This window comes from Rhamphochromis sp. 'chilingali', assembly GCF_963969265.1.
Source record: "Rhamphochromis sp. 'chilingali' genome assembly, chromosome: 1".
Taxonomy (NCBI): domain Eukaryota; kingdom Metazoa; phylum Chordata; class Actinopteri; order Cichliformes; family Cichlidae; genus Rhamphochromis; species Rhamphochromis sp. 'chilingali'.
Genome location: NC_137929.1, coordinates 69,667,959 through 69,812,137, shown reverse-complemented (window position 1 = coordinate 69,812,137; position 144,179 = coordinate 69,667,959). Strand labels below are relative to the sequence as shown.

Sequence of the window (144,179 nt, the reverse complement as noted above, 5' to 3'; positions counted from 1 at the left end):
GTTATGCTGACTTTTTCCGTACTGCGTGCTAGCTAGCATGACGGAGTTTCTATACAGCTGGGTGGTGCTATGTTACTGATGTTGAACTTTATTTTGTTCATAAGTTATTAGAGTTGCCAACCGTCCCGTCTGGTATTCAGAGAAAATATTACGCGTTTCTTATTGAGGTGAAAAGGAACAGTTTGTCCCGTAATTCAGCTACAATGAAAAAGACACAAAGCTGGAGTTATTCTTTGTCTTTACGCTGCACAGCTGCCTCTTCTTTTCTTATCCTCCCCCCTCCCTCTCCTGTTGCTACTTTAATCATGAAACTGATCAATGATCAGCTGATCGGCTCTCTTGTTTGTTTATCACTCACTTTGCGCCGAAAGAGGAAACCAGCGGATGTCGCGCTAAACAACAGCAGCAGTTTAAGCCTGATCAGCTGTTGTTAGAATTTATTTAATATTAATTTCTAGTATCAGCTGATGTTTGCTGGAGCCACAGCTGCAAAAAAGCTGCTGGTCATGATGTCGGTTTGTATATCTGGTGAGAGGGAAACATGAAGATGAAACCAGGAGATGTCCTTACTGGATCATCAGAGCTGTGATGGAGAAACAGGTTTACCTTTTAGGTGACATGAATGAGTTGAAGTTATGAACTGTTTCTGAGAGACAAATAACACCAGGATCCTTTTTTATGTAGCTGACAGCTGGTAACTGTGCAGGTGTGGATCTAGCAAAGTGTTGCCAGGGGGCCAGGTAGGGCATTAACAGGGAAAGGGGAGCACAAAGAAATACTTTTCTTTCTTATTCTCATTTAAAATGTCTCGCTTTTAATAAATAATTATCTGAATCTTACAACAAACGATTGATAGACTGATGCATATATACCATCAAAACAGTGTACATCACTGTCACAACAGCGTTTGTTTTCATTCAAAGGCTTTGATTTTTCCTATAATGGTGGGCCGGTCTCTAGTCAAAATGCCCGGGACGATTTATTTGTCCCAGTCCAGCCATGTATGCAGCTCATCTGCAGTCTGGTGTTACCTACATCTTCCTATTCAGAAGGCAGAATTTCCGAGTTCTGAGTACAATCGAAAGCACCACGACTGCAGTTTTTGTGTTGGATGTAAAAGGCGCACATGACTCTGTGACGTAGGCTAGAATCATGGCAGCAGTCAATGACGGTCCAGGCGTGGGATTTCTCTCGTGGAAATATGCACATTATCTTTTCCTTTCTATTGGTAGGTGGCACAGTGCACTTGTGGCAAGAAAGCAAGCTAGAAGACTGGCAAAGTTATGGAAGCAACACATTACCAAGAGAATTCTGAGTAAAACCAAAGTTACTTTCCCTAGTAACTAGTTACTTTGAAAGTAACAAGTAACTTGAAGTAACTGAGTTACTTTTGAGAGAAGTAACTAGTAATGTAACTAAGTTACTATTTTAAAGTAACTTACCCAACACTGATTATAGTATTACCTGTTTCTCATATATATACTGCATCTGCTACAACTATAAGTTCACATCTGGCTGCATCACATTTGGTTTAAACATGTTAAGCTCTGATGTAACTTCCTCTATGGAGCTTAATTAACCCTTTAAAGCCGGTCGGAGCAGACACGCTCCATTTTGCATAACTATTTTTAAATCCCGGTAGCACTGCAACCACGTAAGCTAGCGCAATAATTTTTTTTGCATATGAAACCGGAGGAGTTGTACTTACATCTTATGCCATCAGCTTGTCCTCGGTCACAGTTTCCTTCCACATATAGCTTTGCAAAAACTGCATAAAAAGCACTTGCAGCAACAAAAACATAATATTCCAGAAACACGCTTTGCCGATCTGATCAGCTGTTTGTAACACTTCCTACGTCCATCAGCGTGAACTATCACATGACTGCACGATCTGCCCGAAACCGGAAGTGACGTCATTTTGCGGAAATGTAGTTTTTTACCATCGTGACCTTATGAGCCTATACTTGTGTTTTTAAAAGTTATGTTTGACTTTATGACTTTCTGTGTCGTTTCTGGGATGCTTAGGACTCATATTGCACTGCTGGAAATATTTTATTTTGATGCATATGCTGTTATTTTGCAAATTTCCACTATAATATATTTTTTCATTTTTCCTGCAGTATATGAAAATTGGTGTATCTCAAAAATAAAACTATGAAGACACTTAAAATAAATTTCCTGAAACTAGTTTGTGCAACTTTTTTGTGTTTACAGTTTTGAGGGATAAGCCTCTTAAATTTCTCTAACTAGAAATATATGTTAAAAAATCAAAAACGATTTTCAATTTTTTTGTAGTTTATTGCACTTTTTTGCAATTTATGTAATTACTATGCACTTAATGCAGACATATTATTAAAATTTGGGCTATAATGGTTGTATTGATGTATAGCAACTTGAAATGCTCCAAAAAATGGCTCCACAGCATGTAAAAATATAATATAAGCTCTGGCGGACTTGGTTCTATGGTAGGTCTTAAAGGGTTAAAGTCCTGCACTGCTGCAGTCTTTCAGACCGAAGACTTAGGCCAGACTTGTATACCCAGCACTTCCAGTATATATATTCTACACCATGCATCGAACATACTGCAAGACATTCATGGAACAAAGTCTTTGTTTCTCAATAAAGGAGTCACGAATGAAGTGCAGTCTTCTCTACCCAACCTGTTATGCATTTCCATCCAAACCCTTATTCTATCATAAATAATTGGGAACACTCTTAATCTCAGTTTGTAATTTGTTTTGTCACAGACAGCTAAGCTCCAAAGGGAAGAAGGTGAAGTAGACCAAGAGTCTAGGTGGGAATGAGAATTTAGATAAGCATGTAGCCACTCCCATAAAACACAGCCATGACATGCCCAATTATAAAAACTTTAATTTGGTAACCCTAAGCCATTGCACATTGCACTTTTTTCCGATGGATAATCTAGGTTGTTTTATCAGGCTTATATTATATTATATTATATTTCTATTGAGTGTATGTGATGTGTTGGTTGTATGTTTGTTGTTCGTTTTGACATACTGCGAATCAATTTCCCGTCAGGGACAATAAAGTTACCATTGACCATTGACCATTAGCCTCCCCTATCAGTAGGCAGTTGTAAAATTCTAATTCTTAATCTAGGTTTCTTGCCATCCCAGATACATTTTAAAAAGACTTCTTCTATATCACAAGAAACCTTCTGGGTTATCCTTTGTAGGGGATATAATAAACGCGGGACAATATTCCTTTTTATTAGGCTCAAACGCCCCATAAGAGAAAGAGGCCATTTTTGCCATCTATCTAAATCTTAATAAATTTTAATTTTTTAAAACTGGTGATAAGTTCAGTTTCCATAATTCTTTAAGAACTGGTGTAATGTTTAGCCCAAGGTATGTGAAGCCACTGGGGGAACATTGAAAGGGATTAGAAATATCTGGCAAAGAGTTAATCTGATCACCCAGCGGCAAGACTTCTGATTTCCCAAAATTAATTCTGTAACCAGAGAATGAGCTGAACTCATATATAATGGGCATAATGGCTGGTATTGGTAGTTCTGGTTTTGAAAAGAACAACAGAATAACATCAGCAATGCTATCTTATGATTTGTTTCACCCACTGTTGTACTGTGCACAATTGTCCAAGAAGAAAAAAGCAACAGTTCAAATGTGGTCCACACAGCACCTCTGTACACAGACATGAAATGAGCCTGCAGGTTTGAAACTTACATCTGGTTCTTCTCTGGTGTTCATGCAGACAGCTGTGCAGTAAATAACCATCTGTACTAACACACTCTCTCTTTGTACTGAGTATTTCAATATGAACATACAGTTTTTACCCCTGACTCAAAGACACACTGTTAATATGAGTTATATACAGACTCATTTACATATTGCTACGGAAAGGAGAAAGAAGAAACACTGGACTGTCCAACAATCAGAACGAGGAAGTTTCATTCTAATATCCAAATATGACTTCCTTGTTTGTTTGGTGGTGCAGGTGCAGGGGAGGGCTGTGACAGCAGAGGTACACCTGAAAAGGTCTCCACTCTGTGACAGAAACATGAATATGAGTCTGTTGATTTTTGAGAATATAAACATAACGCTGCCTGTACTGATCAATATTGCTGGATCGCTCTGACGCTGACATGATCTTATAAACCTATCAAAGACTTTTTGCATGTACTGACGCAGCAGTCAATCCTGTTCAAGCTCGCCCTCCAAATTCACCCATCATCAGGTTGTCGTCCATCGATGAGTTTGTAGAGCTCAATAAATGTCTGTCAGTGCTGATTATTCAAACTGTGTTTAAAACGTGACTCATTCATTGTCAAAAATATTTCCTCTGGATATGCAATTGTTTTTAATACAGTGGCTTGCAAAAGTATTCGGCCCTCTTGAACTTTTCCACATTATTATTATTATTATTATTATTATTATTATTATTATTATTATTATTATTATTATTATTATTATCACAGTATTTCAATATTAAGATACAGACTTCCCCCCCATGACACAAAGACACAGTGTAGATATGGGGTTATGAAAGGACTTGTTTATATACATAGTGAGTGAGAAAGGTGACTGGAAAGGAAAAACTCAATGCATCATGGGAATCCCCCAGCAGCCTACGTCTATTGCAGCATAACTAAGGGAGGATTCAGGGTCACCTGGTCCAGCCCTAACTATATGCTTTAGCAAAAAGGAAAGTTTGAAGCCTAATCTTAAAAGTAGAGATAGTGTCTGTCTCCCGAATCCAAACTGGAAGCTGGTTCCACAGAAGAGGGGCCTGAAAACTGAAGGCTCTGCCTCCCATTCTACTTTTAAATACTCTAGGAACAACAAGTAGGCCTGCAGAGCGAGAGCGGAGCGCTCTAATAGGGTGATATGGTACTACAAGGTCATTAAGATAAGATGGGTCCTGATTATTTAAGACCTTGTATGTGAGGAGCAGGATTTTGAATTCAATTCTGGACTTAACAGGAAGCCAATGAAGGGAAGCCAAAACAGGAGAAATATGCTCTCTCTGTCTAGTCCCTGTCAGGACTCTTGCTGCAGCATTTTGGATTAGCTGAAGGCTTTTCAGGGAGTTTTTTGGACATCCTGATAATAAAGAATTACAGTAGTCCAGCCTGGAAGTAATAAATGCATGAACTAGTTTTTCAGCGTCACTCTGAGACAGGATATTTCTAATTTTAGAGATGTTGCGCAAATGGAAGAAAGCAGTCTTACATATTTGTTTAATATGTGCGTTGAAGGACATGTCCTGGTCAAAAATGACTCCAAGGTTCCTCACAGCGTTACTGGAGGCCAAGGTAATGCCATCCAGAGTAAGAATCTGTTTAGATACCATATTTCTAAGATTTTCAGGGCCGAGTACAATAACCTCAGTTTTATCTGAATTAAGAAGCAGAAAGTTAGCGGCCATCCAGGTCTTTATGTCTTTAAGACATTCCTGCAGTTTAACTCATTGGTGTGTGTTATCTGGCTTCATGGACAGATAGAGCTGGGTGTCATCTGCATAGCAGTGAAAATGTATGCTATGTCTTCTAATGATACTGCCTAAGGGAAGCATGTATAATGTAAACCGAATTGGTCCTAGCACTGAACCCTGTGGAACTCCATAATTAACCTCAGTGTGTGAAGAGGACTCTCCATTTACATGCACAAACTGGAGTCTATTAGATAGATATGATACAAACCACTGCAGTGCAGTACCTGTAATACCTACAGCATGTTCTAATCGCTCTAATAGGATATTATGGTCGACAGTATCGAACGCAGCACTGAGGTCTAGCAGGACAAGCACAGAGATGAGTCCACTGTCAGAGGCCATAAGAAGATCATTTGTAACCTTCACTAAAGCTGTTTCTGTGCTGTGCTGAGCTCTGAAACCTGACTGAAACTCTTCAAATAAACCATTCCTCTGCAGATGATCTGTTAGCTGTTTGACAACTACTCTTTCAAGGATATGATATGAAAGGAAGGTTGGAGATTGGCCTATAATTAGCTAAGACTGCTGGGTCTAGAGATGCTTTTTGAGTAAAGGTTTAACTACAGCCAGCTTGAAGCCCTGTGGTACATAGCCGATCATTAGAGATAGGTTGATCATATTTAAGATCGAAGAATTAATTAAAGGCAGGACTTCTTTGAGCAGTTTTGTAGGAATGTGGTCTAAAAGACACGTTGATGGTTTGGAGGAAGTAATTATTGACGTTCACTCAGAAAGATCAATTGGAGAAAAAGAGTCTAACTTAACATCAATGGTACTAAGAGTAGCTGTAGATAATATTACATCTGTGGGATGATTATTGGTAATTTCTTCTCTAATGATAAAAATTTTATTTGTGAAGAAGTTCATGAAGTCATTACTAGTTAACGTTAAAGGGATGGTTGGCTCAAAAGAGCTCTGACTGTTTGTCAGCCTGGCTACAGAGCTGAAGAGAAACCTGGGGTTGTTCTTATTTTCTTCAATCAGTGATGAATAGTAAGATGTTCTGGCTTTGCGGAGGGCTTTCTTATAAAGCAACAAACTATTTCTCCAGGCTAAATGATGATCCTCTAAATTTGTGACACGCCATTTCCTCTCCAGCTTACGAGTCATCTGCTTTAGGCTACGTTTTTGAGAATTATACCACGGAGTCAGGTACTTCTGATTAGAGACCTTAGTTTTCACAGGAGCTACAGTATCCAGTGTTAAACATAGAGAGGAGGCAAAGTTATTAACAAGATAATCGACCTCTGTTGGGGTAGTGTTCAGATAGCTGCTCTGCTCTGTGTTGGTACAGGGCATTGGAGATGATAACAGTGGGTGGATTATATTCTTAAACTTAGTTACAGCGCTTTCATTAAGACATCTACTGTGATAAAGTCTGCTCTCCACCGCTGTGTAATCAATTATTGTAAATGTAAATGTTATCAGGAAATGATCAGACAGGAGAGGGTTTTCAGGAAACGCTGTTAAATGTTCAGTTTCTATGCCATATGTTAAAACAAGATCTAGAGTGTGATTAAAGTGGTGGGTGGGTTCTTTTACATTTTGAGAGAAACCAATTGAGTCTAATAACAGACTAAATGCCATGTTGAGGCTGTCATTTTTAGCATCTACATGGATGTTAAAATCACCCACAATAATTATTTTATCTGAGCTCAGAACTAAATTAGATATAAAGTCTGAGAAATCAGACAGAAACTCTGTGTAAGGCCCAGGTGGACGATAGATGATAACAAGTAAGACTGGTTTCTGAGTTTCACAGCTGGGGTGGACAATGTTAAGCATCAGGCTTTCAAATGAATTAAAAGTCTGTCTTGGTCTTTCATTAATTAATAGGCTGGTGTGAAAAATTGCTGCCACACCGCCCCCTCGGCCTGTGCTTCGAGATTTCTGGTAGTTAGAATGACTCGGAGGTGTTGATTCATTTAAACTAACATAATCATCCTGCTGCAACCAGGTTTCTGTAAGGCAGAGTAAATCAATTTGTTGATCAATTATTAAGTCATGTACTAACAGAGACTTGGAGGAGAGAGACCTAATATTTAATAATCCACATTTCACTGTTTTACTCTTTGGTTCAGATGTGGATACTGTATTGTTCTTTCTTTGTGATTTTTTATGTTTAAGTTGTTTGTTGCTGGTTTTTAGTTTGTTTTTTGTCTTTTTGGAAGCTGACACAGTCTCTATGGAGATGGGTTTTTGGGGGGGTAGCAGGAGGAGAGAAGCTGCAGAGAGGCGTGTAAGACTGACACTCTGCTTCCTGGTCCCAACTCTGGATAGTCATATTTTGGGGGGTTTAATAAATTTGTCCATATTTCTAGAAATGAGAGCTGCTCCATCCAAAGTGGGATGGATGCCGTCTCTCCTAACAAGACCAGGTTTCCTCCAGAAGGTTTGCCAATTATCTATGAAGCCCACATCGTTTCTGGGACACCACTCAGACAGCCAGCAATTTAAGGAGAACATGCGGCTAAACATGTCACTCCTGGTCTGATTGGGGAGGGGACCAGAGAAAACTACAGAGTCCGACATTGTTTTGGCAAAGTTGCACACCGATTCAATATTGATTTTAGTGACCTCCGATTGGCGTAACCGGGTGTCATTACTGCCGACGTGAATTATGATTTTACTGAATTTACATTTACCCTTAGCCAGCAGTTTTAAATTTCCTTCAATGTCGCCTGCTCTGGCCCCTGGAAGACAATTGACTATGGTTGCCGGTGTCTCTAGCTTCACATGTCTGAGAACAGAATCGCCACTTACCAGAGTTTGACCCTCGGCGGGTGTGTCGCCGAGTGGGGAAAAACGGTTAGACACATGAACGGGTTGGTGGTGTACCTGGGGCTTCTGTTTAGGACTATGCTTCCTCCTCACCGTGACCCAGCCGCCCTCTTTCCCCAGCTGCTTGGGGTCTGCCGGGGAACAGCTAGCGGGGCCTACGCTATCTTCGGCTGCACCAGCTACAGGGGCCTGCCTAGCTACGGGTGAATGAAGGGTGCGAAGCCGAGTCTCCAATTCAGTAATCCTGGCCTCCAGAGCTGCAAATATGTTTTTTTAAATTTGTTACAGGTATCATTACTGCCAAAGGAGGCCGAGGAGTAACTAAACATCTGACACAATGAGCAAGAAAGTGCAGGAGGGACAGGTTAAGTAGCCATGGTGCTAACGAGTCGGCTACGAGCTAAGCTAAGCTAGCGAAACAGTACAGAGACAGTGAGTGAATACTTTGGCTATAAATTAGGTAGTGAGTACACAGAAAGTGTGCTTCGGATGAAGCACGTGAAGATTATACCATGAAAGAAGAATGTATTTAAAAGTTGTTAATTAAATTGCTAAGCAAATAAGCTACTCAGAAACACCACTGTGTTTCAGCAGGAACAGGAAGTGATACTCTACCACAGAGCGACCGAACACCAAGTGACAGCGCCACCAAGTGAGATGTGACAGCAGCCTATGACTCGATTTTACATCTCAGGTTTTAAATACCAGTCCCTACATTTGAAAATTAAGCATGTATGAAAGTACATGTCAATATCACATTTGGTTTTCAGTAAATTCTGAAGAAATAATTAAATTATCAACCTTTCCTTCTAACTTTATATTACATCATTGAAAGAGTCTCCAGTCTTACACCTGTAGGTGTAACTAGACTGCAGAGTCCTGGCACTTAACACTGCATTACTCTGTCTGTGTCTGAGGACCCCCTATCCTTGGGGTGGACCAGTTTTTGGCACAGCATGCTTTCGGTTTAAAACCCACTCATACAAATTTAAAGAAGCTTGGAAAGGACCTCTTTGAGTTTCTTGAAGATGTTTCACCTCTCATCAGATGACGTTTCTCCGGACCCTGCAACCTTTCGGGTAAATTTATTTCTGATGGTTCACAGTAAAGCCTTGCAGAAACACAGGTTTTGATTGTCAGGTCCCAGGACCCTGAGACTGGACGTCTGTTATTTACACTAAAATGGATTAATACTCTGGTTTTTACCTTTACTGTTTCTCAAAGGGTTAAAAGTGATGATGATTTAGACTTTAGCTGCAGGATATTTTATTCAAGCCATTTAGGACGAGCAAAGCAAAAGAAAAAGCAAATAAATAAAAGTCACAGTTTAATAAATCACCTGAATTACACTAATCAACTTAATCTACTTTGAGCTGATGTTGATTTTGTTCATTTATGGAGGAGGAAGGCTGAAGAAGATAAAGCACAACAGGATCCAAGGATGTTCTTATCTCTGTGTCGATGATATTTGACTAGTTGATGATAGTCACCCAACAGGAAAGCAAGTGTGATGTAACCCCAAATCCTCCTTAATTAATCGTCTAGTATGGCAACAATGAACAGAGAAAAAGCCAAAAATACTAAATCAATTTGCAGGTTCACAGTTTGGGCTGCGGTTGATTGCTCTGCCATCATCTTACATTTAGTTTTAGTTAACTAAAAGAAAGATTATGATCACGGTAGAGTAAACACAGGAGAAGATTAGACACCGAGGTAGGGACAAACTACGATCACTCAGAACTGAAGGGTATTAAACTTCATGAAAGAACTAAGAACCTCAGAGCTGGAAACTAAACGATCCCATAAGAAGTCCTATGTACACTAAAATCAGACATAAACCTCTCAAAGAATCTAACCAAACTGAGAATATCATTAACAGACAGTCCAAAACATAAACCTGGCTAACTGACCCAGGGCCGTAACAGCAGGTCTTTGTGATTTGTTTTCCACCTTTTCAGAGCTACAGACTGAAGTTTCTGGCCATTCTTCTTTACATAACCTCTCCAGTTCAGTCAGTTCGGATGGAGAGTGTTGGTCTTCCCACAGTTTTTCAGCAGTATTATAATCTGGACTTTGACTGGGCTGTTCTAACACATGAATATACTCTGATCTGAAAGCACTCCATTGGAGTTCTAGTTCTATTAGGGTCATTTTCCTGTTGGAAGGTGAACCTCTACCACAGTCTGCAGTCTTTTTCAGCCTCTACAGGTTTGTTCTCAGTATATTTATCTCCATCCTTCCTCCCATCAGCTCTGAGCACCAGCCCTGTCCCTGCTGAAGAAATGCTGCCACCACCATGCTCCACTGTGGGGATAGTGAGGTCAGGTTCCTGTGGAGTGTTAGGTTTCCACCACTCGTAGTGTTTTGCATATAGGCCATGAAGTTCAGTTATGGTTTGACCAGACCATCTTCTGCAGAGTAAAGGAGGGTGACTGCAAATGCATGCCAAACATTTCAGACTTTTATTTGTAAAACCCTTTGAACACCATGGATAATTTTCCTTCCACTTCACAATCCTGAGATAATTTATGATGGTCTATCACACATTTAAACACAATTAAGGTTGTGGTGGTAACATAATCAATATGTACAAGTTTAAAGGCTATAAACACCTTTTCACTGAACACGTTGAGCTATATAGCATGTCCAGAACATTTAAAATACTATTTAATGTAACCATATAAGGAGATAATTTTAAAAAAAAAAGTCAGTGTGGCATGAATGAGGCATGGCCGGTCCACATGTCGGATTTCAGAACCATTTTATTTGACGCGGTGGCAGGTAACGAGCTACCAGCCACACATACTTCACACCACAACAACTCCCCACAACCCTAATTCCGCTTATTTAAGTCGGCGGGCGTAATTGCATATGTCGCGCAGGCGCATCAGCCTTCTCTGTGAGAGAGGGAGTCGGCCCGGACTGTCAGCACCGCCGACCACCAGTTCAGCTCGCAAACAGCATTTTTTCTGTATTAAATGTTTCTGTATTAAAGGTGATGTTTCAAACATCGCTCACATAAGTTATCATTTTAAGATCATTTAATTTAGTTTGTGAGCAATGCTTAGTTCAGGTTTCCCCTCCAGCCAAAATCCGTCAAAAAAGAAGAAGAAAAACTGTGAATACATTCTACACATCACCCTGCTGTTCCCACAAACCTAAAATAAAACTTTATTCAGACCACTTTACTGTCTCACCGTATGAATCAGTGACGCTGCTCACACTCAGTGTCTGAGCCAGTCAAAGTGTTCCTGTTTACACTGTAAAAAGTTTCCATTTTATGTGAACAAAGCTCATGTAACACTAATAAAGACTTGACCTTTGCAAGTATGAAATGAATGGAAGGTGAGCGTGAGAAGTCAGTGAGTCATGCAGATTTCAGTGTTTCTGCTTTCAGCACCTTGATAATTTGTTTGTTGATGCAAAATAGATTGAATCAATCGCATATCTGTGCTGTTTTGAGGAAACAAACGTTAGATATGATCAACAGCAGAGACAACCACGCACGAGAGCCGGCTCATTTTAATGACTACATCCGAGCACCAACGTGTCACAGCAGCCATTTCAACAGGAAAAACTTTCCTTATTTCTCATTTCTGCTCTATTAAAATGCAGATGCTTAATTTATGAAATTATTAACACATAGCTGTATTTCATAGGTTACACATCCTATGTGTGCTTCCTAACATGGATATGACTGGAAGGTGGGCCCACTCCACAGGTGCTGATGTAATTGTTGTTTCTGAAACTTGGCTGTCCAAATCTAGTCCAAATAGTGTTTCTTCAGTTAAAAACCGATTTAATGTTTCATATGGTGAGCTCATTAGTGGTGTGTGTGTGTTTGAGTGATTGCGAGAGAGAGACAATGGTTGTGTCACATGTGAATAGCCACATGCAGATATGCAGAGGCTGACCGAGGGGATAAAAAAGATAGCGTTTTAGTTGCTGACTGCAAAGATACAGACATGCAACATAAAAAGGATGGAAAACCTCAAACTTGAACCATACGAGGAATAAAAGACCCTGGTGGATTGTTTGCTCACACTCTAACACAAAGCATGAGGAGACCACAACTACATACACAGAGAAGGGCAATTAGGGGAAGTGGAGACAGCTGGAGGGGAGAATGAGACACAGGTGGGCAAAATGATGGCAGACAAGACAAAAGAAGGAAAATATGAATGGACTACAAACGGAGGACTTGACAGGAGAGGACCGATCACTAAGGAATGAATTAACTGTAACACAACTGAGAACAGGAAGCAAAACTAAACACCCCAAAGAATACATAACATAAAACATTAAACAAACCTTGCGTCACAAATATGAATGAAATAAAGAGAAAAACAAAATCCAGAACTCAGACTGGACCTAGAACCATGTGGCATATGTTGTTGTTGTTTTCCTGTAAAGCACTTTGAGCTGCAATGTGTTATATAAATAAAGTTCTGTTTGAGTGGTTTTTGCATACAGTATATTTTTGCTGTATTTGAATATTGAAATGGTGAGCTTTCAGGCATCTGCGGCAGAATCACTGGATTCTGTCACAGGAGCTAGCTTTGTTCCCACCACAGGTTTACTCAGAGACAGACACCTGCTGAAACACTGTGTTACATCCCCCAGGAGGATGTTGGTTTTCTTAAACCTTGGGTGGTTATGGTTATAGGTTGTATATTTTGTTTTCTTAGTGTTAGGTAAGTTCCTTTTATTTTCATATCAGGGATGTTTGGTTTGTTATGTTGGCCTTGGCTCTCCCTAAAGTTAATCCTTAGTCTGAACTAGAACTCAACCAGAATTTCTAGCAAGAAATAAACCTTTTAACTTACCATCTCGGTTCCTCCTTCAGTATTTAAATTTATGGTAGTTCCTTGTAACCCCTAGACTAGCCTGGGGACGTAACACACTGACAAACGTCAGGAACAGAGGTCATACAGAGGTCATAGGGCATGAGAGCTGCACCTGCAAGGGAATAACTCTGAGATAAACAGAGAAGAATCCATTTATTCTGAGATTAAACTAACTGAGACTTATACGGAGATTAAAAGAGGGATGCGGGAGGGTATTTTATAAAGTGATATTTTTAATGCGGTGCTTTTATTATTTTAAAAAACAGCTACAGGACCAGGGCAGTCTGTCTCCACCCCAGGGAAACGGGAACATCTCCTAGGTCTGGGTACCATCACCCTTCTGGGGGTGGTTGTGCCTGGACCTGAGGTATAGAGTTTGTTTGGGGAGTGTGATTGTGTGTACAGTGTCCATTTATGTTTGTCTCCACATTGGGCGAGTGCTGAGTATTTGTATAAGTGTTAATGAGGGTGCGGATGTATGTTTGTGTCTGTGTCCATATGTCATGTTGAGTCTTAGACTCCACGTCTGGGAGCATCTCAGCCCACCACACTCACTGCCAGTGGCTGATGCTCTTGGACCTTGGTGCATTGGTGGTTCTCACTGTCCAGGGCTGGGCGCTCAGGTATGTACTCCCTGAGGCTGCTTGACGAGGCCTGGCACCCATGGCTCATTTGGGCCCCATCCGGGGGGTATAGAGCCCTCGGGCCCCTGGTCCTGGGGATCGGTCCACTGTGGCTGGCTGCTGGCAGAGCCTGTGCCACTACAGCCCCCTGTGGCTTCTGCACCACAGTTTCTGGGTGATCCCATGTCTGGGGCTGTCCTCAGCCCCTCCCAGGAGGGTGTCATGGTTGCCCCTCCGATGGTCCTCCTTGGACTCTTGAACTCTGGGGCCTGGATCTCCTCCATGCCTGCTTCATGACCTGGGGGACGGGGCTATGGCTCCCCCACACCCTCTATCAGATAGTTGCATGGAGAAACCTTTGAAAACAAGCGCGCTGATCCACACAGGTGTGCACACGGGTGTTCACTGTTCATAGACACAAACTACACCTTTCTTGGCTGCTACCTCAAAGCACATTGTGCGCTTTCAGTCCTGCGTGCTGCACAGCGTCATTCAATTTTAGTATTTACTGCTACTAAGGTTTATTTAGGTTGTGCAATGATGTTATGTGTATCGTGTTGCTCTCTTATTTCTTCTTTTCTTTTTTTGTTCTCTCTCAACAGGTGATCCAGCAGATTTTCTTAGTCTTCTCTCACATAACAGCAGGGTGCAAGATGCTAGCAGGCAAGGCATACATGGAACGCCATAACCAAGTGGCCGGCATAGTGTACAGGAACATCTGTGCCGAGTATAACCTGGAAGTCCCGAGGTCAAAGTGGGAGATGCCCCCAAGGGTGGTGGAGAATGACCGAGCTAAGATCCTGTGGGACTTCCAGATACAGACGGACAAAATGGTGGTGGCTAACCAACCGGACATAGTGGTGGTAGACAAACAGAAGAAGACGGCCGTAGTGATCGATGTAGCGGTTCCGAATGACAGCAATATCAGGAAGAAGGAACATGAGAAGCTGGAGAAATACCAAGGGCTCAGAGAAGAGCTCGAGAGGATGTGTAGGATACTATAAACCAGGGGTCGGCAACATGCGGCTCTGGAGCCGCATGCGGCTCTTTAGTACTTATACTGCGGCTCCGCGTGGTTTGGAAAAATAAATTACAAGTATTTAGCTGAAGAGTATTTTTTGTGTTAGTTCTTTTTTAACTTGTACACAGCAAAATCTCCAGTGTTAAATTAACACTGGAGAGTGTCTATATGGGTCCACACCTCTGAGTGTTAAATACAACACTGTTGAGTGTTAAATTAACACTTTTGACAGTGTTATATGTTTAAAAGTAACCCAGTCAGTTTTGAAGATTAACAATGGCTAACACTGAGCAGTGCTGATTTTCTAACACTGGAAAATAACTCAAAATGTTAGAAATATTCCAGTGTTCGAAAATCAGCACTGCTCAGTGTTAGTCTTTGTTAATCTTCAAAACTGACTGGGTTACTTTTAAACATATAACACTGTCAAAGTGTTAATTTAACACTCAACGGTGTTGTATTTAACACTCAGAGGTGTGGACCCATATAGACACTCTCTAGTGTTAATTTAACACTGGAGATTTTGCTGTGTAGTTCTTAACTGAAGGATTATTGTGATATTGAAATATAAAAAAAGAATTATATTGTATTGTTTTTCGTCACTCAAAATAAGCGTCACACTCGAGGAAGCTAATGTACCCGCAGAAACGCCGTGCATTTATTGAGACTTTCACCCGCAGGTAGGCTGATTATGGATCTTCGGATCCACATTATGTCAGCAGCTGTTCTCCACCGTGAACTGTGTTCAAACAAACACGCTCACGCCTCACAGACGACAGCTTACAGTCCTGCGTAAAGATGAAAGTGACTTCGCACAGCCCCGATTTGCAGACGCTGTGCGCAGAGATTCAGGAGCAGAAGTTCCATTGTAAACATATCACGGCAGACCCAACAATGTTTTCATGAGCATGCTTTTAGGCATCTCTTTATTGACCACTTTTCACACATGCATACAGCTGGCTGTAGCTTTTCAGCTCACAGCCCAACAACAACGGCAAAGAGAGCACAGACTTTAAGCTGGTGAGACGTGATTACAGATGCCGCTCAGGTGTGTCCGCCTCCCATGCAGCAGCACTGCAGACCACGCCCCACCACACACATTAACCAGGTAAAATAAATATTTATGCAGAATTTTGCAAATATTTATTTTTCATTTTTTTAATAGCATAGTGCTTTTTCCAATTATTTTTTTTAAATTCAGGTCAAGGCTCCGCTACGCTCCAAAAGCCCAAAGGCGATATAAGAGTGGCGGCTCCCAACAGTTTTTCTTTGCGACATTACATTTCATTACATAAATAAAATGTCCACTTCATGGATTTCATAAGCAACACACTTTAGTTGTTCACAGAAAGCATAAAGGTAAAAAACAATATATACAGTGTATATTTTAGATGTCAAAAACTTTTTTGACTATTTGGCTCCCAGTGTTTTCTTTTGCGTAGAAACTGGGTCCAAATGTACGGTGGCCCCTAGAGACAAAGCACGTACAAACTCCAAAACACTTGCAAAATCCAAAACACATGCAAACCCCAAAACACATGCAAATTCCAACGCACAACGGAAGTGCTCCAGGACGCTAGGGGCAGTGTTGAGCTCGATTTGCAAAATAAACGGCAAGTTTGTCTGTATGGGACGGTCTAGTCTCCGTTGCGCTTCCCAGGTTGCCTAGCAACCATGATACTAACTGCTGGAAACGTGTCATACAACTTTGTTTGACAGAAATGAAGGAGAACATATTTAGTTCATTTGTTTCTACATGAGCTCTGTGTGATTAGTTGAGTATCTGAGGCTGAGACCACAGGACAGTAAAACATGATTGTTGGGCTTCATTTCTGTGCTGAACAGTCATTTAAGATTAGCTAGTAAATAACAATTAGCTGATGTTGTTCATGAGACTAAAGTCATCTTACTGTGGTAATGTAAATATAATATGGCCAATATTATAGTTATTGTCAAATTATGATGATACATTACAGCAGTGAGCTTGAACTCTCTATCAAAGATTCAAGTTGCATTTATTTATATTTCCTATCACCTTAGATCTTCACTCAAAGACAAGTATCTTTGAAAGTGTATATGTAGATGTATTACATATAAGAGACAAATATTGTTTGTTTAATATGTTGTCATTATTAGATTTGGCTGAAAGCTTACACATATGTGTAAAAAGCAAATGTACGAGCCATGATAACTGTTTCTGATAGAATGAAGAGTAGACTGATACATGAAATATTCCTTTATTGGGTGAGAAAATCAGACCATGTCATAACTGCTTTAAGTCATACAGAATATATATCAGAGCCTTAAACAGGCTGACGTCTGCTAAATGGGTCAAACTGGGCAGAAAGTATCCAAACACATAACATCCTTATAGAATATGATGTAACACTATAGATCAACTTACCTCAGAATATATAAAGCATTTAAACAATTACAGCAATATGATGCAACAAACACAGCAGTGCTACTGATCCAAAATACTCAAAGCTTCATAGAACTGAAACAAACATTTATTTTTAGCTCCATTCTGCTGCTGATACATACTTTAGGTTTCTGAATGTTAAACTTGTTGCTGCCTTTCATAGTGTGTAACTTGAAGGCCCTGAGTACTTTCTCCCACACTGGAAACACTGGGATGATCACATTATTTGAACATTACCTAATAAGACTGATTCAGCACAGACAGTTATGTTAAACTTTCCTAGCAGTCCTTCACAAACAGGGAACAGTCTGTCTATTCTCTCCATCTGTCAGCTGCTGCTGGCTCTTCCTCCTCCTCTTCCTCACACACTGCTGAGTTTGTCCTGGTGGATCATCAGGGGTGCAAAGCCTCACAGATGATGTGCAGCAGTGGGTCCCTCAGTCTGTCCTCACTCTGGACACTTGCAGTCGTCACACATGGATAAGCTGCAGGATTCAAACACAAGTGTAACTTATAAACACATGTTCATACTTTTATTCCACAATCAGAGAGAAAGAAACAGAGAGAGAGTGCAAGACAGACAGACAGGTGACAGTCTCAGGTGTACACACTGCTACACAACAGCACCAGAGAAGCAGGATTTAGTGTTTGTGTTATTACGAGTGTAAACAAGAAGAGTTCCAGATGGTGCAGTGGACACATGTGTGACTGCTGTGATTAAAGCATCTTTCTTTCAGCTTAACGAGTGAACCGTCAGCTCGTTCAAACACACGTTAAAGTGCGTTTGGCTCGACACCACCGAACAGAGGCAGCAATATAACACAGCTAACATTAACTGTAGATATATATATATATATATATATATATATATATATATATATATATATATATATATATGTATGAAGTGCTGGGTATACAAGGTCTGGCCTAAGTCTTCGGTCAGAAAGACTGCAGCAGTCCAGGAGTTTAGTTCACCATCTTTAATGAAGCTTCACAGAAGAACTGGTTACAGCAGGGCTTGCCAGGATAAATCCAACTATGATCCAGCCAGATACGCACTTCTAATTGTGGCAGATGCAGTATAGGTGACTATAAGCATGGTTGTCTGGAAACAGAAACAGGTAATACTATAATTAGCAGGGTCAAAGATAACTAAGCAACAATCAGAAGACATCATCTACTCAGACACAGCAATATTTTACAATGTCCACAAGGGGTCGCCGTAAGACCAGAAGTTGGCTAAATAGCACATATCTTCCCAGTTGCTAGTACTAAGGCAAGCATGTGGCAAGCTAACAACAGCTAAACCAAACAATAAATAACAGAAAAATCCTTTAACCGCGGGATATAGTCATTGGGGGAGATTCTGGCCACTGGTATTAACTTAGTCCTAGTTAATTAAATAATGAAATAAACCTACTAACGTGATAGCAGTGTACTGAGGCATAACTTTAGCTTAAACATACACAAACAACTATAACTATTATCCTACCAGTTAACCTGTCAAAGGTAATAACACTTACAGTCTCATTAACGCACACGGAATCACACAAACTGCGATACCACTGCCATGCTCTGCTGCTGCTTTTCGTCTCTCACTCTTCCTCTGCCTGACGCGCTCATTTGGGTGCGCTTGATTCTTGCCTCTACACATCCTGAGGCCGAGTCAGCAGGGAATTTGCACATTAACAGTGCAGTGAATCCAGCTTGTACCGTGATATTCAGGACTGCAAACCGAGCAGCATCACTGACTTTCAGCTTGTTGTGTTTGTGGATATATGACTGACTTTAATTATCCACAAAATCATCACATTCTCTGTAAGATGCCTACAACACGGGACTCATGACGGGGGACATGGACCCGTACAAAGCCGCGTCATATAACGTGCGGAGGGCGGTGAAAGAGGCGAAGCAGCGCTACGGGAGGAAACTAGAGTCACAACTCCAACAGAGTGACTCTAGGAGCCTGTGGCGGGGACTAAGGACAATAACGGACTATAAAGCACCAACAACCGGTATGACGAACGCGGCCGTGACTCTGGCAGACGAGCTGAACACTTTCTATGCTCGCTTCGAGGCTGCAGCTAAGGTCTCCAACAATGCTAGTGTTAGCGGCGCTAACGGCTGCAGACAGGAAGATACTGCCAGCACCGGAAACGTGCTCGTCATCTCCGAGCATGAAGTAAGGAGAGCCTTCAAGAGAGTGAACACCAGGAAAGCAGCAGGACCAGACGGCATCCCAGGTCGTATCCTAAGACACTGCGCATACCAGCTAGCTCCTGTGTTCACTGAGATATTCAACATCTCTTTATCTCAGTCGGTGATCCCCACATGCTTCAAAGAGTCCATCATTGTCCCTGTCCCGAAGAAACCCCACCCTGCTTCTCTCAATGACTATCGCCCTGTAGCCCTCACCTCAGTAGTGATGAAGTGCTTTGAACGCCTGGTCAGAGACTTCATCATTTCTTCACTACCAGACACACTGGACCCACTACAGTTCGCTTACCGTCCAAATCGTTCCACAGACGATGCCATCTCTCATCTCCTCCACACATCACTCACTCACTTGGACACTAGAAGGGGGAATTATGTTAAAATGCTCTTCATAGACTACAGCTCTGCATTTAACACCATAATTCCCTCCACACTCACCACCAAGCTGGAGCATCTGGGACTCAGCTCATCTATGTGTTAGTGGATCTCCAACTTCCTAACTGGCAGACCACAGGCAGTAAGGATGGGCGGACATGTCTCAGCCTCCACCACTCTCAGCACTGGAGCCCCCCAGGGGTGTGTTCTGAGCCCCCTGCTGTACTCTTTGTACACATATGACTGTGTGGCCACTACCAGCTCCACCACCATCATCAAGTTTGCTGACGACACCGTCGTGGTGGGCCTGATCTCTGATAACAACGAGACGGCCTACCTGAAGGAGATTAGGAATCTGGAGAACTGGTGCCAGAGGAACAACCTCCTTCTAAACGTCAGTAAGACAAAGGAGCTGATAGTGGACTTCAGCACTAAGCAGGAGAGGAACTACCAGACCCCTGTCATCAACGAGTGCCCAGTGGAGAGAGTGGACAGCTTCAAATACCTCGGAGTTCACATCACGCAGGACCTGTCATGGTCCTGTCACATCAACTCCATGGTGAAAAAGGCCCGACAGCGTCTCTACCACCTCAGACGCTTGAGAGACTTCCAACTGCCCTCCAAGGTGCTCAGGAACTTTTACTCGTGCACCATAGAGAGCATCCTGACGGGAAACATCTTAACCTGGTTCGGGAACAGCACCATGCAGGACAGACGAGCTCTACAGAGGGTTGTGCGGTCAGCTGAGCGCACCATCCGCTCCGAGCTCCCTGACCTGCTCTCAATCTACAGCAGGCGGTGCTGGACCAAGGCCAGGAAGATGGTGAAGGACCTCAGCCATCCCAACAACAGACTGTTCTCTCTGCTGAGGTCAGGAAAGCGATTCCGCTCCCTGAAGACCAACACAGAGAGACTGAGGAGGAGCTTCTTCCCGCAGGCGATACGGTCTCTCAATCACACCACCACACAGTACTGACCCACACATACAGTTCTTACACACACTGGACTTTCTGGACTTTGGTTTTGCACAACACTGGTCACTATATTCTTCATTTCCGGTTAATACTTGTACAGCTGCTGTTATTGTGTATATATTTATTTAGATTTAGATTTCTTCATACATTCTTATATAGTTCTATATTGTGTATTGTGTATTTTGTTGTACAGTTATTTTATTTTCAACTTTAATTTATATATTTATCTTTATCTTATTCTTCCCAGTTAAATTTACCCTTCATTCTAATTTGTGTTGTACAGTTATTTCATTTTTAACCTTAATTTATATTCTATTCCTTCCTAGTTAAATTTACCCTTTTTAATTTTTCATATTTATTTCCTATCTTATTCATAGCCTTTTCCTTTTTTTGTTTTCTTTAGGTCACGAGCAGTTGTCCAAGCATTTCACTACATATCGTACTGTGTATGACTGTGTACGTGACAAATAAAATTTGAATTTGAATTTGAATTTGAATTTGAAAGATTAAAGTCAACTATTGAACGGCGTTTATTTTGAAGTGAAGGCTTTAAAACCAAGTTAGTACAAACATCGCTAATGTCACATAACTTTCCCGACATGTGGCCAACAGTGATGTTTTAATGTTCTTCGTTATAAAAACATTTTGTGCATAAATAAGTGACATAATATTCAGTACTTACTTCTGAAAGTTTACTCTTCGTCCGTTCTGCTTCCGCCGTTTTTTTTTTTTCGGCAAAATTATCCACACCACAGCCGCACTATGAAGTCTGGGATATGTTGGGCCATGAAGGCTACACCGACCCATCCTTAAAATTCAGGGAAATTAAGGACGCATTTGAGGGCCGCATTTGGAGCAGCCTTTGAATTGGGACAGCCGTTGTCGTGTCGCTGTGACGTAATCGGCCTTAAAATGTGGCCTTTAAGGCTGCAGACCTGATTTTCCTCTCATAAGTCTATAAATACCAAAATAAGATCTCTCTTTCAGGATGCAATGGTCTCTGTTCCATCAGCCATATTTTATTGGGCCAATTTTTTAACAGATGTTGAATGGAAAAAAGTTTGGACTTTACCACAAAGGTTTTTCTTGACAAACAAAATTAAAGAGATTTCCTTTAAGTTGATTCATAAGTTTTACCCTACCAAACAATATTTGTCCAAATTTATGGCTGAAATAAATGTAAATTGTACCTTCTGTCAAGAGCAACCTGAAACAGTTTCTCATCTGTTTTGGTCATGTAAATTTACATGTAAATTCTGGAAGGATTTCCACAAGTTTATTACTGACTTTGTTCTCCCTAATCTTCAACTGTACTATAAGGATGTTATCTTTGGCTATTATAATTTTAAAGACAAGGACAATGATGCTTTCTTCTTTATAAATTTGGTTTTATTTTTGGCAAAATTTCATATACACAAAAGCAAAGTCCTCGGCAGAAAGCCTGAACTTCTTGGATTAAAAATGGAACTTGCACAATATATAAGGACAATCTCCTCATCAAAAAACACGAAGGCTCTCAAGACTGTTAACATCTATAACCGATTGAAACTGCTAACTTGATTTTGGCTCTTGCAAACTTTTGTTTATTTATGTTCCCCTTAATTTATTTTATTTTTTGTACTCACTTTTGTCTCACTGTCCTTGTCACTCTTTCTGTTCCTCATTGTACTACCACAATGTCATCTTTTATGTGATCCCTGTTTTACTTGACTGTATGTCTAAAATGTGATAAATAAAGTTTAAAAAAAAGGCTGCGGACCCTGAATTTGGAGACAGCCTGTGTTAAGCTTTCAAAAAAAAAAAAGTCTGCAGACCCCAAATCCGGTCATTGGTACTTCCTGGCTTGTGTAGTTACTAGGTAACAAAAGCTCAACACTGCCCCTAGCGTCCTGGAGCACTTCCGTTGTGTTTTGGAATTTGCATGCATTTTGGGGTTTGCAAGTGCTTTGGAGTTTGTACGTGCTTTGTCTCTAGGGGCCACCGTACAAATGGCTCTTTGGATGTTGAAGGTTGCTGACCCCTGCTATAAATGAACCAAACTTCAGTCAGGAGAACAACTGAGATAATCCATCCACAAAAGGAGGTTAGTCATTAATATACTGCAACAACATGGGAAGAGAGCAGCTGCGAGAGAGTTCGGTATTAATGAACCCATGGAACAGAAGTGAAGGAAGCAAGAAGAATGAGTTGAATAAAGTTATTATCTGTTTTGTTTCGCTTAATGCGCCTTATCATCAGGTGTGCCTTATGGTTCGAAAAATACGGTAGTTAAAAAACTAAAGAAAAAAAATGAATCAACATATTAACATTTCCTGATGCTGCTGAAGTGTATGCTGCTCGCTATGATGTAGGAGTCAGGGATCAGACCTGTGGTGTTCATACCTGTGTTTTCACCACTGGAGGGCACTGCTGATGGTTGATCTATGGGAACAGTGACCACTCAGTGCTGTTTTAATAGTTCTTTGGTCATGTGACCATTTGTTCTTCAGACCCACATCAGCAGGTTCTCACTGAAAGCAAGTTGAGGTCTGCAAAACCACAAAGTTAACAATTAAAAAAAAACAAAAGAAGTGCAACTCACAATTAAAAAACGTGCCATTTTAGAGTTAACACTCTAAAAACACCAGCACCACAAACAACATCACTAAAAATAGATGCGTTTCTTCATGCAGAGTAAATGTAGGCCTTAATAAGTTCCACCATAAAAACTTGTGTCCACCAAAAATGCTAAATAATATGAAAAATAAAAACAAAATGTGTCACAGAAATCAAACCCACATCAGAGTGAGATAATTTTCTTTTCTTTTTCATTTTACTTGGAATGATTGGACTTTCTATCAGCCTGGCTGCAGTGCTGAAGAGGAACCTAGGAAGCCAACTGAGTCTAATAACAAATTATTCTATGTTGAAGATGTCATTCTTAGCATCTGCATGGATGTTAAAATCATCCACAATAATTATTTTATCTGAGCTGAGCACTAAACATGTAGTCCTGCATTTGTCCTTTATCACTAGATTTACTGACCCTGCGCAAATTTGCGTGAATCCCCTGGACCTAAAACCTCCTAGAATTGCTGACTTTTTTATTTTCTGACACAAGTCCCAAGGTGTTATTCACCCCTGCTGAGATTTTCACAGGTCGTCAGCTTGACTCTCCTCCTGCTTTTGTTGTGCAAACCACCCATTATCTTTGAGGCCTGGCACGTTTGCATTTGTTCACTCAGAGTAGCTCAGATCCAAGGCGGAGAAAAATCTGTGTTACAACCCTCAAAAATGCCTGCCGTATATCCCACACATTGACTGACCTGCAAATAGATAGACACACATTCACAATATATGGAAATGCAAATCTGTTTAATTTAAAAACAAAAATCTGTGAAAACAGATTGAATAGTTGCTAATACAATGACATGAGTGACGTGTGATCTCTCCAGCTTTGCATGTTCCCTCCTCTGCCTGTTCATGTAAAAATAGCAAAAATTAAAAAACAAAAAATAAATTCTGTCCCTCAGTTCTGTTCTTTTGCCACACTGTATGGTGGCACTGTGTGGGTGGAGGAGGATATTGGAATACTCAGTGCAGTAGCAAATCGCTCGTGCTTCACTGCGCAAGCTGGACCCACTGAGTCTGCTAATGTTTTTAATTGCCATAGTACATATGATATTTATATAAACCTATTTAGAGTGAGTTTTATGTTAATTTACCATTCTCTATTTATTTATTCACTCCCCATCAGGGAGTGTACGGTCCATCAAGCCCGCAGACCAGAGCAGGACTGGAATTTGTCAATTCATGAACTGATGACATTCATTTCAATCCTGTTTGTAAGAGCAATCATGTGTCCTGTTGGTGCCAGTGTGGATTGCTGGTCAGAAGGATTTCTGGTGCCAGTAATCAAAGAGACAATGTCCCGAGATAGATTCATTTCAATTATGCAACACCTTCGATTTGATGTCAAGGACATGCGGGCAGAACAGGTGAAAACAGACTTGTGGCGATCTCCGACATCTGGACACGCTTCAACTAGAACTGTGCTAAGAGTTTCACTCCAGGAGAACACATGACCATAGATGAACAGCTGTTCCCTACCAAGGATCGTTGTCCATTCACACAGTATATCGCAACCAAGCCAGACAAATTTGGGATCAAGTTCTGGATGTGTCACGGTCTGGCTGGCAGACCGTGGGGATGTGGGGAAAGGAGGACCCAAAACGCAGACTCTGCGGTGCAAACAGTGCTCTTTATTTACAATGAAAAGGCTGTAAATACAATAACTCCCCATTGCTCCCTCGAACCCCGTGTGCGTGCTTCCCTCCGATATCTGTGCTCGTGCTCCCCGCTGTTGTGTTTCCGCACCCCCGTGCGTGCTGCCACTCCGGACCACTCCTCCTACTGTAGGGAAACCAGAGACGCAGCCGTCAACACTAACCCTCGGCGGGCATATACGCACAGCACAGACATAAGCTGACACACACTGACTTGGTAAGATAACTCAATGATCCCGTGCCGGTGGGAGCTCCAACTCTCTCCTAAGTAGCTCCCCCGACGAGCCCTGATCACCAACAGGTGTGGCATGAACTTCAGGTGTGGCCAGTCCTTCCGCAGGGCCACACCCCTCAGGCCTGCAGGTGGCTGAGCTCCATCCTCCAGCCACACCCGCAGACATACACACCCATACCCTGCCTATACATATGAGTGGGACACAGACTAACACAGCACAGTGCAGAAAAACACACACATCACCAAAATAATAATAATAACAACAATAACATCAACAGTCAAAACTGCTCACGGACCCCGAGTCCTCCAGAGCTGGGTCCGTGACAGGATGGCCACGGACTTGGACACCAAATATGTCTCCAATGCATCTTACTTGGGAAAGGGCCCCTTGGGCAAGAGCACCTGGCTGCCACTGTGGAGCTCCACAGTAACCGGAAACACGTAACTTCAGTTAAATCGACTTTGACAGCGAAAACTAAATTGCGTTTTTGTTACTATTGATGCTGCTGAGAAATAAAAATGGTTTTAAGTGGGGGTTTTTTTAACACGCTGGGTTTGTTCAAAAAAATTCACCATCCCCTAAATTGTTCGTGGCCAAAAGTGACACTTGCTGTTTCGCTGATTTATTTTATTTTTTTACAGTACATCGTGTTGTGCGTTCTGATTGCTGTAGACCATTGTCAATCAATCTAGTCCAGTGTCTCCTGTACAGGAGCGGTCCCTAATAGGCCCACGGACCGGTCCCGGTCCGTGAGTCTTTTGGTACCGTTCCGCGAGAGTTGATCTTCCGGTGTGAAATGTATGGTTGTAGTTGTGTGTCTTATTTTGAAAGAACTATTTACACGTTACCATAGCGACCAGAGAGCGTTAAGAAGCAGAGAAGAGGATGTCACTTTCATTGTTGCTGGCGCACAGCTCAAGTCACGTTTATTATTATATTTACAAAATACTACAGTTTCTTTTTTTATTCTTTTGTTGTATTTATCCGCGACACCTTAAAGGTCGTTCCCTGATGTTGTTTATTCTATTACTCTTGTTCTCTTCTGCTTGCTTTCTTTTTTCTTTCTCAGCAGGTGATCCAGGTGATTGATATATGCTTTTTTTTTTCTCTGCCCGTTCTGTTGGTTTTTGTCTTTTGCCCTTCTCCCCCGTCCCTCTTCTCAGCTGTTTCTCTTTCCCTCTTTCTTTCTCCCCTTCTTTCCCCCAGTCAAGTCTGTCCCGTATTCAGTAAGTGAAAATAAAATAAACAATAAAAGGTGAATCAAATGGACCATTACGGCAAGGCTGGGATGGTCAGTTTGGTAAAGTAAATCCGTTGGGCATCTTTCTTTGCCTTTAGACAACAATTCTGATGCAAAAGAGCCAAACGGGACAGGCCAAAAAAAAAAAAAAAAAAAAAAAAGGTCGTTCCCTGAAAATATTGTCTGACATTAAAGTGGTCTGTGGTGCAAAAAGGTTGGGGACTCCTGCTGTACAGTACAGAATGCGTTTAGCTTGTCGAATTTACATAAATCTTTGATCGCTAGCAGTGTAACTCTGAAGTGCTGTACTGTATGTTTGTAAGTTTTCTCCCAAACAAACACAACAATGCCGACGAAACGTTTTGCACCCTCAAATGCACCTTTAGGTTTCATTCCATAATACTGGACTTATGTTTCTACGAAGGTTTGAACTCTAAGAGTGTTTAAACAAAAGAGAAAAGTGTGAAAATGTTCATGTCTGTCTGAGAAAAGTGTATAAAGCATGTAGTGAGGGGTTTTACAGTCTTAACATCTATAATAATTGTAAAAAATAAAGTTGGCTACTTCATGGATTTCACCTACCGCGGGTTATTTTTTGAACGTAACACCAGCAATAAACGAGGGGCTGCTGTATTAGTAATAGTAGTGTCTGGGACATCTAATTGATTAACATCAACATTGATTATTATGCACTATTATTTTTGTTCAAGGAGAGCAAAAAATATAAAACTCTCTCTCAGCTTGTTTGTTGCCAAAAATGGCCACTTTTTGTGTATGTTCACAAAATGCTATAAAATGTATATTTCTTAAAACATTTATCTACTTTTGCCGACGTGACTCTTTAAAATAGCACCAGTCCTTTTCATCAAAATCAAAATTGTATCTGAGCATCGGGGAAAAGGCTGTCTTGCAATTGTTGAGGTCACTAGTGCCCCATTTCTTCCAGGATCACTCTCTTTATAGGTTTTAGTGGACTCCTAGTACTGCGAAGTGGTTTCATGGTACAAAGGGATTGTATTCCAAGATCTGGGAGACTGTAGAAATGAGCAGTGATGGCCTTCCTACCATCTTTCCAGAAAAATAAGTGATCTGGAAGCTGTTAGGCTGACTTACAGCAGCAGCACTTTCTGCACCTGCATAAACTCCAGGACACATTTACTAACGGTGTTTGTTGCTGTATGTGCAGCTTTGAATTTTTTAATAATATATATTTTGTTAATATTTTGGCTATGGTGTCTTGTTTTGAAATGTACAAGAGTAAAAGTGTTTTTAGCAGGTGCTTCAAAGCTAAGTTTTACTGGGAAACTCAAAGCTCAATTGGCTGCATCAACAGAAATTCACTGCAGCCTATGTAATATTTCATGCGTCATAATTTATTCTACTCTATCTTGCAAATACATATTTGTGTGGCAATGTCATGCACAACACACACAACTATTAGATCCTTAAGATCAAACCCGTGTCATTCTTTTGGTCCACTGCAGTGCAGTAGTCAAAAAAAAAGAACAAGTGAAGTGTCCACAAATGGCCAGGATAGAGCCCAGAGTGTTAATGTTTAAAATGTATAAAAATATTATTGATTACAATTCTTTACTGTTAATATCAACAATAAGCTTTTTATTTTGAAATTACAAGTTTAAAAAAAATGCTGTTACATTTACATTTAATGCTGTTACACTGTAATCCTTTATTATAAGTATGGACACAGAATAAAGTGAACAACATTTTGAAATAAGTTTAATTGGAATTTTGTACTACGCAAAAAACAAAACAAAACAACAACAACAACAACAACAACATATTAAACAAACAAACAAACAAACACAGCCAGTGCCTTCATTTGTCCATTACATGTCAAACATAGCACTGACCCTTAGCCCCTGCTCATCAGCACATGCTTTCAAAAAGAGCTCCATGTCCTCTGCAAACTGAAAAACAAAGAGGAACAAGTCCCTTGCTCCAGTGTCTTCTTCCTCTGACATGTCTCTTAAGACCCTCTGCTGGTCCCCTTGATTTAAGGACAGATATTTGGGCATTGTTACATGTCCACAGAAAAGTGCCTTATTTTGGACAACCCACTGCACAGCAGGACGCAGATCTTCAACAACTGCTGGCTCCTGTGTCAGGCAAATGGGGATGAAAACATAGTTATTTCTCTGTTGCAGAACAGTTTTTTAACAGTTATTCAAATTTCACTAACCATGTAATTACACTACTGTTTAAAGTGAATACTGACTTGACTGACTTCCTGGAACTTGCGCTTTTTCAGTCTGAAAATGGACACGTGTTGTCCTTCAAGCACAGCTTTGGCTTCCTCTCTCCAGTGTGCAAATAGCTTGCCAGAGCTATGAAGAGTAAGGCCACAGTGAGGGCATGTCATTTTCATGGACTTTCCATCAGCTGCAGTTTTATTGAACACAGAGGGTAGAGCATATGAATGTTCTAACAAAGACTCAGAAAATGGTTCAGATACCGAAGACAAAACCTTGGGGGGGAGACGGGGCTCCTCGAAGAGTACTGCCAGAGGAATACGGGTCTCCTCGGAGAGTTCAGCGGGGAGCAGTCCTGATAATGGTGGCTGACTTGGCATTGAAGAATGCTGACAAGACAATAAATGCCTTGCCATATCCCCACGCCGTATGATTGTAATCTTACAGACAGGGCAGTGAAAGTGTCCTGTTGTCCTACAAGGCAGCCTGCACCGGCATATCATTTTATCTGTAAGAGAAAAAAACAAACAAACAAACAAACAGATGTAATTTAAATGTATAGTTGTATAGAATGCAATCAATTTGTCTAACAATCAGATTGTACATGTTAACAAAAACATCCAAGCCAACCTCAATAATGAAAGTTAAATGGTATGGATCACAAAAGTTATGTCAAGAAAAGTGGTGAAAAGTAAATAAAAATATATTTTATAAAAACACTATTTTTGTTGCAGATGAATGCACTGAACTGTACAATATCAACAGCAACTTTTAAGTCAACAAAGATACTGCAGAAGTGCCTAAAAAAGTGCATATTTATAACTATAAAGTATATTTAATACAAACATACCTTTGAAAGGCAAAGCATTTTTTATATGCACACTTAGATGCTCCTCAATCTTTGCCCTGACAGTAGGGCTGAAAGTGGGGCACAGAGGGCAGTGAAAGAGTCCTCTGCAACACGTGTTGCATTCCTGCAATTCTGGCTTTAAGCCCGAATTCCAGATTGATGTGTGCATCTAAAACAGAGAGAGAAACAGATAAACACCATATATACATTTAAGTTAAGGATTTAGCAGAAATAACAATTTACAGTTGGCATGTAATAGATTTGGGAAGAAAATTCTTGAAAAAAAACCCCCACAAATATTTTACAAGACACTTTAATTTGTGAGACATGTTTCTATTGACATATAACAGTCAATTGAACAGGGGCTAACTAAAATCTGGGCAATAAAAAAGCTGTACAGAAAAGAATAACGAATAGAAGTATTGATAAATATATAAATCTGTTTGTGACGAAATTTACAGTGTTGACGCTAACCAAAGGTGTCACAAGTACACACGTTCCTTACTACAGTTTAGATACCTCTGTTTAAAAAGCACCGACTCGACTTTTTAGTCAAGTCGAAGCAAGAAGTACAGGGTCTAAAATATAATTTATGTACAAAATTTTGAAGTAATCTTGCGTCCAAAGCAGCGTGCGGGGGGCTGATTTACAAATGTACGGATTACAAAGTACAGATACGCGTGCTAAAATGTGAGAAGTAGAAGTATAAAGAAGTATACAGTAGGCACAAAAAAGTACAGCAGTAAAGATACCAGAAAATTCTACTTAAGTACAGTATTGAAGTATTCGTTATTTTGCATCTCTGACGCCAACAATAAATCATACTCTAATGCAAAATGTGGTTTTTGCTTCTTCTCGCCCACAGAAGCCGTTAATCCAGCTCTCTTACTTAAACCAGGCCCAGGAAAAAGCATATTTGTGTGTTTCTCTGCCATGGAGCACGATGAAAAAACATTAAAATAAGGAGGAATGTTGTTGTAACGCTAAATAAGTGGCAACATGATCATTGTAAGAAAACTAGACGATTCCTAGAATTATAAAATCACTAACGGCAAATTTATTTAAGAAAGACTTAACCAACCTTTGTGATCAACTTGCAAGACTTCCACGGTATCCATGCGTGTTTACGGCTAGTGTGGAGGTCACGTGCTTCCGGCTACTGTGGAGGTCACGTGTATCCGGTTACTGTGGAGCTCCACAGTGGCTGCAGCCAGACCCTTCTCCCCTTGGGGTGAGAGGCTGGTAGAGAACGTGGTCATGAAACCAATGGAGCTGTTTTTGACTTTCTGAATCTCTCCTGGTTGGGGGTTGGGGGAGGGTGTGTTTGCACCACAAAAGCAGGAGAACGATGGAGCTGAAGGCCTCTCAGCGGGGTGCTAGGAGGTGTTAGGTTCAGGGGAAATTTGCGCAGGCTTAGTAAATCTAGTAGTAGCGACTTGCACCAGGAAAAAAAAGGCTCAGTAATTCTAGTTTTATATGTCGTATGTAGCATCAGGGTCTTGTTTCACTCTGTTCTGTACTACTGAGATCATCTTCTCCTGAAATTCTGGAAGCTAACCACTCCTTACCCACCCACCACTTCTTTTTCACTCCTACTCTTCCAGTCCCAGAGAGCAGGTCGCTGACTGCCAGGTGACACTGGTCACATATCATTATGAAAGTCTGAGCTCTCTGTAGCTCACTCACTCTTTAAAAACAAGACATAATAGTTTGGTACATGTGTTTGTTGTTGCTGTGTTGGTGCATTCCTAGTTAGTTCTATTTTCTATTTTCTCCCAGATAAAAATAGGATTATAGCACTGTAACACTATATACTCTCTGCCTGGGATCCCCCGGTCACCCCCCCCCCCCGATGACTGAACAGTGAACCTGAAAGTAAACTGGTGTTTGTGCTTCAGTCTCTCGGAGTGTTTGCAGTGTGCTGCTTTATGTGTCCGCAGTCTGACTGAGGATTAGATTTAACGGGACTTTGACTGCAGGATGAAGATTCTGCTGCTCCTCTTACTTGGTAAGAAAGACACTCTGATCCTCTGCATGCACACACACACACACACACACACACACACACACACACACACACACACACACACACACACACACACACACACACACAGATGTCTGTAACTTGAGATCATAATGTAAAACCACTGCACTGATGAGTGCTGTGTGTATTATCGTGAATGAAGCCCCTCCCTATGCAGCTCAATCCAATCATTTTTCCAATAATCACCCTCTATGATGCTCAATATGTGCTGCTTCATTTGTGCAGATGTAAACTTGATGATCACCCTTGGGTGCAGTTATATTGGTCTTTGCAGACCAACTGCACGGAGAGTCTTTGGAAGAGGTACTTTTTGTCCAGTTCCAAATAAAAACCAGTGTATTTGTTTATGGGGAAAGTACCTGAGGAAAAACAAACAACTGCCAAGTGTACGCTCCAAGTCTGAGCTAAACAGCTTCTGTATACTTTGTGCACAAATGTGCAGAGTACACAAACTATAACAACCATAGATTTATTTATTTTTTACCAATTGTGAGTAAGTCCTCCATGAGATCCATGAGTCTTACTTTTGTCACCCCTGTCATAGGGACGTGTGACCAGTAATGCTGGGCTCACACTGTGCGATTTTTGGCCCATTTTGAGACGATTTTTGAGTCGTGCGACCGATTTGGCGATCGGCCCGATTTTGGCCTTCATCGTGCGTCGTGCATCGTGTAGTATACATGGGTTAACGAGACGCGATTAACACCTCACGACCAGCTCCCGATCATCAATCGCTTGGTCGGGAGGATTTCAAACCTGTTTGAAATCCTCGCAACCGTCGTGAGGGTGTCTCCGCAGTTTGTCACACTGCGCACGCGCAAACACAAATGTCAGCAAAAAAGACGTAGCAGCGTGTGATCTGGACACAAGCGATGGAGGCACAACTTGTAGGACTATGGCTCATCTGAGCCTTTTCGATGTGGCATCACAAAATGATCACAACCATAACAACCGTGAAAATAGTTGGATCGACACTGCTGCTCAATCACAGCTGATCATGTTTTTCATTAGCAATTTAGCAAAGTTGATGGTGGTGGCGTGTCTGTGTGAGTGAAAGACAGAGAGAGCGAGCGGCAGTTTTTCTGTTATAACCTTCATGTTATGGAGGCACAGTGTGAGCACTCAGGTCGCATCAGAGCATCGGGTCGTATAGTGTGAGACCTGCATCGTGACCTATGAACTTCTAACCCCTGTGTCAATCGTGCAGTTTGAGCAGGAGCTGAATCGCGCGACTGAAAAAATCGCAGTGTCTGCCCAGCTTAAGAGGACTGAATCTTCTCATGTGATTTTTACTGAGAGATTCTGGTTCACTGGGAGTTTCCTCTGTGTGAAAAGGAGCCAAGCCACAAAAAAGACAAAATTTATAAACTCATCAACAGATTCAGATTCAGATTCAGACCAAAGTAAACATATTGTAAGTGTGTAAATACAAACAATCTTTGCATCTGTAGCTAGACTTGAGACTTTAACCTTTCAACTCTTGTGCATGTTGGTCCTCATACTGTCTCACCTGATGTTACAAAATCACTGCATTCATCGGCTTCATATTTTCTCTCCTCAGTTTCCCAGCATGCCACAGCAGTGGAGGTGTACGAGGGGGCAGAGTCTGTTCTGCTGCCCTGTCAGTTACTAGCTGCTCCCAGTGAGTTCACAGCAGCAGTGTGGGACCGCAAGGACCTGAACATCCCAACAGTCCATGTTCGTGTGAAGAGTGGTGATGATTTGGATGACCAAAACCAGCGTTACACCAACCGAACATCAATGAGTGCTGATGCTCTGCAAACTGGAGACCTCAGCCTCACTCTGAGAAACCCGACAGTCTCTGACAGTGGAACCTACACCTGCATCCTCCGCATCATTGGACGAGATGTGAGCTGGATTTACTTACAACTGAAGGTCACAGGTCAGCGATGTAGACAGAGGTTAGAGGAGAAGTGAACTCTAAATTTATCAAAATCTGCTGGATGATGTTCAGGTTTTTTGTGCTTGTGCTAATTACAGAACCTCCTCCTCCACCTCCTCCAGTCTGGCCCAAAGTTCTCTCAGCTGTCTTGGTTCCTGTGGTTGTCCTGGCTATTTGCTGTGGTATCGGCATGTTTTGTGGATATAAAAGGCTGAAAAATAAAGAAGGTATGTAGTGTTACGTTCTTTGTCTAGACATGTATTGAACGCAACAAGAAGTTGGCCCACTCACACACCACCCAAGCAAGAACACAAACAACAATATCTTTTGAAGTGCTAAGCAGCCATTTATTTGCTTCAGCAGTGAGCAGTGCCAAAAATAACAAACAAAACTCCCTGATGGTCCCCACGCTTTCCTACACAAAATGAAAACCAAACAAAAGACAATTCACTTACCTAACTTTCTACATGAAAAACAGGAGAAAACTTAATCAACAAAAATGGCTTCTCACGCCTACTAGGCTGCTGCAGTGAACAATATGTACAAGGTGACCAAAATACTCAATCTAAAATGCTACTTTACAAATCTATTTACAAAATGAATATACCAACACCAGACACATACCCACACACGATTCCTTTCCTGTCTGCGTGTCGAGGTTGCGTCTCTGTAGTTTGTTCTTCAAGTCTCTTCTGTCTCTTGGTCCCTCTACCCTTGCTCAGGGTTGGGGTCAGCTCTGGGACAGATGGCCTCACTTTTGACTCTAGAATACTTCGGTGTAGAGGGGACCGGATAGTGCCTAAACATCATCTCTTCACCATCATGCTTACATTTGGTTTTCTACAAACCTGGAGCTCTTCATTAAGGACAAACATGTCCACTTTGTTCTCATCTATACAAAGCATGTTTATTCCCAAAAGTTCAGGTTGTGGTTCATATCCGGCTATATAAATAAACTTTATATAGTTTTGTCCACTGTGAATAATGTTTCTCACTGCATCATCCCATTGTCTGTCTACATTTTAACCCCATATTGTCTGATGTTGTTCAATTAATTGACTACAGTTGATCAGCAGGAGCTAGGTTTTATGTTAAATAAATCATAACACTGTTGTAAAATGTTGCATTTAGCTGTTCATCTGAGGATGTGTTTATCTAAATGTAATACATTTTTTAAGGACCAAATAATTTTAGTTCATCTGCAAAAGATGTAGGCAGCTGGGGGTTTCCATGATGCACTGAGTGTTTCTCCTTCACTCACTATGTTTTACTGTAAATATTTCACTTCAATCTGCCAAAGGAAGTGTGCTGCTGATGCTGTGCAGCTCATGTTGTGCTTTGTTGTTCCTTTAGTTCAAGAAGTGGAGGTGGATACAGGTGTGAGGTCTGCCAAGCTGCCCTTCAAAGCCACAGTTCACCTGTCTCAAATAAATAAGGTTGTGTGGAAGAACAGAAATAACAGGAACGTCCATGTGTACGAGAACGGCTCTGACCATCCAGAAAAACAGGATCGACATTACAGACACCGAACAGAAATTAATAAAAAACCACTGAAGACTGGAGACCTCAGTCTGACACTGAAATACCCCACACACACAGCCAGAGACACCTACACCTGCACCGCCTACAGCAAGGAGGGAAAAGTCCTGATGGAGAAAAAAGTGGAGCTGAAAGTCAAAGGTCAGTGCTGCAGTGGATCCTTATTCACAGATTCTCTGTGACAAGTTGATGGTTTGGAGGAAGTAATGACTGAAGTTCTTTGTGGGAGATCTCAATAAATATCAGCAGTTAATGAAAGATAATGTTCAAAGATAGGTTTGTGGGAAAGTAAGACGAGTGTAAGGGAATTCAGTATAAGGCTTCAGAGCTCTCGGTCTTTGTGAGCCTGGCTAGTCTAGAAAAGAAACCTGTGGTTGTTCCCCATTTCTTCAGTGCGATGAAAAACTTTCCAACACAAGCAGTGAATCTGCAGAGGAGTGTAAGCCTGGAAATCTGCTTCCTAGCCTCCTAGGTTCTCTAAATGAGACCTGCTTCATTCAAAGTTGGATTGATGTTGTCTCTCCTCATCAGACCAGTTTTCCCAAGAATCTAAAAGGCCCACCTAATTTCTAAAAGCCACTTAGAAATCCAGTGATTAAAGCATAACATTGAGCTATGTACGTACTAGTCAGATGGAGAAGGGGGAACTACAGAGTCTGACATTGTTGTGAACTCTGATTGCAGCAACTGTGAGTGAGCACAACCTCGCCAAGCCTATGCTTGTGATTAGCCAGCAAAGTTGAGTTTGACACATGCACTGCCCTGTCTCCTCCCATATGGAAAATATATATATAAATCTTATAAAGTTTGTATCTGTCTTGTGTGAAACTTGTATGAAAAGCATACAAGAGTGAAAACAGATATAAGATCTCTTGAAAAATTATATAATGAAACTTGTATGTTTTGGATACTTACTAAAACAATGTATGAAAGTCATGAGAAAGTGGCCACTTTCATGAGTAAATCATATGAGCTTTATATGAAGTAGGCCACATCTTATGCAAGTTTTTTTCTATTTCTTTTCCATATGGGCTCGAATACTCTGATATACTATGCATATATGGTATGATTTATGTTAGTGGGCATGTGAGTGATGTGTCATCAATAACGAGTAATTCGTTTACATTCACGGTTGTCACTATACAGCTCATGATGTGTTTATTGTCCTCTCAGAGTGTAAGGTGGAGGTGGAGGAAGGGGCGGAGTCTGTTTGTCTGCCCTTTCAAACCACAGAAAACCAGCCTGAAGACACTGAAGTCGTGTGGGAACGCCATGAACCCGAATACATGAAGGTCCACGTGTATGAGAACGGCAGTGACCAGCCTGACAAACAGGACGAACATTACAGAGGTCGCACTAAGATGAAGAAAGACCTGCTGACCACTGGAGACCTCAGTCTGACCCTGAAAGACCCCAAAGTGGGAGACAGTGGGAAATACGGCTGTCAGGTCAACAGCAAGGAGGCCTGGAGATATAAGAGGTTGTGGCTCACAGTCACAGGTTAGTTAGTGAGTTAGTTCATGTTTGTTAGTTAATGTCATGGTTCTCGGTCTTTGAACCAGTGTTTTTTTTTAATCTTTGAGTCTTGTCCACTTATCAATGTTGTGATGTTACTAAGTGATTAATGTTTCTAGTCCCTATTGGTACAATTTAGTTACCTTGTGCTTATGAATTTTCTGTCTTTTTTGTGTGTGTGATGCCTGTAGATGGTTTAATTTCCTTAAGTGATCTCCTTTTGTCCCTCAGTCCTCTCTTTGTTTTAGCATCTCGCCTCTTTGTCTCTGTGTTCTGACTTCAGCATCACCTCAGCCTCTCAGCCCATCATGTCTCTTCATGTATCAATCGCTTTCTCTCACTCTCTGTATCTCTCGGCCATGTAATGCCATGTGTTTGTTCTCTTCCCACATCAGGTTTATGTGTGTTGGATCTTGGTTTCCCCATTTGCCATGTTTCCTGGTTTATTTTGATAGTCCTTGTCTCATGTGCATTGTGTCCAGTTTTGCTTTCCCTGTTCCACGTGCCTGCTTTGGGTCCTCTTTGTTTAAGATTATCTGCGTCCTGCAGATTTGAAATGTTATTTCTTTGTTTGTGTGACTCTATTCTATTTCCTTTGCAGGGAATAATCAGGCCAAGAAACACACAGAAGACACCAGGATCAGCTCCACTGATCATTTAGTTTGATATGTTTGTTCGATTATTGAGCTGACCTGTACGATTTATACATTAGTCTATATAAAATGTTCATTGAACTAATGTACACAAGAATTCATGAAATAAATCCATTTTTCTCTGTGTAGAGTACACCCAGCACAGACACACGCACACACAGGCAGGTATAGCCAACTTCCACGTTTATTGATATATTTGTATTTTGACAGCTGACTCAGTCGCACCGTCTGACAGCTCGAGCCCAGCTGATCTCTCTTGGCCGCTCCTCCTCGTCTCACTATAAACACAGCGGAGGAGACCATCATTAGTCCATAAACAATATCAGCTGTTCTTACCAGCCTCGCGGCGCCGCCCCGTTGAGCCCTCCGCTCCACTCCTCCCCTGCAGCTGCGCCCGGGGCCACGCCTCCGCCACACACCCCCACCGCCCGTTCGAGGCCGGGGAGCCGTCCGGCCGAGCCAACTCCCCCCCCCCGCGAGCGAGAGAGGAAATCGGCCACTGCCATCTGCGCCCCCGGCCTATGGATCACCTTGAACTTAAAGGGCTGCAACGCCAGATACCACCGGGTGATCCGGGCGTTGGCATCCTTCATGCGGTGGAGCCACTGCAGCGGGGCGTGGTCCGAACAGAGGGTGAATGAGCGTCCCAGGAGGTAATAGCGCAGGGAGCCGACCGCCCACCGGATGGCCAGGCACTCCTTCTCCACGGTGCTGTACCGGCGCTCGCGCTCTGCCAGCTTCCGGCTGATGTATAGGACAGGGCGGTCGGCCCCCCTTACCTGCTGGGACAAAACGGCTCCCAGCCCTCTGTCCGAGGCGTCAGTCTGCAGAACAAAAGGGAGGGAAAAGTTAGGAGTGTGAAGCAGCGGCTCCCCACAGAGAGCCTTTTTCGCCTGCACAAACGCCGCCTGGCACGGCCCCGTCCACTGGACCAGATCCGGGGCACCCTTTCGAGTGAGATCGGTCAGGGGGCTGGTTAGCTGCGCAAACCCCGGCACAAAGCGACGATAGTAACCCGCCAACCCCAAGAACCGTCTCACCTCCTTTTTCGTCCTGGGGCGCGGGCAGGATGCGATAGCCGCCGTCTTCTCCACCTGTGGACGCACCTGCCCGCCCCCCAGGTGGTACCCCAGATACTGCACCTCCCTCCGTCCAACCGCGCACTTCTTCGGATTGGCCGTGAGCCCCGCCCCCCTCAGGGACTCCAGGACCGCGGCCACCCGCAGCACATGCTCCGCCCAGGTGTCGCTGTGGATGATCACGTCATCCAGGTAGGCGGCAGCATACGCTGCGTGCGGACGCAGTACCCGGTCCATGAGACGCTGGAAAGTGGCCGGGGCCCCGAACAGGCCGAACGGAAGTGTCACGAACTGGTACAAACCGTACGGAGTGGAGAAGGCCGTTTTCTCCCTGGCCTCGGCAGACAAGGGAATCTGCCAATAGCCCTTGGTTAAGTCCAGTGTCGTGAAAAAGCGGGCCGTGCCTAACCGGTCCAGGAGCTCGTCGACCCGAGGCATGGGGTAGGCATCAAAGCGTGACACTTCGTTCACCCTGCGATAGTCGACACAGAACCGTATAGACCCATCCTTCTTCGCCACCAGAACGATGGGGCTACACCAGGCGCTGTGCGACTCTTCTATTACTCCCATCCTCAGCATTTCCGCCAATTCCCTCTGCACGATTTTTCGCTTGTGCTCCGGGAGCCTGTAGGGCCGTGAACGCACCGTCACGCCAGGCTGCGTCACGAAATGGTGCTCGATGAGGGACGTCCGGCCGGGCAGGGGGGAGAACACGTCCGCAAAACGCTGTTGCAACGCGACAACATCCGCTCTCTGGGCCTGTGTGAGATGGTCATCACAAGGGAGGGAGGCGGGAACGATAGAATTTGGCACCTCCGGCCCCAACTCATCTCTCTCCTTCACCAAGCTCACCAGAGAAGCGGTTTCAACCTCTCGCCACAGTTTGAGGAGATTGAGGTGATAAATCTGCGTGGCTCCTCCCCTGTCCGACCGAGCGACCTCATAGTCCACGTCCCCGACTCGCCGTGTGACCACAAAGGGTCCTTGCCACTTGGCGAGCAACTTCGAGCTGGAGGTAGGGAGTAACACAAGCACTTTATCTCCCGGTGAAAATTGCCTGAGCCTAGCCCCTCTGTCATACAGGCGTTGCTGACGCTGCTGAGCCTGGAGCAAATTCTCCCGTGACAACCTCCCCAAAGTGTGGAGTTTTGCTCTCAGGTCCAACACGTACTGAATCTCATTTTTGGCGGGGCTCGGACCGTCCTCCCAGCTTTCTTTAATCAGGTCGAGCACCCCACGTGGCCTCCTGCCGAACAGCAGTTCAAAGGGAGAAAATCCCGTGGAGGCCTGGGGCACCTCCCGCACTGCGAATAACAGAGGGTCTAGCCAGTGATCCCAATTGCGTTCATCCTCGTTAATGAACTTCCGAATCATGGACTTTAAAGTCTTATTCAGCCGCTCCACCAGCCCATCAGTCTGAGGGTGGTAGACGCTGGTCCGAATAGATTTAATGCCCAGTAATTCGTACAGTTCCCGCAGTGTACGAGACATAAACGACGTGCCCTGGTCAGTCAGTATCTCTTTCGGGATTCCGACTCGGGAGATGACCTGAAACAGTGCCTGCGCCACACTCTTTGCAGAGATGGTGCGCAGCGGAACTGCTTCCGGGTACCGCGTTGCGTAATCCACCAGGACTAACACAAAGCGGTAGCCGCGTGCACTCCGGTGAAACGGCCCGATGAGGTCCATGCCGATGCGCTCAAACGGGACCTCAATGAGGGGGAGAGGGCGCAGCGGCGCCTTCGGTATGGCCGGCTGGTTAACAAGTTGGCAGTCCGGGCAGGACGCGCACCAGCGGCGCACATCCGCTCGGATGCCCGGCCAATAAAATCGGGCCGTTATTCGCTCCAGAGTTTTCTCATAGCCCATATGCCCTGCCATGGGGTTATAGTGGGCCGCCTGGAAAAGCGTTTCCCGGCGGCCCTGCGGCACCAACAACTGGGTGTGTGTTTCCTCTGTCTGAGTGTCACGACTCACTCGATATAATCGGTCGTTTAATACGACGAAACGCGGGTAGGTCTGCGCGGCCTCAGGGCGCACCACGTGACCATCAATAGCCATCACTTGGTCAAAGGCTGAGCGTAGGGTGCCGTCACGAGACTGCTCCAGTGGGAAATCGCCCATGGGGGACACTTCCGGGGCCGGCGGGACGTCCCGTGAGGGACCCGCCAGCTCCTCCCCCCCGGAGTCGGTGTCGGACGACCCCGCGTCACCGCTGAATGCCGCGCACACGCTACACCCCGCTTCCGGTCGTGATCGCACCCCCGCGTACTGCCCCAGTAGCTGATGAAACCCCGGCCAATTGGTACCCAGAATCAGGGGGTGCGACAGGCGCGGGCTAACCGCCGCCGTTACTCTATGCGTTTTGCCCTTATACTTTAATAACAGCGGCACAATGGGATACCTGTGAACGTCACCATGCACACACCTCACCTCCACCCATTCTGCCTCCAGCAATGCCCCGGGGCGAACCAAGCTTTGGTGTACGAGGGTCTGCGTGCAGCCCGTGTCCACCAACGCCTGGCGTATACCCCCTCGAGTCCTTACCGGAATACTGTATGTCCCTCCTGGACCGGGGGAGGGTGCTGGGGCGCCAGCAACACGAAACACCTGCCCCACTTCCATAAGCGGACAATCCCTCCTCAGGTGCCCCGGCTGCCCGCACTTCCAGCACTCCGGCCCCGGCGTCTGTGCTGCTCTCCGTGGCTCGGGGGCGGCTCCACTTGGCTCGGCTGCCCTGGACGGCACCAACGCCGCGAAAGGGTTAGTGGGGCTCAGCGCCGGCAGCCGCTCTGCCTGCCCTGGTGCCGGCACACGGCGTCTCGGGGCCGGCACTGGGGCCTGTTTGTTCGGCCTCCGTCCGGCGTCCCCAGGTTCCCCTGCTCCAGCGGCAAGGTGGTCTTCCGCTAGCGTCACCGCTACCTCCAGGCTTGCGGGCCGGTGGCACCGGACCCATCTCGCCGTCTCCGCTGGCAATCCCTCCGTGAACTGTTCCAGCACCACCTTGTCCACCAGCTTCGTCTCGCCCTCCGATGTTCCCGGTTGCAGCCAGCGAACCGCCGCGTCGCGCAGCTGCCGGGCCCAGGCGAATGGTCGGTCTGTTGTGGCCAGCCGACAGGCCCGGAACCGCCGGCGATGGTCTTCGGCGGTGAGCCCCAGCCTGTCCACCACCGCCCGGCTCACGTCCGGGAAGCTGCACCTCGACGCCGGAGGCAGACTCAGGGCCGCTGTTTGTGCCTCCCCAGACAGCAGGGGGAGCAGCCGCGGAGCCCACTCCTCCCGCGGCCATTGGCAAGCCTCCGCCGTGGCCCGGAAGGTCTCCAAAAAAACTTGTGGGTCGTCCCCGTCCCCCATCCGGGGCACCGACACCGACAGCGGCAAGGGCTTCGGCGTGGCAGCGGCCCCGACCAGCCGTTCCAGAACTTGCGTCTGTCGGTCCGTCTGCTCCCGCAGCGCGGCCAGGTGGGCACGCTGGTCGGCCGCCTGATCCCGGCTCATCGTCGCCATCTCCGCCAGCATCTGCGCCAAGAATTGCAGAGGCTGGGCGGGTGGCGTGGCCTGTGGGTCGGACATTTCCCCACCGGCACTCTTCCTGGGTTTCGGCACCACTTGTAGAGTACACCCAGCACAGACACACGCACACACAGGCAGGTATAGCCAACTTCCACGTTTATTGATATATTTGTATTTTGACAGCTGACTCAGTCACACCGTCTGACAGCTCGAGCCCAGCTGATCTCTCTTGGCCGCTCCTCCTCGTCTCACTATAAACACAGCGGAGGAGACCATCATTAGTCCATAAACAATATCAGCTGTTCTTACCAGCCTCGCGGCGCCGCCCCGTTGAGCCCTCCGCTCCACTCCTCCCCTGCAGCTGCGCCCGGGGCCACGCCTCCGCCACACTCTGCTTACCCAATTCAGATTCAGGAGGGTGTCGTGTCAGATTTTTTTTTTTTATGTATTGATTAATATCACTTTCTCACTTAGTTCGCCTTAGCCTTATGGTATATCATATATATATATGGTATATATTAATGGCGATCAGAGTTTAAGGCCAGACCGGCTACACCACGATTCAGCAAGGTTAAACAATGTTTTCCACAACTGAAATAACTCAAAATATACTAAATTAACTGCCAAAGTTTTGAGATAATTACAGATTGGAAAAAATGTAATTTCCACATTCTGTTCATCTGGACGTAGCGTTTTCAGTCACTCATCCAAGTGACTTCTTCAGTCTCAGCTGACTGCAGGTTTCCCCAACCTTATAAACAGTACATTGCATAATGACTGAAACTAGCCCACTGAAGGAACAATGGGCTGGCTTCAGTTCCCTACTGTTTATAATAAATAAATTTATAAAGCAATAAATTGAAGACAATCAAATATTTGTGTAATGGTTAACGATAACTGCATGGGGGAAAGCACTTATAAAGTTCCCCATTTACTATTCAGCAAATCTGGAAAACAGAAAGGGCTCCTCTTCTGGGGTACTTTGGTTTTATAGTAATTTATTTTATGACTGACTGCCCACTGACTCAATTTCAAACGTCCCAATGTAGTGAGGGCCAAACGAAGCTTTCTAAATCATTGAAGCTTGTGTTAAATGACGCTGACATCTGGTGGCCAGATGTCAGCAGAGAGGACTTATGTTTAATTATCGTAATTGTCAGGCTATAAGCCGCTACTTTTTGCACAAGCTTTGAACCCTGCGGCTTTTAGTCAGGTGCGGCTTTTCTATGGATTGTCCCTGATTTTTGTCATATCGTAAGATGATTTGTTTTGTTTGTTCCGCTGTTGTACGGCACTACGTTGCCTGACGGAAGGATCGGGGTTCAAGAGTGGTATGTTGGTCACGTGTCCATCCGCCAGGCAACATAGTGCCGTACAAGTAGCGCGAAAAACAAACTTCAAAGTAGCGCTACACGTTCAGCGGGAGTCATGGATGATGGGCGGTGATAAACTTGCGAAAAGCAAGTTATGCTCAACTCCACCGGTGGAATCTGACAGTGTGGAAAAGTGCGAAAACATCCATGATCACCAACGGATTTCGAAGGGCTGGACTGCTGCATGATGGAGAGGAGGACACCGCCACGGCCCTTCAGAGGGTGTTCGACTCTGACACTGACAACGAGGATTTCTTTGGTTTTGAAAGTGACAACGAAGGAAAGAAGCTGAGAGTGGATGACGAAGCCACCCTGAGCCTGTTCGTTTCCGACACTGGAGAAGAGGACTTTGGTGGTTTTAGTGGCAGGAAGAAGAGAAAGATGGTGAATGACTGACTTTTCTTCTTGTTAAAGCCGTTTCGCTGCACCTGAGCCTAAAAGGTAGTCTGAATCTATTTTTCTGGTGTGCTGTAGGTTATTGTTATGTACTACATTTGTTACCCATTTATGAAGCACAGTACATGTTTTGTACTTGTAATTACCGCTACTTGTACATATACCTAAAGAGTTATGCAAATATGTACCCATAACTTGTTTTTCAAAATATTAATAAAAGGGGTGTGTCTCCAAACAGCCATCTCTTTCCTGACAATTCCCTTTGTGCATATTCTCTTACATATGATAAGTCAACATTGAAACACCTGTGGCTTTAGTCAGGTGCGGCTAATGTAGGTACAAAACAGGATTTCCCCCTGATTTTAGCTTGTGCGGCTAATATTCAGGTGCGCTTTGTAGTCCAGGAAATACGGTAATATTTTTTATGCATAAACTTTCCTTGTTTAAACATGCACCATGGTGTGGTCTTTCTTTGCTTGCAACTTTTTGATGTTGGTAAATACTATAAATAAAAAATAGATTAATATACAAATAATAATGTACAACACATTAGTATTATGATGGGGTGGCTGTAGCTCAGGTGGCAGAGCAGATCAGCCACTAATCAGAAGGTCGGTGGTTCGATCCCAGGCTGCCTCCTGCATGCCAAATATCCTTGGGCAAGATACTAACCCCATGTTTGCCTGCTGGTGGTGGTCAGAGGGCCCGGTGGCGCCAGTGTCCGGCAGCCTCGTCTCTGTCAGTGCGCCCCAGGGCAGCTGTAGCTTGTAGCAATGTAGCTTGCCACATCACCAATGTGTGTGTGAATGACTGAATGTAGTGTGAAGTGCTTTGGGGTCCTTAGGGACTAGAAAAGCGCTATACAAATGCAGGCCATTTACCATATCACCCTATTAGAGCGCTTCGCTCTCGCTCTGCAGCCCTACTTGTTGTTCCTAGAGTATTTAAAAGTAGAATGGGAGGCAGAGCCTTCAGGTTTCAGGCCCCTCTTCTGTGGAACCAGCTTCCAGTTTGGATTCAGGAGACAGACACTTGCACCTGTCCTCTGCTGTGGTGTTGTTACTAAAAATGAGCTCATCTATCAGACAAACTACTTACCCTCCACAAATCGCTACTTTATCATGATGGAGGGGTTTGTGTGTCCCAGGGATCCCAGGGGATATGTTGTCTGGGGATTATGCCCCCTGGTAGGGTCTCCCATGGCAAAATAGTCCTGGGTGAGGGACCAGACAAAGTGTGATTCAGAAGACCCCTATGAGATGACGGCGGGCTGGAGTAGGTATCTAATATCCCCTCAGCTTGGGGTTCACCGGGGTTTTCTTCCAGTGGACAAGAGGGTTTGTTCCCAGCACCTTCAGGGTGAGGGAAGGGTCCTAACTGTTGTCTGCGCTTATGAACTGAGTGGCAGTTCAAAGTACTCAGCCTTTTTCTGTGAACAAAATGTGGAGGTTACGTGTTTCCGGTTACTGTGGAGATCACAATATGGCGCTCCCCACTGGCTGCAGCCAGACCCTTCTCAAAATTAGGCGCACTCAGTGCAGGCTACAGTGGCCTACAGCTCTGTGGAGAGAAGGCACCATAGACATTCTATGGGCTTAACAACATTGCTAACCTAACCCAAAAACAGTAGTCTAGTCTAAGTATCACATTACAATTAAAAGAAACATAAAGAACACAAGAATTATGACTGAACAGAAGTGTTACTTAGGCTATTGATAATAATAATTTCTTATAGGTTACTCTACAATAGGCTGCAAATAGCCTGAATGATTAGAAAAACGACAATGTCATTATAATTGTATATCTTTATATAGCATAAAAATAGAGAAGTAACCTCTCAGGTTCACAATTTTCTGTGAAAACATTTTTAATAGCCCTATACCTGAATTTGCATAATTTCATGAATCATGTTAAAAGTAGGTCCGTTACAGGCCTACAGTATAAACCTGTAAAGTGACTTACATGTAATTCGTATATTTTTAAAAACAACTGACTAAAACTATAGTTTTTACAATATTTGCATGTCAAATTAACATAATTGTTTTGTTATGAGTATTAAAGTATTTCACTGTTTTTGTTCCCAATATTTGTAGTTTTAACAAATAAATTTGATTATAATCACACATTGATGTTGTAAATATAACAAAAACATTCTGTTTAATAGTTTACAAAAGTTCACTGTGATTGAAACAGAAAAACGTGTTTTGGGGTTTACTATACATTTCTGTAGGGATTTTACATGGTTTTTATGTCAATTTCACTGCCATTTTTTACAGTGTAGTTCTGTTTTCTCCCAGATAAAAATAGGACTATAGCACTGCAACACTATATACTCTCTGCCCGGGATCCCCTCCCCCATGACTGAACAGTGAACCTGAAAGTAAACTGGTGTTTGTGCTTCAGTCTCTGGGAGTGTTTGCAGTGTGCTGCTTTATGTGTCCGCAGTCTGACTGAGGATTAGACTTAATGGGATTTTGACTGCAGGATGAAGATTCTGCTGCTCCTCTTACTCAGTAAGAAAGACACTCTGATCCTCTGCATGCATGCATACACACACACACACACACACACACACACACACACACACACACACACACACACACGTCTGTAACTTGAGGTCATATTGTAACAACGACACTGATGACTGCTGTGTGTATTCTCCTGAATGAAGACCCTCTCTCTGCAGCTTTCACTGAGGGGGGACCAAATCAATCAGGACTTAAATTAATTACTTTCTCATATTTGATAGTTGTTTGGAGCACCACACACACAAAAGTACCTATGCCTAAATGGTGACTTTGTGTATTTAATTATATGTAAACTTTTATGTAATTGTGTTAAGTTCAATGAAAAACGTTTTTCATTGTTTTTCTGATTCCTCTGTCACTATGAATGAATTAAATTATTTAGCTAGATTTTCTTAAGGTGTTTATTTAATATATTGATCTATAAACCATCCATCCATCTCCTTCTGCTTATCCGGGGCTGTGTCGTAAGGGGAGCAGCCTACACAGAGAAGTCCAGACCTCCCCCTCCCCGGCCACCTCCTCCAGCTTGTCCGGGGGAAAACCATGGCATTCCTAGGCCAGCCGAGAGATATAACACAGAAAAGGTTAATTCCAAGCCCAAACCACTAAATTATAGGGTTAGGGTTAGGGGTTAATGACTAACCCTTCTAATAGTCAATAGGAAATGGACCAGACTCAGGGTGGTCAGGGTAGTTGTAAATGAGAAAGAAATAAAGTAAATACATGAATCTTACTAACTAGCACTGTTCTGCAGTACAATTATGCTTAAAGAAAAAAAATTAACTGTTTATCAGATCTGTCAGAACAGTTAAATTATAACCATTATAAACATTGACTAACATCATTGTTTTCTCTCATTCAGATATGTCCTTTCTCCTCAGATATGAAACCACATGAACTAATAGTCATGTGTCAACAGACCAAAAGGCCATTAGGCTGATTGTTCAGTGCAGTAGCTGTCAGATCACTGAAGCATCTTCATTTTAAGTCTTTGGATCTTTGAGACAGTTCTTTGGCATTTAGGCTCAGCAGCACTTAGGTCACCTATCAGTTCCACACTCTTTATCACTACCCCGACATCACATCATCTGGCTTTCCTCTTCATCAGCAGTGTTTGTCAAGTTACATGAAAAAAGTAATCAGTACCATTACTGATTACTTCCCCCAAAAAGTAATCCTCTTACTCTACTGATTACTTATTTTCAAAAGTAATTAGTTACTTAGTTACTTTTTAAAAACATGATTTACAACCTGAATAGTGTTATGGAATAAATATATATTCTTAGTGCTTATTTTCTGTTTATACTGTTTTATAGAGTCCAGTGTAGAAAAATGCCACTTTAAGTTATAAGGAGTGTGAAAGGTCACAGAGTAATGTCTAAGACAGGAAACTGCACGCTTTGTGCAGGCTTGCAGAGTACAGGAAGTGAGACTAGGTAGAGTGCAGCGCAGGAGCTGTTTTGATTGAAACTCTGTGTGACCATGTGTGACGTATAACCGAATTATATTATACCCATTCGGCTTGTAATGCCTTAGACCTGTTGATGCTTGCTAGCATCTGCAGCTCTCCTTTTCTGGAAATGTAGAATAAAGATGATTTTTGAGCTTTGACCACACTGAGTTGTGTTTTTTCTCGGTCAGTAAAAGAATATAAAAGAACCGGATGTGATAATAGATAAATTAGATAAATAGATAATTGATAAATTGATAGATCTTTCAGCCCAATTCTACTTTTTCTGCATAATCCATCATACAAAATGTAATCAAATTTAAAAAAAGTCTCATTTTAATTTTTTTGTATTAGTTTTAATCTTTTAACTTCATGTTTCAAGCAAAGATTTAATTATATGCAACATTCCCTAACTGGAAGAGATTTCTTTAACATTTGAACCTATTTTCTGCACATTCCAGGACATAAAATAAAATATTTTTTGTGTTTACACTCAGTCTTTCAAATAGATGCAAGTAAAACACAGCAGAAAATAAATAAAATCAAAGACTCAGCGGTCCTGTTGCTCTATTTTCACCTGTAAAGCAGGAGTGGGGCAGGCAGGTGTTTACCCTGGTGCAGGTGTGCCGCAGCGGTCAGTGGAAGAATCAGCAAGTTTGTCTGTGAGTTTCCCATTACGTGGTAGCGTACCCGGTGCTTGCTCTGAAGTTTAGGGGGTTTTTTCGGTGTAAAAAGAAGTTTTCTTCCCACGCAGTGAACAGTGGACACTAATGTTTTCGTCACATTTTATGGAATCAAACTCAAAGTAAGGTCAGTACTTCCACGCTTTAAACACTGCACGCTCATACTCTCTCCCGCACTCGATATGTGATCCATTGTTGATCTGCACACAGCTGTTGCCACAAACGTTGCCCTTGCTTACGTCACTGTCATGAGACATTCTCGCAAAAAAAAATCACGGTTTTAGTAACGCAGTATCGCAGCGTTCCTACGGGAAAGTAACGGTAATCTAATTACCTTGTTTGCAATAGTAATCCCTTACTTTTTACTTGAAAAAAGTAATGGTATTACAGTAACACGTTTCTTGCAACGCGTTACTGCTCAGCTATGTTCATCAGCAGTGTTAGTCAGTAAGTGACTGGCTGCTCCTGTATGGGATTACAACGATGCCACCTTATCCCATAGTCCAGCTAATGATGCGATTCACATTCGTATAAATGCAGCTAATCAACGTGGTTGACAGGCTATGACAGCGTCCTTATGTGCCGGTGTTTTAGCGAGCAAAGCTGCTGATGTGGAGTGAAGCCACGTTAATGACAACGTGTACAACCATTGGAGATGTGAGCAGGACAGACGGAACAATTGACGGGAAAAGTGTGGCCTTTATACCAGTTTTTAAATTGTGTTGATCGGCCACGTAAAACCAGAATTATGATAAAAATATCTGCAATGTTTGGTTTTCTTCCTGAATACTATCGTTGTTTATATTTACTGCAGGAAGAAACGGTAAAAACTGCGTTTTATAAAGAAAACGCTCGAAAGCCTGTGAGCAAAAACGACTCCAAAAAAACTCTCTTTCTTATTGGTCGAAAAATGTAATGTATGTAACATTCCAAGTTTTCAAACCTCACAGGAAAATCTTGATAACCAAAAACTCTTTGATGTGATTGTTGTCATCACTGAACTATGCACACAGACTTGTAAGAACACACTTCAAGATACACAAGTCTGTTTTGAATTTTGCTTTCTTCTCTAATGAATAATGTTTTCTTAATTCTTTAATCACTTGCAGCTTAAGAGACAGAGAATTAAAGTGGACAGTATATCCGTGGTTTGTCTTTGACATAAACTCATTGCTGCAGCCAGCGGCAGTACAAAACTGATGCTCTTAGACAGGCTTTTAGTTTCACTCTCCTAAAGGTAGTGGGTTGGCTACCAGCCACTGCCTCATGACTCCATCTTCCCTGTGTTCTGTATGTTGGTTTTAGGTTTTGTTTGCTCAGTTTAGTTTTTTTTGTGTCTCGGTTGTTGTTTTGCCTTTTGTTTTGTAGTGTCATCCAGTTTTAATAAACAGCTTGCCTTTTTTATAAAAATGACTTTCTTTTGCAAGTGTCTGCTTTTGGTTTCACTCTCCACTCCTCACGGTCCACCAGCTCAGACCATGACATAGGTGTGAAAATCTCTGATGCTGAATTGATCACTTGTAAACAGAACCCATCTTTGCATCTGTAGTTAAACTTTCACCTCATGTGCATGTTGGTCCTCATACTGTCTCACCTGATGTTACAAAATCACTGCATTCATCTGCTTCATATTTTCTCTCCTCAGTTTCCCAGCATGCCACAGCAGTGGAGGTGTACGAGGGAGCAGAGTCTGTTCTGCTGCCCTGTCAGTTACTAGCTGCTCCCAGTGAGTTCACAGCAGCAGTGTGGGACCGCAAGGACCTGAACATCCCAACAGTCCATGTTCGTGTGAAGAGTGGTGATGATTTGGATGACCAAAACCAGCGTTACACCAACCGAACATCAATGAGTGCTGATGCTCTGCAAACTGGAGACCTCAGCCTCACTCTGAGAAACCCGACAGTCTCTGACAGTGGAACCTACACTTGCATCCTCCGCATCGCTGGACGAGATGTGAGCTGGACTTACTTACAACTGAAGGTCACAGGTCAGTGACTTAGACAGAGGTTAGAGGAGAAGTGAACTCTAAATTTATCAAAATCTGCTGGATGATGTTCAGGTTTTTGTGTTTGTGCTAATTACAGAACCTCCTCCTCCACCTCCTCCAGTCTGGCCCAAAGTTCTCTCAGCTGTCTTGGTTCCTGTGGTTGTCCTGGCTATTTGCTGTGGTATCGGCATGTTTTGTGGATATAAAAGGCTGAAAAATAAAGAAGGTATGTAGGAGTGTATGTCTGCGTGTTACTCAATAATTCTATGAAAAATCTGGATGCTTCTATCCTTCATAATCCTTAGTGTCATTGATCCATTACTTAGTTCTACAGTGTTTCATTCCTTGAGTGTAATATTTCGCAGCACTTCGGAGTTTCATTACCCTGTTTCTGGTTCTGTTGCTCTATTGATGTTAGTTCCCTTTTGTGATCTCTTTGTTATTTGTATCCCTGCTTCAAAATGAAACTTAAAAGCATCAGGTGACATTGCACATTGCTCATAACAGTTAGGTTCAGAAAGGAATCTGTCAAAGGAAGTGTGCTGATGCTGTGCAGCTCATGTTGTGCTTGGTTGTTCTTTCAGTTCGTGAGGTGGAGGTGGGTTCAGGTGTGACGTCTGCCAAGCTGCCCTGCAAAGCCACAGTTCACCTGTCTCAGGTAAATAAAGTCGTGTGGAAGGACAGAGATGGCAGGATAGTCCACGTGTATCAGGAAGACTCTGATCAGCCTGAAAAACCGCACAGACGTTACAGGAGCCGAACAGAAATGAATGAAGACCTCAGTCTGACCCTGACATACCCCACAGAAACTGACACAGACACCTACACCTGCACCGTCTACAGCAGGGAGGGAAAAGTCCTGATGGAGAAAAAAGTGGAGCTGAAAGTCAAAGGTCAGTGTTGCAAATGATCCTTATTCACAGATTGTGTGTGACAATTTGATGGTTTGGAAGAACTAATGAAGTTATTTGTGGGAAATTGATGGAAGAGAAACTGTTAAATATTAGCAGTTAATGAGGCGGCCAAGCTCGAAGATAAATTTGAACACAGCAGATACTACGGTTATTCTGTCTAAAATTTTAAATTGTTTCATGATCGGAAACATTTATGGGTGACAAATAAATAAAACCATATTAACCCTGGAGAACCCATGCTCTGCTTCTGCGTAAAGTCCAGTTCACCATTACCTTTTTATAATTATTTGAACAATTCAGGAAACCAATGGGGTCGGCTCTGACCCCATTGGTTCTCCAGGGTTAATATGGTTTTTAACGTTAGATAAGATAACCCCGGTATATACAAAATGCAGTTTTTAAATGCTGATGGATGACAGTGAGCTGAGTTTCTCTTGTTCACAAGGAGCTCACCCAAAACCCTGGCTGATTGTGACACCCGTTTTCATACCTTGGCTCATGTGATTTTGTAGAGGATCATCAGGGGGTCATTTGTCCCTCTTTGGGGTGTTACTCCCACTGGGTTTAAATCTGGGACTCCCCACCATTTGACCTTTAGAACTGAAGAAGCTTCTCGGATCAGAGGTGAAACGTCTTCAAGCAACTTACCAGATGCTTTTTTTCCCAAGCTCCTTAGACTATTCTGTCTAAGATTAAAAACATTTCATGATCTGAAACATTTATGGGTGACAAATATGCAAAAACAAGAAGAAAGAAATCAATTACTTCATGGTACTGCATGTTAGAAAGCATCTGCAAGTGATTTAACAGAAAAAAAACTGGTGGATTAAAAAGTCAAATGTTTGTCTTTATAGAGCTCATGTTGTGTTTGTTGTCCTCTCAGACTGTCATGTAGAAGTGAAGGACGGGGCGGAGTCTGTCCTGCTGCCCTTTCAAACCACAGAAAACCTGCCTGAAGACACTGAAGTGGTGTGGAAATGCCTTGAACCCAAGTACATGAAGGTCTATGTGTATGAGAACCGCTCTGACCATCCTGACAAACAGGACGAACATTACAAAGATCGAACGGAGATGAAGAAAGACCTGCTGACCGCTGGAGACCTCGGTCTGACCCTGAAAAACCCCACGGAGGGTGACAGTGGGAGATACGGCTGTGAGGTCAACAACAAGGAAACCTGGAGATACAAGAGAGTGTGGCTCACAGTCATAGGTTAGTTAGTGAGTTAGTTCATGATTTTTCATGTTGGTTTATTTATTTGTTTGTGTGACTCTCTTCTGTTTCCTCTGCAGGGAATAACCAGGCCAAGAAACAAACAGATAACATCAGGATCAGGTCCAATGATCAATCAGTTTGATGTGTTCGTTTCATTATTAATCTGATTTCAAAGAGCAAAGGTCCGTGAAGGACATCATGAACAGACAATGGATGAAGGGCGGAAGATGATTTCACCTGATACTGAGCCCTTTGTTTGTTATTAGTCTCAGTGAGGTCAACAGTCTGTCCTCATATTTGTCAGTTCTCAGTATGATTAGACAAGCAACAGTGTCACTTTACTGTTGGCTGTTTCAGTAACATGAAGAAAGTACAGTGCAAGAAATATATCAATATCATCTGCATGTGATGTGAAAGAATGTGAAGCACCATTTATACATTTGTTCAATGAACATTTTATATAGACTAAGGTACACAAGTATTCATTAACCCTTTAAAACTGTTAGGAGCGGTAGACGGATGGATGGATGGATGGATGGATAAAACCGGAGGAGTTGTACTTACATCTTATGCCATCAGCTTGTCCTAGGTCATGGTTTCCTCCCACATATAGCTTTGCAAAAATTGCATAAAAAGCGCTTGCAGCAACAAAAACATAATATTCCAGAAACACGCTTTGCCGATCCGATCAGCTGTTTGTAACACTTCCTATGTTGAAATAGACTTAGACGAACGATGGCATGTCCATGTTACCTGCTTGAAACTGGAAGTAACGTCATTTTCACAAAAATTGTAGGTTGTTTTTTTGGGGTTTTTTTACCTTCGACACCTGTTACGACCCGTCTAGGGCCAGGCCATAACATGAGTGAGGCACTCGCTTCCCCCCCCCCAAGACCCAAGCAGCCACAAGAAACAAATCCGTTAGATATGAGGTGATTTGTTTACAATGTGAAATAAAGGAACCAAAACGGGAGTGTCAACACTTCAGGGTGAGCCAAGGCCAAAACAATAAACAAAACAAATCTACACAAATCCCGCACCCCTGACCTTACCAAAACAAAGTCGAAAATAAAGACAGAGTCTGACCTCCTTAACTAACTCAAAACTGGAGAAAACGGGTGATCAAAAGAAACGGCAGCTCACCCCTACCCACTCCACTTCCACAACTTTCAAGCGCACTGCAGCCAGCGGCTGCCACAGGAGTACTGCTGGGTCATGAGGAGAAACGCGAGGACCTCTCCCCGCTGTAGCACTCCAGCCTCCTTTTAATGGGCGGGTCCTCCAGCTGGGACCAGTCACATCGGGGCGGTGTATCCACGCACCAATCGGAGCAGGGCCCTGGCACAGCTAAATTAACATAAAAAGACACAACACCTGCACAAAACAAACACATGGACATGCGAGTTCGTAACACACCTTTAAAGCCTACACTGGTGTTTTTACACTGTATAGTTTCTGGAATGCTTAGAACTCAAATTGCTTTGAATAATTTATTTTGATGCACATGATGGGCTTTTTTTTTGCAAATTTAGATTACAATATTTATTTTCGTTTTTCCTGCAGTATATAAAAATTGGTGTATCTCAAAAATAAAACTATGACGACACTCAAAATAAATTTCTTGTTCTTGGAGCTATTTTGTGCAACTTTTTTGTATTTACAGCTTTGAGGGATAAACATCTGAAATTTCTATAACTACAAATATATGTAAAAAAAAATGAAGAACAATTTTAATTTTTTTTGTTGTTTATTTCACTTTTTTGCAATTTATGTAGTTACTATGGACTTAATGCATACACATATTACAATTTGGTCTATAACAGTTGTATTGATGTATGGCAACTTAAAATGCAGCATGAAAAAATATAAAGATAAGCTGTGGCAGACTTCTATGGTAGGTCGTAAAGGGTTAAATAAACAGCATTTATACATCCGTTTTCCTCTGCTTACCCATTTCAGATTCAGGAGGGCAAAAGTTGGAGCACATCCTGGACACGCTGCCAGTCTAAAGTTCCTCTCATAGCACTCAGTTACTCAGTTCAATTTTATTTATACAGCACCACATCACAACAACAGTCACCTCAACGCACTTTATATATTAAGGTAGACCGTAAAATGTTACAAATTTTGAGAAAACCCAACAATCATATGAGCAAGCACTTTGGCGACAGTGGGAACGAAAAATTCCCTTTTATCCATTCTTTATTTGTCAAGGGATTATACAGACTTGTACACATCCAGAAGTGCTTTAGCCATGATATAGATATATTACAATATATGTTAGCAATAATATAGATATGTAAGTATATTACAGAAATGGGTCTATTATGGTCAAGGTAACTTTATTTATACTCATAGGCAAGGTAAATTTCCTTTACAGAAAAAATGACAGCATTTAGCATCCCTTTAAAAACACACATACCTAGTACAGATATACACCTCACTGTGGCACATATATAGTAATTTTAATATTTCAAATCAAAAACAGTTCTTATTTAATTCAGTGACAGCAACGGGGACAAAGCTATTTTTATAACGCTTTGTCCTGCATCTCGGAAATAGAAACCTCCGTCCTGAGGGAAGAAGCTGAAATTCACCCCTTAGAGGATGGGAACCATTTTTAAGGATTGATAAAGCCATCCTCTGTACCTGCTTAGAGTACAGGGAGGCTAAACAAGACTGTGGCTCACCTATCAGACGACTGGACCATCTCACTATCAGATTTAGAGAGTTTTTCTCTGTGACAGAGGTCTGACCAAACCATGCCACCAAACAAAAGGATAAAACAGACTCAATAAAAGAACGAGATAACAAAGTTAAAAAATTTTTGTCAATGTGGAAATGAACAAGTTTCCTAAGGCAATAAAGGTGCTGGTGACACTTTTTACAAACTGATTTGCAATTTTGATCAAAGTTCAGTTTTTCATTTATTATGGTCCAAAGATATTTATATGATTGTACTTGCTCTATTTTCTGACCTTTAATTAAAGTGACTCCGTGCCCATTTTGTTGTTTCCTAAAATCAACAACCATGTCTTTTGTTTTAGATATGTTCAGCTGGAGATAAGACTCCTCCCACCACTGAACAAAGTCATCAATGACTGGGCCGTGGTTAATTTCACCCTCTTTCAGAAAGCTGACAATAACAGAGTCATCTGCATATTTAATGATGGCCCTGTTTTCATATCTGCTCTGACACATGTTTGTATAGAGAGTGAATAATAAGGGCGATAGGACGCACCCTTGAGGAGAACCTGTGGAGGAGAACACTGGGTCAGACAGAACCCCATTTATTCTCACTTTTTGTGACCTGTCAGTTAAAAGATCTAAAATCCAGCACACCAGGTTTTTCCTGATTTCAAACTGTTCTAAAAAGTATTTTAATTAAAATATGGGGCTGTATTGTATTACAAGCCGAAGAAAAATCAATGAAAAGAAGTCTTGCAAAAGTCCCTTTACTCTCTACATGTTTAAGAATCAGATTTAGTAAAGTCAAAAGTGCGTCCTCCACTCCTCTGTTGGGCCTGTATGCAAACTGCATTGGATCCAGTTGATGTTCAGTTTCTTTCATAATCACATTTCTGAGGATTTTTTCAAAGACTTTCATGACAACTAAAGTGAGGCAACAGGCCTGAAGTCGTTTAGATTTAGGGACAGGAACCACGACTGCTTCTTTCCAAAGAGTGGGCACATGTTGTGTTTGCAAGGATTTATCAAAAATAACCTGAAATATAGGACTGAGTTCATCAGCACAAGATTTAATTAGGCAGCCACTAATATTATCAGGACCCTGGCTCTTGTTCACATTGACTGTATGAAAGGCCTTTTTGACATCGCTGAGGTCAATGATAAAGTGCTGAGTATCTCTCAGTTTCTGTTTCACTTCCAAAATATCCTCGCTGAAATCAGAAGAACTAAAATGAGCATAAAACATATTTAAAGCGTTTGCAAAATCTCTGTCTGAATTAAAACCATCTAAAATGATCTGACTGCTGCTCTGGGGATTTTGAAACCCTGCTGTGGTTTTCATACAAGTCCAGGCAGACCCAATATTTGTTGCAGCAAATTTGCTTTCAAGAAGGTTTTTGTAGCTCTGTTTTGCTTTCAAGATCTCGATTCTCAGTTCCTTGGAGTGTTTCTCTAACAGGGAGACACTCTTTACACTCAACTCAGCACAGTGTCACTGAGGAACCAAACCACAGTCCAAACCCAGGATAAAGAGGTTCAGTGAATGTGGTGTTGAAGGTGTGGAGGTGGATCAGAGTGTCAGAGGAGACTCTGTAGAAGGACAGAGTGCCAGCAGGACAGTCCACATACACTGCCACTCTGTTAGAGACAGAGGAGGAGGTGGAGGAGGAGACAGATTCTGATGTCTGGTTATGATAGACGGAATCAGGACGACCATCATAGCATGAAAGACTCCATGACTGATCATTCCATCCAAACGCACAGTAATCACTGTCTCCTTTCCATCCAATTCTTCTGTAACTCACTGATATAAAAACTCTTCCTCTCCACTCGACCTCCCAGTAACAGCGACCAGTCAGACCAGTTCTACACAGCAGCTGGTAACAGCCATCAAATCTGTCTGGATGATCAGGATATGACTGAATCTCCTCCACATGTGTCACCTTCCTGTTGTTGTCAGACAGTTGGAGTTTTGTGTGCACTGTGTTTGTGTCGATTGTGAGTTGGCAGGAATCTGATGGAGAGAACAAACACAATCCAGCTGCAGTTATTGATCCATCATCTGTTCATTGATCGACACTTTGATGATGACTCCTGACATCAGAGATGTGAATGTGTGCTGCTTTGTTTTCATGAATCCCATTAAAAACACACTTACACTTCCTCAGACCTGGTCTCAACCATCGTTCTCCAGCAGGCTCCACCCTGAAAGGAGGAGGGGGGTCAGACCAGCACAGTCAGCATGCATACATGGACATTACATGGCTCTCATATACATACTGTTAGACATTGATAAAGGAACAGTCCAACATTTTCACAAATACACTTCAATCCATATGTGGATCAAACTGCTGATAAGTTGGATTGATCCTGTATCTGCCTGTACACAGCTGTATTGAATGAAATATGAATGATTCAAACTCTGACCTTCATTATCTTAATATTCCTCTTATGTTAAGCTGGGGAGGAAACTGGCCTGCATTTGCTGTCCACCAGAGCTTATCAACAACAAAAAACAGCTTGTGCATCAACATAGACTATTTCCACAGTGAAATTTGAGTTCTAAGCATGCCAGAAACTATACAGAAAAGCCAAAAATGACTTTAAAAACCACCAGTATAGGCTCATAAAGGCCCTAAAGAGAAAAACTAAATTTTAAGTGAATGTAGCACTGGCTTCTGCACTATGAGCATCATGTTAGCAAAGGTAGGAGAGCCAAGCACGAAAGACGGCACCGCAGAAAACATTTTTTCGGCGAAAGTTATGTTCAAAAAAAGTGCCCCTCCGACAGCCAAACCCATCTGTTCTCTGATTGGATTGTTACATTTGTGATTGACATGACATTGACCAATCAGATGAGAGGAAGAAAAATAGGGTCAAGATTCGTACTTGTAACTTGCAGGGGTTTTTTTTGCTAAGTCCACACACAAATCTTTTTTACACACACACACATTCTTTTTACACATACAAAACTGATTTACAAGTACAAAATATTTATGACCACATTTTGAACCCATAGTTTTCATTCAAAGACTTTATGGCTTTAATACCTGGTGGGCCGGTCTGTAGTCAAAATGCCCAATTTTTTGTCCCAGTCCAGCCCTGCAGGTTAATACTGGCAGTGTCACCATGCCAGCTGACTGTATTTCATCATCAGCCAGTGTTGTTCTTGATCAATATTACCAAAGTTTACCATAAGGCAGCATAGAAAGTATTTACTTGCTTTCAGGTTTCATTCAAATGTTAGTCTTTTCATTCGTTTCCCCACTTTTTTCCTGTTTCAAAATCAAACACCAGTTTGTGAGAAGATTATCTTCTTTTTTTAATAGGCATTGGTTTTGCATTGGCATTGGCTAGTTTGCCAATTGTATGTTAAAAATGTTTTTGCCCAAAACATATGGGGAGGAGGCCCCGGGGCAGACCCAGGACACGCTGGAGAGATTATATCTCTCGGCTGGCCTGGGAACGCCTTGGTATTCCCCCGGACAAGCTGGAGGAGGTGGCTGGGGAGAGGGAGGTCTGGACCTCTTTGCTTAGGCTGCTGCCCCCGCGACCCGGCCTCGGATAAAGCGGATGAAGATGGATGGATGGATGGACATATGTGCACTACATGTCAGTAAAAATACTATGCAAATATTGATGTCCTTATCTGCTGAACACTGACTGATTGTATCTCTTGTACTTTATCAACGCAGTATCTAAAAACTTTGCACCGTAGTGGTTAAAATCTCATTCTAATAAGAGTTAAAAGCGCATTTGGTTAATAGGTTTATAGGGTTATTGAATTATGGTTAACAGTTGGTAGAATTGTTTTTAGCATTATCTGCCAATAACATCTGCCACCTTTCCAAATCTGTGCCCCTACCTGCCCCCCCCCAACAAAAGTTTTCTAGACACGCCACTGTTTACGTTAGCTGTAAGTCACAACTAACCAAACAAGCTGGTTATGAAACTCTTTGGGAAGGTCAATGCCAGGGTGCTGGTGAGGAGAGTCCATCCGTTAGTTGAACCTCGGATACAGGAGGAACAATGCAGTTGTCGTCCTGGTCGTGGAACACTGGATCAGCTCTTCATCATCTCAAGAATACTTTAGGGTACATAGGAGTTTAGAGAACTTGAAGAAGGTATTCGACCATGTCCCTTGGTGGGTCCTGTGGGAGGTGCTCCAGGAATATGGGGTGTCTGGCCCATCACTACGGGCCAGAATCCTTATACACCATTGTAAGAGCTTGGTCTGCATAGCCGGCAATAAGTTGGACTTGTTCTTGGTGGGTGGTGGACTTCGCCAGAGCTTCCCTTTGTCATCAATTCTGTTCATAATTTTTATGGACAGAAATTCTAGGCTTCTAGGCTTAGCCAAGTGGGTGAGAAGCTCAGCCATTTGAGAAATGCTAAGAGTAGAGCCGCTGCTGATCTAGAGAAGGATGCCTCATCTAGAGATGATCTAGAGAAGGATGCCTCCTGGGGGCCTGAAGTTAAGGTTATTGGAAGTCAAGTCCCTTTGGATAAGTTAACTGATACCCTCGGTCTGCTTACTTCTCATCTTTCTCACACTATAAGGAATCTCGGAGTGTTTTAGATAACTATTTTAAATTAGAGAAGCAAGCATCCACTGTAGTGAAAACCAGGTTACGCGAAATTGCCAATCAAAGCCTTATCTTTCTCGAAGAGATCAAGAAACACAAATTCATGCCTTCATCACTTCTAGTCTGGATTACTGAGATTCTCTCTATTTCTCTTCATTGCTCACAGTTAGTCCAAAATGCTGCTGCACGTCTTTATCGGGTGTTAGAATGCACACATCACTTTAGTTCTGGCTCCATGTCAAATATCATATTAATTTTAATATTAGTTTACTTACTTTTAAAGTTACAAATAATATGGCACCCAGTTATTTAAGCCAACTCCTCAACATGGATGACCCCAAAAAAGCACTGATATTGTCTAACCAGATGTTCTTAGTACAACCAAGGTCTCAATTGAAGCATAGAGGAGATCTGGCATTTACAGTAGTATCACTCAGACACTGGAATAATCTGCCAGAGGATATTTGACTTCAAAGTCTATTCAGTCTTTTAAATCACATCTTAATGCTCACTTTTTCACTTTGGCTTTTAATTCAAGTTCAGAAAGATCATTTCTAACCTTCACTAAAGCGGTTTCTATGAAAGCTGACTAAAACTCTTCAAATAAGACCTTCCTCTCCAGAGGACTTGTTTGACAGCTACTCTTTCAAGAATTTTTGATATGAAAGGAAGGCTGGAGTTTAGCCTATAATTAGCTAAAACCACTGAGTCAAGAGATGGTAAATACATACAAGAGAATGATGGCCATGACAACCCAATGCCCAGTGAATATTTCATGCAGCAGAAACCCAAGAAAGAGAAGCAAGAGGAGGAACCATCATGTAAGGAGAGGCCCCTGCACGATATGTACCACTGGCAGATAGACACTTCCTCGCACATCCAGAAATCCTATCAGTGGTTGGATAAAACTGGACTGAAAAAGAGCACAGATCCATACCTGAGAGTGTCCAGTCTCCAGCCTAAATCCCTCAGACCAGCTGACAGCAGCTCCATTCCTGAGCCCCCTGGTTGATTGTAGCTCAGGTTCAGCTCTCTCAGATGGGAAGGGTTGGCACTCAGAGCTGATGCCAAACAAGTACAGCCTTCCTCTGTGATCAGACAGCCTGACAGACTACATACAAAAAAAACAGCAACAATTCAATCTATTTGCATCCTTTCAATTGAATTAAGCAGCATATAAGTGATGATTCCCATCAGTCATCTCACGTTTCTTAAGAGTGTAAGGGAGCACCCTACAAATCGAGGTCACGATTCAACTTTCTAGGAGAGACTGCTGTTAAAAAAAGGAAAAAAATATGTAGGTTCCACCTTTGGCTCATACCATCACCAGGCAAATTGAAGATATAGCAGGGGACACTAAGACACAGTTGTTGAAGAGGTACATAATTCAGGTTAATGAGTCTACTGAAATTGACGGCTAATACTACTTGTATGTGAAAGATATATGTGTGCATGACAACATTTTTTTTTTTGCGCTGTCACTACCAAGCAAAACCAGTGGTGTAGAACTATTCAAAATTCTGAATGGTTACATATCAGAAAAACTGGATTGGTTTCTCTTGGTCTGCATATACACAGAGAGCTGAGTGGAGTTTGCACTTGACTGCAAGTCTATGCACTGTCATTTACAGGGAAATTGTGATTATCCAAAAAATGTTACTTGAACCTAAAAACACAATAAACAGTGTCATTAAAGTCATTAACTACATCAAAGCGAATGCCCTAAACTCAGGTCTATTCAAGCGGCTTTGTGATGAGATGGATGCAAAGCACAAATGCCTTCTCTTACACACAGAAGTAAGATGGCTAACTAAAGGGAGATCCTTGGTCAGAATTTGAGTAATGAAAGCTTGTGCCGAGACTTATTCCAGGAAAAAAACTGTGATCCAAACCAAATTGTGAAGTATGGTTGACATAAGTGACAAACATTGCATGTCCTTGTCTCCCATTACTCCCAAATGGACTGGCTTCTTAGGTGGGAAACAAACAGCACTGACATACAAGAACAAAGCATACACAAAGGAGAAGGAAGAAAAAAATTGAGCATATGCACTATTGGATTGATGGAGCATGTTTTACAGATGAAATGGTGCCTCAGATCATAAAGACTCATAGATGAGTACAATTGATGCTAATAAGACAAGATAAGTGCTGCAGAAAAAAACATCAATCTGCTGAATTTAAGTTTTTATTTTACCGCTGAATTCATTAACATCAAGAATAGATGGAGTGAAAATCATTATCATATCATCATTACATAATTCTGTGTGGTTTTCTCATTTTAGCTAATTTCAGCTCTAAAATATATACTACCAGCCAGGTTTGGACACACTTCATTTAATGTGTTTTCTTTATTTTTGTTACTTTCTATAATGTAGATAATAGCCATAATCAAACCTAGCGTAATAAGACTATCTATAATGATCAAAACAGCACAACAAAGAACTCAGAACAGAAGTATTGAATCCTCTTCTTTTTATTCTTTTACTGGACAGAGAAAATGCGGCGTGAGAGTATGCAAAGTATGTATAATTATTTTATTCAATCATTACTTTCCGGAAAGGGATGTGCACGAGGCTAAGCCACTTGCAGATCTGAAGCATTAAGCTGGATGTGTATAACATAGTCAGTTATACGTCACACACAGTTTCGATCAAAACAACTTCTGCGCTTCACTCTGCCTACTTCCTCTTTTCTGTCTGCATCCTGTTCCTTTGCAGCTCTGCACAAAGCGTTCTGCACAGTTTCCTGTCTCACTCAGCAATCTATGACCTTTCACATACTGTATGACTGAAAGATGGCCTGCTTTAGTATACTGGCCTACATAAAACAATATAATCAGAAAATAAGCACTAAGAATATATATTTATTTCCTAACAGAAGCCATAATATAAAATACAAAAGACTCAAAACTGCTGGGTCACAAGGACCCAGAACAGTGACACCTAGGGTGTTGCCTAGGGATGGGTATCGAAACCCGGTTCTTGTTGAGAACCGGTTCCCACTGTTTCAATTCCCTGGAATTGTTTGCCGTTTTTGCAAATGATTCCCTTATCGATTCCAGTCGCCCAGTAGTGGTTTTAGATACGGGCGACACAGGCGGTTGCCCGGGGCGGCATCATGGTGGGGGGTGGGATCACAGGCATTGGCATTGGCAAAAAAAAAAAATGCTCGTACTCATGCTGCCCCAATGTCAGCCAGCGCATATTGGGAATGGCATAGGCACCAATCGGTTTTCTATCGCCCATTTATTCACTGCAAACCGTTTTATTCTCCGCGGGAGTTTGCTTCATTCATCCTGGCCGCTGTTTACATCCCGCCAGACGCGGATGCGCAGGCAGCTCAGTGCGCACTCGCGGAGCAGATACTGCACATGGAGCGGACATTCCCGGACTCTCTCATCATTGCTCTTGGGGACTTTAACAAAGCCAATCTGAGCCATGAGCTTCCGAAATATAAGCAGTATATTAAATGCCCGACCAGAGAGGAGAGGACATTAGACCACTGCTACAGCACGATCAGCGGGGCCTATCGCGCGGTGCCCCGCGCTTCACTCGGACTTTCTGACCACGTCATGATCCACCTAATCCCCGCGTACAGACAGAGGCTGAAGCTCTCCAAACCTGTCGTGAGGACTAAAAAACTGTGGAGCAACGAGGCTGTGGAGGAGCTTCGCACGTGTTTGGAGTCTACAGACTGGGACACAATGAAGGCTGCTTCTAACAGCTTGGACGAGTTCACGGACACTGTCACCTCCTATATCCACTTCTGTGAGGACAGCATTGTGCCATCACGCACCAGGGTGAGTTATAACAATGACAAACCCTGGTTTACTCCTAAACTCAAAAAGCTGTGGCTGGAAAAGAGAAAGGCGTTCAGAAGCGGAGACAGGGACTGCTACAGAGAGGCCAAGTACAGGTTCACTAAAGAAGTGGACATTGCTAAACATCAGCACTCTGAGAAGATGCAGCAGCAGATCTCAGAGAATGACTCGGCCTCTGTGTGGAAAGGTTTTAGGAATATCACAAACTACAAGCCTAAAACCCCCCACTCCACTGACGACTTGCTCTTAGCCAACACCCTCAACGACTTCTACTGCCGTTTTGACGAGCCATCAGGCAGCCTTCACACCTCCAACGGCCCCAACAATAGAGGCACTTTGGACACTCATTCCCCCACCTCTCCCCCCTCCATAGAGCCATCACCACCTTCAAACTGTTCACCTACAACACCCCCCTCCTCACCCCACACAAAAGAGGATTTCACACCACCTCCTCCCACCACAACTCTTCATATTCATGAAGCAGATGGGAGGAAGCAGTTTAAGAGTCTGAATGCTCGAAAAGCTCCCGGCCCAGACGGTGTGTCTCCTGCCACCCTCAGACACTGTGCAAACGAGCTGGCCCCAGTGTTTTCTGGCATTTTCAACTCCTCACTGCAGGCATGTCATGTGCCTGCCTGCTTCAAGTCCTCTACCATAATCCCTGTCCCCAAGAAACCTAGGATCACTGGACTAAATGACTATAGACCCGTGGCTCTGACATCTGTGGTCATGAAGTCATTTGAGCGCCTGGTTCTCTCCCATCTCAAGACCCTCACGGCCCCCCTCCTGGACCCCCTGCAGTTTGCATATAGAGCCAACAGGTCTGTAGACGACGCCATCAACATGGCCCTACACTTCATCCTGCAGCATCTGGACTCCCCAGGAACCTACGCCAGGATCCTGTTTGTGGACTTCAGCTCTCCCTTCAACACCATCCTTCCAGACCATCTCCGAGGCAAGCTTTCCCAGATGAATGTGCCTGATCCCATCTGCCGGTGGATCACTGACTTCCTGACGGACAGGAAGCAGCATGTGAGGCTGGGAAAGAATGTCTCGGACTCCCGGACCATCAGCACCGGCTCCCCTCAGGGCTGTGTTCTTTCTCCTCTGCTCTTCTCCCTGTACACCAACTGCTGCACCTCCACCCACCAGTCTGTCAAGATAATAAAGTTTGCAGATGACACCACCGTTATTGGGCTCATCTCGGACGGGGATGAGTCTGCCTACAGGAGGGAGGTTGAACGTCTGGTGTCCTGGTGCAGCCACAACAACCTGGTGCTGAATGCCCAGAAGACAGTGGAGATTATTGTGGACTTCAGGAAGCACACAGCTCCACTCCCCCCCATCATCCTGACTGACACCCCCATCACCTCTGTGGACTCATTCCGCTTCCTGGGTACCACCATCACCCAGGACCTGAAGTGGGAGCCCACCATCACCTCCGTCATCAAGAAAGCCCAGCAGAGGATGTACTTCCTGAGGCAGCTGAAGAAATTCAACCTGCCAACACGGACGATGATGCAATTCTACACTGCAATCATCGAGTCCATCCTCACCTCCTCAATCACCGTGTGGTACGCTGGAGCCACTATCAGGGACAAACAGAGACTGCAGCGTGTTGTGCGCTCTGCTGAGAAGGTGATTGGCTGCAGACTCCCATCTCTGCAGGACCTGTACACCTCCAGGACACTGGGGCGTGCAGCTCGGATCTCAGCTGACCCTTCGCACCCTGGACACAGTCTGTTTGACCTGCTCCCCTCAGGCAGGAGGCTCCGGTCCATTCGCACCAGAACCTCTCGCCATAAGAACAGTTTCTTCCCCTCTGCTGTTGGACACATGAACAATAAACGTACGACTGTTCCCACCCCTAACACATGACCCTACGCTGTGTCACTGCATCATTCCATGTTTGGCACTGATCACCACCTGCACTCATGTATATATCTTTCTACGTAGCACTTTTAATTCTTATTCTCATGTATATATCTCATGTATATCTCATGCATATATCTTTCTACGTAGCACTTTTAATTCTTATTCTTACTTTTATTTTTTCATGTCTATTTAAGCGCAATTTATGACAGTATGTTTGCACTGAAGCACCGCAGCAATTTCCTAATGTTGTAAACCTGCTCAACATTTGGCAATAAAACCCTTTCTGATTCTGATTCTGATTCGCTGGGAGTAAGGGCGCCCTCCGTTTGCGAGGTGTGCCCAGGGAGGAGAGGGCGGGGCGGCGGGGGATTCTCTGACCGGCTGGAGCAGCATCTAATAACCAACTCGCAAAATAAAACAAAATAAAAAACAAACCAACAAAAACACCAGACATCATGATACAGACTTATAATTTGCACCGATGTTTTTCCAAAATTCTATACACGAAAGGTGAGCACGAGAGCCCTCGGTGCGCCTGCTCGCTGCTGAAGTCAAAGTAAACTTTATTGTCATCTCCGCTACATACAGTCCAGTATATAGAGAGAGGAGACGACGAGGCTCCAGTTAGAGCAGTGCAAGTAAACAAACAATATATATAAGAAGAGTAAGAAAACAAATATACACTTTAGGACTCGGGGGTAAAGGGATCAATAACAATTTAAATTTTAAAGTTTGATGATTTAAAGTCTCACACACAACCCGTCGAAAGGGGAGGGGGCCCTACTGCTTCCAAATAGAGCACATTTCATTCATAATGATGTAAATCCAAGCCCATTATGTATTCATGATTTGAATCCTGGGTTGTGTGAAATCTCAGAAATGCACCCTAGACAAAGTGAATCTGTGAACTAAGGTGTAGGTGTGTTAGATTATGTTGTGGTGATCCTCAGGATGAAGGATTGGTGTTCATACTGGAGTGCAAAATTAAAACCAATGGAAGATGGACAAGAAAAGTTCAAAGCCATCAGGTGCTCGGTTTAGAAAAAAGAGAAAAGAAGAGGAGGAGAAACGAGCAAAAGATACAGATAAGCAGATGTGTCATTGGATAATGGCAGGTCATCCTGAAACAATCAGAATCAGAATACTTTATTAATCCCTAAGGAAATAATGTGGGTTACAGTTGCTCCAAGAAGAAATGGTAAAAATAGCAACAGTAACAGACTAAACTCCAAACAATACATTATGTTAGAGAGGGAGTGTTCGCCCAGGGCACCAAACAGACTAGGACCGCCACTGCAGTCGTCCCGAATGACGTCACCACGTTGCGTTGGCTGAAACGCTCAAAAGTTTGGTTATACTTTACAAGAGCGGATGACAACAGTGCAACTTGCAATACTTGAAAAGTAGATGTTTCATTTAAGGGAGGAAACATTACAAATATGCAAAACCATTTGCTCACAAAACACGTGATAACCTTAAATGAATGTCGTGTTTTTAATTCCGCTCCGGACTCGTGAATCTCAACCCAGCAGCAGCGGTAACGTTTGCACGTCCTCTCCCGTTAATGCGGCAGGTAAATAATCAACTAACAGTGCATATTATGTTAGCGCAATCTGCCTTATTACAAGACCTGCCATTACTGTGCATTTAGTGACCATGATGAGAGAGAGTCTGGCTCAGACTTTGGCAATTCTCGCTGCAGTCTACCGGTAGCGTCTCCTTTCAAGCCAGGATAGACGAATGTCACCGAGCAGTTTGTGGTCAAAGCCTTGCACCCGTTTGCCACAGCAGATGCCCCCGATTTTCGGTAAGTGAATGTGTTTAATTGTAGGCAGGGACATTACTGGATATTCTTGTGTAATTGCTATAGAATCATTTATGTTATACTTTGTTATTGCTACAGACGAATATTTATTTTATTATTTTACATTTACAATTTTTTTTCCCGGGGTCCCTGTGACACCCCATTGAAGAGCTGTAGGCTGCGGATCTCTTAAGATCTCACTGCTGGGTTTGTAAGGCCATGTTACTCCTAAATTTCTATCTTGTTCAAAGAGAAGATAAAAAACAAAGTTCTAAGCTAATCAAACTTAGTGTTCTCCTTTTTTAAAAAGAATCGATAAGAGAATCGATAAGAGAATCGATATAGAATCGAATCGTTAAACAGAATCGAAAATGGAATCGGAATCGTGAAAATCTTATCAATACCCATCCCTAGTGTTGCCTGGTGTGGTATACCCCAGCTTCTATGGCTCGTGTGCTCAGAGCTTGTTCCTGTGTGGCGATAACTGGTGCCTCTGTGCTGTGTTTAGTCCAGCCACTGGTAGGATTTCTGGATGTCAGCAATCTCCTTGATCTGCCAATTGTACATACCATGCAGTGCCTTGTCCTTACAGGATTTTCCTCCTCTTCCTCATCTTTTTTGGTTTCTGTTGCCTGAGGTATTCAATGAGCACGTTGTCAGTTGGGGCCATTCTCCCGATGTACTCATTTTTTTTTTTTGCCTCATCCTGGACTGTGGTGCTGACACTCACCAGTCCCTGGCCTTGTTCCTTCTGCTTAATGTACAGCCTAAGGGTGCTGCATTTGGTGTGAAACCCTCCATGCATGGTCAGGAGCTTTCTTGTCTTGATGTCAGTGGCTTTTATCTCCTCCTTTGGCCATCTTATTATCCCAGCAGGGTATCTGATAACGAGCAGGAAGTAGGTGTTGATAGTCTGGATCTTGTTCTTACCGTTCAGCTGACTATTCAGGACTTGCCAGGACCCTCTGCAGCTACTTGTTGGTTACCGTTTTTCTAGCAGCCTCTTCATGGTTCACATTTGCCTTGTAACTGTTGTCTATGTCTGCAATGTCGCTTAGTGGTAGTTTGATCCCTTTAGTTCCCACTACTTTCCCCCTCTTTGTTACCACTGACTACACTGATGTCTGACAGGAGCTTCCACGTGGTATTACGGCAGGTTATTGATTGGTAGTTGGATGGGACCAGTCCCTTCTTTGGTCCTTGAGGATCGGGACTGTCTGGCCTTTGGTTAGCCATTCTGGATGTCTCCCATCGACTAGCAGCTATGTAAGTGAAATTGGCACCCCCACCTTCTTCAAATCCAACAAAAGTGGTATCAAACGTTTGTGCTACGTTTGTGCTGGTTTGTGCTGCTAAAATTGTTGTTTGTGCTGCTTGTTTTAAAGATATTAATGAAAATGTAAAGGTCAAAAGGTCAACCAGCCCCCCTACATTACCCAAATCAAACAAGATTGATGTCAAACGTTTGTGCTACGTTTGTGCTGGTTTGTGCTGCAAAAAGTTTCGTTTGTGCTGCTATCATTTTAAAGATATTAATAAAAATTTCTAAAGGTCATCAGAGGTCAACCAGCCCCCCCTCCCCCCCCACATTAATGGAATCAAACAAAATTGATGTCAATCAGTTGTGCTATGTTTGTGCTGGTTTGTGCTGCAAAACATTTTGTGTGTGCCGCGATCATTTTAAAAATATTAATAAAATAACGTCTGGATGCGTGCTTAATCATCCAGGTACTGTAAGTAAATCCCAAAAGGTTGATTCTTTTCATCTGGACATTTTCGGTTAGAGAAACGTTTCGTCACTCATCCAAGTGACTTCTTCAGTCTCAGCTGACTGCAGGTTTCCCCAACCTTATAAACAGTACATTTGCATAGTGAAGGAAACTAGCGCCACTGAATGAACAATGTGTTGGGGGGTTAGTTCCATGACTGTTAGTATGCAAATTCTTATGACCATTGATCAATGACAACTAATCAAAGCCTACTGATCAATGGCCATGAGTACCATTCACAGAAAGTGGGGATTGGCTACAATCACAGCATTGTAAGATGGCGAAAGATGTACCCTTGGGCCCCCCTTCTCGATTCAGAGATGGTCAGCATCCTGACAGCCCAATGGACGAAGCTGTCTCTCAGTCTGCGTGTTCTGGCCCGGAGGCTCTTCAGTATCCTTCCTGATGGCAGCAAACTGAAGATGCTGTTGAAGGGATGAGTGGAGTCACCTGTAATGGAGAGGACCTTCCAGATGAGGCAGGTGCAGTAGATCTCCTGGGGAGGGAGGCAAGAGAGGTCCCCACAATGCTCTCGGTTGCTCTCACTACCCGTTGTCATTTTTTCCTGCCGAACCCAGTGCAGGAGTCATACCACACAGTGATGCAGCTGGTGACGATACTCTCAACTGTGCCTCTGTAAAAGGTGCTCATAATGGGGGTTGAATCTCTTGTGCTTCTCAGTTTGCAGAGGAAGTAGAGTTGCTGTTGGTCTTCTCCACATTCAGGGACAGGTTGTTGTTGCTGTACCACTCTGCCAGATGGTTAACTTCACCCCTGTAGTAGATCTCATCGTGGGTCAGCAGAGTGAAGAGAAGGGGGCTCAACACACATCCCTGGGGAGCCCCCGTATTTAGTGTTCTTGGGCTGGAGGTGTTGCTGCCAACCCGTACTGTATGCTGTCTTCCTGTCAAGAAACCTAGCAGCCCGTTATACAGCAAGGTGCTGATCCCCAGCAGATCCAGTTTGTGAATGAGTTGCTGGGGAATGATGGTGTTGAATGCTGAACTGAAGTCTATGAACAGCACTCTGACATATGAGTCTCTAGTGTTCAGATGTGTGAGGGCTGAGTGAGGGGCAGTTGAAATTCCATCATCAGTTGAGCGTTTTGACCGATATGGGAACTCAAATGGATCCAGGTTGGGGGAAAGTGGTAATTTGATTTGATGCATGACTAACAGTTCAAAGCACTTAACTTAATAATGATGGAGGTGAGTTTGACAGAACGGTAGTCCTTAAAGCAGGAGGTAGATGACTTCGTGGGTTCAGTAATGATGGTGGAGGCTTTGAGGCATGTGGGAACGACGGCCTGACCCTAGTGATGTGTTAAAGATGTCTGTGAAGACATTTGTGAGTTCCACAGCATAGTCCGTCAGTGCTCGTCCAAGGATGTTATCAGGATCTGGAGCTTTGAGTGTATTGATTTTGGCAAGGGATCTCCACACACTGTCTGGGGATTGTGTCACCACGGTCTGTAGAGTGGGCTTGTAGTCTGTGATGGTTTGTATTCCTTGCCACTGCCTCCAAGTATTTCTGCTGTCGCTGAAGCTTTGCTGTAGTTGATGTCACGTGACAGGTTTGCCATTGCTGTTCTTAGGCTCACCTAATTCCCGGCTCTGAAGGCTTGCATTTTTCAACCTTAGGAGCATTTAAACCTGACCTGTGAGCCATGGTTTCTGATTGGCCCGGACAGTGATAGTCCTGGTCTCTGTGATATCATCAATGCATTTTGGGATGTAGGCAGTAACAGTTTCTGTATATTCCTGAAAGTCTGTGGTGTTGTCGTGTGTGGCGGCCTGTGGTGGAAAAGCAGTCTTGCAGTGCCTCTGAGGACCCTTCTGGCCACACCTGTACCTGCTTACGAACTGGTTTGGTGACTTTGACCAGGGGGCTGTGGGAACCCATGGCACACCTAGGTTTCTGCCTGTACTGACCCTTATGCAAAATAGGTGGAATTAAGACACAATTCCAAAAGCAAACACAACTGATCAGTGCTGAGACTGGTCCTGTTGCTGAGGTTGGGGTGATCCTGTAATCTCTTATGAACTACCTCCAACACTTCTATAACTGGGATTCAAGTGAAGACAGATGTAACATCTCTCTCTCACTGTACATGTACTGTTTATAAAATTAGGGAAACATAACCCGCACAAACAAAATAATTTGCAGGACAAATGTTTGACATCAATTTTGTTCGATTTGAAGAAGGTGGGGGGGGCCAACTTCACTCACATGTGTTTATAAGGTTGGGGAAACCTGCAGTCAGCTGAGACTGAAGAAGTCACTTGGATGAGTGACGAAACGTTTCTCTAACTGAAAATGTCCAGATGAACAGAATCAACCTTTTGGGATTTACTTACCTGGATGATTAAGCACGCATCAAGACGTTATTTTATTAAAAATTTTAAAATGTTAGCAGCACAAACAAAAATTTTTGCAGCACAGACATAAATTTTGTTTGATTCCATTAATGTAGTTGGCTGGTTGACCTCTGATGACCTCTAGAAATTTTTATTAATATCCAAACGTAGCACAAACGTTTGATACCACTTTTGTTGGATTTGAAGAAGGTGGGGGGCCAACTTCACTCACATCTAGCAGCTGGTTCATTTGTGCTGCGAGATCCTCATGGAGTGCAGTCACCTTCTTCAGCCAGGTGTGAACCATGTCAGGTCTGATGCTGTCCAATTCTTGATACTGGAGACTAGTGATGTGCGATACCACTGATTTTCTTTCCGATCCAATACCAAGTAATATTCAGGGTGGTATCGACGATACTGATCCGATACCGATACTTTGTACAAAAACTTATTTTATTTATTGTATCTCAAATTATAGCATCATAATGATTACAGGACATCAGACTACTTGTTCTTATCACTTAATAATGTAGGGTTCTTCATATAGAAATAAAAAAAATGAAGTTGTGGGCTATTTGAACTCGTTGCCCTCCTGCAGCACTAAAGAACTCCGTGACAGACGTCTGTCTCGCCCTAGCAGCACCTGTCCCTGTCCTCCTCTTCAGTTCGCCTCAACATACGCTCGTCATATTCTGTGATATGATTTACTCTGAGGTGTTTGACAAGGTTAGTGATGTTGCCACAACCATACATGCCAACCCTCCCGATTTTTCCGGGAGAACACCGAATTTCAGTGCCCCTCCCGAAAATCTCCCGGAGCCACCATTCTCCCGAATTTCGCCCGATTTTCCAGGACAACAAAATTGAAAAATCATATTGCATAATTCATAGCGCGGCCCAGCCAATTCCAGTTTCCAACAATGGCGGCAGCGACTTAGTTTTAATATTACTCTTATTTCTCTTTCTGGGTCGCAAAAAAACTTTTAACATATTTTCAGGTGAGAATGTAGCTGTGTAAACTTCAAATATCTGAGCCGACGATGGCTCAGATATCATCATGATATATAAGTCACTTTGATAACTTAAAAATGTTATTGTTTGGCTTTTTCAGTGTTTTATTTGTTCGTGAGTAAATCGGTTTGGCTGAGATTAAAGTTATTAGATTCGATTAAATTAAATTTAACTTTATTAATCCCTCGGTAGGGTTACTCCGGGGTTTTCACACAGCTGAATAAACGTCAAACAGAAAATGGTTAAACAGAAGTGTGAGACGGTTGAGAGTTTACATCAGTGCCCGGTTATATTTTAGAGAGCAAGGAGCAGACGGCAGTTTCACTCCACCGAGGGAGCTCGTGACGTACTACCCGGCTTTCTTTAGACCGCGACGGGCGGGTCCTCAGGTGGAAGCAGCCTCTGAATTTGGACACCCCCGATGTTTCCGGGCCGGCCAATAATAACGGTGACATTTAACGTATTTTATCCGATAAATAAACACTGTAAAATGTATTTACCCCCCCCAACAGCCCTTTTGAATGTCTCCCTAGTATGGCCACAACTCCTCACTCTTGGAGCACTTTTTTGCCACATGTATCGCAAACCACGTCTCAGCTGTTTGTGGAGGTAAAATACGTCCGCACATGACTTCAATTACGCTCAGCCATTGTTGTGAGTGCGCGCGCCAAGGGGCTGCGAGACATTTATACAGCCGTATTTCGCACATGACTATGAAAGGCGGAAGAGGAAGTAGTTCCTTTGAATGTAGACAATCCGAATGTTATAGTTTCTTTCCACTGTGTTCCTGTTAATGATAAACTACAAATTTACTCTAAATTACTAAAATATCGATATTTTAATGTGAGAATCGATTCTAGAACATAAATGATTGGTATCGGAGGAATCGATATTTCAGGATCGATCCGCACATCACTACTGGAGACCTGTTCTTGGATGTCTGCCACTGTGATGGTTACTGGACCCTTTTCAGGGAGGTCGTTGTAGCCTTCCCTTAGGTCCACTAGCCACTGAGCATTGCCGTTATGGGTTGCATCCTTCTCCGATATTGTCTTCCAATATTGCTCTGTCTCCAGTGTGTGGTTTTCATATTGTTCCCTTGCCACTGAGAGTACACCTTGGCTGGTTCTCTGGAGAACAGCTGGTTTATCCTTCTGCCTTCTCTCTCCCAAGTGTACCTCTTCAATCGGCTGGCCAAGGCTGTGAGTAGTTGCTTGGCAGTTTTTCAGGCAGGCCTCAGGTATGGACAGCTTGCTATACATCTTGGATACCGTCTTTGTCGCACCTTTTTGCAGCTCCAACAGTTGGCTAACCTCTATCCATGCTACCTTGATACTAGTCTCCAGACTCCTTCCCCATAGGGGGTATTGCTTCTTATGGCTGTTCAACTTGTAGCCAAGCATCTCACTGATCACTCCTGCTGTAGTGTAGATCAGCTTGTTAGTCTCAGTAATCGTGACTGTAGGTATCGTCCATAGCGCTGCATTTACATCATCTAGCAGATCTGCTGAGGGTACATTTATTCTTGCTAACCAGCTACGGGGACCCAGGTTTCCCAGTTCCTCTTGCACTCAACGATCCTTCTTCCATTGCACTTGAGGCTTGGTACCCAATCTCTGGCTGCAAGAGCAATCTCTTCTTTCGAATGTTGTAACACTGAGCTACTAGTGATATGTCGGTCGCGAACGAAATGGCTCTTAGTAGTAGTAGTAGTATTATTTATTGTCATTGTCAAGAACAATGAAATTGCGTTTGGGGCTTCCATACAACCCAAAAAAAGAAGAAAATAATAAATACCCCTTAAAACCCAAGTGTACATATTTAACCCAGTGTGACTCCAATGCAATAAGACAATCCTTAGCAATAATGTTCGTAGAAATTCAGACAAAGACCTGAGAAACATGACAAAATACAACAATGCAACCCATTAAATATTATTGTACTGTGAGATATGATATCAGATATGATAGTTATCTATTTAAGAAAGAGGGGGGGGGGGGGCAGGAGGGGGAAGAGAATAAAGATATGATGCACCAATGCAGACCAGTTCATTGCTATTAAGAAGTTGGATATGGTTATTGTCCGTGAGAGGGGGGCAGAGAGTTCAGGAGCCTCACAGCCTGTGGATACAGGCTGTTGGCCAGTCTGGATGTTCTGGCCTGTATAGACCTGTACCTTCTCCCTGAGGGCAGCAGATGGAAAAGGTGGCACGCAGGGTGATGTTGGTCCCGCAGGATACTGTGCACCCTCCTCAGACAGCGAGTGGGGAAGATATTACTGATCCCTGGCAGACTTGTTCCAATAATTCTGCCAGCTTCTTTCACCACCCGCTGGAGTGCTTGCTGATCGGCCTTGGTGCAGCTGGGGAACCACACTAGAAATCCATACGTCAGAACGCTGCTGATGGCACAGTTGTAGAAGTTCAACATCAGAGATCTGGGAATGTGTGCGCTCCGCAGTCTCCTCAGGTAGTAGAGGCGCTGTTGGGCCTTCCGTGCAACTGAGGTGATATGGTTGCCCCAGGACAGGTCCTCGGTCACAGTTACCCCCAAGAATTTAAAACTGCTCACCCTCTCCACCGCCTCACTGCCAATGAAGGGAGGCAGATGGTTGTTATGACCCTTCTTCCGGAAATCTACAATGATCTCCTTGGTCTTTTTGGTGTTTAAGACCAAGTTATTGTCGTGGCACCATGACTCTAGTTGTTGCACCTCTGTCCTATAGTTTGTCTCATCATTGATGGATATAAGTCCGAGCACTGTAGTGTCATCTGCAAACTTAACAATGAGATTGGACGCGCAGGAGGAAATACAGTCATGGGTGAAGAGAGTGTATAGCAGAGGGCTCAGAACACACCCCTGAGGGGCACCGGTGTTGACCACAAGGGTGGAAGAGGTGTTCTTACCCACTCTGACACTCTGTCTACGGTTAGTGAGGAAGTCCACAATCCAGTTGCACAGAGAGGAGTTAAGTCCCAGTTGGTGGAGTTTGGGACGGAGTTTGTATGGCCGGATGGTATTAAAAGCCGAGCTGTAGTCTACAAAGAGGAGCCGTGCATAGGTGTTCCTGTGTTCCAAGTGCTTCAGTAATGTGTGCAGCACTGTGGCGATCGCATCCTCGGTTGACCGGTTCTCCCTGTATGCAAACTGGTGCGAGTCCAGGGATGGTGGAAAGGCAGCTCTGATGTGTTTAATAACCAGTCTCTCCAGGCATTTGGCGGGAATGGGGGTGAGTGCCACAGGTCTGAAATCGTTCAGGCATGTGACATTTGACTGTTTTGGGATGGGAACGATGGTTGCTGCTTTGAAACAGGATGGTACCAGTGAACAGGACAACGAGGTGTTATATATAGAGGTGAAGACGTCCGCCAGGTCCGCAGCACAGTCTTTTAGCACCCGGCCCAGCACTCCATCTGGCCCGGCCGCCTTCCTGGTGTTAATGCTCCGGAACACACGCCTCAGCTCATGAGTGCTCAGGACTGGAGCAGGATCGGTTGAGTGGAGAGGGGGCAGGACAGGGTCGGTGTTCTCCCTATCAAAACGGGCATAAAAGAGATTTAGATCCTCAGCCAGAGTAGAACTGTTGGCTGAGGGTGATGGTGTTCTCCTTTTGTAGTCCGTGATAGCCCTGATGCCCTCCCAGACCTGCCTTGGGTTTGTGTTGTTCTCAAACCTGGCCTCGATACGCCTCCTGTGCTGCTGCTTGGCAGTCTTGATGCCTCTTCTCAAGTTGGCCCTGGCAGCACTGTATGCCTCCTGGTCCCCGGATTTGAAAGCGTTGTTCCTCGTTCGAATAAGTTGTTGAACTCCGTGTGTCATCCAGGGTGGATTATTAGGGAACACACGGAATCGTTTCCAAGTTGTTACATTGTCCACACAGAAACAGATGTAGTCCAAGACAGTGGAGGTGTAACTGTCCAATGCGACACGATTGTCAGTGTCCTGCACCTTGAATACATCCCAGTCTGTGCAGTGGAAACAGTCCTGAAGCATCGGAATAGCATCCTGCGGCCATGTTCTCACGGTTTTGGTTGTAATCCCAGTGCTCTTGATCTTTTGTGTGTATATTGGGTGTAGCAGAAGGGAGAGATGGTCTGACAGACCCAGGTGGGGATAAGCCTGGGCTCTGTACGCATTCGCCATGTTGGTGTACACCTGGTCCAACGTTCTATCTCCTCTGGTAGCACACTTCACATTACGGTGGAAATTGTGAAGTACAGATTTCAGGTCCGCGTGGTTAAAATCCCCAGCCGCAATAAAGTCACTGTCCGGGTGTGCTACCAGGCTGTTATTGATGCTGCTGCTCAATTGTGCTAACGCTAGCTTAGCATTAGCATCTGGTGGAATGTAAACAGCGCAGATGTAAACGGCAGAAAATTCCCGAGGGAGATAGAATGGACGGCACTTTAACACCAACAGTTCTACCTCTGTACTGCACAGTCTTTCCGTTACCGTGACGTTCGTGCACCAAAAGTTGTTAATATAGATGCACAGCCCCCCGCCAGTCTTCTTACCCGAGTCCGCAGACCTGTCGGCTCGATAGGCGGTGCGGCCTGCTAGATCAATAGCCGCATCGGGAATGGCGCTGTCCAGCCAGGTTTCAGTGAAAATCATGCACGAACAGTTATTAAAAGTCCGTCGAGTGGCGATCTGCAGTCGTATTTCATCCAGTTTGTAACGGATTGAACGGGCGTTGGAGAGGAATATGATCGGGAGTGGTGGTTTAAACGGACTAGTCTTTAGCCGTGCCCACAGGCCTCCCCGCCTGCCTCTCTTCTGCCTCTGCTCGCAACGTCTCCTCCTGCGGCTTGCTGTTGCGGGTAGCCCCGGGGGTTGCTTAACGATCTCCGGGGGGATGAGATACTCGGATGTTAGTTGAAGATCTCCACGGCTTAGTTGTAGTAGATCATCTCTGTTGTATTGAAGTAACCCCAGACTGTGTGAAATAATACACAGTACCACCAAAAGTGCAAAAGTGTAGGAGCTCCGGGCCGCTGCGTCTGTGCGCGCCGCCATCTTGTTACAAGAGCCGGATCTTTGACGTGAACGACGCGAGCTGGCTCCTTATCGCAAGCCGTGGTTTTTTTCTCTCTCTCACCCTCTCTGTCGCCCTTTTTTTCCTCTTTACTCGGGACACGAGCCTTGTGCTTTATGCTGGGAAGAGGCGGGAGGTGCGGTAGTTACACTCGCAGTAGCACAGGAACAGAGCGGAAGGGAAAGAGAGAAAGAGAGCCAGGGACAACGACGTCACATTAGTGGCTCTCCCTCTGTGGAAGAGGTTTTTTTCTCCTTTTCTTGTGTTGCAGGTCTGCCTCATGAGCCACAGCTGAGGTGTGTTCCAGCTCGTCAGCCACGGCATATAGTCTGCCATCCTAAACTGCCACACCCCTGCCACTTCCCCCATTTTTGCCAGAGCTGTGAGCTATCGTGTTTTGGGCAGCGGGCCTTAGTGTGTATGTGTGTGAGAACTTAAACTCTGTGACACTTTGGTTCTTTCTTTTATTGTAAGAAAAGGTGTGCCCTTATTGTGTTAATTAGTTCATCATTGTGGAAGCAGGTAGGGGTTCTCTGCCATTTTTGTTTCAACTGTTTTCTCCTTTTTTTTGGTTAGACAGGGAGCTCAGCCATTGTATTTTGTTTTGGTTAGTGAGTACTTGGTTTGATTTCTAGCTAAAGGGGGTGTTTTGTTTGTTGTTTTGGCCTTGGAGACCCTGAAGAAAAGAGCTTCCCTGTGTTTATTTTTACTGTAGTAGTTTTGGGCAATAAATCACATTTAATGACATCTATTCTCCAGTAGTTCATGTGTTCTCTTTCACTTTGTGTTACCCCTCACTCCAGTCAACACTTCGTTTTTAAGTGGGGCGTAACATCATCCACAACTACAGGGAGTGCAGAATTATTAGGCAAATGAGTATTTTGTCCACATCATCCTCTTCATGGATGTTGTCTTACTCCAAGCTGTATAGGCTCGAAAGCCTACTACCAATTAAGCATATTAGGTGATGTGTATCTCTGTAATGAGAAGGGGTGTGGTCTAATGACATCAACACCCTATATCAGGTGTGCATAATTATTAGGCAACGTCCTTTCCTTTGGCAAAATGGGTCAAAAGAAGGACTTGACAGGCTCAGAAAAGTCAAAAATAGTGAGATATCTTGCAGAGGGATGCAGCAGTCTCAAAATTGCAAAGCTTCTGAAGCGTGATCATCGAACAATCAAGCGTTTCATTCAAAATAGTCAACAGGGTCGCAAGAAGCGTGTGGAAAAACCAAGGCGCAAAATAACTGCCCATGAACTGAGAAAAGTCAAGCGTGCAGCTGCCAAGATGCCACCAGTTTGGCCATATTTCAGAGCTGCAACATCACTGGAGTGCCCAAAAGCACAAGGTGTGCAATACTCAGAGACATGGCCAAGGTAAGAAAGGCTGAAAGACGACCACCACTGAACAAGACACACAAGCTGAAACGTCAAGACTGGGCCAAGAAATATCTCAAGACTGGTTTTCCTAAGGTTTTATGGACTGATGAAAGGAGAGTGAGTCTTGATGGGCCAGATGGATGGGCCCGTGGCTGGATTGGTAAAGGGCAGAGAGCTCCAGTCCCACTCAGATGCCAGCAAGGTGGAGGTGGAGTACTGGTTTGGGCTGGTATCATCAAAGATGAGCTTGTGGGGCCTTTTCGGGTTGAGGATGGAGTCAAGCTCAACTCCCAGTCCTACTGCCAGTTTCTGGAAGACACCTTCTTCAAGCAGTGGTACAGGAAGAAGTCTGCATCCTTCAAGAAAAACATGATTTTCATGCAGGACAATGCTCCATCACACGCGTCCAAGTACTCCACAGCGTGGCTGGCAAGAAAGGGTATAAAAGAAGAAAAACTAATGACATGGCCTCCTTGTTCACCTGATCTGAACCCCATTGAGAACCTGTGGTCCATCATCAAATGTGAGATTTACAAGGAGGGAAAACAGTACACCTCTCTGAACAGTGTCTGGGAGGCTGTGGTTGCTGCTGCACGCAATGTTGATGGTGAACAGATCAAAACACTGATAGAATCCATGGATGGCAGGCTTTTGAGTGTCCTTGCAAAGAAAGGTGGCTATATTGGTCGCTGATTTGTTTTTGTTTTGTTTTTGAAAGTCAGAAATGTATATTTGTGAATGTGGAGATGTTATATTGGTTTCACTGGTAAAAATAAATAATTGAAATGGGTATATATTTGTTTTTTGTTAAGTTGCCTAATAATTATGCACAGTAATAGTCACCTGCACACACAGATATCCCCCTAAAATAGCTAAAACAAAAACAAACTAAAAACTACTTCCAAAAACATTCAGCTTTGATATTAATGAGTTTTTTGGGTTCATTGAGAACATGGTTGTTGTTCAATAATAAAATTATTCCTCAAAAATACAACTTGCCTAATAATTCTGCACTCCCTGTATTTTCAGTTGCAGATGATTTATTTATTACATTTTATGTGGTGTGAATAAATAAAAGTATATTTACGGTGGTCCCTAGAAACAAAGGACGTACAGACTTCAAAACACATACGAACTCTGAAGCACGTAAAAACTCCAAAACACGTAAAAACTCCAAAACACGTAAAAACTCCAAAACACGTAAAAACTCCAAAACACGTAAAAACTCCAAAACACGTAAAAACTCTAAAACAAAATACAACAGAAGTGCTCCAGAATGCTAGTCGCAGTGTTGAGCTTTTCTTACCTAGTGGCTACACAAGCCAGCAATTAGCAACAACCAGATTTGGTGTGTGGTAATAACAGGTAAATGAACATTTTTTTTAAATTATTTGAATATAAATGAGTGCCTGTGTATAAATACACAAACAATACACATATGCTTTCAATCGAGTAATTTAAGTAATCTAGGTAGCTCTGTTCAGTTCACGCTAGAAATGTGTTTTGGAGTTTGTACATGCATTGTCTCTAGGGGCCACCACATATATTTATACATAAACATATATAAATAAAACCACTTTTTTTTACATTAGTAATTCCTTTTGTGCATAATTTTATATTATTGTTAATAATAAATCAATTAAAGCAACAAAACCACCTGAATAGCCAGTTTTAGTGAGCCGAGCCGAAATAGCCAGTTCTCTAAAAAGAGCCGGAAATCCCATCACTATGAGCTACGCATTTCACCGTCAACTTGGATGATAAGTATAGAAGATTCCATAGGTCCCTCATCCTTTTCATGTAACCCCTTCCGCCAGGGTTACTTGCATAGTAGCATTCCAACAAGGCCCCATTTTCATTTCTTAGGTTAAGTCTGATGCATGAAACAATACATTTTTAGACATACAGTAGGTTGTGATGGCCGCCGTTTTCTTTTTGAGTATTTATTACACGGCGTGCTGCGGGGAAAAGCCTGTTCTAACGTTTGAGTCTAAGGTTTATTTTTTAGCACCTGGCGGCTCTTTTTTGCTTCTCAGCCATAAATACTCTGCATACTTTTTCACATCATTCAGTTTATTTTGAAAAGTCTCAACAGGATCTTGAGCTTTATTGTGAAAGGTTTGTGGAAAATAAACAAGCAGACTTGTGATGTTTTTACCATTGTTGTTGCTAACGACAACGCATAAAAACAGGCACTTGTCCGTCCGTTGTGTGGTTATATTAAATATAAGAGAAAGAGAGAACTTTAAGAAATTAATATAGCCACTACAGTGACCATCAAAACAATATTGCCGTAAACGTTTATTTTGTGACACCACAAAACAAACGATAACGTAAAATGAAACTATAGATGTTTATATACCATCATCCGGTATATATCGTTATATCGAACAGCTCTACCCACCGATGCCTTCTTGTTTCAATAGCCCACTTCTCATCAGGGTGCCCTGGTTCCTCAAAACCTGATGTGGACCTTGTTGAGCGAAATAGAAGAGCCACCTTGGGAGAACAAGATTAAGCTGTTCCTCTAAAGGACAAAACTCACTCTTTCAAGGATGCCATTGTTCACATTTTCCATTATGAAAATAGGGATGCAAAACAGACCTAAATCTTTGAAAAGAACAGTGCATAAATCATGTTTCTATTGTCACACTAAGTGTCACAGTTTTTAAATTTTAGAGTTTAATAATCCACCGAAGAAGCAACTAAAATGGCACCTGCAATTTCTATATAGGTTAGCAGTTTATGTAAATAACCTTTTAATTATCAACAGTATCAATCAGAATCCTGACCTTAGAATTTCCAGTGTGCAATATGAACTCATCACTCCAATGCACAGAAACTTCACTCCTGAGTCCCGTAGGTCATTGTTACTAAGATCCAGCTCTCTCAGACTAAAGTACTGGGAGCAGAGAACTGAGGACAGAACATCACAGCTTCTATCCGTGAGGTTGCACACACTCAATCTGAAGGACACACACAAAGAAAACACTAGCTTTACAGTGTATTGATAGTGGTAGTTTGTAGATTTGACGGTTCTAATCTTATTTTAGAACTGGCTGGAACTCTTATTGTCTTATTATAAATAGACCAGAGGTGTGGGAGTTTTTAGATACAATTAGCACTAATAAAACAACAATAAATGGATGAAGCTGACTTTTATTACTTGTTTTTTGAAAAACAAACAAAAGCTCTTTTGATCTGACCTCAGATTTTCCACTGTATAATGTTGAGTCTTTAGTCCACTGCAAAGAAGCTTCACTCCCGAATCCTGCAGATTATTATTACTTAGGTCCAGCTCTCTCAGACAACAGGATTGGGAGCTAAGAACCGATGAGAGAGCTCCACAGCTACTCTCTGAGAGTTTACAGTGATTCAATCTAGAAAAAGAATGGCATGTATTAAAATTAAATCACTTTAGATGAAGAAATCAAACATCAGTGTGGAGCACAAGTCTTTATTAACTTACAAATACATTTTAATCTGGAAAAACATTTAAAGATTTGGAATTGCACCAGTAACAACCTAATCATAACTCTATAATTAAATGTAAACCAGTAAGGACCTGGTTCATTTAGTAACTCTAGTTCAGCACCTGCAGGGCTACAGGCCCTGTTCATATTTCTAATTGTAAAATATACAATTACTGTTGCTAAATGGCAATCAAACCAATACTTTTCATTACATACTTGACCTTGTTTTAGCGTCTGAATTAATCCTTTATACTTGCTCGTTTAGCTTTTTCCTCTTAAGCCCTTCCTAAAATCCTACTTTCTTTTGATTAGCCAATTTAAGGATGCCTGCTAAAGGCACCACTCTGTCCTTTTGAACTACACCATGTCCACTACATGTGCATAGGTTGTGCAAACGGTAAAACCTTTATAGACAATTTCTGGTTTACAATTACCAATAAAATCTTCTCGCATCCATTTGTACATTTCAGAGCCTGATTCTGGAATATGATAGTGGACGTCGACAAATACAAAATCATTGCTTTCTTACTGAGGACTGAGGACTTCTTACTGCATTTAGTCTTTCAAATATGAAATTTATAAAAAAAGTGTCCCTGTTTAAAGGGTGTGACAGCTAAATTATTTTGGAGAGAGAACACCAGGTCAGATCTGAGAGAATTAACAATACTCCTTCCAGAACACTGATTATGAATTTTGTTACCCACAGGGACAAACTGAAATCAAATCAATCTACACTGTATAAGTGGACAAAAACTGATTTCTAGGAATCAGTGAATAAGATTAATACGTGCTGACAGCAGGAAACCAAATGCAACATAATGACTAAGATTCAGTTCACCAGCAACTGAAGTACCTGGGTATATAAGTGACTGTGACATTTGAAAAGTGAAGTCATATCTTCAACTAAGCAGGGCACTGATCCTGAGAATTATCCTTTTTCTCAGGGTTGCGGAGTGGTTGGAGCCTGACCTAGTTACAGAAGGGAGAGAGGCAGGCTAAAGCTCTTGGAACTCTTACCCAGGGCTAACATGGAGATACCACCAACCATTTGCACTGACATTCAAACCTATGGGCAATTTAGAATTAACAGTTCACCTAACCCCACCTCTTTGGCCTGTGGGAGGAAGCCGGAGAACCGGGAGAAAACCCACAAAAACAACCAAAAATTAAAAAATGCATTGTAATCTGCATTTTGTAGTTTAAAAAAAATCCTTTTAGAAATTAAGGTATGAATATATATGTACTCACAGAGCTTTGTTGGAGGCTTTGACCACTGGCAGCAGCCTAAGAAGAGCCTCCTCTGAAGCAGAGTATTTCTTCAGGTCAAACACATCCAGATCTTCTTCTGATGACAGTAAGATGAAGACCAGAGCTGACCACTGAGCAGGAGACAGTTTATCTGTGGAGAGACTTCCTGATCTCAGGAACTGTTGGATCTCCTCCACTAGAGAATGATCATTCAGTTCATTCAGACAGTGGAACAGATTGATGCTTTCCTCTGCAGACAGCTTCTCACTGAGCTTCTCCTTGATGTACTCGACTGTTTCCTGATTGGTCTGTGAGCTACTTCCTGTCTGTGTCAGCAGACCTCGTAGAAGAGTCTGACTGGTCTGCAGTGAAAGACCCAGGAGGAAGCGGAGGAACAAGTCCAGGTGTCCATTTGGACTCTGTAAGGCCTTGTCCACAGCACTCTGGTAGAAGTGTTTCTCTACAGATTCTCCTTTTTCAGACTTCTGGAAGGTTGTTTTTTGTTGTTCCAGCAGATTGAGTCCAGAGTTGATGAAGGTCAGATGGACATGAAGAGCAGCCAGAAACTCCTGAACACTCAGATGGATGAAGCAGAACACCTTGTCCTGGTACAGTCCTCTCTCCTCTTTAAAGATCTGTGTGAACACTCCTGAGTACACTGAGGCTGCTCTGATATCGATGCCACACTCTGTCAGGTCTGATTCATAGAAGATCAGGTTTCCTTTCTGCAGCTGATCAAAAGCCAGTTTTCCCAGAGACTCCATCATCTTCCTGCTCTCTGGACTCCAGTGTGGATCTGTCTCAGCTCCTCCATCATATTTGATCTTCTTCACTTTGGCCTGAACCACCAGGAAGTGGATGTACATCTCAGTCAGGGTCTTGGGCAGCTGTCCTCCCCCTCTGGTGTCCAGCACATCCTCCAGAACTGTAGCAGTGATCCAGCAGAAGACTGGGATGTGGCACATGATGTGGAGGCTTCGTGATGTCTTGATGTGGGAGATGATCCTGCTGGCCTGCTCCTCATCTCTGAATCTCTTCCTGAAGTACTCCTCCTTCTGTGGGTCAGTGAACCCTCTGACCTCTGTCACCATGTCAACACAGTAAGGAGGGATCTGATTGGCTGCTGCAGGTCGTGTGGTTATCCAGAGGTGAGCAGAGGGAAGCAGTTTCCCCCTGATGAGGTTTATCAGCAGCACATCCACTGAGGTGGACTTTCTAGGGTCAGTTATGATTGTAGTTTTTTGGAAGTTCAGAGGAAGTCGACACTCATCCAGACCATCAAAGATGAACACAACCTGGAAGTCTTCAAAGCTGCAGATTCCTGCTTCTTTGGTTTCAGTAAAGAAGCGATGAACAAGTCCCACCAAGCTGAACTTTTCCTCTTTCAGCACATTCAGCTCTCTGAAGGTGAATGGAAATATGAACTGGATGTGCTGGTTGGCTTTGTCTTCAGCCCAGTCCAGGGTGTATTTCTGTGTTAAGACTGTTTTGCCAATGCCAGCCACTCCCTTTGTCACCACTGTTCTGATTGGTTCATCTCTTCCAGGTGAGGCTTTAAAGATGTCTTCTTTTGTGATTGTTGTTTCTGGTCTGTCTGGTTTACTGTATGCTGTTTCAATGTGTCTGACCTCATGTTCATCACTGACCTTTGCAGTCCCTCCCTCTGTGATGTAGAGCTCTGTGTAGATCTGATTCAGGAGGGTTGGGTTTCCTGCTTTAGCGATCCCCTCGAAGACATACTGGAAGTTTTTCTTCAAGACAGACTTAAGATTATGTTGACAAACTGCACCATAGAGTTCTAAATGAAAAAAAGAAAATATTTTTAAAAAGTCAATATTACTTTTTAGTTTAGTTTTATGTTCTTGCCAACAAACTGAAGCGGAAAGTTCTGAAATATAATTTTTTTTTTTAAAAATGGTCATGTTTTACAAAGTGCTCATGATAGATTTGACCAAATAAAGAAATAATTAAATTAAATTAAGTCTCTCTTGAGATATTAGCAAATTCTTATTCACCCAACTGCTTAAATCTTGATAGAAATCCTCTTACTGTTCTGCAGGCGATAAGCCAGCTCCTCCTGTTTCATTCTCCTAAGGAAGTCCAGTGTGATCTTCACAAAGGCCTCTCTGCTGCTCCTCCCCTGCTTATCATCCTCTCTCTGACTCTCTAAGCATTCTGGGTAATCTAGACCAAGAACCTTCTGGATCTTCTTCAGCTCATTCTTCACAAAAGTGATGATGTTGTCCTCCAGCAGCTGGAACAGAATGTGTTATGAATGATCCATTCCATGATCACACTAATACGTTTTAATTTTAAAAAACATCTTTTTCTCTCCGTTTTGGCCTTCTGTCTACACTGAGATGGTGTTTCTGGTCAAGGAAAACTGAGCTTTTTAAAAACACTCTCCAAAGTGGATACATTTGAAAACGCACTTTTTGTGTCGCAGTGTGTGCAAAAACAGAGGCTTTTAAAAACGATGACACATTTTACTCATATGATTCATTCATGTGACCAATTCAACGAGAAGGCATTGCCGTCTATATTTGCGCTCACTTTGCATCTTTGTAATTTTGTGCTACTCACAGCAACAACTTCAACTCATGATCAGTTCATTTAAAAAACTTGTTGATTTTCTTCGACATTTTGCCACAATGTTTCAAAGAGCCGGAAAGTAAATAAACAGCAGACAGAAATGACGCAGGTCGAATGACCTTATTTTTTAACGCATGCGCAGTACAGAACACAAGTGTTTTCAGTCATTTCAGTATGGATAAAAAACTTTTTGTAAAAAATTGAAAATGATAGTGTGGACGTGGAGCATTTTTAATTTATCCAGATTGCTGTAGACGTTACCCCAGTTAGACACTGAAATCATGCAGCCAAACATCAGATCCATGTTGGACACACTGGCAATCCACTGGTCTACAAAGAGCAGCATGGAGATGATTGTGAACACAATAGATGTAAAAGTAGTTGCTGTACATGTACAGACCATAAATATGGAGTCCAGGTCTGTTTGATGCTGCTGGGCAGACTGACCACTGGGAACCTCTGAGCTCTGCTGGTCCACTCTGTGGAGGAATTGTGGGAAGTAGTTCACATTGAGACATTTTTACTCGCCACACACACACACACACACACCTCGACGTGAATGACAGCATCTGTTGGTTGTTGGAATTTTAGGTGATTTTACCACCTAAAAGATGTAGGCATAGTCACTTTTGCCTGAGTTTTCCTTTCAGATAATAAAATGATGAATAGGAAATCAAATATACAAATTATACTCAAGTGTTCTACCATTCTTAATCATGTTCATATTGCAGCTGGTTGTATATGATCCTAAATGATAACGCAGTGTCTTATCTACAGTCAGTACAAAACTATGTTACACTGAATAATGTGGAGCTGCAGTTGTAGCAGGAGTAGGCCTCAAAACAACTACACCAAACAACAAAAACTAGAATTCCAGCCTTACTCACAAAGCGAAACACAATGAGTACAACTGTATCCTTCAAGTGCTACACAACCTGCAGGCTGCTGAAGCAGAGCTGCACATTCACAGACTCACACCAACAACAGTAAGTATGAGCTACATTGGCTGTTGACTAGCCTCACTAAGAGTTACAAGAGATGACACTAAATCCACAAATTCTTTTATCTAAAGGTCACATACACAAAGCAGCTTTACAGAGGTCATCATGACTACCACGTGCTGCCTTTGACAGCTGTTTGACACGTCAGCCATCTTACTCTAGAACTTCTCAGTTTGCTGTACACCTTAAAAGTTTGGCTAACTTTGACTTGTTTATCTGCAGTGGACTTCATCATCATACCAAAGGCCAAACCAGTGTCAGTGCACAAAATAACAGAGTGATGCTGGTCTATTTAACTTCTAGAAACTAAAGTCACTCTCCACTTTTCAGAAAATTCATTAAAAAAAATAAAAGTCTAATCTGTTAAAATGTAGAAAGGAAAGTTTCCTCTCTGACTGACAGTGTTTGAGTCATTTTTGATGCTCTGAGTTTTATGAGGAAAATTTGTGCCACAAAGTTAGTGTTCCCTCTTCTAACTTCCAACAACATCCAGCACAACATGACTGATGGAAGAAAACATTCGCACGCGCATCAGTTCCTGTTTGCTGAAGCGGATTTTCAGTTGTTTAGAAACCAAAGGCTTGTTTTTAAGAGACGGTTTAAAGGGGATGACGTGTTTGCACTGCAGTTTATATCAAACAACATCAAGCAGTTAAATCAAAGAGTTCATGTTACTAACAGCTCACCTCTCTGCAGCAGACACAGGCTGATCTTTAAATTGAATGGGTTCACCCCTAGACCGTTCACTCCGAAAGGTCACACAGCTGGGTCCAGGTTCAAGTTCAGTAGGTCTCCTGTGGATCCTGTGAGAGAAGAATGTGTTTTTCATTTGCAGCCACAGAAGCTCACAAAGACTTAGAATACCTTCATCATCCCAAAGAGAAACTGCTTTGCAACTGAGCATGAGCAGAAGGAAACTCCAAACTAAATTAAGAACAGAGCTCAACTGATTGACTCCTGTGTGAGCAGCAGGAGTTTGAATGTTGGACCTGTTTTATAGAATAAAGGAATTCCTTGCTCAGTGACTTCCTTTGACCAGGAAACAACATCAAGCAGTTCATTTAAGTCAGACATCAAAGACTTTATGTTTATAACAGCTCACCTCTCTGCAGGAGACGCCTGCTTGACTTTAAAATGAATGTAGCGATCATTAGATGAGTCACTCTTACAGGACGCAGAGCTGGGTGGAGGTCCAGGCTGGTCCCTGTGAATAATGATGGAGCAGTGATGTGAGTGCTGAGCTGTGACATGGAGAAGAGTCATGGACAGTTAGAGATGGTCATCTCACCTCTGAGCTTTGGTCTGGCTCTCATGTTCCCCACACAGAGTGCTTTTAGAGGGAGGGGCTCCCTCCTCTCTGTCCTCACACTGATCCATGCTGCTCAGCTCACACACACTTTCTACCTGCAGAGGAAACACAAATCATTCATGTGCACATCAACTACTAAGATCAGGTGACTTCAAAGTGCAGTAAGTCATTCATTTGATGTGTTTGAAAACTTACCTTGGGATTTAGTGTAAGGATTGGGCATTGGGTGTAAAACTCAAAGTTAAATTAAAGTGGTGGGTGGGCTCATTTTGACAGAATATATAATATTTCATGAATGAATTAAATGCAGAGTTTAGACTTTCGTTTATAGCATCTACACTGATGATAAAATTACCTAGTATGATTATTTTATCTGAACTCAGCACTGAATCAGATTAAAAACTGAGGAACAGCCAGGTGGACGATAGATTAAAAAAAATATTTGTTGAGTTACATAGTCAGGGTGAAAAATGCAAAAAGTCAAGCTTACAAATGGTGTACCCAAGTATTTATAGAGTAATCAATATGTTGATCAGTTATTAAATAGTTTAATAACTAAAGAATCAGGCTTTCAAAGTGTTCAACCTCTTTGAATAAAAAGAATAATATATAAAACATGTAAATTATAATAGCATTAATATAACAAAAATATAAGTAAAACTCTTTGATGCCATAAAAGCTACACAGTCACTGTAGCCATCAACACTTACTACAGCTACAAGCCAATATTATTTAAAAAATCAATACATTGTTTTTTCTCTACATTTGATTTAAACAAACTATTCTGCATTATGCCTTTAATACACAATGAACAAGGAATCTCTAAATGGTTCCACCTTTTTGACTTACTTGATTATTTTACTCATTATTCTATTCACTGATTGAGTAATACCATAAGAAATATGGTTGTCTTATTATAGGGCAATAATAAATATTCTAAAGAAATAAAATGAACTGTTTAATACTTTCCATTAACTATTTTAATAATTTAAATGTACAAAAAGTGTTTAATTCATAATAAATGTTTTAAAGCTAAATGTCCTCTTTTCTTCCCTTTTTAAAAAAAAAAAAAAAGTCTCTCAGCCTAAGTTTTAGTTTTCTATTTTAATGGCCTGTGGAACAAAATGAGTACAAATGGTAAAAATTGTAAATGGTCTGTATTTGTATAGCACTTTACTACTCCCTAAGGACCCCAAAGCACTTGGGTACACCAAATCCTTTATACATGAATCCAGTTTAATTAATATCATATTTTATTTATATTACACATGAATGTAACCTGCCAAATAATATAACCAAACACTTGAAATAAATACATCGAGAACACCCCATGCCCCCCGTAGACTAAGCCCTGCTTACTGCAGCTATCACTGCCACATAAAGAACCATGAGGTAGATCTTAAACATGATGCTATGCTGCTGTCTCCAAAAGTTGATTCGGTTCATCTGGACTGGGAGGTCAGTTCTTTAATCATAATTATGCAAATTCTCATGACCATTGATCAACAACCACTGACCAAACCCCACTGATCAAAGACCACTGATCAATGGCCATGAGGAACATTTGATGGGTGAAACTGGGGAGCCCATGGCACACCCATGTGCCAGGAGTCTAGCCGTCCATCTAAACAAAAGGCACTTAGACTAAAACTGACATAGATATATTTATCCTGCCATGTGGCAGGGTGGCGCTGTCACTTGGTGTTCGCTCGCTCTGTGGTAGAGTATCACTTCCCGTTCCTGCTCAAACACAGTGGTGTTTCTGAGTAGCTTATTTGCTTAGCGATTTAATTAACAACTTTTAAATACATTCTTCTTTCATAGTATAATCTTCACGTGCTTCATCCGAAGCACACTTTCTGTGTACTCACTACCTAATTTATAGCCAAAGTATTCACTCACTGTCTCTGTACTGTCTCGCTAGCCTAGCTTAGCTCGTAGCCGACTCATTAGCACCATGGCTACTTCACCTGTCCCTCCTGCACTTTCTTGCTCATTGTGTCAGATGTTTAGTTACTCCTCGGCCTCCTTTAGCAGTAATGATATCTGTAACAAATGTAGCATATTTGCAGCGCTGGAGGCCAGGATTACTGAATTGGAGACTCGGCTTCGCACCCTTCATTCACCCGTAGCTAGCCAGGCCCCTGTAGCTGGTGCAGCCGAAAATAGCGTAGGCCCCGCTAGCTGTTCCCCGGCAGGTCCCAAGCAGCTGGGGAATCAGGGAGGCTGGGTCACGGTGAGCAGGAAGCATAGTCCTAAACAGAAGCCCCAGGTACACCACCAACCCGTTCATGTGTCTAACCGTTTTTCCCCACTCGGCGACACACCCGCCGGGGGTCAAACTCTGGTAATTGGCGATTCTGTTCTCAGACATGTGAAGCTAGAGACACCGGCAACCATAGTCAATTGTCTTCCAGGGGCCAGAGCAGGCGACATTGAAGGAAATTTAAAACTGCTGGCTAAGGGTAAACGTAAATTCAGTAAAATCATAATTCACGTCGGCAGTAATGACACCCGGTTACGCCAATCGGAGGTCACTAAAATCAATATTGAATCGGTGTGCAACTTTGCCAAAACAATGTCGGACTCTGTAGTTTTCTCTGGTCCCCTCCACAATCAGACCAGGAGTGACATGTTTAGCCGCATGTTCTCCTTAAATTGCTGGCTGTCTGAGTGGTGTCCCAGAAACGATGTGGGCTTCATAGATAATTGGCAAACCTTCTGGAGGAAACCTGGTCTTGTTAGGAGAGACGGCATCCATCCCACTTTGGATGGAGCAGCTCTCATTTCTAGAAATATGGACAAATTTATTAAACCCCCCAAAATATGACTATCCAGAGTTGGGACCAGGAAGCAGAGTTGCAGTCTTACACGCTTCTCTGCAGCTTCTCTCCTCCTGCTACCCCCCCCAAAAACCCATCTCCATAGAGACTGTGTCAGCTTCCAAAAAGACAAAAAACAAACTAAAAACCAGCAACAAACAACTTAAACATAAACAATTACAAAGAAAGAACAATACAGTATCCACATCTGAACCAAAGAGTAAAACAGTGAAATGTGGATTATTAAATATTAGGTCTCTCTCCTCCAAGTCTCTGTTAGTACATGACTTAATAACTGATCAACAAATTGATTTACTTTGCCTTACAGAAACCTGGTTGCAGCAGGATGATTATGTTAGTTTAAATGAATCAACACCCCCGAGTCATTCTAACTACCAGAAATCTCGAAGCACAGGCCGAGGGGGCGGTGTGGCAGCAATTTTTCACACCAGCCTATTAATTAATGAAAGACCAAGACAGACTTTTAATTCATTTGAAAGCCTGATGCTTAACATTGTCCACCCCAGCTGTGAAACTCAGAAACCAGTCTTACTTGTTATCATCTATCGTCCACCTGGGCCTTACACAGAGTTTCTGTCTGATTTCTCAGACTTTATATCTAATTTAGTTCTGAGCTCAGATAAAATAATTATTGTGGGTGATTTTAACATCCATGTAGATGCTAAAAATGACAGCCTAAACATGGCATTTAATCTGTTATTAGACTCAATCGGTTTCTCTCAAAATGTAAAAGAACCCACCCACCACTTTAATCACACTCTAGATCTTGTTTTAACATATGGCATCGAACCTGAACATTTAACAGTGTTTCCTGAAAACCCTCTCCTGTCTGATCATTTCCTGATAACATTTACTTTTACAATAATTGATTACACAGCGGTGAAGAGTAGACTTTATCAAAGTAGATGTCTTTCTGAAAGCACTGTAACTAAGTTTAAGAATATAATCCACCCACTGTTATCATCTCCAATGCCCTGTACCAACACAGAGCAAAGCAGCTATCTGAACGCTACCCCAACAGAGGTCGATTATCTTGTTAATAATTTCACCTCCTCACTACGTACGACTCTGGATACTGTAGCTCCTGTGAAAACTAAGGCCTCAAATCAGAAGTACCTGACTCCGTGGTATAATTCTGAAACACGTGCCCTAAAGCAGATGACTCGTAATCTGGAGAGGAAATGGCGTGTCACAAATCTAGAGGATCATCATTTAGCCTGGAGAAATAGTTTGCTGCTTTATAAGAAAGCCCTCCGCAAAGCCAGAACATCTTACTATTCATCACTGATTGAAGAAAATAAGAACAACCCTAGGTTTCTCTTCAGCACTGTAGCCAGGCTGACAAAAAGTCAGAGCTCTTTTGAGCCAACCATCCCTTTAACGTTAACTAGTAATGACTTCATGAACTTCTTCACAAATAAAATTTTTATCATTAGAGAAAAAATTACCAATAATCATCCCACAGATGTAATATTATCTACAGTTACTCTTAGTACCATTGATGTTAAGTTAGACTCTTTTTCTCCAATTGATCTTTCTGAGTTAACTTCAATAATTACTTCCTCCAAACCATCAACGTGTCTTTTAGACCCCATTCCTACAAAACTGCTCAAAGAAGTCCTGCCATTAATTAATTCTTCGATCTTAAATATGATCAACCTATCTCTAATAATCGGCTATGTACCACAGGCCTTCAAGCTGGCTGTAGTTAAACCTTTACTCAAAAAGCCATCTCTAGACCCAGCAGTCTTAGCTAATTATAGGCCAATCTCCAACCTTCCTTTCATATCAAACATCCTTGAAAGAGTAGTTGTCAAACAGCTAACAGATCATCTGCAGAGGAATGGTTTATTTGAAGAGTTTCAGTCAGGTTTCAGAGCTCAGCACAGCACAGAAACAGCTTTAGTGAAGGTTACAAATGATCTTCTTATGGCCTCTGACAGTGGACTCATCTCTGTGCTTGTCCTGCTAGACCTTAGCGCAGCATTCGATACTGTCGACCATAATATCCTATTAGAGCGATTAGAACATGCTGTAGGTATTACAGGTACTGCACTGCAGTGGTTTGTATCATATCTATCTAATGGACTCCAATTCGTGCATGTAAATGGAGAGTCCTCTTCACACACTGAGGTTAATTATGGAGTTCCACAGGGTTCAGTGCTAGGACCAATTCTGTTTACATTATACATGCTTCCCTTAGGCAGTATCATTAGAAGACATAGCATACATTTTCACTGCTATGCAGATGACACCCAGCTCTATCTGTCCATGAAGCCAGATAACACACACCAATTAGTTAAACTGCAGGAATGTCTTAAAGACATAAAGACCTGGATGGCCGCTAACTTTCTGCTTCTTAATTCAGATAAAACTGAGGTTATTGTACTCGGCCCTGAAAATCTTAGAAATATGGTATCTAATCAGATTCTTACTCTGGATGGCATTACCTTGGCCTCCAGTAACGCGGTGAGGAACCTTGGAGTCATTTTTGACCAGGACATGTCCTTCAACGCACATATTAAACAAATATGTAAGACTGCTTTCTTCCATTTGCGCAACATCTCTAAAATTAGAAATATCCTGTCTCAGAGTGACGCTGAAAAACTAGTTCATGCATTTATTACTTCCAGGCTGGACTACTGTAATTCATTATTATCAGGATGTCCAAAATACTCACTGAAAAGCCTTCAGCTAATCCAAAATGCTGCAGCAAGAGTCCTGACAGGGACTAGAAAGAGAGAGCATATTTCTCCTGTTTTGGCTTCCCTTCATTGGCTTCCTGTTAAATCCAGAATTGAATTCAAAATCCTGCTCCTCACATACAAGGTCTTAAATAATCAGGCCCCATCTTATCTTAATGACCTTGTAGTACCATATCACCCTATTAGAGCGCTCCGCTCTCGCTCTGCAGGCCTACTTGTTGTTCCTAGAGTATTTAAAAGTAGAATGGGAGGCAGAGCCTTCAGTTTTCAGGCCCCTCTTCTGTGGAACCAGCTTCCAGTTTGGATTCGGGAGACAGACACTATCTCTACTTTTAAGATTAGGCTTAAAACTTTCCTTTTTGCTAAAGCATATAGTTAGGGCTGGACCAGGTGACCCTGAATCCTCCCTTAGTTATGCTGCAATAGACGTAGGCTGCTGGGGGATTCCCATGATGCATTGAGTTTTTCCTTTCCAGTCACCTTTCTCACTCACTATGTATTAACAGACCTCTCTGCATTGAATCATATCTGTTATTAACCTCTGTCTCTCTTCCACAGCATGTCTTTATCCTGTCTTCCTTCTCTCACCCCAACCGGTCACAGCAGATGGCCCCGCCCCTCCCTGAGCCTGGTTCTGCCGGAGGTTTCTTCCTGTTAAAAGGGAGTTTTTCCTTCCCACTGTCGCCAAAGTGCTTGCTCATAGGGGGTCATATGATTGTTGGGTTTGTCTCTGTATCTATGAAGCGCCTTGAGGCGACTTTTGTTGTGATTTGGCGCTATATAAATAAAATTGAATTGAATTGAAAATTGAATAAAACAAAAAAACAGGTACGGCCTCTCCCATGCTCCCTGGATGTGGGTGTGAATGCCAGAGCACTCTGGAATGCACACAAAGTCTTTGCAGCCTATAAGGATCAAACCTCTACCAACATGACGTTGATTATAAAACTCCAAGCATGCCTGGGACGGTCTGCTTGCCTCCACCCCGGGGGGAAGGGTAACATCTCTTGGGTCTGGGTTCTGTTTCCCCCTCTGGGGGCGAGGGTACCTGGACCCGGGGTATAGAGTATGTTTGGGGAGTGTGATTGTGTGTACATGTCCATTTATGTCAGTCCTTACGTTGGGTGAGTGCTGAGTGTTTGTATGTGTGCATGAGGGTGGGAACGCATGTTTGTGTCTGTGTGTGCCTGTTTGTCCGTGTCTATATGACAGGTCGGGTCTTAGACTCCACCTCTCTGGGAACTCCCAGGCCCTCCAAGGCCTATCTCCCCTTACCACACTCCCTGCCGGTGACTGATGCCCTCAGGGGTCGGTGCATTGGTGGTTCTTGGTGTCCGGGGCTGGGCACTCAGGTATGTACCAGCTCACTCCCGGTGGCTACCTGGTGGGGCCTGGCGCCTGTTGCTCGGTCAGGCCTCCTCCGGGGTGCGGGGGGCCCTCGGGCCTCCGGCCTCTGGGCCTTCAGCTCGGTCCAATCTGGCACACCTGGCTGCCGGCAGAGCCGGCGGGCGCGCCGGTGCAGCCCCCTCTAGCTTCTGCTCGGTGGCAACTGGGTGACGCCTCGTCTGGGGATCCTCAGCCCTTCCCATGAGGGTGGCACGGATGCCCCTCCGGTGGTCCTCCTTGGGCTCTCGCACTCTGAGGCCTCTGGATGTCTGGGACCTGGATCTCCTCCATGCTTGCTTCATGCCCTGGGGGACGGGGCTATGGCTCTCTACATCCTCTTGCAGACCATTACATGTGGAAACCATTTGAATACAAGCACGCTGATCCACACAGGTGTGCACACGGATGTTCACTGCTCGTAGACTTAAATTACACCTTTCTTGGCTGCTACTTCAAAGCACATTGTGCGCTGTCTGTCCTGCGTGCTGCACAACAACATTGAATATTTAGTATTTACTGCTGTTTACACTTAGCTAGATTAATGCGATGGTGTTGTGTTTAGTATGTTGCTTTGGGTTTTTTTGTTTTTTTTTCTTGTTTTCTATTCTTCTCTCAACAGGTGATCCAGGAGATTTTTTTTTCCCTTTCTCACTGTCCCTCTCCCCTTCTGTTTTTCCTTTCCTTCCTCTTTCTTTCTCTCTGTCCTATCCCTCACTCATGTCTGTCCCGTCTGTAACATCTGAAAATAAAATATAATAAATAATAAAAACAAAGATCGACCAAATGGACCAATATGGCAATGCCACGATGATCTATTTGGCAAAGTAAATCCATTGGGTATCCTTGTTGGTCTTCAGACAACAATTCTGACGGCTAAAGAACCAAATGGGACATGCAAAAAAAATAAATAAATAAAAATAAAAAATAAATAAAACTCTAAGCATATATGAGTAGATATTTCTACGCATAAATGACAATCAACAATATAAATCTAACAACAACGCTACATCCAGATGAACAGAATTACCCATATGGAAAAGAAATAGTAAAAACTTATATGTGATTACTCATGAAAGTGGCCACTTTCTCATTACTTTCATACATTGTTTTAGTAAGTATCCAAAACATACAAGTTTCATTATATAATTTTTCAAGGGATCTTATATCTGTTTTCACTCTTATATGCTTTTCATACAAGTTTCCCACAAGACAGATACAAACTTTATAAGATTTATATATATCTTTTTCATATGGGTAATTTTGGGAGATTTACTTTCCTGGATGATTGAGAATGCATCAAGGTGATACTGCTGTGCTCGGTTCATGACAAGTATTTGAGTCCAGACTTGCTGTGTGTTGTATTTAGAAAGAAACAAGCTGCTATATGGAACGAGTCAGTGCGCTGCTTCTGATGGAAAAAGGGGTGATGAAATAATGGGTGATGCAGAGGAGGGGGATTTTGACAAAGAGAGTATAGAATAGAGATGGACCGATCCAATATTACCGGTACGTATCGGCATCGGTCCGATACTGACCTAAATTACTGGATCGGATATCAGTGAGAAATAAAAAATGTAATCGATCCATTAAATATATATATTAAAAAAAAGAAAAAAAAATCACAAAACTTGCAACACAGCAACTCAGTTCATAACCGTAGCACGTCAGAGCAGTGTGGTCACGTGATAGAGCAGCTGCGTGTTTTTGTAGCCTCGCTACCAAACCAGCATTTCATCTCCAAGGAAGTGATCCCAGAGAGAAGTAAAGCAAGTGTGTAAGTTCATCTCTGAGTGTTTGTAAAGCATTCCCTTGTTAAGCTTAACAACCGATATATGGAGCGACTGCCCCTCTCTCCCTCTCCTGCTGATACTTCAATTGTGAAACTGATCAATGATCAGCTGATCGGCTTTTCTGTCTCTCTTCTTTGTTTTTGGTCCACTTTGCACCAGAAAGAGGAAACCAGCGGCTGAACAACAGCAGCACGTTTAAGCTTGATAAGCTGTTGTTAGAACTTATTTAATATTACTTTCTACACCAGGATCTTTTTCTACGTAGCTGACGCTGGTAACTGTGCAGGGGCGGATCTAGCAAAGTTTAGCCAGGGGGGCTGATAGGGCATGAACAGGGAAAAGGGGGCACAAAGACATACTTTTCTTTCTTATTCTCATTTAAAATGTCTGGCTTTTAACCCTCTGGGGTCCAGGGTATAATTGGTCGTTTTTGACTACTTTTGTTTTACCTCTATATTTCACCTTTAAAATGTGTTTTTCTTGCCTTGTTTGTTATCATTATTTTCAGTACAACCTCAAATATCTGAATTTTCTTTTTCATTTTGGTATACTATATTAGCACAGTTGATCTAAATTCAGACAAAAAATTCAAAATCCGAGTAGAAAAAAGTTAAATCTTTTACTGTAAAACCCACAAACATGTTTAACGAATCATTTTCATAAATTGAAATACAAATAGAAATTGTACATTTCTAAAAAGATTATGCACAAGTTTTGCAAACACCAAAGTTATATGGTACTATTTACCTAAAAATGCAGCAAAGGCCTCAGGCGTTTTTTTTTATATAACCATTTAAATCTATTTCCAGAACAATCAGCTGGGCTGCATCAAAGAAGGCACACAAATTATTTGTGCCAGTCCAAAAAATGTAGTTTGTGTTCAGTATAAGACAGGAGAACAGCACAGGCCTAAACCTGCAGGTCTGACAGCAGGAGGTGCATCAGTCCAGTTTTCCATGTGGGAACAGCGTTTACACTGGACTCTGCCTTTGACGGCGTTTTTGGAGCAAATGTGAAATTCAGCAGTATAACTGACACACAACACAAAACAATAACTACACAACAGACTAACTACAGCCTCCAAACACGCTAAACATCACTAATGTCTCACATATGAAAACTCGCTTTCTCTCTGTCTTTCGCTCGCCCGCTTTCCTTCTCAGGTGTCACTCCTAAAAACTTCCCGTTCTCCCTAAACAACCAAATGTCACATGTTGCCTTATCATTTTCTGATTGGCTGACATGGTAAACTCTAACACCAATAGGGAAGGGGTGTTTTTTCTTTTTTCACTCACAAGCGGAGCGTGTTTGCTAGCGCTGTCTGTAGAGAACCCCGTTTTTACCGTCCTTCCCGCTCTAAACAAGCTCTAAACTGTTTTATTTAAAAAAAAAAAAACATCGCGTGTATGTTTTATCGTAACTCTGGTTTTACGTGGCCCATTGACACAATTCAAAAACTAGTATATAGTTTGAAGTCTGCACTTTCGACCCGAGTTGAAATGGAGAATAGCTTAAGTGTTGTTGTTTTTTAAACTTGAGTATGAACTTATACAAAATGCAGCAAGATATTAAATTTTTTTTTTATTGATTAAATAAACACACTATATCGGATTCATATCAGTCTCAGCAGATATCCAAATTTATGATATCGGTATCGGACATAATAAAGTGGTATCGTGCCATTTCTAGTATAGAATATAAGCATTCCTGATCATATTTACTCCAACTCACTTTTCAGCAACAACAAATACTCCAAACACTTTAAGAAAAAAAGTGTCTCTCGCTAAAGCAGAAAAAAAATGTTTCTTGGATGAAACAAAGCAGAGTTCCACTAACAACTTTTCCTTTATCGAAAAGCAGCTTTTTTACTCTCTGTGTACAAACCAATCTTTATTTTGAACATAGCTTCTCAAAGCTCAACCCAAATACAGAAAAACATCATTGTCTCTCTCACACTGTGTGACTCACACCTGAACAATGAGGTTGTGTCACACCTGCCCTGCAGCCAAACTGCTCATGTGAGTTTGACTGTAAATAATAGTGGTCATATGATTTACAAGCAGAACAGGCCATGCCAAGTGTCTTCCTTGTCTGTGCCCGTCAGCATGGGACCAACTTCTCCAACTTCTCCTGTTATCAGATTTGTGAGCAGCAGCAGAAACAGAAACATAAAACCGTTTGATTCCAGTCAATCAACAACCAATAATCAAGTTTGAAGACAAACAGTGATCAAAGTTTGTCCTGGAATTGGAAGTGAACAACTGGTCCAAACATCACAGAGCACAAAAAAAACAGTCAACCTGTTGAACTAGGAAACAAAGCAAACTTACAGTTTCTTCAAGTACACACACCAACAACAAGCTCCACTCCACACCTGGGCACTAAACACGGACACACAGGTGAGCTGCTTACTGGAAGGAGGCGGGACTTAATGCCTAAAGAGTGTGAGAGGGTCACACCTTCATGTGCTGGTTTACAAATATGTCATCTGACTGCTCAGACTGAACCTGTTTACCTGGTTAAACCTGTAAAACTGGGTTTTCTGAGCTTCCCGCTTGAAAATGACATGTAGAAAATGAATTTAGTATTTTTTTTTCTTACACTCTGACTAAACTAAATTTAAAAGTAGAATGGGAGGCAGAGCCTTCAGTTTTCAGGCCCCTCTTCTGTGGAACCAGCTTCCAGTTTGGATTCAGGAGACAGACACTATCTCTACTTTTAAGATTAGGCTTAAAACTTTCCTTTTTGCTAAAGCATATAGTTAGGGCTGTACCAGGTGACCCTGGATCCTCCCTTAGTTATGCTGCAATAGACGTAGGCTGCTGGGGGATTCCCATGATGCATTGAGTTTTTCCTTTCCAGTCACCTTTCTCACTCACCATGTATTAATAGACCTCACTGCATTGAATCATATCTGTTATTAACCTCTGTCTCTCTTCCACAGCATGTCTTTATCCTGTCTTCCTTCTCTCACCCCAACCAATCACAGCAGATGGCCCCGCCCCTCCCTGACCTTGTTCTGCCAGAGGTTTCTTCCTGTTAAAAGGGAGTTTTTCCTTCCCACTGTCGCCAAAGTGCTGCTCATAGGGGGTCATATGATTGTTGGGTTTGTCTCTGTATCTATGAAGCGCCTTGAGGCGACTTTTGTTGTGATTTGGCGCTATATAAATAAAATTGAATTGAATTGAATTAAACAATCTTGGCATCAAAATAAAGCTAACACTTGTGAGATTTGATCAGAGGTGTAAATACTACAGCAGATGTGACCGTGTCAGAGTTCCTGAGGCTGGAACATAAAAAACGTTTGTAGATTTTCTTCAACTAAGTTATTTTTTATTTTATTTTATTTAACAAGTAGGGTGACCATATTTAATTTCCAAAGGAAGAATACACTTGCCCCAGTCATAATGAACTTTAATTATACTGTTTGCTTAAAGAAGTTTTTAACATAAAAATTATGCTTTCTCTGTTCGGTTAATGAATCGTGAAATTTAAAAAAAAAAAAACGTCTTATAGGCTTTTCAAGTCAACAAGTTAAAAAAAACAAGACTTCTGGTCACCAATATATAGCCACTTTGAAAATATGATTCACTTCCCATTTAACCAGGAATCAACATATGAACATTATCTGTGCAAGTAATGATGCTGCTGAAGTGAAACCATGGAAAATTACAGCACTGTTAATGACTACATAGCCATTTGGCACATTTTGCCAATGTGATGGTGTGATGCATTTTGTAATGGTGATTTATTATGTCAGAATCAGAATACATTACTGATCTCTCGCTCTCTCTTTACTAGTCCCCCCTAAGGACCCCAAAGCGCTTTACACACCCAGTCATCCACCCATTCACTCTCACATTCACAGACTGGTGGAGGCAGCTACAGTTGTAGCCACAGCTGCCCTGAAGAAGTAACTATATAATTAATTGCCCAACACTGGTCATTATAAACTGTATTTTGCAGACAGAGTTACAGGATTCTCTCCCAGACCACAGACTAATAATACAAGTCAGAGCTTTATAAAAGAAAAAAAAGAAAAGAAAAAAAGATGTTTTCAAAATTGGAATTTAAGTTATTTTTACTTCCAATAGTGTTTACATATTTTTCATTGTAAGTGGGCTAAAGCATAAACATAAATGTAAATGCTGTAATTTGATTATTTTAGTGAACCATGTAACTTGGATGGATTCAATGCTGGCCTGACGACAGTGCACACCTCACATGAAAAATTAGAGGGAACATTGGTTGGTGCCAACCTGCAATAGAAATGTGAGATTAACTAAATATTTAGAATTGTGTGATTTGAAATGTAAATAGATGCTGTGTTACTGTAGGTGACAATATGTCATGATATTGTATATATTATATGTTTGTTACGTCTCCTCGAGGGCAGGAGGGGATAACACAACAACTCCGGAAACTCGGTACAGGTGTTATGAAAAAGGTTTAATGGCAGCGCTCACACAAAATAAATAAACTAGATTCAAACAACAAATGTGGGGGAGAAAGGGACAGTTGGGTTGTGCCAAAAAAACACCAAAAAGACAAAACCAAAACTTAGCTGAGCTGAGCTATTATCCTAGAAAAGCAACAAACAGGAGAGAAAGACCCTAAACCTCAACTTAAAACAAGCTCAAAATTACATGGGTGGCACCAACCTACTTACCTAGTGTTTCTAACAAAAAGACTCTACGTGAGTAAGTGTATGGGGTCCCCAATCTTACCTAGTCCACTTTACTCCCACCACAATCATCAAACAAAAGACAGCCTGCAGAGAACCATCACACATGTCCCAAACAATTCCAAGGAGGGAAGAGAGCCACACCCAGCCACAGGTGAGTCTCCTTATCAAGGTGTGCACTCTTGGATTGTCCAATCAGGGCCTCCCTCCTCTAATTAGTTGGACGTCCCCAGATTGACATCAGCCTGCAGTCTGCCACCTAAGGGAACGGCAAACAAAAGGAGAGGGAAAGAAAACATGCAGCCTGCAGACACGTAACAATGTTACACACACATAACATAATGTAATGTCTTCATATTTCTGACCAGGTGATTGTGGGAAAACGTGATTAACATATTTTTCTTGTTTGTGGATGAAAAAAGTAAGGCTTATAAGGCTAAATAATTACTTGTCCTGTATCGACAGACAGAAGAGAAGGACAGGGCCCAGGTCCATATCAGTACTGTGTGGCTACTACTGGCATGTCCATCGAACTGGAGGTACTCCTGGAAAGTTGAGAAAGTCTCTATATTGATACAAAAATGTGACACAACAATTTCAGATAGAAAATAGTGTGAGTGGTGAGAGAAAGATTTTTGTGTGTGTGTGTGTGTATTGTTGAAAATGTTCTGAAAAACGGGCAATTATAGATGAGAAAAAAATGGACAACAGTTATTCACAGTTATAGTTTAATGACTTTTCAAATGTCGAGTGTTTATATGAAAATAATTGTAATAAAGAGTTGGAAATACATACATACAACAGTCTCAAGTTTATTACATAAAACTGAAAAGCATGATAAATACAACAATCTTTAATTCAATTTTATTTAATTTCATTTTATTTTATCTATGCAGCGCCAAATCACAACAACAGTCCCTTCAAATTGTAAAGTAGGACTTACAATAATACATGTAAAGAAAAACCCAACAATCATTTTACCCCCTATGAGCAATTTTACCCCCTATAAGCAAGCACTTTGGTGACAGTGAAAAGGAAAAAACCTCAAGCAGTATCAGGCCCAGGGGCAGCCTGATAGTTAAACTTAGTTTTTGCACTTGGTAAAGCAGAGATGCTGATCATTTTATTAAACATGAAAGAATTTAGACAGTTTTGAACTCTTAGTGATGCAACAGTGTTTTTTCAACTTTAGAACTGGAAGCAGAGTTTGGACCCGGATGGATCCTCGAGGCTCCTCACTACGATAGCCATAATGATTCATCAAGGTGCGCATCTTCGTAGCTTACCAAAGTCGCACTTTTTTTGAAAGATTTTTTAGCGCCGTGTACCACATAAAATCGGTTGGGGTCAGTAAGCACAACCAGAATTCATGCACAAGGCACACCCGATTATAAGACGCGCTGTGGATTTCTGAGATAATTAAAGAATTTTAAGTGGGCCTTATATAGTTTTAAATGAGGACTGAAGCCTTTGCTGTTTATTAGATCAGCCACATGTATTATGATCTCTCAATACAATCATATTCTGGCTATAACTGCACTTAAAATCTATTGAGCCAATCATTTCGGCTTATATAGCCGAAACATTTTCAAATCATGAGCTCCCAACAATGAGTGAAACACTAAAAGCATGTAGAGAGTTTGGAAACATCCCATTAAGAAAGAGAAATCAACTTTGTTTTAATGAGCTCAGACTTGTTGAAAATGCAGAGGAGCTGGTTGTGAACTGAGCTTCAGAGAAACATACTGATATTCACTATGAAGCTTTGAGTGGAAAAAGACAGAAAAAACAACATGTGGATCCTGGAATAATGGGAGCTTCCATCTTTAAAGGACTGAAGAGGAAGAAGTTTACAAGGAATCATTTAGAACAGCTTAAAACATCAACTGACTGAATGTATGAATCTGAAAATGTGTTTCTGGGTGAAAGAGACAGACATGTACAGACTGAACTATCTGTTCAACAGTCAGTGTTTCTCTAACAGGAGGACACTCTTTACACTCCACTCAGCACAGGGACACTGAGGAATCAGGACTATCGGGCCAGAGTGTAAACCCAGGATAAAGAGTTTGAGTGAATGTGGTGTTGAAGGTGTGGAGGTGGATCAGAGTGTCAGAGGAGACTCTGTAGAAGGACAGAGTGCCAGCAGGACAGTCCACATACACTGCTGCTCTGTTAGAGACAGAGGAGGAGGAGGAGGAGGAGATGGATGTTCTTTTTCCATTATACCAGACAGAACGAGGACCATCATCAGAGCAGCTCAGACTCCAGGACTGATCATTGCATCCAAACCTACAGTCTTTACTGCCTCCTTTCCTTCTGATTCTTTTGTAACTCACTGATATAAAAATGTGTCCTCTCCACTCGACCTCCCAGTAGCAGAGGCCAGTCAGACCATTTCTACACAGCAGCTGAGGATAAAAATCAAATCTCTCTGGATGATCAGGATATGACTGAACCTCCTTGTCATATGTCACCTTCCTGTTGTTGTCAGACAGTTGGAGGTTTGTGTTCACTGTGTTTGTGTCGATTGTGAGTTGACAGGAATCTGATGGAGAGAACAAACAATCCAGCTGCAGTTATTGATCCATCATCTGTTCATTGATTGACACTTTGATGATGACAGTCAGGATGAGTGATGTGACAGTTTGAAGATGGTTGAATGTGTGTTGCTTTGTTTTCATCAATCACATTAAAAACACACTTACACTTTCTCAGACCTGGTCTCAACCATTGGCCCCCAGCAGGCTCCACCCTGAAAGGAGAAAGGAAAGAAAGGAGACCAGATCAGACCAGCACAGTCTCTTTCAGCATGCACACATGGACACTGCATCGCTGATAAAGGAACAGTCCTACATTTTCATTGTCGTCATTATCTTTATATTCCTCTTCTGTTTAGCTAAAAAGAACACCTCCCTGCCTTTGCTGCCAGCTGTTTTCTTCTCTTAGTGCCAGTGTGGTTACTGTAGATGACCTCTGACCTTTGAGTGAGTGCAGCGTTTTTATGTGTTTTAATACTACCTGAAACCTGTTCATCTTGTGATTTGTCCACATGCACACAGAGAAATTTCTGCCTCTTTCATGATATTCCAATCAGCACATTAGAAACTATTATCAACTATCTGTCTACATTTGTGTGACTGGGATAAAGAGAGATTGAAGTGAAGGGGTAAAGTGTCTTAATATATGTCTTAACATTAAAAATGATCAAAGTCCCAAAAAATTGGTTTTCCCTAACCCTAATAAAAAAGCATTTTCATTCTTAATGAAATATAAATAAAATGACAAGTTTGATCATCATGAGAAATGTTTGAGTTGTAAAATGGACCGTTCTAATATCTGAATTTTGTGTTTTCAGACATGATACAGCTTCAGGCTTGTCCACTTGTGTGGAGGAAAGTAGGAAGATAAGAACTGTATCCCAAGTTATCATACTCCGAATGGACCATGTTCAGCATCTCCATTGCCGAAGCTGCTGCACTGAGTTGCGGCTGGAAGGTGTTTGGTTTCTGTCGTGGCGGTAACCCCCCAACCAAATGTTGGACACCAGACGTGAAGAAGGAGTCCTATCAGGCTTGGTTGGCCTGTGGGACTTCGGAGGCAGCTGATAGGTAACAACAGTCCAAGCTGAACGCGGCATGAGCAGTGGCTCAAGCAAAAACACAGATGTTGGAGGAGCTCGGAGAGGCCAAGGAAAAAGACTTTCGGACTGCCTCACAAAAATTCTGGCAACCCATCAAGTGACTCGGGAGTGGAAAGCGGTGCTCTACCTGCACTGTGTATAGGTGGACCGCTGCTGACTTAGACTGAGAAAATTGTCGGGCGGTGGAAGGAATACTTCGAGGACATCCTTAATTCCACTGGCACGTCTTCTGTGGAGGAAGAAGAGTCTTGGGATGACCCCCCCCAACCTCTGGGGGTGAGGTCACAGAAGGCAGTTAAACAACTCCTTGGTGGCAGAGCCGCTGATGTGGCTGAGGTGCGGCTCTGGATGTTGTAGGGCTGTCCTGCCTGACATGCCTCTGCAATGTTGTGTGGAGATCAAGGGCAGAACCCCTTGACTGGCAGACCAGGGCGGTGGTCCCCATTTTTAAGAAGGGAGACCAGAGGATGTGTTCCAACTACAGGTGATCACACTCCTCAGCCTCCCTGGGAAAGTCTATGCCAATGTGCGAGAAAGGAGAGTCTGTCTGTTAGTCAAACCTCAGACACAGGAGGAACACTGCAGTTTTCTTGATACTGCAGGTACTTGAGGGCGCATGGAAGTCTGCCCAACCAGCCTGTTTGTGTTTTGTGGACTTCGACAAGGCATTCAACTGTGTCCCTTGGGGTTTTCTGTGGGAGGTGCAGCTGGGGTGTCTGGCCCATTGCTACGGGCCATTCGATCCCTATACAACTGTTGCCAGAGCTTGGTTTGCATAGCTGGCAATAAGCCAATAAGCAACAATAGGGGCCAGTGTAAAACTATACCAGCACACTGCACATATGGCAACTGCCATATTATAATGTTGCAAGCAATCCCAAACTCCAGTCTTCTGTACTCCAATGTGCAGTAAGAAATCTATTATCCTCAACCGTTCTTTCCAGGAACATCATCTGAACAATTTTCAGTATGAACTTGCTGGTCCTGTCATAACTTTTTCTGGCATCACATGTTGCACAAATCTTTAGGCCACATTTAAACTGTTTGCTTGTCATATACTGTTTGTGTGTTTCTCCAGATATCACAGGATGTCTGATTCTTGATATGGAACTCATTTACTGCATGAATCAACAAAAAGGCGAGGTTAAGGAGAGAGGAAATGTTTTTTAACAATTTCTCCTTTTTCAGGGGGTTTTTGCATACCTGAGAGCTTCCAGTCTCTTGTGTAGTTGCTTCTCTTCAGGGAACCGGTGCTTAATTCCTGTAAATGCATCTTAAATCATAATTGGTCCATTAAACATTTGACAATGTTCTAACTAGCAAATCAAATCAATTCATGTTACTTTAGCAGTATGAGGGCTCTGGTCCCCCACAAGCATTGTGTTTTTTGGGCCTGTTGCAGTCTTAACCTAATTCTATCTGTAATTTTTGTTTTGTCAAATGACTATGATTGTGATGGCCATCATCATGACTACATATTACTAACACAAGTTAGTCATCCTGTTTCATTCTAAAAAATTAACCCAGTCAATCAACAACAACAACAAACTTTATTTATATAGCACATTTAAAAACCAGTGGTGTACCAAAGTGCTTAACATGCAAGAGGGTAAGATGAAGTAACAGGGAAGGATGAGTGCTATGGCAAGGTACCAAAATGTGCTAGCAGGTTGAATGGCATTAAAACACACAAAGGCAAAAGAATTGCATATAAAAGCATAAAAGAAGGCTAAGTGTAGAGGATAAAACAGTCTTTTTTTTTTTAAATGAATTAAAAGCCAAAGATAAGAATAAGCATTAAGCTAACTATCAAGCAAGCATTAACTGGTAGAAAAGGCGAGGCTAAATAAGTGGGTTTTTAACCGCGATCTGAAGGAATGGATGGAATCAGACTCGCGTATAGCGATGGGGAGGTTATTCCATAAATCGGGTGCAGCCAAGGCAAACGTGTGGTCACCTCTAGTCTTCAGCGGAGATCTCGGCAGTACCAAGAGTGACTGGGAAGATGATCTTAATGCTCTATTAGGGGTGTATGATCTAAGTAGCTCAATGAGGTAGCTTGGCGCTATATTGTTAATAATTCGGAAGGTAAGCAGCAGGATTTTGAATTGAATGCGGTACTTAACGGGAAGCCAATGCAGATCAGCAAGAACAGGGGTGATAGAGACACGCCGCCCACTACCAGTAAGGAGACGAGCAGTTGCGTTCTGAACAATTTGGAGTCTATGGAGGAGAGTAGAGTTAAGACCGAAGTAAAGTGAGTTGCAATAATCCAACCTAGATGTCACAAAGGCGTGGATAAGCTATCCAAGGTCCCTATGTGGAACATTATGTCTGGCCTTGCTAATAAGATGCAATTGATGGAAACAAGATTTAACAACAGAGGACACTTGTTTATCGAACTTAAAAGAGCTATCCAAAAATACACCCAGGTCACTAACAGTGTCAGTGAGGGAACTGTTAAAGGAACCGAGGGCGTCATGGAGTTGGCTATGGGGGACTCTACTGTCAAAGACGATAATTTCCGTTTTCCTGTCGTTTAGAATAAGAGAGTTACCTACATCTGTATGTCGTCGACATAACAATGATGTGCGATGTTATACTTCTCAAAGATTGTGCCTAAGAGGAGCATATACAGTGAGAAGAGCAGGGGGCCAAGGACAGATCCTTGAGGCACGCCGCAGGAGACAGGTGCAGCAGAGGAGAAATAAGGGCCAAAATTGATCGAGAAGGACCGATTAGAGAGGTATGACTTAAACCAATCTAGGGCGGCACCTCCAATGCCAACTGCATGTTCAAGCCTCGCTAATATCAAAGGCCGAGGATAGATCTAGTAGGACCAAGATTGAAGAGCGTCCGGAGTCAGCAATCAGAAGGAGATCATTGAGGACTCTGAGCAAGGCCGTTTCAGTACTATAACAGGGTTTGTAAGCAGACTGAAATTTATCATAAATGGCATTCGCATCCAAATATGGCTGGAGTTGTGAAAGAACGATCCTCTCCAGTGTTTTGGACAGGAATGGAAACTTAGAGATCGGCCTATAGTTCCCAAGATCGTTATGATCAAGGTTCCTTTTTTAAAGAACGGGCTGGACAACAGCGCGTTTGAAGGCTAAAGGAACAGAGCCTGCAAGTAGAGATATATACATTAGAGATAGGATGCTGGGTCTAATTACGCTGAAGCAATCCTTAACTAAACGAGATGGAAGGATATCATAAGCAGGAGAGGTGTTCTTTGATTGGTCAATAAGTCGCTTGAGAGTATGGAGTGACACCGGCTCAAACTGTTGAAATGATGATGAACAACCAGGGGTGGGAATAAAACTTGACACTGAGGGGAGCGAGGACTTAAGATGTAAAACTTTACGAATAAAATGAGGTAAAAAATTTTCACAGAGAGCAGGAGAGCATGCCAGTGGCATTTCAGGACAGAGGTTAACCAATGAATTGAAAACATTCATGGTCTCAACTATGTTTTTGTGTGGGTAGAGCATTTGGGGGGTTAAGCCAGGGGAGATTACCTCTTTGTGAGCAGGAAGTCACACAAATGCACCCATATCCACACACACTCACTCACCTGCACATATATACAGACTTACAGAGACACACATACACACACACTCAGTCCCCCCCCCCCCCCCCCCCCCATGGACCATGTTGGGGGGGGGGGGGGGGTTGCAGTGAGTGTTTGTGTAAACTGTGTCACAGACTAAATGGTTGCAGGGGAAGCTGGTTTTTTGGAGTGGTCTGAGACCGAGGGCAGAGATGCTACTCTGAGATCCTCCCCTTTCTAGCATGTAAAAACCGGTTTTTGACTTGCTTTCTTCACAGAATAAGTCTGAATTTGCGGGCTTGTCGAAGCACAGACCAAACAGTGGTACTTACCTGGAAATAGGTAGAAGTGTTTTGTCAGAGTGTCTCTCTCTTTGGTTGGCATCTGCTTCTGTTCAGAGGGGAAATCTTCAAATTGTTGCATGACCTTTGAGATTAAAATAAAGTTACAGTGATGTCTGACACAGCACAGAAAATATATATTGCAGTCATAGAGAGAGAGAGACATGGAGACATTGTTTCCATCATGTTTAGAGACAGGAGGATCATCTCTTATTTTGCCTTGTTTCAGGTCACAACAAATGAAGGGCATTACAGATTTCTAGCCCCATTGCCAGCTACGAGCATGGGAGATCAACGTGGTATGAAATGGACTAGTAATAGTAGCCAGAAAGAAAATGCAAAAATATTCAGAAAAACTTAAACATGCAGAGAAAGAATTAGGAATAAATTCAGGTTAATGACCAGATAAAATACTGGCAAACTTACTTTTTTGAATAGTTCTTCAATATCATCTTGACAGCACCCCGTGAGGATCACATCACAAATGTAATGGAAGAAATTAGAACCATATTCTGGGTTTCTATATGAATAGGTGTCTACAAAGAAACAGAAACATAATTTGCTGCATTTAATTGTGTTTGTTATTATACACTATTATTATAATAGTTACAAGAAGCAGGATAACTTACGAGGTGTGCTCGAATGAAAACCAATGAAATCCTTTTCTATGTGTACTTTTCCAACTTTGGCAATGTTTTTTGGTGGAGGGCCAGTGTTTTCTGTCCCCATGGATTGTCTGCTTGCATCTACTGTAACTACTCCTTCATTCTCTGAAACAAGAAAGATGTGTGCAAACAGCTATTCTTGATCATCTTCAGGTGCTCTGTTGTCATACTAAAAGCGAGAAAAACTGCATCATGTGTATTTAACATCATTACATCTAGTAAACCATTAGTTTTATTACATTCTCCAAATTATTTTAAAGATTTCAAAAGTTTTGGATTTTCTTTGCCTGTAATTAATTTTGTTCATGGTTTTCTTGTTTCTTTAAAAAGAGACACTGACCTAAATGAGACAAACTAAACAAAATATTTCATAACATCACTACTACAAATATAACTGGTAATAATAATAATAATAAACACATGTGTAACAGTAATGTTCAGCATCTTTTTGGTGCATGTCAGGCTAGTTGATAATCACCTCCTCTACAGGCCTGAATGATTATGACCTTTGGCTTGTTCATTAGTGCAGGACAGTTCTTTGTGTTTAAGCGCTCATAAATTTTATCAATTTCAAAGTTCTTCAGGTCAGAGCCACGGATAGTTCCCAAGTCACCATGAGACATGAGAACCACAAACACACTGTCTGTGTTAAAGACCTTTCGATGCTTGGAGAAACGAATTAGAGCCTCATCTATCTCCTGTAAACAGAAAAGTTGAACATGAATTTGATATTTTACTCAGTTTGAACATCAGCTAAGTGGAAGTGAAATAATGCTTTCTGTCTGTAGAATTTACCTGTGCAGTCAGATCTTGGTAATATACCACTGCATAGCCCAGATTATAGAGCAGGTTGAGCACGGCTTGTGCGTCATACTCAGCACCGTGTCGGTTTGATTTCAGATCATAAAAATGTCTAATATTGATCAGCAGTGCGATGCGATTTGATATGGAATATTCAGTCACAGGGTAAATCTGAAAGAATATATAATTTAAAGGAAAGTCTTGAGATCACTGTAACAAACTTTATTTTATTTTTTTTGTAATGCTGTCAGTTACAAATAGACAGTAATTAGCTATAATTTAATATTAACTGCAAAAAGCTAAGGACAAGAGCTCAGTTAACAGATATGAGATGAGAATTATATGGTGACTCACCTTGTTACAATCTATGTCATCTGTGCACATCGCCATGTTTAATCTATAAACACATTGAAAGATATTTGTAGCTGGAGGACTGACTCAGCATCAGTTTATCAAATGATATCCATTTTTTAGATTATTCACTATATATCACATAATTTCTCTTCTTCGGGAACAGACAGGGAAGAAGCCATGGTTCTGGGTCAGTTGACCCAGCATTTTGACAGTCTGTGTTTTGTCGTCTGTTATATATTAAGTTTAACTGGTTAGTTGTAAGTTCATTTTTATTATGTCTCTGAGTAAACTTGTAATCAGTTTAATTTCTTGACCTTTGGGTTCCCTTTGTGTCTCTGTCCTCTGTGTCCCTCTCTGTGTATTTGTGTGCATCCTTGTGTCTTGTTTCCCTCTTCGGTTTCAAAATGTGCCAGTCTTGCATTACATCTTTTCCTGTTTTATTGTGAGTCTTGTGTCACATGTTCAGGGTGTTTAGTTTTTCTTCTTCTGTCTCGCTATGTATAATTTGCCTTAGCTTTGTTTCCCCATTTGTTTTCTGTTCCTTGTCATTCCTTGTGTATTTAAGCACTCTGTTTCCTGTGTCCAGCACCCTGATCTCCCTCATGGCTGTGTTTAGTTTAGGTGAGTTTTGTATTTCTGCCATCTCAGTAATAAAGCTGTGTTTTGAGTTTAAGCCCTGTCTGCAAGTCTGCATCTGGGTCCTATCCTGCCTGATTCACAGCCAGTTCATGGTAATGTCTGCCATCCATCGGGGGGGGTTTCGGTGGGGGACTTCTAAAAACACCCTCCAAACTTCAGTATTCACATGTTAGCAAGAAAACAATGATATTAAATGTAAAGTTCGGGGATAACCTGTTAAATCAGCTCTGAGCTAAGTAGTCTGAGAGATGAAACATGATACTGAGTCCACCAGAGCCTTTGTTTGTTTTGGTTCCCATGACTAGGTTTGATGTTCTGTATTCTCTGTGTTTAGTATTCATTGTTTAGTTTAGTTTTTCCCAGTATTGTTATAGTTTAGTTCCCTCTTGTCTTTTCATTTCTCTGTTCTTTTCAGACCTAAAAAAAAAAGCTGCTCTCTTTTGGTTTAAATTACAATTTTTTCTCATACCTGATTTTTGTCTATGCTTGGTTCCACTCCACGCACCAGCCATCCAGCCTTGACAATACTGAAGATGATGAGCTCTCAACCACCTCTGTCAAGCTCAGGGAGGACATGATCTACACTGTGGACATACTATGCTGTGAGTGGTGTATTGGGAGGCAATCACCCACCAGCTGCAGATACTTCTTTCTAGTGGACGGACTACAGTCATTGGTGCAGCTCAGCTGTTGCTGTGGCCAGAAATACAGAGTGGTGTTGGCACTTCAGCCTACTTGTTCGTCACCCATCACCTTTCTGGCAGGCTTATAGTCAGAGGATAAGGAGTGGAGAGCCTAGCTAGCACTTCCCTGTGTCAACTGGAGGGTCAGACGTGCTCCATTGCCACCGTCGGTCCCAGGGTTGGCCTATTTTGCCCATGCTGCCAACCTCCTGGTTGTCCCCCAGAACTGTGTTTTATTGTGGAATCTTGTGCTCTAATTGTTATTCGCTTTCAGATTTGTCTCGATATTTTAAATGTCTTCCATAACCACTTTCTTTCCTACCCAATTTTTACCATATCATGTAATATTATCTAGATATAAACTATGCTGTGAAAAATGGTCCTCCACGCTCATATGTGATTCTAATGTATTCATATGTAATATTCTTTTAAATGCATCACTAATTAAGTTTGTTTTAAAATGTTATTAACATGGTTATTCATTTGTTGTTGAATAGAAGAACCCAGTTTTAAATTTTGCAGCTCTGTTTCCTGGTTATTACACAAAACTATCATGTATTAAGTGGTTATAACAACATAGTTGCTTTCTTGTTTCACCTAACCTGTTATTTGTTGTTTATTAACGAGCCTTAATAAAAAGTGCAAGAAAAAAAGTGGATGCGGGACTGACTGTATCAGCTCCCCACTATCACATCTCACTGCTTTCAAAAAATCACTTATTATTCAGGCTTATTTCCTACAGAATCAGACTGAATGGGATCTGGTGGACTCAAAATCATCACAGTAAAAAAAACCAAAAGTAAACAGCTAACACTGATAGATGGTCAATAATATACTTATTCATATTCAGGAAGTATATCAAAACAAAACAGAAAATTAAGTCTAAAATATTTGACTTGATCATTAATTGCAGTATTCCCCATTCTAAAATAAAAAAAATGTTAAGCGTGTGAAACTTTGCTGACAGTAACTGCTGTGACCTCTTTGTGCAGAAACTATAAACATTTTTGTAACTGCAACAGTACAGATTTCCCCACAGATATGAGCATCAATTTCAATTCAATTCAATTTCATTTATATAGCACATGTGTCACAACAACAGTCGCCTCAAGGCGCTTTATATTGTATAGTAGATCGTACAATAATAGATACAGAGAAAAACCCAACAATATGACCCCCTATGAGCAGCATTTTGGTGACAGTGGGAAGGAAAAACTCCCTTTTAACAGGAAGAAACCTCCAGCAGAACCAGGCTCAGGGAGGGGCGGAGCCATCTGCTGTGATTGGTTGGGGTGAGAGAAGGAAGACAGGATAAAGACAAATTTCCTTTTCAGGACAGCATCACTGTCCTGAAAAGGAAAATGACCAAGTCTAATATTTTATCTTTGTTTTTTCTTTGTTTTCTTTGTAAAAAAAATTCAGGCCATTTTTGTCCAAGAAATCATAAACATCTAAGGGAGCTCATTACAATTCTCTGACCTTGTTGGTCCAGGCTCATCACTGAAGTCTGGAGGTTGACCTTTGGACTGGTCACTGGTCACACATGGACAGCTGGATCTTGCAGACTCTACTCTGTCCTCCTCTTCCTCCATCATCATCTGCTTGAGGACTTCAGTCAGTCTGAGAGGTAAACCACAAACAGTTCACATTAACAGAAGTAACTGAGTTAGTCGCTGACCTCTGACCTGTCATGTAATCTAGAAACCAGGTCACATGATTCATAGCAGAGATACCTGAGCTAACCTGCTGAAATGTAAGACTTTCCAACAACAAAACACAAAAACAAGAAATGGACAGAATATTAGGCACAGCTCTGAGTGTTATGCACGCAGTACACTGCCATCTCCGACCTCCGTATGAAACCATATTAAAGCTCTTTTATGGCCACTCAGACACTTTAGGATAACATGATGTTCACACATTATATATGTGACTGTCATAGTTTAACATGTGAACTTCGTGCATGTAACATTCATGTTGAATCAGATCTCAGCTCCACATCAGCTTTGCTGAATAATCTAAAGTTTCTTTGACATCACGAATTAGACGCTGTCATGAACACACCTCTATGTTTCAGTTTTCTCTGATACACTGAACTAAGTCTTAATAATGATGATGAGCTCCTGCAGGCTGTGGCTTTATTCCTGGAGATGCATGAATCACATGTTTAATCCACATTTGGACTGTTTTGTCCCCTCAGTTTGAACTGAAGTCATTTAAATATGAGTGAAACTAAAGCATCAGCTGACAGCTGTAATCAGCACAAATCACCTGTCAGAGCTCACAGTATTTGACTCTGAAAGTCATTCACAGTCTGCAGGTCAAATTCTTCTTTGCTGAATTGGAGAACATTGTTTCTGTAAGTTTACAGAAAAGTTCACCTGCACTGATGTTCACATGAAGTGGATCCACAGTCAAACGTCTCAGCGTAGAAACACTCAGACCTGATCATTGTTTCCATGCTGTCCTTTATCTTAGAAATGCTCCAGTGTGCAGCAGTTTGTGCTTTAGCTGTGAGTGTGGACGCAGTTCACGGCAGGACATATTTGAAGCATTAAATTGTTCAGGTGTGTCCACCTTTACAGAGAGAAATATGCTGCATATGAAGTGGAACACAAATTGCTAATTTTACTACTTTGGGAAATGTGACAGCAAGGTCTGAGCAGTTTTAGCTTTCATTTTACACACATGGAAGCACCTGTCTAAAACTGTCATTCTATCCATCAGGTGGTGACAGCTGTGGTTGTACAAAGACTTCTGGTCCTTTACAAGTTTACAGGAAACACTTTGTTGCTGAGCTGATGGTCTGAGTCACTCATTTTGTCAAAGTGAATAAAAACTCTCTTTAGAAAATTATGAGTTATGTAAAAAGATGATTAGCTGGGGTATTTTTTGTGTCGTCATTGGCTAATGATTGGTCAATAAATCATTAGCCAATGAGCAAAAGGTTTCGCGGTCACACATCATCACATCTGGTTTCTTCTAACAAAGATTGTAAGAGTCATCACTTATCTCTTGAGTTAACACTTATCTCAAGCCCTGAACCCTGAGGTCTAGATTTGTTCTTATCCAGCTAACTTCAGATTAATCTGGGTTTTCTGTGCTATGAAGGTTTGTCACTTATTCATCCTGGTAAGATGTGGGACCTCTGTGGAGAGAGAAAGTGTGTCTAAAGTCTCTTTGTTAGCTGATGAACATCAATAATAAGCATGTCTACTAGCTCGTCGGTTGGCTTGGACTGATAACAGCACTTTCTTTGTTTTTTAACCCTTTAAGACCTACCACAGAACCAAGTCTGCCAAGCTTATCTTTATAATTTTACATGCTGTAGTGCCATTTTTGGGAGCATTTCAAGTTGCTATAAATTAATACAACCGTTATAGCCCAAATTTTAATCTTATATATATACTACAGGAAAAATGAAAATAAATATTATAGTGCTAATTTGCCAAAAAAAACCAGCATGTGCGTCAAAATAAACTATTTCCAGCAGTGCAATTTGAGTTCTAAGCATCCCACAAATGATACAGAAAAGCATAAAGTCAGACATGATTTTTAAAAACACCAATAAAGGCTTATAAGGCCCTGAAGGTAAAAAAAACAAAAACGAAACAAAAACAAACCTAGGACAGGCTGATGGCATAAAATGTATGGAAAAAAACCCCCGTTGCTCTAGCTCTAGCTTACTTGCTTCCAGTTTGCGGGGCCCCGCAAGGGACATGGGAGGAAAAAAATTAAGTTGAACTTTTGTGAGATCTTGCAAAAAAGACTGCATTCATCACAGGTCGCATTTGAAGGCCGAGTTGCTGTATCCTTTGTGACCCAACCTATCCAGAATTCATAGCACGGCGCAGCCATTTTTTTGCCAACAATGGTGGCAGCCACTTAGTTTTAATATTATTCTTTCTGGGTCACAAAATAAACTTTTATGATATTTTCAGGCGTGAATGTAGCTGTGTAAACTTCAAATATCTGCTCAGTTTATCAAGACATCACATATTTGTCAAAGTGCTCAGACATTTTCAAAGATGTCTGTTACCCACCAGCTCGAAGCTAACGGGAGGTCGAGGCCCACTACAGCCAGGGGGAACACCACACTCCCGGCACATTGTGCCTCAACCTCCCGGTCGGCTTGGAGCTGGTGGCCTCCGAACATTTGCGAGATTTCTGTAGCAGTTGTACAGGGATTTAAAAAACTGAGCGAACCCTGCATTTTAAAGGGCTAAAAGGATGTCCTCTGTTATCAGCAGGGGGAGCAACCATAATGGAAGTTCATTTATTCCCTGCCTGCATTCATGGATTTTAAATGTATTCAGATTTTTCTATAATTATGCTCATATCACAGTGCTGAATGGGTGACGTGTTTAGCACCATCACCTCACTGTGAAAAGGTCCTGGGTTTGAGTCCACTGGCTGGCCGGGTGCCTTTCAGTGGAGTTTGCATGAGGTTAGGTTGACTACAACAAACTTTAACTGCTGGGATAAACTCAGTTCTATGCACAAACAGCCAGAAATAGACTTGGTTTAAGTAGCTGCCAGAGGGGAGGGGTGAGCTGCTGCAGCAGAGAGCCAGCTGCAGAGCAGGAGCCGTGAGCACTGCAAAGTGCTGAAGTGCAGAGACCACAGTGAAAAGCGACAAAACATTGTGAATTTAAAAAAGCCAAACATGAACATCTATGTGAGGTCCTTTGGGTTACAGTGTCATCAAATGTGTGAAAATTCAGCTTCAAAAGTTTCCACTCTTTTAGATTTAAATAATAATACTCATCCTACGACATGCAGCACAACATGACTGATGGAAGAAAACATGAGCACAGACATCCAACAACATCCAGCAGTTAAATTAAATTAAATTAGTTGTAATGGGGGAATTCTAGTTAACCCTCAAATTTAGATTTAGATGGATAAAACTTCACTGTATGATTTTTGTATAACCTTTGTGTGCTTAGATGAAGTATGTGTATATGTCAGGATAATCTGGTGGAAAAAAACTGCTTAGTTTTGCTTAACAATGTTTCACTATGGCATGTGCTAAATGTTGACCAGTGCCTGAAGCTTCCTGAGTAAAGACAGTGGGAGTCTGTGCTCAGCAACAGCCTGTGGGACAGAAACCTGTTGCAACTAAAAGATACAGAGAGCTGTGTGTGTGTGTGTGTGGGGGGGGGGGGGGGGGGGGGGTATAAAAGGGACGCTGTGATGGGTTAGAAAGCTCATTACTATGAGCCTGGGATTTTTTTTGATGTGTGTGTCTGTTCTCCTGCATGCAGTAACAAATACCAATAGAAAATTCCATGATATAGTCCAGGCTGGTTCCTGTGAATAATGATGGAGCAGTGATGTGAGTGCTGAGCTGTGACATGGAGAAGAGTCATGGACAGTTAGAGATGGTCATCTCACCTCTGAGCTTTGGTCTGGCTCTCATGTTCCCCACACAGAGTGCTTTTAGAGGGAGGGGCTCCCTCCTCTCTGTCCTCACACTGATCCATGCTGCTCAATTCAGCTCACACACACTTTCTACCTGCAGAGGAAACACAAATCATTCATGTGCACATCAGCTGAAACCCTGCTTTCCATCATCATCAGTGTCAGCTGGATGCAGTCAGGCAGCAGTGTGAGGCAGAGGAAGCTGCCATCAGCTGCTCTGCTTCTAATATCAGTCCACTAGATGGAGCCGTGAAGCCCACACGATGCATTCACTGACACACGCTGATTTTTTCTATTTCTATTTTCAGTTGATGCCACACTGGTGCTTTCTGACTGTGCAGCTTTACTTTAAACTGCAGGAGAAGTTTAGCAATTACAGCTCCCCCAACTGCCTCCCCTCCAACCAAAAACTGGAGGTTACAGAGTTAAACATGCTAAGATTTTTATTGGGAGTGAACAAGAGGGACTCAGAAATGTGTATCAGAGGGACAGCTAAGTTCAAATACTTTGGACACAGTGAAAAAGAGAGGCTGACATCTACACTTGATGAAAATCATGTCTGTGTACAATTTGTACACAGACATGATTTTCCATATAATTGTATTTTTATATAGAAATACACTAGTACTTTTTTATATCAACGGTAATATTAAAAAAAGATTTTTAAAACATTAAGTTCATCGATAATTTTATTCATTCGTAACACATTACATCTGTTGACATACCTGAAACTGATATCTAATTATCTTTACATGTTCTCAGTTATTAACAGAAGGGTGCAAATTTAATATAATAATTTTGGTTTGATTGATTGACTGTGATTAACAAATGCAACAACTACAACTACAACTTTTATTCACTCAGATATGCTGTGACGTTAAAATGTTAAAAATAATCTGTTATGCTGAGTTTTATTCTTGGACTACAGGACTAACTTTACCTTTCTGTTCTCTCATTTAACCCTGTTCATCCTCTGTTTGGAAGTCTTTTGAATTCTCGTCTAAGACCAGCCTCTCTGCTGACTTTCATTCTACAAACAGAATGTGGTGCTGTGGAGATTTAGAGAAATAAATCTACCATGAACAAAAGAAACAAAAAAGAGCAAAGAGACTGGTTTTCTTTTAGAACACAGATATATAGAAATGTTTCAAAAATCTTTAAGGCAGTGAAATAATGATCCCTATATTTATTATATGAACACCATCAGAGAAGAAAAGAGGTGGATCCTGAGCTGTTCATTAAAGTCAGCATTAGTTTTTGTCACATTCAGGTTTGTGAAAAATGGAGAGAGGATCCAAATGCAGGACTTGCAGACTGGTTTAAAGTGTACAGGGAGTTATTATGGAAGCTAAAGTGTATTAAACAGGAAGCACACAGAAGGTGTTGACGACGAGACGAGGAACTGGGGCAAAAAAATCAACCATCAGCTGTCAGCAGAGCAATGTTTAACTGAACACTTCCTCATGTTTCAGTGTCACACTATGTGTTTCTTGCATATTAGCCAAGTTATTAACATTATATTCCACTCAGTTCCTCCCATTTCCATTCTTCTCTTTTTCATGAATAAATCTGTGTTCTTGTTAAAAGAGTGCATGGACAGTCAGCATCAGGCTGCTTCCTGCTCCGCAGGTCCTCATGTCTGCTGACCATGACAGACTCAGACCTGATATTCTGGACACAACCATCTGATCGGTTCCATAGCCATTCTGATCTTCACAGCTGAACATTTCCATTTGTCAGACTTATTTTTCTTTTGAACAGTTAATTTGTGTTTAATTTGAAACTGATTAAACGCAAGTATCGGGGCTATGTTCAGCACTTTACACCTCACACATTCGTTATGGAGGCAGAGCTATAAGTGTGTTTGAGGCTGCGACACGTTACTCTGACCTTAACTTCGTGAATCAATAAGTATACTTCATTACAACAAACAGAATTTTACCATTTATCAGTTCAGCCACTTAACACATCTACATGTGTAACTGAGACACCATATAAATGTATTTGACACAAGATTAGAAACACTAACTTAAAAAAAAGCATCAAGTGGAAATTCATTCAGACTGAAAAAAGTTCAAAAATGAGAAAATTCAAAGTGTTTAAAACTCTGGGACTAATAATGATCAAAAGCTTCAAACACTAGATGAAAACTCAGACTCAAATCCAGTAATTAAGAAGCAAAAAGCACAATAGGCAAGTGACATCAAGACAAACACATGGGAATGCTGAAGAGTCCAAATAATGTCATGCCTCCATATGCAGATATACTTAACAAGCACAGGATTTCAAACAGGCTGAAAATGAGGTCTGTGAAAACCTTTATTTTTTCTAAACAGCTTTTTTCGCAGTAACTCTGAACTGAGCTGGTGCTGCCTCACCTCTTGCTGTTTTTCACATCACTAAAACCTGAATGTCGACTTCCTCAAAACAGGTTTTATTTTCTTTTTTACAGTTTAAAGGGAAGAGCAATGTTCCACCAGTGATGATCAGTATCTGATGGCTCTAAAGGTTTATACAGATTGATTTAAACCGGTTATCTCGGGAACACATGTTTCAGTGCAGAGTTACTAACTGTTAACCAGTGTGGAATCAATAGGTTCAAGATATATAGGGAAATGTAACCTGACACGCTCCTCGACTTGTGCAAAAGAAGGCGGGGGGGCATTATACATTAGATGAATGTACAGTAGTAGCATTGTATGCAGCAAGCAGCTGAATTATGTAATCATGCGATTTGTCTTCAAACACAACATTGATCCAATGTTTGTCTCGAAATATGAGCTGAACATTTGGTCCAAACATCATAGAGCAGAAACGAACAGTACAGTTGTTTTTCCTCTTTTTATTTTTAAAGGCACATTGCATCCAACAACGTTGCACTACTGCCATCTCCTGGGTTTTACTGCTGCATCACTTCCATTTCCTCAGATCATCTTGATAAGTTTGGTACTCTTCAAAAAATGAAAAATCTTTCCTTTCCCTTTATCATGACTTTACTGATTAATCACCTTTTCATACTGGAATTGACTAGTACTACCCATTTCTACCCTCATCATTGTCGTTTGATCAACATACTTCCTGCAGCTAATAAGCACGTTTAGTCGTTTCCTTAGCATTGCACCTACATAAACCAGTCAGATGTTTCCCCATCCTAAAAAAAAACAGGCCATTCACAAAACAGTGGCTTGTTTTAGTTTTTTGTATTCTATAAAAATATCTCCCTCTTACTTCATTATCCCATGCCATTTTCCATAACTTCTTACTTTCTATCCAAACTATACTTTTGCCTTCAGAACAGTAAAGTTCCTAAAGACACACTGTTAAAGGAAGAAACTAAGCAAACTTACGGTTTCTTCAAACACACACATGAACAACAAGCTCCACTCCACCTGGACACTAAACATGGACACACAGGTGAGCTGCTTCCTGAGAGACGAAAGAACTCCATGTGAAGACGGTGAGAGGGCCACACCTTCATGTGCTGGTTTACAAAAATGTCGTCTAACTGCTCAGACTGGCTCAGAGTGAACAAGCTGATCACAGTGTGTCTCGTCAAACCATAAAAGAGTTTTAGCTGTGGCATACAGGTCAAAGGGTTATTGTCCCACAGATGATTCTGCTTGTTGTGGTTGTGACAGGTGCTATTTAGGAGAGTTTGTTTTTTAGGAGGGGGAGATGTTCTCAGAATGAGTGCATAATCAGACGCATGAAACAGCAGAAATGAGCTGAGCTTCTTTTTCTCAGCAGTGTGCACACAGTGAAAATGAGTACAAAGTAAAAAATGAGTGTGAGTGAAATCAGCCCAAAGTAACAGAATGAAGCTCACTAGAAGAAAACCTCCAGAGCTAACTGGTACTGGTAGGACTTCTCTGGCCGGGCTCCAGAGAGGCTAGCTGCCAGGCCAGGCCAAGCTCCACCACCAGCCAAAGAGGCCAGCTGCCAGGCTGGTCACAATCAGCCAGGGTTTCGGGTGAGTTCATTGTGAAACCTGGCCCCACCTTATCATGCGAATTCCTGAGATCAGATGGCCCAGGATGTGAGTGGGTGTTAAGGCGTCTGGGAAGGGATCTCAAAACTGGATTATAGATGGCAGAGAGTTGGTGTCGTAAACCCGCCTCTGTTCAAAGATGGTCGCTCACAGTGGACATAGATGCTTCTTTCACTCCTCTTTCAAACCATCTGTCCTCTCTGTCCAAAATGTGAACTTTGGCATCCTCGAAAGAGTGACCTTTGACCTTTAGAACTAGATTCTTGTCCTGCTAATTCTTGTGCTGTGGTGGTGGCTCTTCTGTGTTGTTCTTGTTCATGTTTAGTCATTTAGTTGTTCCCAGTTTAGATTATCTTCAGTTTGGTTTGCCATTTTCAACTTGCGTTTTATTTTCCCAATAAACCTCCTTCACACCTCCACAAGTGCCTGCAACTGGATCCTCCTTTATTTTTCTCCACGTGGCTCATTACACTCGCCCTGACAGTACGGACCAGCAAGATTATGGATCCAGGGGCATTCACCCCACCCAAGCAGCTTCAGGAGGTCATTATCGACTCTGCTTCAAGATTAATTAACCTGTGGCTTGAGTATGAAGGAGAAGCGTTTCTCTACACTGTGGAAGCCAGGCTACAACAGCTTGTTCCCGGTCAGCCCTGGCTATTGGACTCACTGCACCTGCATGTACAGGATTTCATTTTCCACAAACTTCACCTCCCATCCACACCTTCACCAAAGTCAAACGTCCGGCCTGTAACACAGTTAGTAGTTCAGTTGGACCCTAGAGGTTAGGATGCCAGCACCGGCTGATTCGCCTGACAACTCTGCTGAGCAGTCTCAGCGGTCATCCCCTGCGGAGAGCTCCAGTGAGTTCACCCATCCGCCTCTGTCCTCCGCTGGGAGTATTGGTGTATTGGTAAACAATTAAGCAAATACAAGTAATCTGCAATAAATTACAGGTAGTGAGAAAAATAAACTACTAACTCTTTTACGCTACACCCACACCTACAAGGGTGATTTTGAAAACGCAGCTGTTTGGTCGACGTAAACGGTGTTTTGAATCACCAAAAACTGAGATTTTTTAAAACTCCTTTTTTGGGTTTACGTGTGAACAAGGAATACAGAGTTCGTCACACATCGTCAAAGGTATGTGCCTTTTTTCACATCACGCTGTGGCCACGTTATTGTTTACATGAGATGAATTGCAGATAGAGACAAAATACTGTTAATCTGACTGTCTGCAGTTTTTACATGCTTACACACACAGTTACTGTCCCTCCATTTACAAAGGCAGAGGCGTCACAGTTTAATTATTTTACATGTAGTTGTGTTTTCCTGTGTAATAATGTTCAACATTGCTGTCAATACATTTTTCAAAAAATGCCTCTCTGTGCAAAATGGGTTTAAAAACATAAAAAGCTGTGGGATATTGTTTGTCCATGATTTAGACAGGGGGAACAAATCGTGGCAGGATCAGCCTGATGTTATCCCGCTGTAACTTTACTGTATACAGAGCTAACATCTCCAACATGTCAGGAGTAGTTAGTCATTACAAGAAGTGTTTGTGAACTAAAAATCACGAATGTGGGATCCTGTTTGTCCGTGATTTAAACAGCCCAGCGCTGCTCCCGAGGAAGGGAAGACCAGTCCTGCAGGGAGACCTACCTCGGCACTTGTGCAGGTGAAGCCAAAGGGAAGATATGCTTCACCATATTTTCTAGTCTTTGGTTTAGAATGAAGTTGGTTTAGAAACATATTCAGCGATGCTTCATCTCCTGCTTTGCGTTTGTGTGGAAACCCCGTGCTAGCAGTGTCCAAGCATTGTTTTTTTTCCCCTTTTCATACCCCCCCCCCCCCCTCTTACAATGTCACTATATGTATATGGTGATATTGACCAGCACTTTAGAGTCACAGAGCAGGTGGTAAATGAGATTGAGCTGACTCTTTTGAGCCACACGCTTATGTTATCAGTCCATACAATGGGCGTTAATTGGTTGTTCTCATCCATCCAGATGGAGGATCACTAACAGCAGGTTGATAAGACTCCAGAATCCACTCTGGCTGGAATCTGGTGGATACAGCAGTGTTTACAGGTAAGACCATTTAAACTGAGAGCATTTACAGAATGACTATTTAATGTCAGCGAGTGTCAATAATGTTAATTTGGTTATGTTAGTAATACACAGAGTGCTAATATAACAGCTTTAAGATGCATTTGTAGATATTATTACGTGTTTTACCGTTTTATTAGAGACACGGCTAAGTGTTTTGCATTTTGCATAATTTTAAGTTTAAGTGTGTTCAGCATTGAACGGCAAAAATTAGGTTTTCTTTTTGGAAGTATGTAAAACGAAAAAAACAAAACAGCGTCCGACAGCGCTGTAAACAATGGTAGACTTGTGCGTAACAAGCAAGCGAATAATGCAGAAAACAGATTTTTAGATGGGAAACTGTTCTTGAAGAGAGAGAGAGAGAGCTGTGCATGAAGTGTGATTTTATCATGGTGGAAGCAAAACAGTGAAAGTCAGAGGGAACTCATGACAATGTTTATGTGAAGCTTAGTTTGGATCTTCTTTTGCTGCTGGTTCAGTCAATATTGTTTGGAGAGACATCAAACTAACAGCTTTAGAATCAGCGCAAAAACGGTGTGAACATGAAGCGCGGACCCGCCGAAACATCGGAATCAGCGAGCTGTCGGCTTTCAGCCCCGACCGTGTCCATGCCGTCGGGTGAGAAAGGCGACATCTCACTGATTCTGATCCGCGCTGTGTGTTTCTGACTTTGTGCAGAAGCTGTGTACCTGCTGTCATTTACTGTCTTAGCTGTTTGGTGGTTGTTGAAATTTTGTGAGGTTTCACCTGGGATTCTGGCATTTCAGGCAAAATAAATTTATATTAAAAAATTGATTCAGGATTTTAATGAATCGATTTCACGTTATCCAAGCCAGAATTGATTTTAATCGATAAACCGATTATAAAAACCCACCCCTAATTAGAAGCCAGCATGGTCTCACATACACACACACAGTTTACTTAGTTCCGCTTTCTCCATACTTCCTGTTTTCTGCACAAGACGTGCAGTCTACTCTGTGACTTTTGGCATGCATTCTAACTCACAAGGGCGTTTTCCTACACTGGGCTCTATAAAACAATATAAACAGAAAATAAGCATTAAGAATATATATTTATATCGTAACAACACTAACATAGGACATTATAAAATAAGTATCTAATAGATATACAATCTGATATTAATACAACAAAAAATAAGCAGGTAATAATAATAATAATAATAATAAATTGAATTTGGAAGCACCTTTCAGAACACTCAAGGACACTGTACACAGCAGAATAATAATAGATAAGACACCTTTATTAGACCCACGAATGGGAAATTTCATGTAAAAGCAACATAAAAGTTTACACAATCAGAAAAACATAAGACATAAAACAAATTTAAAATAGCAGAGTGGAAAGTTTATGTGGCATAAGCTATTTTGGACAAGGTAGTGAGTGAGAATACACTTGTATCATTAGCGCAGAGGCTACGACCTACTACTACTGCACTTCATTGAAGGTGTAGTAGTAGAGAAAACAATGTCACAGAACACACTATTATTCATTGCCGAATATACAAGGAACTGTCAGAAATTACAGCCATTGCTTTTCGACGAATTCCATTATCTCAAAGGTGTAGCCATACTTTCCCACTATTCTCTGCACTTCCTACTTACAGTCAATCTAAACACCAAAATAAAAGCTCCACAAATTTCTGACATATAACAATGGAAATACAATTTCCGTAGCTACTTATTTCTCTCATTAGAATGTAAAACATATTCAGGAAAGAACAACAAATCAAATAGCCATCAATTCCAGCAGATTCTTCACCAGGACCCTTTGTGATAGTTTTAATGTTGTATACAAACTACAGTCATACACAACATATATAATGGTATATGGGCATATTTACACATTTTTAAAAATCTCATATCCAATCTCTCACCGACATACTACAAAGTTTTCTGACAGACATGTACAGACTGAACTCTGTTCAACAGTCAGTGTTTCTCTAACAGGAGACACTCTTTACACTCAACTCAGCACAGACGCACTGAGGAATTATAATTTAACCAAAACCCAGGATAAAGAGTTTGAGTGAATGTGGTGTTGAAGGTGTAGAGGTGGATCAGAGTGTCAGACGAGACTCTGTAGAAGGACAGAGTGCCAGCAGGACAGTCCACATACACTGCTACTCTGTTAGAGACAGAGGAGGAGGAGGAGGAGGAGGGGGATGCAAATTTCTTATTGTGACAGACATAAACAGGACCATCATTAGCACAGTGCAACCTCCAGGACTGATGATCGAGTCCAAATTCACATTCATTGCTCTCTCCTTTCCTTTTGATACTGTTGTAACTCACTGATATATAAACCCTTCCTCTCCACTCGACCTCCCAGTAACAGCGACCAGTCAGACCATTTCCACACAGCAGCTGATGAACATCAAATCTGTCTGGATGATCAGGATATGACTGAACCTCCTCCACATGTGTCACCTTCCTGTTGTTGTCAGACAGTTGGAGGTTTGTGTTCACTGTGTTTGTGTCGATTGTGAGTTGACAGGAATCTGATGGAGAGAACAAACACAATCCAGCTGTAGTTATTGATCCATCATCTGTTCATTGATTGACACTTTGATGATGACTCCTGACATGATGAAGATGGTTGAATGTGTGCTGCTTTGTTTTCATGAATCCCATTAAAAACACACTTACACTTCCTCAGACCTGGTGTCAACCATCGTTCTCCAGCAGGCTCCACCCTGAAAGGAGGAGGGGGGTCAGACCATGATCATATTTATCGTTTATTTGTATAGCACTTTAAGAAAACACCAGGCAGGACAAAATGCTGAACAACACAGATATAAAAAAAAACCTAGCAAAATGAAATATACAATAAAATTATTAATAATACAATAAACTTAATTAGGTGTCAGTTTCCTACAGAGTGAAAAACCAGGGACTAAAAACAGGTTTTCAATCTGGACTTAAAGACCTGCACTGATGACGCTTGTCTAATATGGAGGAGTAAGTTATTCCAAAGCACCGGAGCAGAGAACACTCGGTCTCTTCTGCATTTCAGCTGAACAGAGAGAGCAAGGAAGAACATGTGGCTTCAGCAAATCAGATAAGTACACAGGAGCCAGACCATTTAAAGATAAAACAAAAAAACAGTAAAAGAAAAACTGGGTAGAGTCTGGAAAACCTCCTGTGTGGTCCCAGTGCCAAAGACTTCACGCTCCAAGGACCTCAACAGCTATAGGCTGGTGGCTTTGACATCCTGCCTGATGAAGACCCTCGAGCGGCTGGTCCTGGCTCAGCTTCGGCGCCTGGTGAGCTCATCATTGGACCCACTTCAGTTTCCCTACCAGCCAGGCATTGGAGCCGATGATGCTGAACTCAGGGCTGCGTGTTGGACAGGGTCATCTGCAGTATGGGGACTCCACAGGGAACGGTTCTGTCTCTGTTACTCTTCACCATCTACACTGCAGACTTCTCCCACAACTACTGTGTAAAAGGCGGCTGTTATGTCCAATAACACAAGCACAATATATTTACCACGATCAGTAAGGAGGGATATTATACCCCTTATGTCAAACAGAGTGATTTGTGGCCCCAATAAAAATTTAGGGCCCTAGGAAGTAATAAAGGCATGCAATGGCACCAAAAGTTGCAGACAAAAACAGCGGATGGAGCGGAACTCATAGGGAAAATGAGAAATCCAAGATTTCAGCTTGACAAGACGACGGTTACCCCATCTCCTGCATTGCTTCCGTAAATCTGGTGACAGTGGTAGGGAACGCTAGTACAGTGGTATTGCTCCCAGAAAGGAAGGCAAAAAGCCTTGGTTTTCATATCCAGGCCGGTCAGAGATCTGGATGGATAAACCTATTTCCAATAATGTTTGGTGATGATAATACAAAGTAGGACAGACATGTAGTGCAAAGTTAGCTAAAAATAATATAAAACAAAACAAATAAAGGAGAGTGATAGACAGCGTGCCGAACACATAGGCACCATCTTGCAAACATGACTAGTACAGTCTCTTTCAGCTTGCCCACATGGACATTACATGGCTCTCATACAGATACTTTTAGACACTGATAAAGGAGCAGCCCAACATTTTCACAAAAACACTTCAGTCCATACGTGGATCAAACTGCTAATGATTTGAACTGATCCTGGATCTGTCACTACACCACTGTATTGAATAAAATATGACTGATTCAAACCGTATTTTTCATTATCTTTATATTCCTCTTCTTCTTTATATTCCTAGCTGGAAAGGACCTGCCTTTTTTTCTCCCCTTAGTGTCAGTGTGCTTACTGCACATGACCTCTGACCTCTGAGTGCACGCAGCGTTGTTTTCATGTGTTTTAAAGCCACCATTTACCTGAAACCTGTTCTGATTTAGCAGCGTATTTCTCCACATACACACAGAGAAATCTATGCCTCTGTCACTATTTTGTAAACAAAAATAGTGAACAATATACCATAAAATTTTATGTTGAAACTATTAAGGGACCAGTGCATTTCTACAGTGCTAGAGATTATCTCCTTTAGCCAGTTCCCTGTATTTGATGTTTGGTTTAATGAATGGTGCACACCCTCCACCAGCAGCATCAAGCCTATCATTTATGGAAAACTAAATCTAACCTCAGCTTAAGCCATGTTTCCTGTACACAGATTTCCTGTGAAAACTGCCTCTGCCAGTTTCTTCTGCTGAATCTATGATGTTTTCTACACTTTCTTCATCAGGTTTTTTGACACACTTTCCAGAAGAAACAAACACTTTCTGCACCTCGCTATTTCTCACACCTTGTACCAGCAGGTCGCAAGCCCTAGCTGCTTTCTTTGTCAGGACCTTCCAGAAACAGGCAAGGGAACTGGCCCAGACATATGCAAGCTGTCGGTCAGAATCCCTACCACTGTTCCTACACAAGTCTGAAGTTTAATTAATTAATTAAATACATATAGTAAATACATTTCTGCAGGGCTGCTTGCCTTTAAATTGTATAGAAAACATCTCCCTATAAGTGTCAACTTCTACCACAGCTCTGATTATAAAATAAAGATTTTGTTTTCTTTCTATAAAGCTAGGCTTACAGTTTCCCCCGGTTCCAGTGTTTGTTTTAATATAGGATAAATATGTCCTCAGCCTCTGTATACAGAGATTTATCTAATTTGAACTGTTAACTATACTGAAATACCTACAATTTTTCCTGGAGAAGTTCTCCCTGCGGCATTAGCATTGTAAATAGTAAATGGCCTGTATTTGTATAGTGCTTTACTTTGTCCCAAAGGAACCCAAAGCGCTTTACACATTTAGTCATCCACCCATTCACACACACCTTCATACACTGGTGATGGAAAGCTATATTGTATGCCTTGTTGATCAAGTCATGTCACATCTGCATGTAACAAACAGGAAGTGAGTGAACGACAAAGGACATGTTTTCAGCTCTTCCTCCTCTATCACACAATCTCTCCATACCTGAGAGTGTCCAGTCTCCAGCGTGGATCCTTCAGCCCAGCCGACAGCAGCTCAATCCCTGAGATTCCTGGATGATTGTAGCTCAGGTCCAGCTCTCTCAGATGGGAGGGGTTGGAGCTCAGAGCTAAGGCCAGAGAAGTACAGCCTTCCTCTGTGATCAGACAGCCTGACAGACTGCAGACACACAAAACAACAACCCATCTATGAACAATGATTATCTGTTTGTCACACACAATAACATCTATCCATCCATGCATCTTCTTCAATCCAGGGCTGGGTTGCGGGGGCAGCAGCCTAAGCGGAGAAGCCCAGACCTCCCTCTCCCCAGCCACCTCCTCCATCTTATCTGGGGAAAACCAAGGCGTTCCCACTAAAGCCAAGAGTTATGATCTCCCCATGTGTCCTGGGTCATGCCTGCCTGCCCCGGGTCATATAATCATGCCTCACCCAGGAGTGGCCCAAGAGGCATCCTTGTCAGATGCTCGATCCACCTCAACTGGCTCCTTTCAATGTGGAGGAGCCGTGGCTCTACTCTGAGCCCCTCCCAGATTGCTGAACATCTCACCCTATCTCTAAGGGCCAGGGCCAGCCACCCTTCGGAGGAAGTCCATTTCTGCTGCTTGTATCCGCAATCTCGTTCATCTGTTCACTAGGCACAGCTTGTGCAGCAACCGCAACAATGCAGCCACAGCACCAATTTGTCTGCCAATCTCCCGCTCCCTTCTCCCGTCACTCGTGAACAAGACCTCAAAATACTTAAACTCCTCCCCTTAGGGCAGGAGCTCGTCCCTGAATCTGGAGTGGGCACTCCACCCTTTTTTGGCCAAGGACCATGGCATCAGATTTGAGTTGTGCTGATTCTCATTACCACTGCTGGTGGACCAATCTCCTACTACCAAGACTGTCATTTCCATCAATTCAATTTAATTTAACTTTATTTATACGTGACACTAGCACTCATCAGGCAATGTATATGGGCAACTGACTGCACTCAAAAGGGGGCTGAATAATTACGCACACCCCACTTTTCAGTTATTTATTTGTAAAAGATGTTTGGAATCATGTATGATTTCCATTCCACTTCTCACGTGTGCACCACTTTGTGTTGGTCTTTCACATGGAATTCCAATAAAATAGATTCATGTTTCTGGCTGTAATGTGACAAAATGTGGAAAAGTTCAAGGGGGCTGAATACCTTTGCAAGCCACTGTATATTTGAAAAGCTTAATGTCTTAAATCTTCAGCTTCAAGGCAGTGGCAAACACCAGGCAGACAAAATCAGTACATTCAGTCGAAAACTTGAGAGGCACAGCTGGCAACTTTATGAAGAAAATGTTGATTCCTTTGAGAATGCTTTGAGAATCTGATCAACTTTGCCAAACCCAGTCAGTTGGGAGCTATCACAGAGATTCCATGCTTTAAAGAGCACATCTCTTGTCTGAGAGCATTTTTTTCAGCAATTCTTTCGAGATAACAGTGCTCAGATTGCCTTGGGGAGAGATCCATTTAATGCATGTGTACCTGCTGATTTTACTTGTGCTGAAGAAGACACGCTCTGCAGTCAAAAACAGGCTTACTGCAGCCTCTAAGAGTGAAAAGTATTAAGCTCTGTTCACAGGTTTCTGGATTTCTGATTTTAAAAGACTAAGACTAAAATGTATTTTTGAATTTCTGGCAAAGTTCAAATTATGTTTAACTTGATGCCTTTTTGAAGATGCTGCAGACTAATGAAGCAGTCTAGTGACAAGAAGTCACAAATAGTTGCTTGAAATGAAAGTTGTTCGTCTAAAAAACTTGCTGAAAAATTCATTGTAAATGATTTTGCCGCCCAAATAAAATTCCAGCTAGGCTTTTCTGTCATGTTTTACTTTAGATGGTGTGTGAAAGTAGGGGAGACCGGGGATAGTTGTAACGTGGGTCAGTTGTAACACTTCCAATTTCTCCAATCAGGGCTAAGTTTCAAATGATGTGACTCATCCTGTGCATGCCCAACTCAGTTCTGCTATCACATGTGAAAAATCAGCACATTTTGTCAAACACAGACAATTTAACATGAAAAAAAGTAATTTGTATGCCAAAAAGTAAGTTTTTCTACTTTATTTCAATGTTTAATAGCATTATCTGCTTTGCAGTTAAACTCATCAAACTTAAATTATGTTATTTGTATGTCTATGGGGATATATTCTGTGTAGGTCTTTAGTGCTAATGTTTTAGCCGTTGGCTGTAATGTTAGCTAGTTCATGGCTATAGGAGTCTGGGTCAGTTGTAACAGCAACAGTCTGGGTTAGTTGTAACAATAATGCAGATGTTACAACTTACCACACTATTACTTTAACTTATATTAAACAAGTTTGTGAACGACATCAGCAGAGAGAGGTTCACTGGTCGCATTTGTATATGCGGTTAATGCCATTGGCAACACAATTCCTCCACTGTTTGTGTTCCTACACATACATTATGCAGACCACTGTGTCAGAGATGGACCAGTAGGAAGTACTGGTAGTGGAAATAAATCACGATGGATGCAAGAAACAGATTTCCTCATCTTTCTGAAGCACTTTGCAAACCACACCAAGGTAAGCCATGATAAAAAGTAATGGAATTGCGGTGCTGGTGAACAACTACATTTTTTCAGCTTCATTGTTATGTTCAAAATTGGTGCAAGAGTTGTAGGTTATAATGCCCACTGAGCCAATGAGGCCAAACTCAAGGAAGACCAACCAAAATTAATGAAATATTCAGTTGCAGAAAATTCCATAATTTGTGTTAGAGGAAAAATGATTCTATGTTTCTTTCCCTTCTTTTAAATGTACAAAGATGCCCTCTGTCTGTAGTTTGATTAGTTTAGAAGTGTCTTTTTAGACTTTCCCAGCAAAGACATATTGTTTCTGGGACATATTGTTTTATCTCCCAGCTCTCTGCTGACGAGACTAGCACCATATATGGATTTGTTTATTTTATCTGTTTATTATTTTCTTATCCTGTTCTCACTGTCTCTGTGATTTGTGCCTATAAAAGATGCCAAGCCACTGTCCATGGTTGTGAGTTGTTCTTCGCAGCTCACCCGTGTACACGTTTGATAAAGAAAGTAACTTTGTCTCATTGTGTCTTTATTTCTCCTGGGTTTTTACAGAGTTTTCTCCCAACATTTCGTCTTTTTGGGGGGTTGGAATATGTTCAAAAGCTAAATTTCTGCATTCTTGTCATGATCCTGGGTCCTTTTGACCCAGCGTTTTGTGTTTTCTCTTCACGATTTTGGTTCTGTTGTTCCTCTGGTTAGTGTTTACTCTGTTCTGCCCGTGTGTTCCTGTATCTAGTCCGCGTTTCTTAGTTTGTGTCCTTTCATGTGTAAGTTCCTGTTTTATTGTGAAGGTCTGCGTCTTATGTGTTTTCAGTTTGCCTCCCTAGTCTCGTCATGTTAATCACTCCCAGCTGTGTTTCCCACCTGTGTGTAATCTCCTTGTGTTCTCTGAGTGTATTTAAGTTGTGCTTTCTGTCTTAGTAGTTGCTGGTTCATCTGTGTTGTTTCCCCTCGGTCTCCCTGCGTCTCTCCGTATGTATTTCCCCGGACCTCCCTGCATCCTCGTTTCTGATTTGTGTTATTAGCTTACCCAGTTTAGGTTTCCGGTTTCTTGTTTTTCCACCAGTGCTGTTTTGTACCCACCGTTGTAAATAAATATTCACCTGCACCAGAGCTGCCGCCTTTTGGGTCCTTTTCTACAACTCCACACGGCTTGCCCCGGCACACCGTGACAATTCTGTCACACACACACAGCTACATAAATGGCTCTAAGTGCATTCATGTGTTGAATAAACAAAGATTGCATGTTAATATTTTGTTAGTACCCTTATTTCATTGTGTTACATTTCACCCCAGGATATGTTACAACTAACCCAGACTATGGGGTTAATTGTAACATTTCACTCTTCGTGTTTGAGACCATACCATGCAATGGGTAATTGTGCTGCAGAGAAAATAGCTGCACTATTTAATAGCAGAGACATGTAAATACTTTGCATTACATTTTGAATCCACTACCTTAAAAGAGCTCCAATTTACAGACAGAAATGTCAAAAATGTTACAACTATCCCCGGTCTCCCCTATTTCCTGCTATGTGAGAATGATGTAAAAAGTTTGAGAACCACTGGTGTAAGGTAACAACATACAATATTAGAAAGGCAGCATATGGCATATAAAAGTATATGGATCACAGAGCCCAATAATAAAAATAACCTTTCCTTTGAAACTGCTGTCCAGGCTAATAAACTCATCTCAGAAATAACAAGGTCAATAGAAAACCTACCATTAACAGGTGGAACTGATAGAATTTCACCTGTGAGGCTACTAAGGTTACTTTTTATCAGGGTTAGCAAGGAAGACGCTTGGATGATTTTGAGGTAGTTAGCACTGGTGATCACCAGTGGTGAGTCTCCTAACCTATATGTGGCTCCAGAACCCTGTATTATCTACAGGGTAAGATGGCTTGCTTTTTGAAACCATGGCAGCTACTACTGTGATAATTTAATGAATTTCCAGCTCAGTGCCAGTGGAGCTTACCCAGCCATCCATTTCATTCTCTCAAGAAGAAGTGCATCTTTTTATTTTTGTAGTAGAATATTCTATTAAGCAAACTAATATATGAACTAACAGCTAATTAAACACCTTCAGAAAAGAAATAGAAACCAAGTAAGAAGATCTGGTGGATGTGAATGTTGTTGAAGAAAAGATAAAAATCTCATTTTGTGGAATTTACCTTTAAAGGTAAGTAATGCAAATTAGAACAAATACTGCACCAGTCACTAATTACCAATAAACTTCTTAATTGATTACTTGGATTAGGCTGTTTCTTCAACTTTTCCTCAGATTTTAGGTCTAAATATATAGATGAACCAAATAAGCTGTACATTTCAATATTGCCTAAAAATGTACTGCTTTTTTTTTATATTTTCATCTTACGAGTATAAAACAAATTAGTGTTAGAAATTCAAAATGGTTCTAGATATTATGCATGCAGTTACTTTCATTTAAAAAAAGAAACAAAAAGTATAAAAGAGGTCACTTAACAACTTTGTTAAGGTTAGATATTTGTGCAATATTATAAATCACAATTTAAATCATCATTTAAAATCCTGACCTGAGAGTTTCGAGTTTACAGTGTGGGCTCTCGACTAAAGCAGAAAGAAGCTTGACTCCTGAATCCTGCAGGTCATTGTTACACAGGTCCAGCTCTCTCAGATTACAGGACGGTGAGGTGAGAACTGCGGACAGAGCTTCACAGCTTCTCTTTGAGAGGTTACAGTAGGTCAGTCTAAGAGAAACAAAACAATAGTGAAAAATAGTGAAAACCTTTGAGCAGCTGCTCAGTTTATTATCCTTCAGAAATCTGTTTGAACTCCTTTAAGGTCATCCTACATAAAACACTGTTTTTTTCCTGATGGGTCACTTTAAGAATGCACAGCACTGAATAACATGATTTCTGGCTCCTGATTAGAAATGGAAACATATCATATTCATCCATCTATTTTGGAGACCTATTCCAATCTGGGATATGACAGTGGACAGCAGAAACCTTCACAGCACCCGAGATTCCAGCAACAAATTCAGATCAATCAATTTCAAAACCAGCAGGTTAAAAACAGTTTACTCCCTCTGACAGTGAAGAAAACATCTCCTCCCCCTCTCCCTAAAGCTGCGTACAGGCTGAAAGTGATTCACATGCCAAAGAAACTGTATGATATGTGATGACTTCAATTAAATACATTCAAAATAACTTCTGGTGATGTTCAGCAAGTGATAAATCTTCAGGTAAGTGTCATAGTCCTGGGTCATTTTGACCCAGTATTCTTATTTTTCTCATGTTTTTCTATTTTGTTGTTTATTCATTCCATGCTTCCTATGTTGTTCACCTTGGTTTAATAGATTTTCCCTCATGTCAGCACCCCCTTTTGTCCCCCCTCCACGTATCTGTGAGTCACCATGCCTCGTTCCTCCTCCTCGTGTTGTATTCCATGTTTTCCCCAGCCCGTTATGTCTGTGCTCTCCCTGTGTTCCCTCTGTGTATTTATGTCCACGTCTCCCTCAGTTCTGTGTCACCTTCTCCCTCATAGCTGTGTGTGATTATCCGTGTCTCCTGGTGCGCATTATAATTCGTTTTTCCCAGATTAGTTTTGTATTGTTGTATGAATAAAGCTGTGCTTTTGAGTTTAAGTTCTGTCCCCGTGAGTTTGTGTTTGGGTCCATTCCTGCCTGCCACACAGCCGAATCATGACAGTAAGCTACTGAAGAGACAACCAGCGAAATCAAAGAATATCATCATGTAGCAAGTACATAAGCTAAAATAATTTAAGTTGGTTATGAGTAGTTGGGCTAATTCAGAAGATATCAGATTCGGCTCTAGGAGGTGAGTGAAGTACAATAAACGTACAACCACAGATATTGTGATTACAATTGTTATTTATAGTGAAAATAAAGTGCAATTACCAAACACCAATATTTACAAAATCTGCAGACAAGAAAAAAATAAAACAATTCAAGCTTGTAAAATATCCGCTGCACGGCAGTGCAGCAACCTCGTCCAACCTCTGGCAAACAATGTCCATAAAGTTTATTTCATGAGTGATATAAGTCCAACGCGTATGACAGTCTAGACAGGTTGAAATTTGAAGTATGATGATCAGCACTAAGATTCCAAAACTGAAATCTCGGAAGTGAGAATTAGGGGACTGAAAACCAAGAGGGGAGAGTGTAGGCCGCAGCAGCCTCCTACCAGACCGCAGGAAGTTGTAGCTGGGGTTCTGGCTCGTTGGGCCTAGCTCGCCATCCAAAGTAGTGGTGTCGCTGTGGTCTCTCCAGGGCACCACTAGCCATTCACTACGTGCGATGTCACATACGAGCCCCACGCATCTACCCACGGCAGTATCAAAATACTGTTGCTTCCATCCGCTAACGCCTCTCCCCCGCGTCGTTTCGAGGCGACAACCCGGAAGGCATATATCGGTGCCTCGCGAATGTGATTGGTCACAACAGGCATGTGCAGCCTCGCAGCGTGGCGTACGTCATGACGCGTCACGATGCCTTCACGGACACGCTCCGGTTGGAATTTAAGATTCCAATTTAGTTATAGACGCAGTTCTTTTTATTTTTATGTGGGTTACATCCTCCCCGCCTTAACCATGCACGTCCCGTCGCATGTTAAACGTTAGACAACGTGAACAGACGAAGGACTGCTAGCATTATGGCCCAATGCATCGGAAAGACTATGCAACATCGTTTGGACAACGGAAACCAGAGGATTACCACGAGTGAAATAGTGAAGTCGATCAGGTGGTGCTCTTTGTCGTTGTGAACGTCTTAGCCCGTCACCTATGTCGGTGTCCTGTTCAATAACACTAGACTCTTCAGGAGAATCTTCAACAGCAACGACAGGAATGTTGACAAGTATGTCTCCACTTCCAGGTAAGTTTTCAGGTAAGCTATTTCTATCTTCAGGGTGACTTTCAATAAGTTCAGGCAAAGTGTCTTCCACATCAGAGTCAGATTGCCCACCACCAGACTCCACTGCTGGAGGAAGAACACTGGACACAGAGGCTGGTTCTCCTTGCACTTCCACTTCAACTGAAGGATCCAAAATCAGTGGTCCTAGGCTCCCACCGTCAGATGAATCTGGAAATTGATTCTGTTTTTCCACAGTGAAGTGCAACGTTGGAGGATTAACATACAATGAAACCAAGCTTCCTGTGTCCTCATCCTCAACCAGAGGTTCTGTGAGGGAATTTAAATCCGGGTTCTGCTGCCGAGTTCTTGGTCTGTGCGGAAGCGATTGCTCTGGTGATTCCAAGTTAACCTCACTGCCCGTGAGGAGGCCGCATGGAAGGAGGAGGTCGCGGTGAAGGGTCCGCATAGGTCCATCGCTGTTCTCAGGTTTTACCTTGTAGACCGGGAGGTCCCCAGCCCGATGGACAACCACATAAACTTCTTCCTCCCATTTATCTGAAAGTTTATGCTTCCCTCGAAGGCGGACATTCCTCACAAGCACACGATCACCTGGTTCCAATGCTGATGGTATCACACGGTTGTCAAAGCGTTTCTTATTTCGGTCGGCAGCCTTTGTAGCGTTACTGGAGGCAATACTGAAACTTTCCTCCAATCTCGATTTGAGTGACTTAATGTACTGTGAGTGACTCTTTTGCTGGGATTCCCGCAGTGGCAGATTGAACGCCAGGTCCACAGGTAGACGAGGTGTTCTACCGAACATGAGTTCGTAAGGAGTAAACCCTGTAACCTCGTTCCTGGTACAATTATAGGCGTGAACCAGCGGTTTCACATGCTCTTTCCACCTTGTTTTTTGTTTTGTCTCCAAGGTCCCCAACATTGCCAGCAACGTCCTGTTAAATCGCTCCACTGGATTTCCCCTCGGATGGTAAGGGGTTGTACGGCTCTTCTGAATGCCTGCAAACTCACACAATTCTTTTATTAGTCTTGACTCAAAATCTTGCCCTTGGTCGGTATGAATTCGCTCAGGAATGCCATAATAAATGATATAATTCTCCCATAAACACTTCGCCACAGTTCTTGCCTTTTGATTGGGTGTTGGAATGGCAACAGCGAACTTAGTGAAATGGTCAGTCAGGACTAAGATATCACGAGTGCCACTAGTGTCAGGCTCAAGAGCAAGAAAATCCATACACAAAAGCTCAAGGGGTCGAGATGTTTTTATGCTGACAAGTGGAGCAGCTTTTTCCGGCAGGGCTTTTCGGCGCACACAGCGGCCACAAGTCTTAATCTTCTGCTCAACATCCTTTGCCATTTTAGGCCAGTAGAATCTCGTACGGACAAGGTCAAGTGTACGTTCAATCCCCATATGGCCCATATCCTCATGGAGGCTTTTCAGGACTGATGGCCGCAACTCCTCTGGAAGGACAAGCTGATATAAAAGGTCTCCATTGTCCCGTCTCCTCCTGTACAGGACTCCATCCACCAGCTCCAACCTGGACCATTCTCTGAACAGGAACGGAAGTTCAGGGAGCTCAGCTCTAGCTGTTGGTGGAACCCTGTTCCCCGTCTCAAGCTGGTGAATAAGCTCTCGAATGCAGGGATCTGAGTGTTGTTTCTCTTTGATGTTAAGAGTAGAAACGACAGGCAGCTGATGACAGTCCTCGGAACAGTAACTGTCAGGGATGGTATCCATTTGAACTGACAAAGACTCGACAAGTGTGAAGCCAACCTCACCGCAGTCACCCGGCCGTGTGGCTCTGACCAAATGACTTTGGCAGATTGCTCTCACAGTCTCTTCCGGAAGGACATCAGAATCAGCTGTGTGTTGAGAAATGAACTGACGAATGAGTTCGTGGTCATTAGAAACTTCATCATTGGAGCAGGAGTAAGGTCGCCGCGAAAGCGCATCAGCGTCACAATTCTGTTTGCCAGCTCTGTACAGAAGTTTAAAGGAGTACGTTGACAATGCAGCCAACCAACGGTGTCCAGTAGCGTCCAGTTTAGCTGTTGTCAAAACGTAGGTCAGTGGATTACTGTCCGTCACCACTGTAAAATCTGCCCCGTACAGGTAATCTTGGAATTTCTCGGTCACACTCCACTTAAGGGCGAGGAATTCCAGCTTGTGGGCTGCATAACAGCTCTCACTCTGCGACAATCCGCGGCTAGCATAAGCTATGACCCGGAGTTTCTCCTCTTGCTCTTGATACAACACTGCTCCAAGTCCGGTCACACTCGCATCGGTGTGCAGAATGTATGAACGAGACGGGTCTGCAAACCCAAGAACCGGAGCAGTTGTAAGCTTCTCAATCAAGGTTTCAAATGCAACTTGACAGTTGGTATCCCACCTCTCCCCGAAGGGTTGGTTTGGCCTGTAGGTGGGTATCTTGTGAGCTTTCAGGGTCCTTGATCTTTGAACTGGAGAATATCCACGAGTCAGGTCATTGAGGGGTTTGGCAATGACGGAATAGTCTTTTATAAACCGGCGGTAATAACCAGCGAAACCCAGAAAAGATCTTAATTGTTTCAGAGTCTGTGGAACCGGCCATGTCTTGATGGTCTCTATCTTCTCGGGATCTGTTTGAACTCCTTCCTCAGAGACAATATGACCCAAGTACTTTACAGACTTTTGGAAGAATCGACATTTCTCCGGTGCCAGTTTCAGCCCATATTCCTTCAACCGGTTCAGGACTCTCAGTAGCCTTCGTTCGTGTTCCTCAAGAGTGTGCGAATAGATGATTAAGTCATCCAGGAAAACGAGCACTTCCTTTAGGTGAAGGTCCCCCATGCATCGCTCCATCAAGCACTGAAAGGTGCTTGGGGCGTTGGTAACACCTTGAGGCATTTGGTTAAACTCCCAGAACCCAAGAGGAGTCACAAAAGCAGTCTTTGCCTTGTCTTCCTCCTCCATCTGGATCTGGTAGTAACCGGACTTCAGGTCGAGCACTGAAAACCACTTAGAACCAGTGAGTGCTGAAAAGGATTCCTCCAAATTAGGTAAGGGGTATGCATCCTTGATGGTTTGAAGGTTTAGTTTCCGGTAGTCTATGCACAGCCGGACCTCACCGTTCTTCTTCCTGACCACCACGATAGGCGAAGCAAAAGGAGACGATGATTCCCTTATAACGCCGGCTTCCAGAAGCTCACGCAGGTGACGGCGGACAGCTTCGAAATCTTGTGGATGGATTGGACGGGCACGTTGCTTGAATGGTGTATTGTCATGGAGTGGAATATGATGTTTGACAGCTGATGTACATCCAAAATCCAAGTCGTGATGCGAAAAGACCTCCGAGATGTCATTCAGCTTGCCTATGACTCGCGTCCTCCATTCAGGTGACAGTGGAGAATCACCAAAATCAAAGTTCAGGCTGGTGGTACTGTTCCTGACTGGAAGATGGGTCACGCGATGTTCAGACAAGATGCAGTGGTAGGTTTCCAAATCTGCAATGACACTGTGAGGTGGAATGAAGGTATCTTGCTCCGACTCATTTGTAATAACCACGGGAACCTTGTATGGAGAAAGAACTGGGAAGTTGATGAGACAACTGCTGACACACAACCCCCCAGGTAAGGTGGAAGCAGGATGCTGTAGGAGAACACTCTGGCTAAACAATGGGGTGGAAACTTTGGCAGAGCCCTGGATGACAGTAGTGCGGCCGGCCGGAACACGCACTGGGGCTTTGCTTAGTAGCCTCACATTCCCAATGCTGCCATTCTCCTTCTGCTTGTGTGACAGCTGTAGTGTTTTCAACACCGCTCTGTACCCATGAGTGCTAGGCTGATAGCTCGGATGCTGGTTAAGATGCTGTTCATACAGGGGTTCCAGGGTGTTCATCCCAATTAGCACAGTAGCGGGGACGTCAGGGTGTACGTCCGGAACAACTAGAGCCAATGTTGTTACTTCATATTCTTCACCAACAAAATCTCTGGGGAACTTGACGGAAATCTCAATGTATCCAAGATATGGAATGGTTTGACCCGCAGCACCTTCCACCTGGAGAAGATCATGGAGTGGTTGAATTTGTTGGTCATGAAGATGATTGTTGTAAAAGGATACAGGTATTGTAGTAACCTGTGATCCTGTATCAAGCAGGCATTTCTGTGGATGGCCTGCTAGGGTCACCTCTGTTGTGCATCTTGACCCAACTAACCCATGAGGTAACATTGTGGTTGCCTTCGGACAAGTGTGTAGGTCTACACAGTGAACAATTTCCTCCTTGTTCCTTTCCTCCTTTGCGGGACAATGTGGGTCCTGCACAGTTCCTGTATGTCCCATTACAGAAACTGTATCTAGTTTAAATGTCCAGTTGATGAATTCTGCTTCTGCCATTTTGGTTTCCTTTCACTGAACTGTTTGCGTTTTGCATTGACCAATGCGGGATTGGGTCTGTTCTCACACTGTGGTCTAATGTGTCCATCTTCCCCACACCTGAAACAGAAACCAGGTTTGGGGTTAGATGATATATTCCCCTGTGTATCCGTTCTTTGCTTCTGGTGCTGCTTTGGGACAGGAGTACAGGCCTGACGAGACTGGGAAGCAGTTAAGGCGGCAAGTTGCTTTTGTATCTCCGCCATCTGCTGGGTGAGAGTGGACAACGCAGCACAGACCCCCTTTTCTTCTTCTACTGCGAACTGAGCTTGAGCTGCAACTCTGTGTCTTGGTGTTCCCAAATGTTGCTTCATCCTCAGAGTTTTGCTAGCTTCTCTGTCTTCTTCAGTTCTTAATAGGAGTAACAGTTCTGCAAAAGAAGGTGGGTTGGATTTTCTCTGCTTCAGCTGGAGCTCAGAGATAAGGTTACTATCCCAACATCCCCTACAGAATTGGCTGAGCAGGTGCCTGTTCACTTCACCCTGCTTGACCCCTCCCCGCTTAACAGCTAAACTCAGGGCCACCTGAAGTCGCTGTAAGTAGCCGGATGGCTTCTCACCCGAGTTCTGCAGCGTGTCCATGAACTTCGCATAAAGTTCTTCCCCGTCCTGTACAATTCCATAAGCAGAATCAAGATGTTGAATATAAGTCTCTGCTGGTAGGTCGGGGTTAAGGTGCTTGATTATGTCCGCCGCAGGTGGTAAAAGACTATCAAGGATGTGTCTGGATCTTCGCAGTTCTGAAATGGCTGGATCCTTTAAATGGTAAATGGTAAATGGCCTGCATTTGTATAGCGCTTTACTCAGTCCCTAAGAACCCCAAAGCGCTTTACACTACATTCAGTCATTCACCCATTCACACACACATTCACACACTGGTGATGGCAGCTACATTGTAGCCACAGCTGCCCTGGGGCGCACTGACAGAGGCGAGGCTGCCGGACACTGGCGCCACCGGGCGATGAGATCCACTCCAGAGCGCCATGTATCATAGTCCACCTCATGCTGTGGGTGTGGTAATCTCCCAGAAAACATGCGCAGCTTATGAGATGAGCGTATGTTTACATCTTCGCTCTTTACTATATGCTCCACAACATACCTCTGTACTTCAGGTGGATTCAACTCAGCTGCAGACATACTGATAGAATGTCCTTCTGTTGTTGTAGGATGTGGGGTAGCTGAAGAAGTGACAGGAATAGCCGTGTTGTGGGTTTGTTGATCCGGAATAGCAGCCGTTTTGTGTTCAGATGCGGCAGTACATTCCTGCTTGAGCCCTTCTGGTTTTCCTGGGCGCAGTTCTGAAACAGCTCCATTTATTTGGGTCATTAGTTCTTGGAGAACTTCAGCAAAATCCTGACCAGACAGTTTTGCTACTTGTTTTAAGTCAGCTAAATAAGTCTTAGTCTTTGTGCACCCGACAGTAGCCGCATAGATTTTAGACAAGCTTTTCATATGATATTCATTATTTAAGGGCTTAAATGTATACGGCAGAATCGGACCCAATAAATCAAAAGCAGACCCCGTTTTAAACTCAACAACGAGCATATTATTAAACTCAGAGCCGGGTGAGTTTATTGGCACGGAGCGTTCAATAGCACCATACTGGAGAAGAAAATCTTCAACCTCTTCAACCTCATATGCGGGGACGCCACTGACCAACACCGCGTTTGGTATTTTAACACCTAATGACTCCAACAAATCCATGTTTATAGTAATATGGTGAGATAGTGAGACTGAATGTACACAACAATATTATACTTGACACAACCTCCTGGCTGGCACGCCACTAATTTGTCTTATGTAGCAAGTACATAAGCTAAAATAATTTAAGTTGGTTATGAGTAGTTGGGCTAATTCAGAAGATATCAGATTCGGCTCTAGGAGGTGAGTGAAGTACAATAAACGTACAACCACAGATATTGTGATTACAATTGTTATTTATAGTGAAAATAAAGTGCAATTACCAAACACCAATATTTACAAAATCTGCAGACAAGAAAAAAATAAAACAATTCAAGCTTGTAAAATATCCGCTGCACGGCAGTGCAGCAACCTCGTCCAACCTCTGTCAAACAATGTCCATAAAGTTTATTTCATGAGTGATATAAGTCCAACGCGTATGACAGTCTAGACAGGTTGAAATTTGAAGTATGATGATCAGCACTAAGATTCCAAAACTGAAATCTCGGAAGTGAGAATTAGGGGACTGAAAACCAAGAGGGGAGAGTGTAGGCCGCAGCAGCCTCCTACCAGACCGCAGGAAGTTGTAGCTGGGGTTCTGGCTCGTTGGGCCTAGCTCGCCATCCAAAGTAGTGGTGTCGCTGTGGTCTCTCCAGGGCACCACTAGCCATTCACTACGTGCGATGTCACATACGAGCCCCACGCATCTACCCACGGCGGTATCAAAATACTGTTGCTTCCATCCGCTAACGCCTCTCCCCCGCGTCGTTTCGAGGCGACAACCCGGAAGGCATATATCGGTGCCTCGCGAATGTGATTGGTCACAACAGGCATGTGCAGCCTCGCAGCGTGGCGTACGTCATGACGCGTCACGATGCCTTCACGGACACGCTCCGGTTGGAATTTAAGATTCCAATTTAGTTATAGACGCAGTTCTTTTTATTTTTATGTGGGTTACAATCAGTTGACATATGACCTGCTAGGAAATACAGCAGCTGGTCATCTAGGCAACAGGAACCTAGAATATCTGCATGCACCCAGCTGACAGCTTCAAAGCAATCATCCAATCACCTCCAGTGAAAAATAGAAGACATTTCTGAGCTATTATGGAGACGTCTATATGTTTATGAACTAGATTTTACATGTTTCAGTATATATTTGCTTTGGATGAGGAAAATAAAGTTGCTATGATTAAATTCATAGATTAGATTCATAGATCTGAGAACCAAGGAAACAAGTATCTTTCAGTCCATTTTTTAATGTCCTGCTTATTAGGAACTAAAAGAGGCCACTAAAACGCATGCAATATTACT

At 42.4% G+C, this 144,179-nt stretch overlaps 4 protein-coding genes and 1 long non-coding RNA gene across 8 annotated transcripts; 1 reads left to right on the top strand and 4 right to left on the bottom strand.

Annotated features, from left to right (window-relative positions):
- Positions 1-28,705: 28,705 nt before the first annotated feature.
- Positions 28,706-30,751, bottom strand: LOC308396935. Its single transcript, XR_013971663.1, has 4 exons — positions 30,612-30,751; positions 29,531-29,699; positions 28,944-29,188; positions 28,706-28,815 (listed from the first exon to the last, which is right to left on the bottom strand). It is a non-coding gene; the product is annotated as an uncharacterized lncRNA (long non-coding RNA).
- Positions 30,752-45,929: 15,178 nt separating this feature from the next.
- Positions 45,930-52,865, top strand: LOC308396479 (uncharacterized protein). Its single transcript, XM_080881810.1, has 6 exons — positions 45,930-46,058; positions 49,852-50,193; positions 50,291-50,419; positions 50,778-51,086; positions 51,991-52,317; positions 52,398-52,865. Exons 1-6 carry the CDS (start codon positions 46,031-46,033, stop codon positions 52,460-52,462), a joined length of 1,200 nt encoding a protein of 399 aa, XP_080737936.1. The 5' UTR covers positions 45,930-46,030; the 3' UTR covers positions 52,463-52,865.
- Positions 52,866-54,071: 1,206 nt separating this feature from the next.
- LOC308396126 (protein NLRC3-like) lies at positions 54,072-85,685 on the bottom strand. 3 transcript variants are annotated; one of them, XM_080881225.1, is made up of 7 exons: positions 85,420-85,685; positions 83,371-85,168; positions 81,856-82,029; positions 81,442-81,615; positions 60,532-60,705; positions 57,167-57,213; positions 54,072-57,022 (listed from the first exon to the last, which is right to left on the bottom strand). In XM_080881225.1, the coding sequence occupies exons 1-7, from the start codon at positions 85,454-85,456 to the stop codon at positions 56,490-56,492; spliced, it is 2,937 nt and encodes a 978-aa protein (XP_080737351.1). In that variant the 5' UTR covers positions 85,457-85,685; the 3' UTR covers positions 54,072-56,489. The 3 variants fall into 3 exon arrangements, with proteins under 3 accessions (XP_080737351.1, XP_080737352.1, XP_080737353.1); XM_080881226.1 differs by lacking the exon at positions 81,442-81,615; XM_080881227.1 differs by lacking the exons at positions 81,442-81,615; positions 81,856-82,029.
- Positions 85,686-85,817: 132 nt separating this feature from the next.
- On the bottom strand, positions 85,818-99,401 carry LOC308396706 (uncharacterized protein). Its single transcript, XM_080882216.1, has 5 exons — positions 99,327-99,401; positions 88,252-88,367; positions 88,066-88,167; positions 87,650-87,766; positions 85,818-86,441 (listed from the first exon to the last, which is right to left on the bottom strand). Exons 2-5 carry the CDS (start codon positions 88,338-88,340, stop codon positions 86,132-86,134), a joined length of 618 nt encoding a protein of 205 aa, XP_080738342.1. The 5' UTR covers positions 88,341-88,367; positions 99,327-99,401; the 3' UTR covers positions 85,818-86,131.
- Positions 99,402-102,392: 2,991 nt separating this feature from the next.
- LOC308396318 (uncharacterized protein) lies at positions 102,393-121,240 on the bottom strand. 2 transcript variants are annotated; one of them, XM_080881518.1, is made up of 12 exons: positions 121,131-121,240; positions 117,757-117,877; positions 113,839-113,979; positions 111,038-111,080; positions 110,678-110,854; positions 110,361-110,580; positions 109,847-109,987; positions 109,644-109,753; positions 109,209-109,302; positions 106,527-106,596; positions 104,389-104,435; positions 102,393-104,228 (listed from the first exon to the last, which is right to left on the bottom strand). In XM_080881518.1, exons 2-12 carry the CDS (start codon positions 117,843-117,845, stop codon positions 103,687-103,689), a joined length of 1,674 nt encoding a protein of 557 aa, XP_080737644.1. In that variant the 5' UTR covers positions 117,846-117,877; positions 121,131-121,240; the 3' UTR covers positions 102,393-103,686. The 2 variants fall into 2 exon arrangements, with proteins under 2 accessions (XP_080737644.1, XP_080737645.1); XM_080881519.1 differs by having other exon boundaries at positions 106,527-106,584; positions 121,131-121,239.
- Positions 121,241-144,179: the final 22,939 nt, after the last annotated feature.

Coding starts and splice junctions, on each gene's coding strand:
- LOC308396479 (XM_080881810.1), top strand. CDS start 46,031: ATGAAGATTCTGCTGCTCCTCTTACTCA. Junction 46,059..49,851: donor TCTGCTGCTCCTCTTACTCA/GTAAGAAAGACA, acceptor TTCTCTCCTCAG/TTTCCCAGCATGCCACAGCA. Junction 50,420..50,777: donor AAGGCTGAAAAATAAAGAAG/GTATGTAGGAGT, acceptor TTGTTCTTTCAG/TTCGTGAGGTGGAGGTGGGT.
- LOC308396126 (XM_080881225.1), bottom strand. CDS start 85,456: ATGAAACAGGAGGAGCTGGCTTATCGCCTGCAGAACA. Junction 60,706..81,441: donor TGCACACTGGAAATTCTAAG/GTCAGGATTCTG, acceptor TTTTGTATGTAG/TCTGTCAGGCTGTCTGATCA. Junction 57,023..57,166: donor GAGACCAGGTCTGAGGAAGT/GTAAGTGTGTTT, acceptor TCTCTCCATCAG/ATTCCTGCCAACTCACAATC.
- LOC308396706 (XM_080882216.1), bottom strand. CDS start 88,340: ATGGATCAGTGTGAGGACAGAGAGGAGGGAGCCCCTCCCTCTAAAAGC. Junction 88,168..88,251: donor AGCCAGACCAAAGCTCAGAG/GTGAGATGACCA, acceptor CATTATTCACAG/GGACCAGCCTGGACCTCCAC. Junction 87,767..88,065: donor CAGGCGTCTCCTGCAGAGAG/GTGAGCTGTTAT, acceptor CTTCTCTCACAG/GATCCACAGGAGACCTACTG.
- LOC308396318 (XM_080881518.1), bottom strand. CDS start 117,845: ATGGATCAGTGTGAGGACAGAGAGGAGGGAGCCCCTCCCTCTAAAAGC. Junction 113,980..117,756: donor AGCCAGACCAAAGCTCAGAG/GTGAGATGACCA, acceptor TTTACCTCTCAG/ACTGACTGAAGTCCTCAAGC. Junction 109,754..109,846: donor TTTTCATTCGAGCACACCTC/GTAAGTTATCCT, acceptor GTTTCTTTGTAG/ACACCTATTCATATAGAAAC.